The 144,179-nt window shown below is 48.2% G+C and overlaps 2 protein-coding genes across 3 annotated transcripts in view; both read right to left on the bottom strand.

The window, feature by feature from the left end:
• The window catches only part of LOC123724431 (chromosome transmission fidelity protein 18 homolog), a 35,833-nt gene extending 6,842 nt beyond the window's left edge, over window positions 1-28,991 (bottom strand). Inside the window, 18 exon segments of the mRNA XM_045688005.1 lie at window positions 1,092-1,241; window positions 2,088-2,312; window positions 4,407-4,521; window positions 4,629-4,759; window positions 8,137-8,235; window positions 8,393-8,486; window positions 8,557-8,595; window positions 8,597-8,691; window positions 8,854-8,977; window positions 9,457-9,554; window positions 10,527-10,811; window positions 10,915-11,056; window positions 14,222-14,274; window positions 14,374-14,466; window positions 18,795-18,987; window positions 24,577-24,694; window positions 24,808-25,008; window positions 28,691-28,991. Coding sequence (XP_045543961.1) covers window positions 1,092-1,241; window positions 2,088-2,312; window positions 4,407-4,521; window positions 4,629-4,759; window positions 8,137-8,235; window positions 8,393-8,486; window positions 8,557-8,595; window positions 8,597-8,691; window positions 8,854-8,977; window positions 9,457-9,554; window positions 10,527-10,811; window positions 10,915-11,056; window positions 14,222-14,274; window positions 14,374-14,466; window positions 18,795-18,987; window positions 24,577-24,694; window positions 24,808-25,008; window positions 28,691-28,781 — 2,346 coding nt within the window. The 5' untranslated portion in view covers window positions 28,782-28,991.
• Window positions 28,992-44,533: 15,542 nt separating this feature from the next.
• LOC106560669 (gamma-aminobutyric acid receptor subunit alpha-5) lies at window positions 44,534-140,070 on the bottom strand. 2 transcript variants are annotated; one of them, XM_045688002.1, is made up of 10 exons: window positions 139,693-140,070; window positions 134,941-135,025; window positions 61,912-62,048; window positions 60,062-60,129; window positions 58,547-58,767; window positions 51,422-51,504; window positions 50,547-50,690; window positions 48,048-48,200; window positions 46,434-46,642; window positions 44,534-45,155 (listed from the first exon to the last, which is right to left on the bottom strand). In XM_045688002.1, exons 2-10 carry the CDS (start codon window positions 135,021-135,023, stop codon window positions 44,859-44,861), a joined length of 1,395 nt encoding a protein of 464 aa, XP_045543958.1. In that variant the 5' UTR covers window positions 135,024-135,025; window positions 139,693-140,070; the 3' UTR covers window positions 44,534-44,858. The 2 variants fall into 2 exon arrangements, with proteins under 2 accessions (XP_045543958.1, XP_045543959.1); XM_045688003.1 differs by lacking the exon at window positions 61,912-62,048 and having other exon boundaries at window positions 139,693-140,069.
• Window positions 140,071-144,179: the final 4,109 nt, after the last annotated feature.

Here is a 144,179-nt window from a genome sequence, read left to right as displayed (position 1 = left end):
CACAGATGAAGCAATTTCAAATCGCACTCCACACTGGCCTTTCCCACCTGGACAAAAGGAACACCTATGTGAGAATAATATTAATTGGCTACAGCTCAGCGTTCAACACCATAGTGCCCACAAAGCTCATCACTAAGCTAAGGACCCTGGGACTAAACACCTCCCTCTGTAACTGGATCCTGGACTTCCTGACGGGACGCCCCCGGGTGGTATGGGTAGGCAACAAGAGATCTGCCCTGCTGATCCTCAACACTGGAGCTCCCCAGAGGTGCGTGCTCAGTCCCCTCCTGTACTCCCTGTTCACCCACGACTGCATGGCCAGGCACGACTCCAACACCATCATTAAGCTTGCTGACAACGACAACAGTGGTAGGTCTGATCACCGACAACGATGAGACAGCCTATAGGGAGGAGGTCAGAGACCTGGCAGTGTGGTGCCAGAATAACAACCTCTCCCTCAACGCGATCAAGACAAAGGAGCTGATCGTGGACTACAGGAAAAGGAGGACCGAGCACGCCCCCATTCTCATCGACGGGGCTGTAGTGGAGCAGGTTGAGAGCTTCAAGTTCCTCGGTGTCCACATCACCAACAAACTATCATGGTCCAAGCACAACATGACAGTCGTGAAGCAAGACAACACCTAATCCCCCTCAGGAGACTGAAAAGATTTGACATGGGCCCCCAGATCATCAAAAAGTTTTACAGCTGCACCATCGAGAGCATCCTGACCGGCTGCATCACCGCCCGGTATGGAAACTGCTCAGCCTCCGACCGCAAGGCGCTACAGAGGGTAGTGCGTACGGCCCAGTACATCACTGGGGCCAAGCTTCCTGCCATCCAGGACCTCTACAGCAGGCGGTGTCAGAGGAAGGCCCTAAAAATTGTCAAAGACCCCAGCCACCCCAGTCATAGACTGTTCTCTCTGCTACCGCACGACAAGCGGTACCGGAGCGCCAAGTCTAGGACCAAAAGGCTTCTCAACAGTTTTTACCCCCAAGCCATAAGACTCCTGAACAATGAATTGTTTAGGACAGATATAATCCACTATGTGTGTGTGTGTGTGTGTGTGTGTGTGTGTGTGTGTACCTACAGGTCGTAGTTTAGGACAGATGATTTCCAGCAGGAGAGACAGAATGTCCAGACTGAGACTGAGCTCACTGATTCTGGTCCTGATGCATGCTGGGACTTCAGACAACATGGCCGCCAGAGCGTTCCTGCTGGCTGAGGTCTTAGTTAGAGCCTGGAGAGAGAGGAGAGGAGAGAAGAGAGGAGAGAGAAGAGGACAAGAGCAGAGACGGGGAAGAGAGAAGAGAGGGGGAAAGAGAGGAGAGGACAAGAGGAGAGAGGGGGAAGAGAGGAGAAGAGAGGACGAAGAGAGGGGGGAAGAGAGGGGGAAGAGAGGGGGAAGAGAGGGGGAAGAGAGGGGGAAGAGAGGGGGAAGAGGGGGGAAGAGGGGGAAGAGAGGGAAGAGAGGGGAAGAGAGGGGGAAGAGAGGGGGAAGAGAGGGGGGAAGAGAGGGGGGCGAGAGGAGAGGAGGAAGAGAGGAGAGAGGGGGACAAGAGGAGAGAGGGGGAAGAGAGGAGGAAGAGGAGGAAGAGAGGAGGACGTGAGGAGGAAGAGAGGAGAGAAGAGAGGAGGAGAGGGAGAAGAGAGGGGGACGAGAGGAGGAGAGGAAGAGAGGAGAGAGGGGGACAAGAGGAGAGAGGGGGACAAGAGGAGAGAGGGGGACAAGAGGAGAGAGGGGGACAAGAGGAGAGAGGGGGACAAGAGGAGAGAGGGGGAAGAGAGGAGAGAGGGGGAAGAGAGGAGGGGGAAGAGAGGAGGGGGAAGAGAGGAGGGGGAAGAGAGGAGGGGGAAGAGAGGAGGGGGAAGAGAGGAGGAAGAGAGGAGGAAGAGAGGGGGAAGAGAGGGGGACAAGAGGAAGAGAGGAAGAGAGGAAGAGAGAAGAGAGGAAGAGAGAAGTGTATTATTATAGAGAGTTATGGCTGAAATTACAGAGGTTCTAGAACAGACCCTTGAGGAACATCATCATAGTTTAGGACAGATGTTATGCAGTGTGTGTGTGTGTGTGTGTGTGTGTGTCTACCTCATACTGGCTGTGGGGGTAGTTGATGCGGGGGACGTGTGTGTGAGCAAACAGGAAGTGGAAAGCAACAGGGAGGAAGGGCTGGTATCGAAGCAGAGAGAAGTTTTGTCCTTGCAGCATGGCCTGGGTCAACCCGTCTGAGAAGCCCAGCCAATCCAGAGCCTCACACACTCCGCCAAGACTGGGGTCCTTCACACGCATAGACAGGAAGTTATCATAGAGACCCTGGGAACAGAGAGAGAGACAGGAAGTTATCATAGAGACCCTGGGAACAGAGAGAGAGACAGAGAGACAGACAGAGAGAGATAAAGACAGGAGAGAGAGATAGACAGGAGAGAGAGATAAAGACAGAGGGAGACAGAGAGAGAGAGAGGGAGATAAAGACAGAGGAGGGAGGCAGAGAGAGAGAGAGAGAGAGAGAGATAAAGACAGAGGAGGGAGACAGAGAGAGAGAGAGAGAGAGAGAGAGAGATAAAGACAGAGGAGGGAGACAGAGAGAGAGAGAGAGAGAGAGATAAAGACAGAGGAGGGAGACAGAGAGAGAGAGATAAAGACAGGAGAGAGAGATAGACAGGAGAGAGAGATAAAGACAGAGGGAGACAGAGAGAGAGAGAGGGAGATAAAGACAGAGGAGGGAGGCAGAGAGAGAGAGAGAGAGAGAGAGAGAGAGAGTAAAGACAGAGGAGGGAGACAGAGAGAGAGAGAGAGAGAGAGAGAGAGAGAGATAAAGACAGAGGAGGGAGACAGAGAGAGAGATAAAGACAGGAGAGAGAGATAGACAGGAGAGAGAGATAAAGACAGAGGGAGACAGAGAGAGAGAGAGGGAGATAAAGACAGAGGAGGGAGGCAGAGAGAGAGAGAGAGAGAGATAAAGACAGAGGAGGGAGACAGAGAGAGAGAGAGAGAGAGAGAGATAAAGACAGAGGAGGGAGACAGAGAGAGAGAGATAAAGACAGGAGAGAGAGATAGACAGGAGAGAGAGATAAAGACAGAGGGAGACAGAGAGAGAGAGAGGGAGATAAAGACAGAGGAGGGAGGCAGAGAGAGAGAGAGAGAGAGAGATAAAGACAGAGGAGGGAGACAGAGAGAGAGAGAGAGTGTCCTGCCGCGCGCGCTGTCCGGCAGTCCTGCCGCGCGCGCTGTCCGGCAGTCCTGCCGCGCGCGCTGTCCTGCCGCGTGCTGCCGCGCACGCTGTCCTCCTGCCGCGTGCTGTCGCGTGCTGTCGCGCTGCCCTCCTGCCGCGCGCTGCCGCGCTGCCCTCCTGCCGCGCGCTGCCGCGCGCTGCCCTCCTGCCCTGCTGTGCGCTGCCCTACTGTCCTGCCGTGTGCTGTCCTGCCGTACGCTGTCCTACTGTGTGCTGTCCGGCTCTCCTGCCGTACGCTGTCCTGCTGTGTGCGCTGTCCTAATGTCCTGCCGCGCGCTGCCCTCCTGCCGCGCGCTGCCCTCCTGCCGCGCGCTGCCCTCCTGCCGCGCGCTGCCCTCCTGCCGCGCTGCTGCCCTCCTGCCCTGCTGTGCGCTGCTGCCCTCCTGCCCTGCTGTGCGCTGCTGCCCTCCTGCCCTGCTGTGCGCTGCTGCCCTCCTGCCCTGCTGTGCGCTGCTGCCCTCCTGCCCTGCTGTGCGCTGCTGCCCTCCTGCGCGCTGCTGCCCTCCTGCCCTGCTGTGCGCTGCTGCCCTCCTGCCCTGCTGTGCGCTGCTGCCCTCCTGCCCTGCTGTGCGCTGCTGCCCTCCTGCCCTGCTGTGCGCTGCTGCCCTCCTGCCCTGCTGTGCGCTGCTGCCCTCCTGCCCTGCTGTGCGCTGCTGCCCTCCTGCCCTGCTGTGCGCTGCTGCCCTCCTGCCCTGCTGTGCGCTGCTGCCCTCCTGCCCTGCTGTGCGCTGCTGCCCTCCTGCCCTGCCGCGCGCTGCCCTCCTGCCCTGCCGCGCGCTGCCCTCCTGCCCTGCCGCGCTGCCCTCCTGCCCTGCCGCGCGCTGCCCTCCTGCCCTGCCGCGCGCTGCCCTCCTGCCCTGCCGCGCGCTGCCCTCCTGCCCTGCCGCGCGCTGCCCTCCTGCCCTGCCGCGCGCTGCCCTCCTGCCCTGCCGTGCGCTGTCCTGCAGTACGCTGTCCGGCTCTCCTGCCGTACGCTGTCCTGCTGCCGTACGCTGTCCTGCTGTGTGCGCTGTCCTGCTGTGTGCGCTGTCCTGCTGTGTGCGCTGTCCTAATGTCCTGCTGTGCGCTGTCCTGCTGTGCGCTGTCCTGCTGTGCGCTGTCCTGCTGTGCGCTGTCCTGCTGTGCGCTGTCCTGCTGTCCTGCTGTCCTGCTGTCCGCGTGTGTGTGTGTGTTACCTGTGTGAGTTTGTCGTGCTCTCCGGTGGATGAGGCCAGGTGAAGAATGTGCTGTAGTCTCTCGGCCCCGCCTCCTTCTCTAAGCCCCTCATCCAGCTCCTCCCCCACACGCTTCCTACACACCAAATACAGTCAACCAGGAAGACACCAAATACGGTCAACCAGGAAGATAACAAATAGTTAGTTAGTAATGGTTAGTAGTAGTATAGTTTGTTATAATACCGTTTGATGCGTGGCAGTTGGAAGATCTCCTGCCAGAGGTTGAACATTCCTTTATTCTGATCCTTCTGGCCGATCCTCATGGACTGGACCGACTGCACGTCCAGCTGTCTCTTCCCTCGACCGTGGAGGAACTACAACACAACACACAGTAAAACACGTCCAGCTGTCTCTTCCCTCGACCGTGGAGGAACTACAACACAACACACAGTAAAACACGTCCAGCTGTCTCTTCCCTCGACCGTGGAGGAACTACAACACAACACACAGTAAAACACGTCCAGCTGTCTCTTCCCTCGACCGTGGAGGAACTACAACACAACACACAGTAAAACACGTCCAGCTGTCTCTTCCCTCGACCGTGGAGGAACTACAACACAACACACAGTAAAACACGTCCAGCTGTCTCTTCCCTCGACCGTGGAGGAACTACAACACAACACACAGTAAAACACGTCCAGCTGTCTCATCCCTCGACCGTGGAGGAACTACAACACAGTAACACGTCCAGCTGTCTCTTCCCTCGACCGTGGAGGAACTACAACACAACACACAGTAAAACACGTCCAGCTGTCTCTTCCCTCGACCGTGGAGGAACTACAACACAACACACAGTAAAACACGTCCAGCCGTCTCTTCCCTCGACCGTGGAGGAACTACAACACACACAGTAAAACACGTCCAGCTGTCTCTTCCCTCGACCGTGGAGGAACTACAACACAGTAAAACACGTCCAGCTGTCTCTTCCCTCGACCGTGGAGGAACTACAACACAACACACAGTAAAACACGACCAGCTGTCTCTTCCCTCGACCGTGGGGGAACTACAACACAACACACAGTAAAACACGTCCAGCCGTATCTTCCCTCGACCGTGGAGGAACTACAACACAACACACAGTAAAACACGTCCAGCTGTCTCTTCCCTCGACCGTGGAGGAACTACAACACACAGTAAAACACGTCCAGCTGTCTCTTCCCTCGACCGTGGAGGAACTACAACACAACACACAGTAAAACACGTCCAGCTGTCTCTTCCCTCGACCGTGGAGGAACTACAACACAGTAACACATCCAGCTGTCTCTTCCCTCGACCGTGGGGGAACTACAACACAACACACAATTAAAACACGTCCAGCTGTCTCTTCCCTCGACCGTGGGGGAACTACAACACACACAGTAAAACACGTCCAGCTGTCTCTTCCCTCGACCGTGGGGGAACTACAACACAACACACAGTAAAACACGTCCAGCCGTCTCTTCCCTCGACCGTGGAGGAACTACAACACACAGTAAAACACGTCCAGCTGTCTCTTCCCTCGACCGTGGAGGAACTACAACCCAACACACAGTAAAACACGTCCAGCCGTCTCTTCCCTCGACCGTGGAGGAACTACAACACAACACACAGTAAAACACGTCCAGCCGTCTCTTCCCTCGACCGTGGGGGAACTACAACACAACACACAGTAAAACACGTCCAGCCGTCTCTTCCCTCGACCGTGGAGGAACTACAACACAACACACAGTAAAACACGTCCAGCCGTATCTTCCCTCGACCGTGGAGGAACTACAACACAACACACAGTAAAACACGTCCAGCTGTCTCTTCCCTCGACCGTGGAGGAACTACAACACAGTAACACGTCCAGCTGTCTCTTCCCTCGACCGTGGGGGAACTACAACACAACACACAATTAAAACACGTCCAGCTGTCTCTTCCCTCGACCATGGAGGAACTACAACACAACACACAGTAAAACACGTCCAACTGTCTCTTCCCTCGACCGTGGAGGAACTACAACACACAGTAAAACACGTCCAGCCGTCTCTTCCCCTCGACCGTGGAGGAACTACAACACACAGTAAAACACGTCCAGCTGTCTCTTCCCTCGACCGTGGAGGAACTACAACACACAGTAAAACACGTCCAGCTGTCTCTTCCCTCGACCGTGGAGGAACTACAACACAACACACAGTAAAACACGTCCAACTGTCTCTTCCCTCGACCGTGGAGGAACTACAACACACAGTAAAACACGTCCAGCTGTCTCTTCCCTCGACCGTGGAGGAACTACAACACAACACACACAGTAAAACACGTCCAGCCGTCTCTTCCCTCGACCGTGGAGGAACTACAACACACAGTAAAACACGTCCAGCCGTCTCTTCCCTCGACCGTGGAGGAATTACAACACAGTAAAACACGTCCAGCTGTCTCTTCCCTCGACCGTGGAGGAACTACAACACAACACACAGTAAAACACGTCCAGCTGTCTCTTCCCTCGACCGTGGAGGAACTACAACACAACACACAGTAAAACACGTCCAGCTGTCTCTTCCCTCGACCGTGGAGGAACTACAACACAACACACAGTAAAACACGTCCAGCTGTCTCTTCCCTCGACCGTGGAGGAACTACAACACAGTAAAACACGTCCAGCTGTCTCTTCCCTCGACCGTGGAGGAACTACAACACAACACACAGTAAAACACGTCCAGCTGTCTCTTCCCTCGACCGTGGAGGAACTACAACACACAGTAAAACACGTCCAGCTGTCTCTTCCCTCGACCGTGGAGGAACTACAACACAGTAAAACACGTCCAGCTGTCTCTTCCCTCGACCGTGGAGGAACTACAACACAGTCAGTTGCTGTAGTAGCTGACATGTATAGTGTTGAGTCATCCGCATACATAGACACTCTGGCTTTACTCAAAGCCAGTGGCATGTCGTTAGTAAAAGATTGAAAAAGGCAAGGGGCCTAAACAGCTGCCCTGGGGAATTCCTGCTTCTAACTGGATTATGTTGGGGAGGCTTCCATTAAAGAACACCCTCTGTGTTCTGTTAGACAGGTAACTCTTTATCCACATTAGAGCAGGGGGTGTAAAGCCATTATAGCAGGGGGTGTAAAGCCATTATAGCATTAAAGCCGTAACACATACGTTCTTCCAGCAGCAGTCTATGATCGATAATGTCAAAAGCTGCACTGAAGTCTAACAAAACAGCCCCAACAATCATTTTATCATCAATTTCTCTCAGCTAATCATCAGTCATTTGTGTAAGTGCTGTGATTGTTGAATGTCCTTCCCTACAAGCGTGCAGAAAGACTTAATTTGTTTACTGTAAAATAGCATTGTATCTGGTCAAACACCATTTTTTCCCCCAGAAGTTTACTAAGGGTTGGTAACAGGCTGATTGGTGGGCTATTTGAGCCAGTAAAGTGGGATTTACTATTCTTAGGTAGCAGAATGACTTTAGCTTCCCTCCAGGCCTGAGGGCAACACACTCTCTAGTAGGCTAATATTGAAGATATGGCAGATAGAGGACGATATCGTCCTTATCGTCCTCAGTAAATTTTCCATCCGAGTTATCAGCTGTGTGTTAATGTGTACAGACAGGTGTTCCTCAGGGATCAGTGTTCGGACCCTTGATATTGTTGTAATACATGGTAGCTGTTATGATCTGGAAACACAGTGTGTGTGTGTGTGTGTGTGTATGTGTGTGTGTGTACCTGCAGTGTGTTTATGCAGGATCTGATGTCGTTGTCAGTCTTCTCACAGAGAGCCATCAGAGTCCCCATGTCAGCCTTCATACCATGACCCCTGGAGATCTAACCCACACATTAATATTGACACCCATCATGGCTGGTCTGACATGTCAGCCTTCATCACCCCTGGAGATATAACCCACACATTAATATTGACACCCATCATTGCTGGTCTGACATGTTGCATCACCAACATTAGAAAACGAAAACAAGAGATTACCTCAGCCAATCTCTGTGCCAGGCGGGAAGGCTGTGTCTGAGGGAAGGCCAATAGAAACGCCTGCTGCCTCAGAGGCCTCAGGGCTGGAACGTACCTTGACAGGACAGAGAACCAATCAGATCACAGATACAGAGATAAAAACCCCTCCCTCCTCCGTCTCTTACAGGTCATTACAGATGCAGATGATTGGACGGAGGAGGACCCAGTCTCTTCTTCTTCTTCTTTAGAGGCTCCGCCTCTGACTCCGCCCCCTGGCTGTCCTTCCTGTTCAGAGTGGCCAATAGGATGCTGATGGCAGCCTGGCCGACCAATCACAGAGAGAGAGAGGAGAGAGGAGAGAGGAGAGACGAGAGAGAGAGAGAGGAGAGAGAGAGAGAGAGAGAGGTGTTACTCTCGAGATGAGGCTAGGTGAGAGTGGGTCCAATAGAAGGGCAGGGGACGGAGCGGTGGGCGGGACTTACGGCGGGCGCTCCGTCGATCTCGTCGATGATGAGACAGTTGGGCTTCTCATTGGCTCCCAGCACTGACCTCATCTGGGTCGCTGTGTCGATACGCTTCTGGAACAGCTCCGCACTGCGGTCGTCACTATGGAAACCACAGCGTCGACAACACCTTAGTTACTATGGGAAACCACAGCGTCAACACCACCTTAGTTATTATGGGGAAACCACAGCATCAACACCACCTTAGTTATTATGGGAAACCACAGCATCAACACCACCTTAGTTATTATGGGAAACCACAGCATCAACACCACCTTAGTTATTATGGGAAACCACAGCATCAACACCACCTTAGTTATTATGGGGAAACCACAGCATCAACACCACCTTAGTTATTATGGGGAAACCACAGCATCAACACCACCTTAGTTATTATGGGAAACCACAGCATCAACACCACCTTAGTTATTATGGGGAAACCACAGCATCAACACCACCTTAGTTATTATGGGAAACCACAGCATCAACACCACCTTAGTTACTATGGAAACTACAGCATCAACACCACCTTAGTTATTATGGGAAACCACAACACCAACCTGTTGAAGTCGTTAAACTCACCTTGCGTTAATCTCCACCACGTTGTACCCAGCATGCTTAGCGATGATGTGGGCCAGAGTGGTCTTCCCTAAACCTGGAGGACCTGACAGCAGCACCACCTAGCGGGAGGAGGACAGATTAACCAGCTATATTAACCTACTAGTATATATACTAACAGCTCTATAACCCCCAGAGGACCTGAGAGCAGCACCACCTAGCGGGAGGAGGACAGATTAACCAGCTATATTAACCTACTAGTATATATACTAACAGCTCTATAACCCCCAGAGGACCTGACAGCAGCACCACCTAGCGGGAGGAGGACAGATTAACCAGCTATATTAACCTACTAGTATATATACGAACAGCCTACCTTGTATTTATCAGTCTGTGTGGGCAACCTACCTTGTATTTATCAGTCTGTATGTGTCCACCTACTTTGTATTTATCAGTCTGCGTCGGTTCACCTACCCTGTATTTATCAGTCTGTGTGGGTCCACCTACCTTGTATCTATCAGTCTGTGTGGGTCCACCTACCTTGTATCTATCAGCCATCCCTGTAGCTCAGTTGGTAGAGCATGGTGTTTGCAACGCCAGGGTTGTGGGTTCGATTCCCACGGGGGGCCAGCACAGGAAAAAAAACTGTATGCATTCACTACTGTAAGTCGCTCTGGATAAGAGCGTCTGCTAAATGACGTAAAAATATCAGTCTGTGTGGGTCCACCTACCTTGTATTTATCAGTCTGTGTGGGTCCATCTACCATGTATTTATCAGTCTGTGTGGGTCCATCTACCATGTATTTATCAGTCTGTGTGGGTCTACCTACCTTGTATTTATCAGTCTGTGTGGGTCTACCTACCTTGTATTTATCAGTCTGTGTGGGTCTACCTACCTTGTATTTATCAGTCTGTGTGGGTCTACCTACCTTGTATTTATCAGTCTGTGTGGGTCTACCTACCTTGTATTTATCAGTCTGTGTGGGTCTACCTACCTTGTATTTAACAATCTGTGTGGGTCTACCTACCTTGTATTTATCAGTCTGTGTGGGTCTACCTACCTTGTATTTAACAATCTGTGTGGGTCTACCTACCTTGTATTTGGGTCTTTTGTATTGGTCCAGTTCGGCCTCCAGAATCTCCTCAGTGATCTGAGTCTTGGTTTTAAATTTCTGATTGGCTTGATTAAAGTTTCCCTGGCTCCGATTGGTGGAATGAAAGCGTCCCCGGCCCTTATTGGTGGAATGAAAGCGTCCCCGGTCCTGATTGGCGGTGCTCTGGTCGGGCCTCTCGGCTGGGGGTGGGCGTGTCTTCCTCTCTCGTCCAAACACCACCTGGTCCCACAGCTTCAGCCACTTCAGCAGACAGCGGTTGGTGAACTACACACACACACACACACACACACAATTATACCTACCTACCAATCACAGGCCACCAGTCCCCAACCGCCACCACTCACGTTCCCCAACCACCACCACTCACGTCGTCGCTGAGTAGTTCAGTGTAGTGTTGAGGAGAAAACTGATCCACCCAGAGACGGGAAGATTCCTCCTCCTCCTCTTCCTCTCGATCCCCCTCTTCTCTCCGTCTGCCGTCCAGCTCTCCAAACTCTTCATCCACTTGACTGAACACACACACACGTTTATGCTATAAACAAGTAATAATGTACAGAAACGACAATATCTATCGTGTGTGTGTTCGTATCTATATATACACACACACACACACACACACACACACACACACACACACACACACACAGAACCAATCAAACGTTTGGACACACCTACTCATTCCAGGGTTTTTCTTTATTTTTACTATTTTCTACCTTGTAGAATAATAGTGAAGATATCAAAACTATGAAATAACACATATGGAATCATCTAGTAACCAAAATAGTGTTAAACAAATCAAAAATATATTTTATATCTTTGTGATTCTTCAAAGTAGCCAACGTTTGCCTTGGTGATAACTTTGCACATTCTTGACATTTTCTCAACCAGCTTCATGAGGTAGTCACCTGGAATGCATGTCAATTAACAGGTGTACCTTGTTAACCTCTCTAGGGAAGGTGGGACGAAATCGTCCCACCTACGTAACAGCCAGTGGAATCCTGTGGCGCGTTATTCAAATACCTTATAAATGCTATTACTTCAATTTCTCAAACATATGACTATTTTACACCATTTTAAAGACTCTCGTTAATCTAACCACACTGTCCGATTTCAAAAAGGCTTTACAACGAAAGCAAAACATTAGATTATGTCAGCAGAGTACCAAGCCAGAATTAATCAGACACCCATTTTTCAAGCTAGCATATAATGTCACATAAACCCAAACCACAGCTAAATGCAGCACTAACCTTTGATGATCTTCATCAGATGACATGCCTAGGACATTATGTTATACAATACATGCATGTTTTGTTCAATCAAGTTCATATTTATATCAAAAACCAGCTTTTTACATTAGCATGTGACGTTCAGAACTAGCATACTAGCAAACTTCCGGTGAATTTACTAAATTAACGTTCACAAAAAACATAATTATTTTAAGAATTATAGATACAGAACTCCTCTATGCACTCGCTATGTCCGATTTTAAAATAGCTTTTCGGTGAAAGCACATTTTGCAATATTCTGAGTAGATAGCCCGGCATCACAGGGCTAGCTATTTAGACACCCACCAAGTTTAGCCCTCACCAAAGTCAGATTTACTATAAGAAAAATGTTATTACCTTTGCTGTTCTTCGTCAGAATGCACTCCCAGGACTTCTACTTCAATAACAAATGTTGGTTTGGTTCAAAATAATCCATAGTTATGTTCAAATATCCTCTGTTTTGTTTGTGCGTTCAAGACACTATCCGAAGTGTAAAGAAGGGTGACGCGCCCGGCGCGTCTCGTGACAAAAAAATTCTAAATATTCCATTACCGTACTTCGAAGCATGTCAACCGCTGTTTAAAATCAATTTTTATGCCATTTTTCTCGTAAAAAAGCGATAATATTCCGACCGGGAATCTGTGTTTTAGTACAAAGAGAGAGAAAATAAAAACATGGGGTCGCCTCGTGCACGCGCCTCAGTCTCATTGTCCTCTGATAGACCACTTACCAAAGGCGCTAATGTTTTTCAGCCAGGGGCTGCCTCGACATCATTCAGCTTTTTCCCGGGTTCTGAGAGCCTATGGGAGCCGTAGGAAGTGTCACGTTACAGCAAAGATCCTAAGTTTTCAATAAAAAGAGTCAAGAAGCCCAAGGAATGGTCATAGAGGGCACTTCCTGTACAGAATCTTCTCAGGTTTTTGCCTGCCATATGAGTTCTGTTATACTCACAGACACCATTCAAACAGTTTTAGAAACTTTAGGGTGTTTTCTATCCAAAGCCAATAATTATATGCATATTCTAGTTTCTGGGCATTAGTAATAACCAGATTAAATCGGGTACGTTTTTTTATCCGGCCGTGTAAATACTGCCCCCTAGCCCTAACAGGTTAATAGTTAAATTGTGGAATTTCTTTCCCTCTTAATGCTTTAAGGTAGGGGTGGTATACAGAAGATGGTCTTTTACCAAATAGGGCTAAGTCCATATTAATGGCAAAAACAGCTCAAACAAGCAAAGAGAAACAGCAGTCCATCATTACTTTAAGACATGAAGGTCAGTCATTCTGGAAAAATTCAACCTTGAAAGTTTCTTCAAGTGCAGTCGCAAAAACCATCAAGCGCTATGATGAAACTGGCTCTCATGAGGACCGCCACAGGAAAGGAAGACCCAGAGTTACCTCTGCTGCAGAGGATAAGTTCATTAGAGTTACCAGCCTCAGAAATTGCAGCCCAAATAAATGCTTCACAGAGTTCAAGTAACAGACACATCTCAACATCAACTGTTCAGAGGAGACTGTGTGAATCAGGCCTTCATGGTTGAAAAGCTGCAAAGAATCCACTACTAAAGGACACCAATAAGAAGAAGAGATTTGCTTGGGCCAAGAAACACGAGCAATGGACATTAAACCGGTGGAAATCTGTCCTTTGGTCTGTTGACTCCAATTTTGAGATTTTTGGTTGAAACCGCCATGTCTTTGTGAGACGCAGAGTAGGTGAACGGATGATCTCCGCATGAGTGGTTCCCACCGTGAAGCATGGAGGAGGAGGTGTGATGGTGCTTTGCTGGTGACACTGTCAGTTATTTATTTAGAATTCAAGGCACACAACCAGCAATTCAAGGCACACCACAGCATTCTGCAGCGATACGCCATCCATTCTGGTTTGGGCTTAGTGGGACTATCATTTGTTTTTCAACAGGACAGTGACCCAACACACCTCCAGGCTGTGTAAGGGCTATTTGACCAAGAAGGAGAGTGATGAGGTGCTGCATCAGATGACCTGGCCTCCACAATCATCCAACCCCAACCCAATTGAGATGGTTTGGGATGAGTTGGACCACAGAGTGAAGGAAAAACAGCCAACAAGTGCTCAGCATGTGGGAACTCATTCAAGACTGTTGGAAAAGCATTCCAGGTGAAGCTGGTTGAGAGAATGCCAACAGTGTGCAAAGCTGCCATCAAGGCAAAGGGTGGCTACTGGAGAAAACAAATCTAAATATATTTTAGATTTTAGTTAACACTTTTTTGGTTACTACATGATTCCATTTGTGTTATTTCATAGTTTTGATGTCTTCACTATTATTCTACATAAAGAAAAACCCTTGAATGAGTAGGTGTCCAAACTTTTGATTGGTACTGTATGCACACACACACACACACACACACACACACACACACACACACACAGTACCTGTTGAGTAGCTCTGTTAGGCGCTGAGATTCCTCCACCACTTGGCGATGACGCTGCAGCAACAGACAGAAACAGTCAGAAACAGTCAGAAACAGTCAGAAACAGTCAGCTATCAAACAACACTGTGTGTGTGTGTGTGCGCGCGCGCTCACCTTCTCGGCCACCTGTTCTCTCAGGACCTCAATGGGAACAGCCAGCAAACCCAATGCATTATGGGAGCTACGAAGAGCACTGGGGTCCACAGCCTATAAGACCCAGTAAAGAAGGTAGACAGAGAGAGGTGACTGGGGTCCACAGTCTATAAGACCCAGTAAATAAGGTAGACAGAGAGAGAGAGGAGACTGGGGTCCACAGTCTATAAGGACCCAGTAAATAAGGTAGACAAAGAGAGAGAGGAGACTGGGGTCCACAGTCTATAAGGACCCAGTAAATAAGGTAGACAGAGAGAGAGAGGAGACTGGGGTCCACAGTCTATAAGGACCCAGTAAATAAGGTAGACAGAGAGAGAGAGGAGACTGGGGTCCACAGTCTATAAGACCCAGTAAATAAGGTAGACAGAGAGAGAGGAGACTGGGGTCCACAGTCTATAAGACCCAGTAAATAAGGTAGACAGAGAGAGAGGTGACTGGGGTCCAATAAGACCCAGTAAATAAGGTAGACAGAGAGAGAGGTGACTGGGGTCCACAGCCTATAAGACCCAGTAAATAAGGTAGACAGAAAGAGAGGTGACTGGGGTCCACAGTCTATAAGACCCAGTAAATAAGGCAGACAGAGAGAGAGAGGTGACTGGGGTCCTATAAGACCCAGTAAATAAGGTAGACAGAGAGAGAGAGGTGACTGGGGTCCTATAAGACCCAGTAAATAAGGTAGACAGAGAGAGAGAGGTGACTGGGGTCCACAGTCTATAAGACCCAGTAAATAAGGTAGACGGAGAGAGAGGTGACTGGGGTCCACAGTCTATAAGACCCAGTAAATAAGGTAGACAGAGAGAGAGGTGACTGGGGTCCACAGCCTATAAGACCCAGTAAATATATAAATAAGAGAGAGAGAGAGAGAGAGAGAGAGAGAGAGAGAGAGAGAGAGAGAGAGAGAGAGAGAGAGAGAGAGAGAGAGAGAGAGAGAGAGAGAGAGAGAGAGAGACAGAGCGAGACAGAGCGAGAGAGAGACAGCGAGAGAGAGAGAGAGAGACAGCGAGAGTGCGAGCGAGAGACAGCGAGAGCGCGAGCGAGCGAGAGACAGCGAGAGCGCGAGCGAGAGACAGCGAGAGCGCGAGCAAGCGAGCGACAGCGAGAGCGCGAGCGAGCGACAGCGAGAGCGAGAGAGAGACAGCGAGAGCGCGAGCGAGCGACAGCGAGAGCGAGAGAGACAGCGAGAGAGAGAGACAGCGAGAGCGAGCGAGAGAGAGAGACAGCGAGAGCGAGCGAGAGAGAGAGACAGCGAGAGCGAGCGAGAGAGAGAGACAGCGAAGAGCGAGCGAGAGAGAGAGACAGCGAGAAAGCGGCGAGAAGAAGACAGCGAAGAAAGCGGCGAGAGAGAGAAGACAGCGAGAGAAAGCGAGCGAGAGAGAAGAGGCAGCGAGAGAGAGCGAGCGAGAGAGAAGACAGCGAGAGAAAGCGAGCGAGAGAGAAGACAGCGAGAGAAGCGAGAGACAGCGAGAGAGAGCGAGCGAGAGAGAGAGACAGCGAGAGAGAGCGAGCGAGAGAGAGAGACAGCGAGAGAAAGCGAGCGAGAGAGAAAGACAGCGAGAGAAAGCGAAGCGAGAGAGAGAGACAGCGAGAGAGAAGACAGCGAGCGAGAGAGAGACAGCGAGCGAGAGAGAGACAGCGAGCCGCGGCGAAGAAGCGAAAAGCGGCGAAGCGAGAGAGAAAGAGAAAGCGGCGAGGCGAAGAAAGAGAAAGCGGCGAAGCGAGAGACAGCGGCGATAGAGACAGCGCGATAGAGACAGCGAGCGCCGAGCGGCGAAGAGGGACAGCGAGGCGGCGACAGAGAGAGACAGCGAGAGAAGCGGCGAGAGAAAGACAGCGAGAGAGGCGGCGAGAGAAGAAGACAGCGAGAGAGAGACAGCGAGAAGGCGGCGAAGAGAGACAGCGAGAGAGAAGCGGCGAGAGAGAAGAGACAGCGAGAAAGCGCGAGAGAAGAACAGCGAGAGCGCGAGAAGAGACAGCGAGAGCGGCGAGAGAGAGACAGCGAGGCGGCGAGAGAGAGACAGCGAGAGCGAGCGAGAGAGAGACAGCGAGAGCGAGCGAGAGAGAGAGACAGCGAGAGCGAGCGACAGAGAGACAGCGAGAGAGAGCGACAGAGAGACCGCGAGAGAGAGCGACAGAGCGAGCGACAGAGCGAGAGAGAGAGTGACAGAGCGAGAGAGAGAGTGACAGAGCGAGAGAGAGAGAGAGAGCGACAGAGCGAGAGAGAGAGCGACAGAGCGAGAGAGAGAAAGAACGACAGAGAGAGAGAAGCGACAAGCGAGAGAGAGACAGCGAGAGAGAGAGACAGCGAGAGAGAGCGAGCGAGAGAGAGAGACAGCGAGAGAGAGCGAGCGAGAGAGAGAGACAGCGAGAGAGAGCGAGCGAGAGAGAGAGACAGCGAGAGAGAGCGAGCGAGAGAGAGAGACAGCGAGAGAGAGCGAGCGAGAGAGAGAGACAGCGAGAGAGAGCGAGCGAGAGAGAGAGACAGCGAGAGAGAGCGAGCGAGAGAGAGAGACAGCGAGAGAGAGCGGCGAGAGAGAAGACAGCGAGAAGCGAAGCGAGAGAGAGACAGCGAGAGAAAGCGGCGAGAGAGAAGACAGCGAGAGAGAGACAGCGAGAGAGCGAGCGAGAGAGAGAGACAGCGAGAGAAAGCGGCGAGAGAAAGCGGCGAGAGAGAAAGCGGCGAGAGAAAAGAGACAGCGAGAGAAAGCGGCGAGAGAGAGAGACAGCGAGAGAAAGCGAGCGAGAGAGAGACAGCGAGAGAAAGCGGCGAGAGAAGAGACAGCGAGAGGAGCGAGCGAGAGAGAAGACAGCGAGAGAGAGACAGCGAGAAGCGAGCGAGAGAGAGAGACAGCGAGAGAGAGCGGCGAGAGAGAAGCGACAAGCGAGAGAAGCGACAGAGCGGCGACAGAGCGAAGAAGAAGCGACAGAGCGAGAAGAGAAGCGACAGAGCGAGAGAGAGAAGCGACAGGCGAGAGAGAGAGAGACAGAGCGAGAGAGAGAGAGACAAGCGAGAGAGAGAGAGAGAGCGAGAGAGAGAGAAAGCGACAGAGCGAGAGAGAGAGAGAGAGCGACAGAGCGAGAGAGAGAGACAGAGCGAGAGAGAGCGACAGAGCGAGAGAGCGAGAGAGAGAGCGACAGCGAGAGAGCGACAGCGAGAGAGAGACAGCGAGAGAGACAGCGAGAGCGAGCGAGAGAGAGAGACAGCGAGCGAGAGAGAGAGAGAGCGACAGAGAGCGAGAGAGAGAGAGAAAGCGACAGAGAGAGAGAGAGAGAGCGACAGAGAGAGAGAGAGAGAGGCGACAGAGAGAGAGAGAGAGAGCGACAGAGAGAGAGAGAGAGAGAGAGCGACAGAGAGAGAGAGAGAGCGACAGAGAGAGAGAGAGAGAGAGCGACAGAGAGAGAGAGAGAGAGCGACAGAGAGAGAGAGAGCGACAGAGAGAGAGAGCGACAGAGAGAGAGAAGCGACAGAGAGAGAGAGCGACAGAGAGAGAGAGCGACAGAGAGAGAGGCGACAGAGAGAGAGAGCGACAGAGAGAGAGAGCGACAGAGAGAGAGAGCGACAGAGAGAGAGAGCGACAGAGAGAGAGAGAGCGACAGAGAGCGACAGAGAGAGAGAGCGACAGAGAGAGCGACAGAGAGAGAGAGCGACAGAGAGAGCGACAGAGAGAGCGACAGAGAGAGCGACAGAGAGCGACAGAGAGAGAGAGACAGCGACAGAGAGAGAGAGAGACAGCGACAGAGAGAGAGAGAGACAGCGACAGAGAGAGAGAGAGACAGCGAGAGAGAGAGAGACAGCGAGAGAGAGAGAGAGAGACAGCGAGAGAGAGAGACAGCGAGAGAGAGAGAGAGAGAGCGAGAGGAGAGAGAGAGAGAGAGAGAGAGACAGCGAGAGAGAGAGAGACAGCGAGAGAGAGAGAGAGAGACAGCGAGAGAGAGAGAGAGAGAGACAGCGACAGAGAGAGAGAGAGACAGCGAGAGAGAGAGAGAGCGAGCGAGAGACAGCGAGAGAGAGAGACAGCGAGAGAGCGAGAGAGCGAGAGAGAGAGAGAGAGAGCGAGAGAGCGAGAGAGAGAGAGAGAGAGAGAGACAGCGAGAGAGAGAGAGACAGCGAGAGAGAGAGAGACAGAGAGCGAGACAGAGAGAGAGACAGAGAGAGAGACAGAGAGAGAGACAGAGAGAGAGACAGAGAGCGAGACAGAGAGCGAGACAGAGAGCGAGACAGAGAGCGAGACAGAGAGAGAGACAGAGAGAGAGACAGAGAGAGAGACAGAGAGAGACAGAGAGAGACAGAGAGAGAGACAGAGAGAGAGACAGAGAGAGACAGAGAGAGACAGAGAGGTGATTGGTGGATCAGGTTGTAGCTCAGTGATTGGCTGATAGTTTACCTTTCCCCTCAGGTCGTCTGTTTGCCGTAGGTAGACCCGGTTTCCCGTCTGGTCCGTCACGCTAACGTATCCCCCCTCGGCCGGGGGGCGCTTCAGAACGTGACACGACGACGTTGCCGCGGCGACTCTCCGAGGAGACTCCTGGATGGCTGCGAAGCCACTGATGTCCAAGATCACCGGGACTGGCTGGGGTCTACACACAAACAAACACAATCAAACAAACACACTTTGATTTGAGAGTTCCACATATTGACATTGACTGCGGCCTCTATAACTAATACGGATAGACAGAATGGTGCAGATCTATGTATCTATACATCTATCTATCTACACAGAAACACACTTTGATTGGCATCGATCGATCGATAGATAGATAGATAGATAGATAGATAGATAGATAGATAGATAGATAGATAGATAGATAGATAGATAGATAGATAGATAGCTGTAAACCACCTATTGAACACAGAATCGTTTCAGATGGACTTTCAAATGTGACTAAACAAAATCGTAAAATCAGACTTGGATTTATCTGGGAATTAGGAGTTTACTTCCTGAACTGGAATTACATCAATAATGTAATAAATAATATATAGTTCATTAATATATTATAATATTATATATATATAACATAATATACAGGGTTAGTCTGGACTCTGGTATTAATATAGAGGGTTATCATGTGTTCAGAGCTGACAGACAGGGTAGAGGGGGGTGGGGGGTGGAGGGGTCATTCTGGACTCTGGTATTAATATAGAGGGTTATCATGTGTTCAGAGCTGACAGACAGGGTGGGGGGGGAGTAGAGGGGTCATTCTGGACTCTGGTATTAATATAGAGGGTTATCATGTGTTCAGAGCTGACAGACAGGGTAGAGGGGGGGAGTAGAGGGGTCATTCTGGACTCTGGTATTAATATAGAGGGTTATCATGTGTTCAGAGCTGACAGACAGGGTAGAGGGGGGGAGTAGAGGGGTCATTCTGGACTCTGGTATTAATATAGAGGTTATCATGTGTTCAGAGCTGACAGACAGGGTGGGGGGGGGTAGAGGGGTCATTCTGGACTCTGGTATTAATATAGAGGGTTATCATGTGTTCAGAGCTGACAGACAGGGTAGAGGGGTCATTCTGGACTCTGGTATTGAACCTGAAGGGCTCTACTTCCTCCTCTAGGCCACAACAAATTAATTCAGACACTGGCCTCATTACAGGAAGAAAATGACATAATTGATGCATTTAATTCACCATGTTATATGTTTTGAAAGAACTTCTAAGCCTTTTCACAATGAAACTGGGCTGGATGCTGATAGGGGGGGAAACGTTCTGAATGATCAGAGAAATGATAGTCAGTCAAAGCTTTTCTTTCAGGCTGTTTACAGAAAAATAAGTCCTGAATGGTTTTCTAGCAATAGACAAAAAAAATCCATAAAGGGGGGGCGACAAATTGGCTCAATAGCAATGTTAAACAAAACAAACTGGGTTATCGGGAAATATTCAAAAAGCATGGAAATCAGTTCGTGCTGCTGCTCCATAAAAGGATAGTACTCACCTTAATAATTATTATTACCCATTTTCAAGGCTTCCTTGTTTAGCTAAGATTCACAAAACTGTTTAGAAATTGAAGTAGAATATTTCAGCCAAAGTCCAACGAGAGTGGATACAAAAATACATTTGCTTTAACTAATTAGGATAAAAACGGGTTAGGGTTGGAAGAAGTTTGGAACCACCAAGACTCATCCTAGAGCTGGCAGCCCGGCCAAACTGAGCAAACGGGGGAGAAGGGCCTTGGTCAGAGAGGTGACCAAGAACCTGTTGGTCACTCTAACAGAGCTCCAGAGTTCCTCTGTGGAGATGGGAGAACCTTCCAGAAGGACACCCATCTCTGCAGCACTCCACCAAATCAGGCCTTTATGGGTAGAGTCACCAGACGGAAGACACTCCTCAGTAAAAGGCACATGACAGCTCTCTTGGGAGTTTGCCAAACAGGAAGTCAGCCTGCCACACAGTCTCCTCGTGGATTGCAATGTAATCGGCCATAATCGGTGTCCAAAAAAAGGCCAATTACCGATTGATATGAAAAACTTGAAATAGTCCCTAATTAAATTGGCCATGCTGATTAAATCGGTCCACATTTAATGTGTATTTATTTTAATGTGTTTATTGTTTTTTGATGTGTATTGTGGTGTACTAGTTATAAGAGGGCTGTGGTTCTAGTTGATGTACTAGTGGGTTATCAGAGGGCTGGTTCTAGTTGATGTACTAGTGGGTTATCAGAGGGCTGGTTCTAGTTGATGTACTAGTGGGTTATCAGAGGGCTGGTTCTAGTTGATGTACTAGTGGGTTATCAGAGGGCTGTGGTTCTAGTTGATGTACTAGTGGGTTATCAGAGGGCTGGTTCTAGTTGATGTACTAGTGGGTTATCAGAGGGCTGTGGTTCTAGTTGATGTACTAGTGGGTTATCAGAGGGCTGGTTCTAGTTGATGTACTAGTGGGTTATCAGAGGGCTGTGGTTCTAGTTGATGTACTAGTGGGTTATCAGAGGGCTGTGGTTCTAGTTGATGTACTAGTGGGTTATCAGAGGGCTGGTTCTAGTTGATGTACTAGTGGGTTATCAGAGGGCTGGTTCTAGTTGATGTAGTAGTGGGTTATCAGAGGGCTGGTTCTAGTTGATGTACTAGTGGGTTATCAGAGGGCTGTGGTTCTAGTTGATGTACTAGTGGGTTATCAGAGGGCTGGTTCTAGTTGATGTACTAGTGGGTTATCAGAGGGCTGGTTCTAGTTGATGTACTAGTGGGTTATCAGAGGGCTGGTTCTAGTTGATGTACTAGTGGGTTATCAGAGGGCTGGTTCTAGTTGATGTACTAGTGGGTTATCAGAGGGCTGGTTCTAGTTGATGTACTAGTGGGTTATCAGAGGGCTGGTTCTAGTTGATGTACTAGTGGGTTATCAGAGGGCTGTGGTTCTAGTTGATGTACTAGTGGGTTATCAGAGGGCTGGTTCTAGTTGATGTAGTAGTGGGTTATCAGAGGGCTGGTTCTAGTTGATGTACTAGTGGGTTATCAGAGGGCTGGTTCTAGTTGATGTACTAGTGGGTTATCAGAGGGCTGGTTCTAGTTGATGTACTAGTGGGTTATCAGAGGGCTGGTTCTAGTTGATGTACTAGTGGGTTATCAGAGGGCTGGTTCTAGTTGATGTACTAGTGGGTTATCAGAGGGCTGGTTCTAGTTGATGTACTAGTGGGTTATCAGAGGGCTGGTTCTAGTTGATGTACTAGTGGGTTATCAGAGGGCTGGTTCTAGTTGATGTACTAGTGGGTTATCAGAGGGCTGGTTCTAGTTGATGTACTAGTGGGTTATCAGAGGGCTGTGGTTCTAGTTGATGTACTAGTGGGTTATCAGAGGGCTGTGGTTCTAGTTGATGTAGTAGTGGGTTATCAGAGGGCTGTGGTTCTAGTTGATGTACTAGTGGGTTATCAGAGGGCTGGTTCTAGTTGATGTACTAGTGGGTTATCAGAGGGCTGTGGTTCTAGTTGATGTACTAGTGGGTTATCAGAGGGCTGTGGTTCTAGTTGATGTACTAGTGGGTTATCAGAGGGCTGGTTCTAGTTGATGTACTAGTGGGTTATCAGAGGGCTGGTTCTAGTTGATGTAGTAGTGGGTTATCAGAGGGCTGTGGTTCTAGTTGATGTAGTAGTGGGTTATCAGAGGGCTGTGGTTCTAGTTGATGTACTAGTGGGTTATCAGAGGGCTGGTTCTAGTTGATGTACTAGTGGGTTATCAGAGGGCTGTGGTTCTAGTTGATGTACTAGTGGGTTATCAGAGGGCTGGTTCTAGTTGATGTACTAGTGGGTTATCAGAGGGCTGGTTCTAGTTGATGTAGTAGTGGGTTATCAGAGGGCTGTGGTTCTAGTTGATGTAGTAGTGGGTTATCAGAGGGCTGGTTCTAGTTGATGTACTAGTGGGTTATCAGAGGGCTGGTTCTAGTTGATGTACTAGTGGGTTATCAGAGGGCTGTGGTTCTAGTTGATGTACTAGTGGGTTATCAGAGGGCTGTGGTTCTAGTTGATGTAGTAGTGGGTTATCAGAGGGCTGGTTCTAGTTGATGTACTAGTGGGTTATCAGAGGGCTGGTTCTAGTTGATGTACTAGTGGGTTATCAGAGGGCTGTGGTTCTAGTTGATGTAGTAGTGGGTTATCAGAGGGCTGGTTCTAGTTGATGTACTAGTGGGTTATCAGAGGGCTGGTTCTAGTTGATGTACTAGTGGGTTATCAGAGGGCTGGTTCTAGTTGATGTACTAGTGGGTTATCAGAGGGCTGGTTCTAGTTGATGTAGTAGTGGGTTATCAGAGGGCTGGTTCTAGTTGATGTACTAGTGGGTTATCAGAGGGCTGTGGTTCTAGTTGATGTAGTAGTGGGTTATCAGAGGGCTGGTTCTAGTTGATGTACTAGTGGGTTATCAGAGGGCTGTGGTTCTAGTTGATGTACTAGTGGGTTATCAGAGGGCTGGTTCTAGTTGATGTACTAGTGGGTTATCAGAGGGCTGGTTCTAGTTGATGTACTAGTGGGTTATCAGAGGGCTGTGGTTCTAGTTGATGTACTAGTGGGTTATCAGAGGGCTGGTTCTAGTTGATGTAGTAGTGGGTTATCAGAGGGCTGGTTCTAGTTGATGTAGTAGTGGGTTATCAGAGGGCTGTGGTTCTAGTTGATGTAGTAGTGGGTTATCAGAGGGCTGTGGTTCTAGTTGATGTACTAGTGGGTTATCAGAGGGCTGTGGTTCTAGTTGATGTACTAGTGGGTTATCAGAGGGCTGGTTCTAGTTGATGTACTAGTGGGTTATCAGAGGGCTGGTTCTAGTTGATGTAGTAGTGGGTTATCAGAGGGCTGGTTCTAGTTGATGTAGTAGTGGGTTATCAGAGGGCTGGTTCTAGTTGATGTACTAGTGGGTTATCAGAGGGCTGGTTCTAGTTGATGTAGTAGTGGGTTATCAGAGGGCTGTGGTTCTAGTTGATGTACTAGTGGGTTATCAGAGGGCTGGTTCTAGTTGATGTAGTAGTGGGTTATCAGAGGGCTGGTTCTAGTTGATGTACTAGTGGGTTATCAGAGGGCTGTGGTTCTAGTTGATGTACTAGTGGGTTATCAGAGGGCTGGTTCTAGTTGATGTACTAGTGGGTTATCAGAGGGCTGGTTCTAGTTGATGTACTAGTGGGTTATCAGAGGGCTGTGGTTCTAGTTGATGTACTAGTGGGTTATCAGAGGGCTGGTTCTAGTTTATGTACTAGTGGGTTATCAGAGGGCTGTGGTTCTAGTTGATGTACTAGTGGGTTATCAGAGGGCTGTGGTTCTAGTTGATGTAGTAGTGGGTTATCAGAGGGCTGGTTCTAGTTGATGTACTAGTGGGTTATCAGAGGGCTGGTTCTAGTTGATGTACTAGTGGGTTATCAGAGGGCTGGTTCTAGTTGGTGTACTAGTGGGTTATCAGAGGGCTGTGGTTCTAGTTGATGTACTAGTGGGTTATCAGAGGGCTGTGGTTCTAGTTGATGTACTAGTGGGTTATCAGAGGGCTGGTTCTAGTTGATGTACTAGTGGGTTATCAGAGGGCTGTGGTTCTAGTTGATGTACTAGTGGGTTATCAGAGGGCTGGTTCTAGTTGATGTACTAGTGGGTTATCAGAGGGCTGGTTCTAGTTGATGTACTAGTGGGTTATCAGAGGGCTGTGGTTCTAGTTGATGTACTAGTGGGTTATCAGAGGGCTGGTCCCAGTATGACCATTGACCCCACGGTCCTACCTGCTGCTCGGAGGTCGATGGAACTCCTCTGGAGACGATGGGGGCGTGATGTCATCAACCTGAGACACCTCAAACAGCTTCTTGGCCACATCCTGCCTCAGACGCTTAGCCTTGGGAGCTACACAGGGATACAAATATATCAACGACAAGAGACAACTCACTCTCTCTCTCCATCTCCCTCCCTCCCTCTCTCTCCCCCCCAACGGCTGAGAAGAGGGAGGAGCTACTCACTGATTGGCTCATCCGCCAGCAGGTGTTCTATGTCCTCTCTGTCACACGTCACAGGCGGGCCTTCCAATTGGCCGAGGCTCCGTTCTGACGATGCCTGTGATTGGTTCCTGAGTGGCTGGTCACCAGCGGTGATGGCTTCCTGGAACAACTGAGGTTTCTGCTTCCTGAACTCTGACCGCTTAGTGGACGGGGCCGGATCAACTGACCACACACACACACACACACACACACACACACACACACACACACACACACACACACACACACACACACACACTCAGAATAGTCTGTAGCCGACAGTATTTTTCAGTGACAACACTTTTCTGGCGTCCTTCGTCCAATTACACACAGGTGTTAGGAGATACAGATAACTAAGTAGAACCCTAACTAAGTACCAGAGGTCTCCTGTGAACAAGATTTGTAACAGGGAGATATGGCCGTGTGGGAACCCTAACCAAGATCTGTAACGTGGAGATATGGCAATGTGGGAACCCTAACCAAGATCTGTAACGTGGAGATATGGCAATGTGGGAACCCTAACCAAGATCTGTAACGTGGAGATATGGCAATGTGGGAACCCTAACCAAGATCTGTAACATGGCCGTGTGGGAACCTGAACTTCTGCACCATTAGATTCATCCATTTCTCCTGCATCCGTTGGTCCCATGAGTCTGTGTGATTAATAACAGAGGCTGAGTTACAGCGCTGTTTGTGAGACAAGGGAAGATCTCCAAGGGGCTTTTTACAACAACCATAGAGTCTGAATGGTTTGAGCGACCAGCTATTAAAAACGATCTATGAAAAGCTGAGACTCCCACAGAAACATGATTTGATCTGTAACGTTTACAAGCTATACAACAGGAAGGGGAGGGGTTCCTCTATAGAGAAGTCAGGAAATCCCAGGACAGTGTCTAAAATACTACTGGAAAGGGGTGTCTATAATACTACTGGAAAGGGGTGTCTATAATACTACTGGAAAGGGGTGTCTATAATACTACTGGAAAGGGGTGTCTATTATAATACTACTGGAAAGGGGTGTCTATTATAATACTACTGGAAAGGGGTGTCTATTATAATACTACTGGAAAGGGGTGTCTATAATACTACTGGAAAGGGGTGTCTATTATAATACTACTGGAAAGGGGTGTCTATTATAATACTACTGGAAAGGGGTGTCTATTATAATACTACTGGAAAGGGGTGTCTATTATAATACTGGAAAGGGGTGTCTATAATACTGGAAAGGAGTGTCTATAATACTACTGGAAAGGGGTGTCTATAATACTACTGGAAAGGGGTGTCTATAATACTACTGGAAAGGGGTGTCTATTATAATACTACTGGAAAGGGGTGTCTATTATAATACTACTGGAAAGGGGTGTCTATTATAATACTACTGGAAAGGGGTGTCTATTATAATACTACTGGAAAGGGGTGTCTATTATAATACTACTGGAAAGGGGTGTCTATAATACTACTGGAAAGGGGTGTCTATAATACTACTGGAAAGGGGTGTCTATAATACTACTGGAAAGGAGTGTCTATAATACTACTGGAAAGGGGTGTCTATAATACTACTGGAAAGGGGTGTCTATTATAATACTACTGGAAAGGGGTGTCTATTATAATACTACTGGAAAGGGGTGTCTATTATAATACTACTGGAAAGGGGTGTCTATAATACTACTGGAAAGGGGTGTCTATAATACTACTGGAAAGGGGTGTCTATAATACTGGAAAGGGGTGTCTATAATACTGGAAAGGGGTGTCTATAATACTGGAAGAAAACTCACATAGACGCTGTCAAACTCAATACAGTCGTCACTGACTAGTAGGATATTAGTGAAACTATTTCTGTACTTGGCTCTTTCTATAAATACAGGGACCAGACACCAGGTTCAACATTTCAAAATGGTTTGGTAAACATTCAAATATAATTTTCTTCCAGCTTCACAGTTACAAAAATAAGACTCCCCCTAGAAACACAACACCTAGCAACACAATGAGACCATAACTCCCCCTAGCAACAACACAACACCTAGCAACACAATGAGACCAAAACTCCCCATGGCAACACCACAACATCTACATGTCACAATGAGACCACAACTCCACCTAGCAACAACACAATGAGACCATAACTCCCCCTAGCAACAACACAATGAGAGCATAACTCCCCCTAGCAACAACACAATGAGACCATAACTCCCCCTAGCAACAACACACCATCTACATGTCATTCTAAATGCCACATGGACACAGCATGTCTCTTTGTCCTGCCTAGTAGCAGGTCTGTTTGTGGTTTAGTCCAACTTCTCTATCATTTATAGCCATGTTAAACAGTCCTGTTCTATATGTTTTAATACAATAATATAATACAATGGGTTCGGTCAAGTAAATCTTTCCAATAATGACACCATTATAACCAGTAAACTCTACAAGCAGTGTGTGTGTGATTTACTGGACATCTCATTCTGGCCTCCTCTGTCCTTGTTTACTCCACTACTTACCACTCCTTGAAAGTGCATTGTAGCCCGAGGGGAGGATCCTTCCCTGCTCTCTACCAATGGGCTTTGTGAGGGAGGTGCGGAACCTTCCCTGCTCCAATGGGCTTTGAGAGGGAGGTGAGGAACCTTCCCTGCTCTCCTCCAATGGGCTTTGAGAGGGAGGTAAGGATTCTTCCCTGCTCTCCACCAATGGGCTTTGAGAGGGAGGTGAGGAACCTTCCCTGCTCTCCTCCAATGGGCTTTGTGAGGGAGGTGCGGAACCTTCCCTGCTCCAATGGGCTTTGAGAGGGAGGTGAGGAACCTTCCCTGCTCTCCTCCAATGGGCTTTGAGAGGGAGGTAAGGATTCTTCCCTGCTCTCCACCAATGGGCTTTGAGAGGGAGGTGAGGAACCTTCCCTGCTCCAATGGGCTTTGAGAGGGAGGTCAACTGCATTTCCTTCATTCCTCACGTCCTCTCTCCTTGACCTCCTCCTCAAAACACATTGGATAAGAAGGTGAGAGGGTAGGGACCTCTGACCTTCTCATCCAATGGGTTTTGAGAAGGAGACGAGGAAACGCAACTGAGGACAGAGAACGCAAGTATATGAGTTAACCCACTGCATCTATGGCCAATGACCTTAAGACTTCTTGGATGGGCACTTCTAATGCAACTCTATGGCAGCACCCAAAGGGCCTTGAATTTTAGAGCTCTACCCTTAGATTTGGCGGTGATGTAGTGTCCCCATGAGTGACAGAACAGTGAGCCAATCATGGCGCAACGCTCCGTATTTTCCGCTGGCTGCCCCTCCACCACAGAAAGCACTGAGCTGGGCTGAAACACCTGCATTTTGGAGCTGCTTTACTCAAGAAAACAAAAAAAGAGACCAAGTTTGCATGCGGCTTTTTTAACACAAGGATTTTTTAAATAATATATATATTTATTTATTTTTACATTGTTTGCTAACTGATGTGGCATGTATGAACGCCAAAATAACATGCAAAAAACGGGTCTCCACTGGCTATTGTCTTACTATTTTCATTTTCTAATCCTTTTCCTACTGTTTTAACTGTGCATTGTTGGAGAAGGGCTCGTAAGTAAGCATTTCACAGTAAAGTCTACACCTGTTGTAAATATTGACGAACCCCCCTTATAAAGCAACTTTTCAAAACGGTTTAATAATAATAATAATAATAATAATAATAATAATACTGTTGGATATTTAAGTGTTGACCAGACCAGACTAACTTGTTATTCCGTCTAGCTTGACTATTATATCACCTGACGTCCAGTCGGTTTATTCATAATAATAATAATAATAATAATAATACTGTTGTATATTTAAGTGTTGACCAGACCAGATTAACTTGTTATTCCGTCTAGCTTGACTACTACTCACAGTCCATCTCAGCCAGAACCTGCAGCTCATCGGCGAACTGTTGTTCGTACTCGTCCGGTGTCCCGAACATCTCGTCGTACTCCTCGTCCATAGTAGTCGGTCAAAGTTTAATATCTCTATGTGACTGACCTGCCGAGGTCTTTTACTAGTGTATAATAATAATATGATGACAATAATATCTATTTAATACTACTTTTTTTAGTCTGTTCAGTGGTTTTTTAATTGTTTTTAATTCTTCTCCCGTCTCAGTCTGTCTGCTTAATTTCCGCGGTAAAACTCTTTTGGTTAACTATTTCCGGGTTAAAGTTGTTTTTTTCTCGCTTGTGATTGGATGGTCCAGAATAAACTGCTTCTCCAATAGAAATCCACCGATCACACTTATTATAGGCGACGTCATGGCCGAACTGAGCAAAAAATCAAAGTCACGCTATTGTCACGCAAAGTCACGCTATATATATATATATACCCGGTATTGTGTTCTGTGTTTGTGGGTGTGTTATGGTTGTCATGGCTACTAGCAGGGGTTAAATATGTCAGGACAGAGGGAAAGGTTGGGGGGTATGATGGGTAATCCCGCGGGATTTGGAAATGCATAAATAGGGATTACTGTCTCATCTTCTCTCTCGTTTCTGTTCGGGGCCTTGATCTGTACCTATGGGAGTAACCCTTAATTAGACTTGGTATAATTGTGTAAGTTCGGCATTTAGCGGCGTGGGCTGTGGCCTGAACAATAGCCCAGTTTAGGAATAAACCTGTTTTCTGACCTGCACACCTAGAGTCCGTCTCTTTTTCCTTTATGACCCAGCCGGGTCATTACAATATATATATATATATAAAGTTGTTTCTGCCGAAAATGAAAACGTGTCAATTAGTTATTTTCACGAGGTTAGAGTAATAACATGGTTCAACTACTTTTAAAAACATTGTCTTGAATCTAGATTGTGACTTTAAAGATTTCAGGTGAAAATGAACAACTATACATAAGGAAGATTTGTTCACTTCTTCTCATTGATTTCTCAAAACACCCCTGGACAGGTCAGTTTAGGTCTATTTCATAAATGTTCCCAGAAGTGGTTCAGATATTTATGTTCCGGGGTGCTTCCGTATCCGTCGGACAGGTCAGTTTAGGTCTATTTCTGTTCCCGGAAGTATCGCAATGTTGCACTTCTTGGTTTAGAAACTCTTTGTTTCAGATATTTATATTTCTCCGGGGTACTTCCGTATCCGTCGGACAGGTCAGTTTAATTAAACAGCATAATAAATTCTACACTACTGAGGATAAAAAAAACAGTCTTACTCTCCGTCATGTTGAAACAGGTTATCCTGTCTTACTTTCTGTCATGTTGAGATAGGTTCCACTGTCTTACTTTCTGTCATGTTGAGATGGGTTCTACTGTCTTACTTTCTTCTCTCCACACCACTGTGATCTATATAGTGGTGTTGGCTGGTCTCCACACCACTGTGATCTATATAGTGGTGTTGGCTGGTCTCCACACCACTGTGATCATATATTGGTCCATTAGTTTCCACACCACTGTGATCTATATAGTGGTGTTGGCTGGTCTCCACACCACTGTGATCTATATAGTGGTGTTGGCTGGTCTCCACACCACTGTGATCTATATAGTGGTGTTGGCTGGTCTCTACACCACTGTGATCTATATAGTGGTGTTGGCTGGTCTCCACACCACTGTGATCTATATAGTTGTGTTGGCTGGTCTCCACACCACTGTGATCTATATAGTTTATTATCATAGTTTCTCACAGATCCTGGCTTCCACTGTTAGAATGGCTGGGCAAGAGGTGGTCAGCCTTTTTTCATATCCTGAGAGAGAGAGAGAGGATATATTACATAAAGTTATCACAGATGCAAACAATTTAAAACACTATAGTAAATATTATTTATATTTTCTAGTCTGAGAGGTTTTGAATAGAACCTGTTTACAAATAGTATGAATAATAACAATGGCTTGGCTGATGGGCAGTTCAGTGAGTTGGAGCCTTTGATTGCCCTGCCTCTGGGAGCCTGTCGACTTGTTACATGATTACTGAGTGAAAGAGAGCCTATGAAAGTTTTCATGGAGGGTGGGTGCCCCCTGGTGGCTGAATCCACCAGGGGGCACCCACTTCTCTGTCATTGTACAAAGTAGAGAGGGAAAAAATGTGTAAAAATGTATACAGAGGCTCTGGATTTTTTTTTTTTTTTAAAGAGTTAAAAAGGATTAAAATAAAGTTCCAACAGTACATGAGATGATCAGACTTAACCAATTGCTATCTTAACCTGTTGGGGATAGGGGGCAGTATTTGCACGGCCGGATAAAAAACGTACCCGATTTAATCTGGTTACAACTCCTGCCCAGTAACTAGAATATGCATATAATTGTTTGATTTGGATAGAAAACACCCTAAAGTTTCTAAAACTGTTTGAATGGTGTCTGTGAGTATAACAGAACTCATTTGGCAGGCCAATACCTGAGAAGATTCCAAACAGGAAGCGCCCTCTCTGACCATTTCTTGGCCTTCTTGATCATCTCTATCCAAAACAGGGGATCTCTGCTGTAACGTGACATTTTCTAACGCTCCCATAGGCTCTCAGAAGGCGCCAGAACGTTGAATGATGACTTTGCAGGCCATGGCTGAAAAACAGTAGCGCATTTGGTAAGTGGTCGATCTGAGAACAATGACACTGGCGCACGCGTGCACGAGACGACTCCATGTTTACATTTTCAGTCTTTGAACGAAAACAACGACTCTCGGTCGGAATATTAGCGCTTTTTTACGAGAAAAATTGCATAAAAATTGATTTTAAACAGCGTTTGACATGCTTCGAAGTACGGTAATGGAATATTTTGAAATGTTTTGTCACGAAACACGCCGGGCGCGTCACCCTTCTTTACCCTTCGGATAGTGTCTTGAACGCATGAACAAAACGCCGCTATTTGGATATAAATATGGATTATTTGGAACCAAACCAATATTTGTTATGGAAGTAGAAGTCCTGGGAGTGCATTCTGACGAAGAACAGCAAAGGTAATCCAATTTTTCTTATAGTAAATCTGAGTTTTGTGAGTACCAAACTTGGTGGGTGTCAAAATAGCTAACCTGTGATGGCCGGGCTATCTACTCAGAATATTGCAAAATGTGCTTTCACCGAAAAGCTATTTTAAAATCGGACACCGCGATTGCATAAAGGAGTTCTGTATCTATAATTCTTAAAATAATTGTTATGTTGTTTTGTGAAGGTTTATCTTGAGTAATTTAGTAAATTCACCGGAAGCTGCATTTAGCTGTGGTTTTGGTTTTTGTGACATTATATGCTAGCTTGAAAAATGGGTGTCTGATTATTTCTGTCTGGGTACTCTGCTGACATGATCTAATGTTTTGCTTTCGTTGTAAAGCCTTTTTGAAATTGGACAGTGTGGTTAGATTAACGAGAGTCTTGTCTTTAAAATGGTGTAAAATAGTCATATGTTTGAGAAATTGAAGTAATAGCATTTCTAAGGTATTTGAATGTCGCGCCACGGGATTCCACTGGCTGTTGACTAGGGTGGGACGCAAACGTCCCACCTAGCCCAGAGAGGTTAAAATGATTATAAAGTTAGGAGGCAGCCTGGGCAATTTTCTTCCAATACCAAAAAATAGGCCAAGAATGTCGACTTCTTACATGATGTGAGTGAGAGAGCCTGTCTGTAAGATATTTTGTGCTGCAAACATACTTCTATTTTTTAAGAGTTTTTTTTACCATTCAGGGATCTACTATCAAACAGTCATGAAATCATTAAAAAAAAGAATGTCTACACTAAAGTATGTGGATTTGATGGACCTTCTAACCTCTAGGGGATAGGGGGCAGTATTTTCACGGCCGAATGAAAAACGTACCCAATTTAAACAGGTTACTACTCTGGCCCAGAAAATTGAATATGCATATCATTAGTAGATTTGAACAGAAAACACTCTGAAGTTTCTAAAACTGTTTGAATGGTGTCTGTGAGTATAACAGAACTCATATGGCAAGCAAAAAACCTGAGAAAAATGTAGTCAGGAAGTGGGAGAAATTCGAAATGTAGTTTTCTTTTGAATCCCTTGAAAAACTACAATGACATAGTAGGTGCAACGTAAATCCCGACTCTTCCATTGGCTGTCAACAATCTTTAGGAACTGCTTTCATCCGTCATCTGTTACCGGGCAGAAAATTCTGGCTCGTTCAATCCCTGGCCAATCAGAGAACAGGTGTTTTATAACGCGCATCCACGTGCCTTAGCTGTTGTTTTATTTTTTCTTGTATGACGAATACCTACAGCCCGGTTGTTAAATTATCCAAATTTTACGTAAAAAAATACCCAAAACGATTGATTGTAAACATCGTTTGACGTGTTTCTACAAACGGTAATGGAACTTTTTGGCCATTTCGTCTACGGATTTGCGTCCATGCCACATGGCATTGTAACATGTGTTCTGGACAGGTCAACAAAACGGACGTATTTGGACATAAATGATGGACTTTGCAGAACAAATGAACATTTCTTGTGGAAGTGGGAGCCCATCCGAGTGCATTCCGCCGAAGATCAGCAAAGGTAAGTAAATATTGCCAACATATTGTTAGAGATTTGTCGACGCCGTGGTTGTAGGCTAACTGTATAGCTTAGCATTGAAGGCTAAGTTCTGTACTCAGAATATTGAACAATGTTGCTTTTTCCGTAACGTTATTTTGAAATCAGACAAAGTGGTTGCATAAAGGAGTAGATTATCTCTAATTCTTTAAATAATTGTTGTAATTTCTTTTAAACGTTTATGAGTTATTCCGTAAATTAAATGTGCCTATTCACCGGAACTTATGGGCAGAAAACATTTTCTGAACGTCACCCACCAATGTAAAAATTGGGTTTTTGGATATAAATATAAACTTGATCGAACAAAAAATCCATGTATTGTCTAACATGATGTCCTAGGAGTGTCATCTGATGAAGATTGTCAAAGGTTAGTGCTTCATTTTAGCTGTATATCTGGTTTTGTGATGGCTATCGTGCTTGGAAATTGCTTTTTTTTTTCTTTGCTGAGATGCTAAAATAATCTGTTTTTCTTTCACCGTAAAGCCTTTTTGAAATAAGACAATGTGATTGGATTAACGAGTTGAGTATCTTTAAAATTAACGGGATTGTATCCTCAGAGTTTACAGTCATACCAACATGATGTTTATGATACTTTATCAGTGTTTACAGTCATACCAACATGATGTTTATGATACTTTATCAGTGTTTACAGTCATACCAACATGATGTTTATGATACTTTATCAGTGTTTACAGTCATACCAACATGATGTTTATGATACTTTATCAGTGTTTACAGTCATACCAACATGATGTTTATGATACTTTATCAGTGTTTACAGTCATACCAACATGATGTTTATGATACTTTATCAGTGTTTACAGTCATACCAACATGATGTTTATGATACTTTATCAGTGTTTACAGTCATACCAACATGATGTATATGATACTTTATCAGTGTTTACAGTCATACCAACATGATGTTTATGATACTTTATCAGTGTTTACAGTCATACCAACATGATGTTTATGATACTTTATCAGTGTTTACAGTCATACCAACATGATGTTTATGATACTTTATCAGTGTTTACAGTCATACCAACATGATGTATATGATACTTTATCAGTGTTTACAGTCATACCAACATGATGTATATGATACTTTATCAGTGTTTATAGTCATACCATGAAATGATCAGTTAACCTCTAGACTAGAAACATAGACAAATCACTTTAGGATGAAGAGAAAAATACTATTGTAATATATTAAATTTAAACAAAGTTACTTAGTCATGCGTGTATAGATGTTATGTTTGTGTGGCCGTGGGAATTGAATCTACAACCCTGGCATTGTAAGCTCCATACCACAAGTAGAAGCAGAAAAAAATATTATTTGCTTAATAAATGCTGTAGGTTAACAAAGTCCAGAGATATCAGGCATGTTTTTACATGGTGGGTAAGTTCAGCTTAGAGGTCCAGACATGGTGGGGTAGTTCTGTTGTAAGGTCCAGACATGGTGCGGTAGTTCTGCTTTAAGGTCCAGACATGGTGGGTTAGTTCTGTTGTAAGGTCCAGACATGGTGGGGTAGTTCTGTTGTAAGGTCCAGACATGGTGGGGTAGTTCTGCTCTAAGGTCCAGACATGGTGGGGTAGTTCTGTTGTAAGGTCCAGACATGGTGGGGTAGTTCTGCTCTAAGGTCCAGACATGGTGGGGTAGTTCTGCTTTAAGGTCCAGACATGGTGGGGTAGTTCTGTTGTAAGGTCCAGACATGGTGGGGTAGTTCTGCTTTAAGGTCCAGACATGGTGGGGTAGTTCTGTTGTAAGGTCCAGACATGGTGGGGTAATTCTGTTGTAAGGTCCAGACATGGTGGGGTAATTCTGTTGTAAGGTCCAGACATGGTGGGGTAATTCTGTTGTAAGGTCCAGACATGGTGGGGTAGTTCTGCTTTAAGGTCCAGCTGTTATTACAGAAATCATTTGAAACGTTATGCTACATTCAGGTGCTTCTTACTCTTGGCTAATGATTTGACTTGAGGTGTCCTGTATAGAACTATAGATGGAGAGACATGGTGGGGTATAAACAGTAGAACTATGGAGAATGATTTGACTTGAGGTGTCCTGTATAGAACTATAGAACTATAGAGAATGATTTGACTTGAGTTGTCCTGTATAAACAGTAGAACTAGAGAGAATGATTTGACTTGAGGTGTCCTGTATAGAACTATAGAACTATGGAGAATGATTTGACTTGAGGTGTCCTGTATAAACAGTAGAACTATAAAGCATGATTTGACTTGAGGTGTCCTGTATAGAACTACAGAACTATGGAGAATGATTTGACTTGAGGTGTCCTGTATAGAACTATAGAACTATAGAGAATGATTTGACTTGAGGTGTCTTGTATAGAACTGTAGAGAATGATTTGACTTTAGGTGTCCTGTATAGAACTACAGAATTATGGAGAATGATTTGACTTGAGGTGTCCTGTATAGAACTATAGAACTGTAGAGAATGATTTGACTTGAGGTGTCCTGTATAGAGCTATAGAACTGTAGAGAATGATTTGACTTGAGGTGTCCTGTATAGAACTATAGAACTGTAGAGAATGATTTGACTTGAGGTGTCCCGTATAGAACTACAGAACTAAGGTCAGAGCATCTAGAACTTGATTTCTTCTAGAACTTTAGGTAGAACTGTGATCATTTCCAAACCCATTCTCTCCATTCACATTACTATGGTGTGTTGTCATGGTATTTTTATTTTGCATGCTAGAGGTTCGGCAAGAGAGCTGCGGAGACCATTGACAACAATAAGCTGATACAAATTATTACTTTAAATTGGTGGTCCCGTGTGGCTCAGTTGGTAGAGCATGGTGTTTGCAACGCCAGGGTTGCGGTTTCGATTCCCACGGTGGACCAGTACGGAGAAAAAAAATGTATGAAATGTATACATTCACTACTGTAAGTCGCTCTGGATAAGAGAGTCTGCTAAATGTCGTAAATGTAAATTGAACATGTTATGAAAACGAAGTAAGAAGCCGTTGTGATGTAGAAAACAGAACATACTCCCTCTCTCTGACCCTTTAAAAGCACTTTGATGAAGCATTGTTTCCTATTATCAAGAAAGACTTTGGATTTAAAAAGTTGGTTATTCAATGATTATTTTATTATCACCTTTGTGTCCTTTTAAATGTAGCCTATTCTTTTAAAAATAACAAAAAAAGGTGAAAAAGAGATTTATTGATTTTATTTAGCTACAGAACTACTCTGCCTCTCCAGTACAGATACTTACCTAAAAACTGTGAGGAGAAAGATTGAGACATTTTTACTCCAAAAGCATAAAAACGATTTGTTCATTAAGAAGATAAGTATCATCATCATCATCATCAATGCACATAGGAAGGAACAAAACAAATATCCAGAAGCCTGAAAGAGCATAAATACACAATGTAAAAAAGCATCCTATTCTGTTAGAGCTGCTAGGCCTTGAGCTATTCAACTAATCTCACTGGGTACGTCCCAAATACACCCTATTCCCTACACAGAGCAATACCTTTGACCAGAGCCGTATGGGCCCAGGACACCCTATTCCCTACACAGAGCAATACCTTTGACCAGAGCCGTATGGGCCCAGGACACCCTATTCCCTACACAGAGCAATACCTTTGACCAGAGCCGTATGGGCCCAGGACACCCTATTCCCTACATAGAGCCCATGCTCTGGTCAAAAGTAGAGCGCTATATAGGAAGTAGAGCTCTACTTGGGAGGCAGTCTCTCTCCAGTCACCTAAGCTGTAACTCTGTCTGCATGTAGTATTTTATCCAAGCTAGGGGTTGCTAAATTCAGCTTTCACCAAATTCCTGCATTTTCCAGAAATCCCGATTTGACTGCTAAATAGTTAACCCAAATTGCATTGACCCCTTTTGCACTAACTTCGTTGACTCATCACATTTGCTGCACATTTCCTGTTCATCTATTCTGTACTGGTACCCTGTGCCCTGTATAGCCATGTTATTACCTCGTACCCCTACTCAGTACTGGTACCCTGTGTATATAGCCATGTTATGACCTCGTACCCCTACACATCTACTCAGTACTGGTACCCTGTGTATATAGCCATGTTATGACCTCGTACCCCTACACATCTACTCAGTACTGGTACCCTGTGTATATAGCCATGTTATTACCTCGTACCCCTACACATCTACTCAGTACTGGTACCCTGTGTATATAACCATGTTATTACCTCGTACCCCTACACATCTCACTCACAGAACAGGACTCCGGGCAGCCGAGCGGAAATGGAGGAAAACTCGCCTCCCTGCGGACCTGGCATCCTTTCACTCCCTCCTCTCTACATTCTCCTCTTCTGTCTCTGCTGCTAAAGCCACTTTCTACCACTCTAAATTCCAAGCATCTGCCTCTAACCCTAGGAAGCTCTTTGCTACCTTCTCCTCCCTCCTGAATCCTCCTCCCCCTCCCCCCCCTCCTCCCTCTCTGCGGATGACTTCGTCAACCATTTTGAAAAGAAGGTTGACGATATCCGATCCTCGTTTGCTAAGTCAAACGACACCGCTGGTCCTGCTCACACTGCCCTACCCTGTGCTTTGACCTCTTTCTCCCCTCTCTCTCCAGATGAAATCTCGCGTCTTGTGACGGCCGGCCGCCCAACAACCTGCCCACTTGACCCTATCCCCTCCTCTCTTCTCCAGACCTTCTCGAATCGCATCTCTGCATGTCTGTCAGACATATCAGTGTGGATGACGGATCACCACCTCAAGCTGAACCTCGGCAAGACGGAGCTGCTCTTCCTCCCGGGGAAGGACTGCCCGTTCCATGATCTCGCCATCACGGTTGACAACTCCCTTGTGTCCTCCTCCCAGAGTGCTAAGAACCTTGGCGTGATCCTGGACAACACCCTGTCATTCTCCACTAACATCAAGCCGGTGACCCGATCCTGTAGGTTCATGCTCTACAACATTCGCAGAGTACGACCCTGCCTCACACAGGAAGCGGCGCAGGTCCTAATCCAGGCACTTCTCATCTCCCGTCTGGATTATTGCAACTCGCTGTTGGCTGGGCTCCCTGCCTGTGCCATTAAACCCCTACAACTCATCCAGAACGCCGCAGCCCGTCTGGTGTTCAACCTTCCCAAGTTCTCTCACGTCACCCCGCTCCTCCGCTTTCTCCACTGGCTTCCAGTTGAAGCTCGCATCCGCTACAAGACCATGGTGATTGCCTACGGAGCTGTGAAGGGAACGGCACCTCCATACCTTCAGGCTCTGATCAGGCCCTACACCCAAACAAGGGCACTGCGTTCATCCACCTCTGGCCTGCTGGCCCCCCTACCTCTGAGGAAGCACAGTTCCCGCTCAGCCCAGTCAAAACTGTTCGCTGCTCTGGCACCCCAATGGTGGAACAAGCTCCCTCACGACGCCAGGACAGCGGAGTCAATCACCACCTTCCGGAGACACCTGAAACCCCACCTCTTTAAGGAATACCTAGGATAGGATAAAGTAATCCTTCTAACCCCCCCCCCTTAAAAGATTTGATGCACTATTGTAAAGTGGTTGTTCCACTAGATATCATAAGGTGAATGCACCAATTTGTAAGTCGCTCTGGATAAGAGCGTCTGCTAAATGACTTAAATGTAAAAATGTAATGTAAATACATCTACTCTGTACTGGTACCCTGTGTATATAGCCATGTTATTACCTCGTACCCCTTCACATCTACTCTGTACTGGTACCCTGTGTATATAGCCATGTTATTACCTCGTACCCCTTCACATCTACTCAGTACTGGTACCCTGTGTATATAACCATGTTATTACCTCGTACCCCTGCACATTGTCTCAGTACTGGTACCCTGTGTATATAGCCATGTCATTACCTCATACTCCTGTACATCTACTCAGTACTGGTACCCTGTGTAAATAGCCATGTTATTACCTCGTCCCCCTGCACATCTACTCAGTACTGGTACCCTGTGTATATAGCCATGTTATTACCTCATACCCCTACAGATCTACTCAGTACTGGTACCCTGTGTATATAGCCATGTTATTACCTCGTACCCCTTCACATCTACTCAGTACTGGTACCCTGTGTATATAGCCATGTTATTACCTCGTACCCCTACAGATCTACTCAGTACTGGTACCCTGTGTATATAGCCATGTTATTACCTCGTACCCCTACACAACTACTCAGTACTGGTACCCTGTGTATATAGCCATGTTATTAGCTCGTACCCCTACTCTGTACTGGTAGCCTGTGTATATAGCCATGTTATTACCTCGTACCCCTACACATCTACTCAGTACTGGTACCCTGTGTATATAGCCATGTTATTACCTCGTACCCCTACAGATCTACTCAGTACTGGTACCCTGTGTATATAGCCATGTTATTACCTCGTACCCCTACAGATCTACTCAGTACTGGTACCCTGTGTATATAGCCATGTTATTACCTCGTACCCCTACACATCTACTCTGTACTGGTACTCTGTGTATATAGCCATGTTATTACCTTGTACCCCTACACATCTACTCTGTACTGGTACCCTGTGTATATAGCCATGTTATTACCTCATACCCCTACACATCTACTCTGTACTGGTACCCTGTGTATATAGCCATGTTATTACCTCGTACCCCTACTCAGTACTGGTACCCTGTGTATATAGCCATGTTATTACCTCGTACCCCTACACATCTACTCAGTACTGGTACCCTGTGTATATAGCCATGTTATTACCTCGTACCCCTACAGATCTACTCAGTACTGGTACCCTGTGTATATAGCCATGTTATTACCTCGTACCCCTACACATCTACTCTGTACTGGTACTCTGTGTATATAGCCATGTTATTACCTTGTACCCCTACACATCTACTCTGTACTGGTACCCTGTGTATATAGCCATGTTATTACCTCGTACCCCTACACATCTACTCTGTACTGGTACCCTGTGTATATAGCCATGTTATTACCTCGTACCCCTACACATCTACTCTGTACTGGTACCCTGTGTATATAGCCATGTTATTACCTCGTACCCCTACTCAGTACTGGTACCCTGTGTATATAGCCATGTTATTACCTCGTACCCCTACACATCTACTCTGTACTGGTACCCTGTGTATATAGCCATGTTATTACCTCGTACCCCTACACATCTACTCAGTACTGGTACCCTGTGTATATAGCCATGTTATTACCTCGTACCCCTACACATCTACTCTGTACTGGTACTCTGTGTATATAGCCATGTTATTACCTCGTACCCCTGTACATCTACTCAGTACTGGTACCCTGTGTATATAGCCATGTTATTACCTCGTACCCCTACACATCTACTCTGTACTGGTACCCTGTGTATATAGCCATGTTATTACCTCGTACCCCTGTACATCTACTCAGTACTGGTACCCTGTGTATATAGCCATGTTATTACCTCGTACCCCTGTACATCTACTCAGTACTGGTACCCTGTGTATATAGCCATGTTATTACCTCGTACCCCTACACATCTACTCAGTACTGGTACCCTGTGTATATAGCCATGTTATTACCTCGTACCCCTACACATCTACTCAGTACTGGTACTTCCAAGTTGTTACTCATTTTTAACTTATTATTTTTCTATTACTTTTCAATTTTCTCTCTGCGTTGCTCTTAAGGACCCGTAAGGAAGCATTTCACTGTCAGTCTACACCTGTTGTTTATGAAGCATGTGACAAATACCCATTTGGTTTGATTTGTTAGATTCCTAGAATCAGCAGGGAATCAGGAATCCTCTAACCGGGATTTCTGGAAAACCTGGGAATCTGGTGAAAGTTACCAATATTGTGGAACCCAAATCCAAGCTAACTTTAGTAATTGAATAGAGCCTGGCCTGGCTAAAAGCAGCAGGTTATATCATCTACAAATGTCTTTCACAGAGTATCTACTAGTCCCTTCAGGATTTCACAGAGGTTTTTGTGTTATTTGGGGGCAAAAAGTATTGATTTTGATTTCTGACCTTTCTGACATTTTGTATGGCAATATGCGATGATTTTGTCAAATTTCAGATCGCAGAATTGCGGAATCCTGCAGGGACTGATCTACAAGCATAAAGCCGCCAACTATCCCTTCACAGCTCAAATTCAGTTCTTTTTTTTTAACTTTCAACAGAAAATGGCTATTTAGTTAAACAACAATGAATGACGAACATTGTAACACTTGGCTTTTCAAAAAGTAATTGCAAGAAATGTCAGTGCATTGGTGAGGAATTACCGATCTGAAGGCAACACATTGATCATGGCTATTATCTTCTTCTTCTAACAAGCTAAGTGGAGATCCATGTGCTTGAGCCACGGCTTAAACAGCTTTCAGACCATTTTGTACAAAGCAAGGTGCTTCCCAAATGGCACCCTATTCCCTAGGCTATATAATGCACTATGTTTGACCAAGGTCCACAGGGCTCTGGTCAATAGTAGTGCACAATTTAGATAATAGACGGCCATTTGAGACACAACCCAAATATTTTCAAAGATAAAATCAGGCATCATAGTATTAATACAGTAGTCATAGAGTATTAATACAGTAGTCATAGAGCATCATTACAGTAGTCATAGAGCATTAATACAGTAGTCATATAGTATTATTACAGTAGTCATAGAGCATCAATACAGTAGTCATAGAGTACTAATACAGTAGTCGTAGAGTATTACCACAACGGCCATAGAGTATTAATACAGTGGTCATAGAGTATTATTACAATATGCATAGAGTATTAATGCAGTAGTCATGGTGTTAATACAGTAGCCATGGCGTATTAATACAGTAGTCATAGAGTATTATTACAATATGCATAGAGTATTAATGCAGTAGTCATAGTATTAATACAGTAGCCATGGCGTATTAATACAGTAGGTATAGTGTATTAATGCAGTGGGCATAGAGCATCAATACAGAAGGCATAGAGTATTAATACAGTAGCCATGGCATATTAATGCAGTAGTCATAGAGTATTAATACAGTGGCCATGAAGTATTAATACGGTAGTCATAATACTGAAGTCATAGTGTATTAATACAGTAGTCATAGAGTACTAATATTGAAGTCATATTGTATTAATACAGTAGTCATAGAGTACTAATACTGAAGTCATAGAGTGTTAATACCGTGGGCATAGAGTACTAATACAGAAGTCATAGAGTACTAATACAGTAGTCATAGTGTATTAATACAGTAGTCATAGAGTGTTAATACCGTGGGCATAGAGTAGAGACATTGTTTTGCATAGCATTTGGCCTCACTGTCATTTTAGCAACAGAAAGCATCTGGACCTGTGTGAGAAAATTATGTAAATGCCAAATGTTACCGGTCAGAGTTTACCATGTTCCAAATGGTACCCTGTTCCCTATAGGGACCGAGAGCCCTTTGGGTGGCTGGTCAAAAGTAGTGCACTTTTATAGGGAATAGGGTGCAATTTGGGATGCAAACGTTTGTGTCAGAAACTAATCATCAGTGATGCCTATCTGGAGATCTAGAAACACGGAGGAGCAAAAGAAAGGATCATTTCAAGAAAGTAGAAGCTGTATTATCATACAGTAGAAAGAGTCAAGGCAAACATGGCAATACTATTCCCATAGAAATAATACCTGTAGATTGGGATCGCATCGCAATACCAGGTCAACCATACGGAAAGTACCCATACGTTTACCAGTCAAATTGCCAGGGTTAGAGGCTCTAAGCACTTTCTAGAAATTCTATTTCTATGACTATAGCCATATTATAGCTCTCATATTATAGTTTGTGTTGAGATGAAAACAATAAGAGAATCTCTCCTAGTAAACAATGATTAGAATAAGGGATTAAGAGCATATCTCTCCTAGTAATCCATGAGGATTAGAATAAGGGATTAAGAACATAACTCTCCTAGTAATCCATGAAGATTAGAATAAGGGATTAAGACCATAACTCTCCTAGTAATCCATGATTAGAATAAGGGATTAAGAGCATAACTCCAAGTAAACCACGAGGACTAGAATAAGGGATTAAGACCATAACTCCTAGTAATCCACGAGGATTAGAATAAGGGATTAAGACCATAACTCTCCTAGTAAACCACGATGATTAGAATAAGGGATTAAGAGCATAACTCTCCTAGTAAACCACAAGGATTAGAATAAGGGATTAAGAGCATAACTCTCCTAGTAATCCACGCGGATTAGAATAAGGGATTAAGACCATAACTCTCCTAGTAATCCACGAGGATTAGAATAAGGGATTAAGAACATAACTCTGCTAGTAATCCACAATGATTAGAATAAGGGATTATCTGCTTGGCATTGTGTTCGATAGGATAGCAGTATGTGGGTACAGTTTATCCAACAGTACGTCTGTAGTGGTATAGTGTAGTGGTATATTGTAGTTGTTAAGTGTAGTGGTGTAGTGTAGTGGTGTGGTGGTGTAGTGGTATAGTGGTATAGTGTACTGGTACAGTGTAGTGGTGTAGTGGTGTAGTGTAGTGGTATAGTGATATAGTGTAGTGGTGTAGTGTAGTGGTATAGTGTAGTAGTAGGGTGATATAGTGGTATAGTGATATAGTGTAGTGGTGTGGTGTGGTATAGTGTAGTGGTATAGTGTAGTGGTGTAGTGGTATAGTGGTATAGTGTAGTGGTATAGTGGTGTAGTGATATAGTGGTATAGTGTAGTAGTGTAGTGGTATAGTGGTGTAGTGGTATAGTGATATAGTGTAGTGGTGTAGTGTAGTGGTATAGTAGTATAGTGATATAGTGTAGTGGTGTAGTGGTATAGTGATATAGTATAGTGGTATGGTGTAGTGGTGTAGTGATATAGTGTAGTGATGTAGTGTAGTGGTATAGTAGTATAGTGGTATAGTAGTATAGTGATATAGTGTAGTGGTGTAGTGATATAGTGTAGTGGTGTAGTGTAGTGGTATACTGTAGTGGTATAGTGGTATAGTGGTATAGTGTAGTAGTGTAGTGGTATAGTGCAGTGGTATAGTGTAGTGGTGTAGTAGTGTAGTGGTATAGTATAGTGGTATAGTGTAGATGTATAGTGATGTAGTGGTATAGTTGTATAGTGATGTAGTGGTATAGTTGTATAGTGATATTGTGGTGTAGTGTAGTGTAGTAGTGTAGTGGTGTAGTGGTGTGGTGTGGTGTAGTGTAGTAGTGTAGTGGTATAGTGTAGTGGTATAGTGTAGTGGTGTAGTGTTATAGTGTAGTGTTATAGTGTAGTGGTATAGTGGTGTAGTGTGGTATGGTGTAGTGGTGTAGTGGTATGGTGTAGTGGTGTAGTGGGGTGGTGGTACAGTGTAGTGGTATAGTGGGGTGGGTGAGGTGAGACAGGAGCCCCTATGTCACAAATGGTACCCTACACACTAAATATAATAAAATGCCCTACTTTTGACCAGAGCCCCTAACCTTAACCCTAACCTTAACCCTAACCTTAACCCTAACCTTAACCTTAACCCTAACCTTAACCCTAACCTTAACCCTAACCTTAAACCTAACCCTATGTGCTCTGATCAAAAGTAAGCACTCCATTGGTAACAGGGGACCTTTTAAGGCCACTTCTCTGGCGTTCTACTCCTATGTATAGGGGTTCACAGCTCCTTTGATCACTGGTTCCCTGTTGAGGTACGTAGCCCAGTAAACCAGGTTGAACGTCCCAAACAGAACAGGAAACACTATACGGGACATCTTGTCGATCTTGCTGACGCTGTTGTAAGTCTTTTTGGGGTCGGGGGTGTTGTCCTCAGCCAGTTTCAGCTGGATGTCTGCGCTGTTAGAGATGGTGGAGACGGCGTTGTCCTTAGTCAGGTTGGGAGTGTAGTTGACCCCAGCTGAATTGGTGTTAGGTTTCTTGGACAGAGCCATTGGGTTTTTCTGGTCAGGAGAAGGACAAAAAAGGGAAAACATTATTTCAGTATTTTCATTCTAAATTCACATTGATAACATTTATATCCAATTTTAAATGAGGAAACATCTTGGCACTGAATACAACTTTTCCCTTAGTAAGCTAAATACTATAGCAACAGTAGTAAAGAAAAGGTATCAATAGTACAGTGTAACTAGTAAAGATATCATTAGTACAGCATACCTAGTAATTGTATCCATACTATCAATAGTACAATGTACCTAGTAAAGGTATCAATACTGCAGCTTAAATAGTAAAGGTATCAGTAGTATTAATAGAACAGAGTAACTAGTAAAGGTATTAATAGTACAACGTAACTAGTAAAGGTATCAATAGTCTTCTGATCACACATGAATAAACAATCCAGCTACAATTTTTGTATTTTATGGAAGAAATCACCCAGCAAACGATGCATGCCCAACCCACACACAAACGATGCATGCCCAACCCACACACAAACGATGCAGGCCCAGCCCACACACAAACGATGCATGCCCAACCCACACACAAACGATGCATGCCCAACCCACACACAAACGATGCAGGCCTAGCCCACACACAAACGATGCATGCCCAACCCACACACAAACGATGCATGCCCAACCCACACACAAACGATGCATGCCCAACCCACACACAAACGATGCAGGCCCAGCCCACACACAAACGATGCATGCCCAACCCACACACAAACGATGCAGGCCTAGCCCACACACAAACGATGCATGCCCAACCCACACACAAACGATGCATGCCCAACCCACACACAAACGATGCATGCCCAACCCACACACAAACGATGCAGGCCCAGCCCACACACAAACGATGCATGCCCAACCCACACACAAACGATGCATGCCCAACCCACACACAAACGAATGCATGCCCAACCCACACACAAAGCCAGTCGCTAGGGGAGGATCAATGTTAGCAGGAGATAGTGGACTGCCTCAGTGCCTGGACCCCTGGCAGAGCCTGGACCCCTGGCAGAGCCTGGACCCCTGGCAGAGCCTGGACCCCTGGCAGAGCCTGGACCCCTGGCAGAGCCTGGACCCCTGGCAGGTTGAGCTGTGTACCTATTGATTCATACACACAATCACGCACGCACGCACACACGTACAGTCACAGACAAACACATCCAACACACCCACAACACACTCACAATACCCTCACAACACACCCACGACACACACCCACACACACCCACACACACACACCTATCCACCCACCTACAAATACAAACACACCTTGCGCGTATCCTCCATGGCTTTCTTCCCATCCCAGGCCCAGCTCCTCTTGGTGAAGTAGTTGACGGTAGCAAACTCGATAAGAGCGGAGAAGACGAAGGCATAACAGACTGCTATGAACCAGTCCATGGCTGTGGCATACGCCACCTTGGGCAGAGAGTTACGGGCACTGATGCTAAGAGTGGTCATGGTCAGCACGGTGGTCACACCTATGAAGAGAGATGATGATGATGATGAAGGAGAAACATAACGGAGAGAAGGAAGGAGAAACCAAGGCTGGTTTCAAGCATTTTTCTCTGTCCACCGAGGAGATCTTTTCCCATTGTTTCCGTAACTCTCTGGCCCAAGGTGGCGTATGCAACGCAGAGAGATGCAGACACTTAGAAAAACAGAGAGAAAAAGGGAGAAAAAGACAAATAGAGAGAAACAGGAAGAAACAGACAAATAGAGAGAAACAGGAAGAAACAGACAATATAAACAGATATGTTGGGTACCTACTGACCAAAAAAAGATGTTATGAAAAATGAAAACAATTCTATTTAAATTATTTTTTTATTTTTTTTTATTATTTTTTAAATTAGTAGTATTTTTATTTAACTAGGCAAGTCGGTTAAGAAGAAATTCTTATTTACAATGACGGCCAACACCGGCCAAACCCGGACGAAGCTGGGCCAATTGTGCGCCGCCCTATGGGACTCCAAATCACAGCCGGTTGTGATACAGCCCGGACATGCATTATTAAAATAACGGTTTAAGGAAATACAGGCAGGCACCACATTACTACAATACTAAATAGCTCACTCAATCAAGCCTGATAGTACTGTCAGTATAAAAGCAAAGCCTTCCTTCATATGATTAAAAACAAGATTGAAAAGGTAGTGGAATGGGGTAATGTCTTAGTGTGGGGTGGGAAGAATGCAATTACAAAACCTTGTATGTGGTACAACTCACATTAGTGTTGGAGCACCTCCACTAAGAGTATGAATTAGTCTGTTTGAGAAGGTTTGAATCCTAAGCAACCTGCCAACACATTGTTGGAAGTACAATACCAACATAACTAGAGCAGTATATCAAAGCTGTATGCTAGAAAACCTCAGTAGACCATTGGGTGAAGAACGCATTGTGTTGAAAACGCATTGGCTGGAAAATGCATTGTGGTGCTCATAGGAATTTCATTTCGTTTTTTTGCCTTCAGAAAACTGTCACACTACTGACCGAAGACAGTCCTGGCAGGGGCCAGACTCATAGAGATGCAATATCATTCTGTTGTCACCCTACTGACCGAAGACAGTCCTGGCGGGGACAGACTCATAGAGATGCAATATCATTCTGTTGTCACCCTACTGACCGAAGACAGTCCTGGCGGGGGCCAGACTCATAGAGATGCAATATCATTCTGTTGTCACCCTACTGACCGAAGACAGTCCTGGCGGGGACAGACTCATAGAGATGCAATATAATTCTGTTGTCTCACTACTGACCGAAGACAGTCCTGGCGGGGGCCAGACTCATAGAGATGCAATATCATTCTGTTGTCACCCTACTGACCGAAGACAGTCCTGGCGGGGACAGACTCATAGAGATGCAATATAATTCTGTTGTCTCACTACTGACCGAAGACAGTCCTGGCGGGGACAGACTCGCGGTTCAGCCAGAACGACACCTGGGAGAGGACTACGGTCATGAAGCAGGGCATGTAGGTCTGGATGACGAAATAGCCAATCTTCCTCTTCAGATAGAAGTGACACATCATCACTGTGTACTGACCTGCAGGGGCAACAGACAGACAGACAGAGGGAGGGAGAAGGAGAATGGAGGGAGAAGGAGAATGGAGGGAGAATGGAGGGAGAATGGAGAATGGAGAGAGAATGGAGGGAGAAGGAGAATGGAGGGAGAATGGAGGGAGAATGGAGAGAGGAGAAGGATAATGGAGAGGGAGAATGGAGGGAGAATGGAGAGAGGAGAAGGAGAATGGAGGGAGAAGGAGAATGGAGAGAGAAGGAGAATGGAGAGAGAATGGAGAGAGAATGGAGGGAGAATGTAGGGAGAATGGAGAGAGAAGGAGAATGGAGGGAGAATGGAGGGAGAAGGAGAATGGAGAGAGAATGGAGGGAGAATGGAGGGATTACGGAAAGAGAATGGAGGGAGAATGGAGGGAGAATGGAGGGAGAATGGAGGGAGAATGGAGGGAGAATGGAGAGATTACGGAAAGCGAATGGAGAGAGAATGGAGGGAATATGGAGGGAGAATGGAGAACAATGAGAGAGCATGGAGGGAGAATAGAAGGAGAATGGAGAGATTATGGAGGGAGAATGGAGAGATTACGGATGGAGAATGGAGAATGGAGGGAGAATGAGGAGAGAATGAGGAGAGAATGAGGAGAGAATGGAGGGAGAATGAAGGGAGAATGAAGGGAGAGGGAGAATGGAGAACAATGAGAGAGCATGGAGGGAGAATAGAAGGAGAATGGAGAGATTACGGCGGGAGAGGGGAGAATGGAGGGAGAATGGAGGGAGGGAGAATGGAGGGAGAATGGAGAAAGAATGGGGGGAGAATGGAGGGAGAATGAGGAGAGAATGGAGGGAGAATGAGGAGAGAATGAAGAGAGAATGGAGGGATTATGGAGGGAGAATGGAGAAAGTTAATTGTAATAGCATTTTTATATAACCAGAAAAAGATCCTTTAAGTTAGAAACCTTTTGGTGAGTGGGACCTGGTGCTTGCTTAAGGTCCTCCATCCTGGTTCCCTGTCCTTTACTGGGCTCAAACCAGGGATCCTCAACCTCGGAAACACACATGACCACTCGCTTGACAAGGTTTTAACCAATTATGCTATAGAAAAGGTATCAATTGGAAAGAATAAATTGGGGAATGAGGTTACGAAGCTAACTCCTTTACATCAGCACCCAAAACCACACAGGAACACAGTATACACTGGAACAGGGATTTCCAAAATGTTATTGACACGGTTTGGCCATGATAGAAGAGCATATATATATGTGTGTGTGTGTGTGTGTGTGTGTGTGTGTGTGTGTGTGTGTGTGTGTGTGTGTGTGTGTGTGTGTGTGTGTGTGTGTGTGTGTGTGTGTGTGTGTGTGTGTGTGTGTGTGTGTGTGTGAGAGATATGGCAGTGAATGGGTGATTGGTAGGAGGATGAGTAGGTGAGTAATGAGAGATTAGAATGGTAACTTGCTGTCAGAGCTGCAGCCTGTGTGTCAAATCAAATGTATTTATAAAGCCCTTCTTACATCAGCTGATATCTCAAAGTGCTGTACAGAAACCCAGCCTAAAACTCCAAACAGCAAGCAATGCGGGTGTAGAAGCACGGTGGCTAGGAAAAACTCCCTAGAAAGGCCAAAACCTAGGAAGAAACCTAGAGAGGAATCAGGCTATGAGGGGTGGCCAGTCCTCTTCTGGCTGTGCCGGGTGGAGATTATAACAGAACATGGCCAAGATGTTCAAATGTTCATAGATGACCAGCAGGGTCAAATAATCATAATCACAGTAGTCGAGGGAGCAACAGGTCAGCGCCTCAGGAGTAAATGTCAGTTGGCTTTTCATAGCCGATCATTGAGAGTATCTCTACCGCTCCAGCTGTCTCTAGAGAGTTGAAAACAGCAGGTCTGGGACAGGTAGCACGTCCAGTGAACACCCTGATCTGTTTCACCTGTCTTTGTGCTTGTCTCCACCAGTCTCCAGGTGTCGCCCATCTTCCCATTTATCCCCTGTTTATTTATACCTGCGTTCTCTGTTTGTCTGTTGCCAATTCGTCTTTTCAGGTCTTGGCAGCGTTCTTTCCAGCCTTCCTGTTTCTCCAGTTCTGTTTCCTAGTTTTTCCCGGTTCGGACCATTCTGCCTGCCCTGCCCCCGAGCCTGTCTGCCGTTCTGTACCTGCCTGAATCTGACCTGATCACGAACCTCTGCCTGCCCTTTGACCTGCCTCTGTGTTTCTAATAAATCATCTGAGAACTGTACTGTCTGCCTTCCGTGTCTGCATCTGGGTCACATCCTGAGTCGTGATGCTATGTGTGATTTTGTGTGTGTGTGTGTGTGTGTGTGTGTGTGTGTGTGTGTGTGTGTGTGTGTGTGTGTGTGTGTGTGTGTGTGTGTATACCTCTGCTAGTATAGATGTCCTCAGTGCCAGCGGTCTGTCCTATCAGATGATACTGGTTGAGTCGTGACCCGTCCTCTGCTACCACCACTGACTTGGCTGCTCCCTGGGTCCACGAATACACCACCTCAGAAACAGGATACGCATCTACAACAGGAGACAGGAAACAGGATACGCATCTACAACATAAGACAGGAAACAGGGTACGCATCTACAACAGGAGACAGGAAACAGGATACGCATCTACAACAGGAGACAGGAAACAGGGTACGCATCTACAACAGGAGACAGGAAACAGGATACGCATCTACAACAGGAGACAGGAAACAGGATACGCATCTACCACAGGAGACAGGAAACAGGATACGCATCTACCACAGGAAACAGGATACAGGAAACAGGGTACGCATCTACAACAGGAAACAGGATACAGGAAACAGGGTACGCATCTACAACAGGAGACAGGAAACAGGATATGCATCTACAACAGGAGACAGGAAACAGGATACGCTCCAGCAGGTATATCTCACTGGTCACCCCCCAAAGCCAACACCTCTTTGGCCGCCTTTCCTTTCAGTTCTCTGCTGCCAATGACTGGAACGAATTACAAAACTCACTGAAGTTGGAGACTCATATCTCCCTCACTAGCTTTAACTAGGCAAGTCATTGTTTTAACTAATGACCTTCCACAGAATCCTTCACAGCATTTGGACAGAGGTACAGACTCACAGGAGAAGCATCGTGTGTGTGTGTGTGTGTGTGTGTGTGTGTGTGTGTGTGTGTGTGTGTGTGTGTGTGTGTGTGTGTGTGTGTGTGTGTGATATAAATAGCAGACCCGTAACACCAGATGTGTTTACTGAGGAGTCTTATTAACTTACAGCTTCCAAACTTAAGAGGACAGGCGTGGGCGTCCATGGGGAAATCCTCTAACTGCATGGGACATTCTGCTGAGATGGTTAACCTGGAGAGACATCAAAGATTATGAAATTTATATTGCGATCGTGATTCATTACAATTTATTAATCATCATTATCATCAGTGGCTCAACTCATTTACACCAACGATTCCATTACTATGTCAGAGTGAGGTATTACTGGAGGAATTACAGTTGTTACTACAAAACCAGAAGAGTAATTTATGCTTTGACATGGTTAACCTAGAGAAGTTACAAAACAACATCATGATTATTTTACAATACATCATCATCCTCGTCGTCATCACTATTATATTTTCTACGATAACATTTATCCATTTAGATCACAATGGAGTTGTGGCTGTGGCTCAGTTGGTAGAGCATGGTGTGTGCAACGCCAGGGTTGTGTGTTTGATTCCCACGGGGGCCAGTACGGAGAAAAAAGAACAAAAAAAATGCATGAAATGTATGCATTCACTACTGTAAGTTGCTCTGGGTAAGAGCGTTTGCTAAATGACTAAAATGTAAATTATATTATATAGACAGAGGAACAAAACCCTGCATTATTTACTAGAACAAGAGGTCAAAACATTTACAGTTGGAGGAACATTAGGGAGAGTTGTCATGGAGACTTCTTACGTTTAGTCATTTAGCAGACGCTCCTATCCAGAGCGACTTACAGTAGTGAATGCATACATTCCAAACATTACATTTCATGCATTTTTCTATTTTTTTCTTTTCTTTTTTCCCCCGTACTGGTCCCCCATTGGAATCGAACCCACAACCCTGGCGTTGCAAACACCATGCTCTACCAACTGAGCCACACGGGACCTTCTTCTGTTGATAAGAATATTACGATATAACAAAGAGATTATCATTGCCCGAGAAGCTTTTGTAGTTAAAAAAAATATATATATACACTGCTCAAAAAAATAAAGGGAACACTTAAACAACACAATGTAACTCCAAGTCAATCACACTTCTGTGAAATCAGACTGTCCACTTAGGAAGCAACACTGATTGACAATCAATTTCACATGCTGTTGTGCAAATGGAATAGACAACAGGTGGAAATTATAGGCAATTAGCAAAACACCCCCAATAAAGGAGTGGTTCTGCAGGTGGAGACCACAGACCACTTCTCAGTTCCTATGCTTCCTGGCTGATGTTTTGGTCACTTTTGAATGCTGGCGGTGCTTTCACTCTAGTGGTAGCATGAGACGGAGTCTACAACCCACACAAGTGGCTCAGGTAGTGCAGCTCATCCAGGATGGCACATCAATGCGAGCTGTGGCAAGAAGGTTTGCTGTGTCTGTCAGCGTAGGGTCCAGAGCATGGAGGTGCTACCAGGAGACAGGCCAGTACATCAGGAGACGTGGAGGAGGCCGTAGGAGGGAAACAACCCAGCAGCAGGACCGCTACCTCCGCCTTTGTGAAAGGAGGAGCAGGAGAAGCACTGCCATAGCCCTGCAAAATGACCTCCAGCAGGCCAGAAATGTGCATGTGTCTGCTCAAACAGTCAGAAACAGACTCCATGAGGGTGGTATGAGGGCCCGACGTCCACAGGTGGGGGTTGTGCTTACAGCCCAACACCGTGCAGGACGTTTGGCATTTGCCAGAGAACACCAAGATTGGCAAATTCGCCACTGGCGCCCTGTGCTCTTCACAGATGAAAGCAGGTTCACACTGAGCACGTGACAGACGTGACAGAGTCTGGAGACGCCGTGGAGAACGTTCTGCTGCCTGCAACATCCTCCAGCATGACCGGTTTGGCGGTGGGTCAGTCATGGTGTGGGGTGGCATTTCTTTGGGGGGCCGCACAGCCCTCCATGTGCTCGCCAGAGGTAGCCTGACTGCCATTAGGCACCGAGATGAGATCCTCAGACCCCTTGTGAGACCATATGCTGGTGCGGTTGGCCCTGGGTTCCTCCTACTGCAAGACAATGCTAGACCTCATGTGGCTGGAGTGTGTCAGCAGTTCCTGCAAGAGGAAGGCATTGATGCTATGGACTGGCCCGCCCGTTCCCCAGACCTGAATCCAATTGAGCACATCTGGGACATCATGTCTCGCTCCATCCACCAACGCCACGTTGCACCACAGACTGTCCAGGAGTTGGCGGATGCTTTAGTCCAGGTCTGGGAGGAGATCCCTCAGGAGACCATCCGCCACCTCATCAGGAGCATGCCCAGGCGTTGTAGGGAGGTCATACAGGCACGTGGAGGCCACACACACTACTGAGCCTCATTTTGACTTGTTTTAAGGACATTACATCAAAGTTGGATCAGCCTGTAGTGTGGTTTTCCACTTTAATTTTGAGTGTGATTCCAAATCCAGACCTCCATGTGTGGATAAATTGGATTTCCATTGATTATTTTTGTGTGATTTTGTTGTCAGCACATTCAACTATGTAAAGAAAAAAGTATTTCATAAGATTATTTCTTTCATTCAGATCTAGGATGTGTTGTTTAAGTGTTCCCTTTATTTTTTTGAGCAGTATATATACACACAAGGCCCTTTAACCCTATAAACCAAATATAGGGCCCTTTAATGCTATAAAGACTCCACAAGTGGTCTCCTGATGTAGTTTAAGTGTTGCTGAGGACTTATAACATTCAATATTAGTTGGTTTCTATTTTACATTTTTTTAAGTGTGATTTTGAGAGCAAAAACATGAAAACAAATGGGAAAAACAGAAAACTGGAAAAAAAACTAAATGGGAGAAAACAAAATCTTGGAAAAAACGAATTTTAGCTAAAATACAGACTTAATGAGGCCCTGTACACTTACACTCTCACGCTCTTCTCTCTTTTCTCTCTCCGTCTTTATCCGTGTCTATCTCTGTCACTCTTCTCTCCTTTCTCTCTCCCTCTTTATCCGTCTATCTCTGTCTCTCTTTTCTCTCCCTCTTTATCCGTGTCTATCTCTGTCACTCTTCTCTCCTTCCTCTCTCCCTCTTTATCCGTCTATCTCTGTCTCTCTTTTCTCTCTCCCTCTTTATCCGTGTCTATCTCTGTCACTCTTCTCTCTTTTCTCTCTCCGTCTTTATCCGTGTCTATCTCTGTCACTCTTCTCTCTTTTCTCTCTCCCTCTTTATCCGTCTATCTCTGTCGCTCTTCTCTCTTTTCTGTCTCTCTTTTCTCTCTCCCTCTTTATCCGTCTATCTCTGTCTCTCTTTTCTCTCTCCCTCTTTATCTGTGTCTCTCTCTGTCACTCTTCTCTCCTTCCTCTCTCCCTCTTTATCCGTCTATCTCTGTCTCTCTTTTCTCTCTCCGTCTTTATCCGTGTCTATCTCTGTCACTCTTCTCTCCTTTCTCTCTCCCTCTTTATCCGTCTATCTCTGTCTCTCTTTTCTCTCTCCCTCTTTATCTGTGTCTATCTCTGTCACTCTTCTCTCCTTCCTCTCTCCCTCTTTATCCGTCTATCTCTGTTTCTCTTTTCTCTCTCCCTCTTTATCCGTGTCTATCTCTGTCACTCTTCTCTCTTTTCTCTCTCCGTCTTTATCTGTGTCTCTCTCTGTCACTCTTCTCTCTTTTCTCTCTGGAATGCCATGTGTGAACTCATGGGAACAGCCTTCCTAGAGTGATGTGTGTTTCCAGCTGTATCAGAACAGCGTAACAGTATCCCATCTGAAAACTGTGATCCTACAGTGATGTGTGTTTCCAGCTGTATCAGAACAGCGTAACAGTATCCCATCTGAAAACTGTGATCCTACACTGCCATCTACTGGAGATAGTTCATCGTCATCATCATCATCATCATCAGCCTGGCTTTCCAAACGCGGTTCAGTAAGATCAGCATTATTCACTCTAACCAGCTCCTACATCAGATGGTATATACAGGTATGTCTCTGTTCATAATGTGGTCCAATCAAATACAACAATACAACTCAGCCCATATATCAACATTTTGTTCCAATAAATCTTAAAATGTAATCGGACATTGATCATTTGTGGTTATACTCTTAACTTCCTTTTTTTGTAAAACATTGGAGTAAGAATCCCCACAGGAAATGTGCAGTAGAGGAAAGAACACAGACCTGGTGTTGTAAATAAAGTATTTGCTTGTTGAGCCAACGCATTGATTGGTTCTTTCAAACATTAATTTTCTTCCTGGGGGGGCTGAGACCTCTTGTTGTTTTTGGATTTGAAAATCCAACAGTTGTACCAGGAGGGGGCGCTCAGAGGGTGTGAGGCTGTGCGTGTGGGTGTTTGAGGGAGAAAGGCATAGAGGAGAAACAACCAGTAAAAGCACAGTGCCCTTCATTATCAATACACATCCAAACATTCTTTCCAGAATCTAGGTGTTAGCCAGACTAAATAAGAGCACACCTCCTCAATCTATTGTCCTACACCTACATGGCATGCTTATAATGGGTGAATGCCATGGGTATACTCTGATCTGGAGAGTGAAATGATCCTAATCTATTTGATCTATAGGCATTGCCTTATTAATAGTGGAATCATGATGCTTATCTTGGGTCATGTTCATTAGGCACCAAATGATCCTAATCTATTTGATCTATAGGCATTGCCTTATAAATAGTGGAATCATGATGCTTGTCTTGGGTCATGTTCATTAGGCACCAATGGAACACATTTTATTTGAAATAGGAGTCACTACCTGGATTTGTCCAACAAGATATGCTAATCGTAGTTTTTGGGATGGAAATAGTCATTTCCAACATACTATGCTGATCCATTGGAGTGTGATAGATAACTAAAGAATATTTTATTTTAAACTCCATTGGTGCATGCACTGCATTATGCATTAAATATGTGCTTTTCACTGTCTATGGAAAATATAGCTTGGAATCTCATAAACTGTATGCAATTTTTGTCTTTCTTCATGGGTTCGTACAGGTGACTGTGTATCATAACCTTCCCAGACAAATTGCTAGAGTGTTTAGTAAATGTGTTGTGGGTTTGAATGAGGCTGAGTCAGTGTTGTGGAAGCTGGTCACGTGCAGGAACGCCATGCAATGAGTTATTATTTTGTGATTTTTGGTTTATGTAGAATATATGTATTTTCTATGTGAATGAATGTTCTTAAATCTTGTAGTTTTCTTTTAAGTTGAGAAGATTCTCAAAATGAGGGAGATGTCGTGGAAATATTGCAAGATTACGTTATAATGCTTGTATTGCATAATATGTTTATGTGATATACGTGTTTATTAGAATGTATTTCTAATAGACTCTAGTATTGGCAGTTGCATTTCTTCCCTCAGCTGGGGCTCAGTCACCTGGGGCCCAGAGAAGGGAAAGGTCAGACTTGTCTTTTACATGTCTCTGTTGCTATGCAGAATATCAGAAAGGGAAGAGGACAGGATGGAACATTTATCTTCATATGTGAATGTGTCTTTACCTATTCTTAAACCATGTGAAGGGATGGTGTGTGTCACACCCTGACCTGAGAGAGAGGGTTTGTTTCTCTATGTGGTTAGGTCAAGGTGTGGGGTGGGCATTCTATGTTTTGTATTTCTATGTGTTGGGGCCGAGTATGGTTCCTAACCAGAGGCAGCTGTCTATCGTTGTCTTTGATTAGGAACCATACTTAGGCAGCCCTTTTTTCCACCTGTGTTTGTGGGATCTTATTTTTGTACTGCTTTGTGTGCCTACAGAACGTGACGGTCGTATTTTCTTTGTTCATTACTTTTATCGTGTTCTGAGTAAATAAATCACAAGATGAACATATTCCACGCTGCACCTTGGTCGACTCCTTTTGACAATCGTTACAGCGTGATTAATGGGGAACCAATTACTTGTCTCCACAGTGTCTGTGTGCAAGTCACTCCCTCCTTTGGCATTGGGGGGAGGGGTATGGCAGTGTCTGGAACCATTGTATGTCCTCTCTGATGTTGCACTTATCCTGGGATAGTGTATGACCTAGAGACTCACTCCCCTCAGTGAGCTTGTCCAGGAGTGGGGTCAAGAGGGGGTTTACTTGAGATGGGAGTATCTAGAGTTGACAATTGATTTATGACATTGGATGAGATGGTGTTTTTGTGCTATGAAGTACCAGGAACGGGATTAGAACCTTATCATTAGGGATCAAACTGAACGATAATTTATAGCGAATGCTATCTGGCTATGGGATACTCCTTTCTCAAGTAAAAGTCTTTCTTTGTGAACTGTTCCTAAGATCTGTTGTTCGTCATGTAGGTTAGAGAGGGGTGTATCTTGGCTATTGAAAGATCTTTCTATTTTTGTGTTGTCACTTTCAACGGTTCGTTAGAAATGGCACATCATTGAAAGTCAAAGTGCTTTTGCTCTTATTATTAAATATGTAGTTTTAAGTATAACTGACTGGTGTGTGAAGTTTAACTCTCCTCATTTGGTAACGAAGAAATGATCTGATATCAGACATCCTCTTCAGCGTGAGGGAGCTGATATCAGACATCCTCTTCAGCGTGAGGGAGCTGATATCAGACATCCTCTTCAGCGTGAGGGAGCTGATATCAGACATCCTCTTCAGTGTGAGGGAGCTGATATCAGACATCCTCTTCAGTGTGAGGGAGCTGATATCAGACATCCTCTTGTTTGTTTGTTTGTACCAGTCTTTAGTCTTTAGACTGTTTGTTTGTTTGTACCAGTCTTTAGTCTTTAGACTGTTTGTTTGTTTGTACCAGTCTTTAGTCTTTAGACTGTTTGTTTGTTTGTTCCAGTCTTTAGTCTTTAGACTGTTTGTTTGTTTGTACCAGTCTTTAGTCTTTAGACTGTTTGTTTGTTTGTACCAGTCTTTAGTCTTTAGACTGTTTGTTTGTTTGTACCAGTCTTTAGTCTTTAGACTGTTTGTTTGTTTGTTTGTACCAGTCTTTAGTCTTTAGACTTGTTTGTTTGTACCAGTCTTTAGTCTTTAGACTGTTTGTTTGTTTGTACCAGTCTTTAGACTGTTTGTTTGTTTGTACCAGTCTTTAGTCTATAGACTTGTTTGTTTGTTTGTTTGTTTGTTTGTACCAGTCTTTAGTCTTTAGACTGTTTGTTTTTAGGAGGACAGTGGGACCAACAGTGGGAGAAAACAAAAACAAAAGAACAACAACAAAAAAAGGTAAACAATGTTTTTGCTCACAACACTGTTGAGGGTCTCACTGACCTCATAGTGTAGAGCAGTGTCCCATCGTCTTTGAGTCGGAGAAGTTTGTTGGGTGTGGTCATGTTGTGGGCGATAGATTTCTTCCCGTTGAGGAAGAAGGTATCCGGGGTCCAGATGTTAGACGCCAGGAGGTTGTTTAACGGTAACATCTTCATGGGGCCTTGGAAACACAGACGTTCATCCTTCCAGCTCTGTCTGAAGAACACGTCTATGGTGTACTCCTGGATGTCAAGAGGTCAACGACGAGACGAGACAGGGGGTTCAGTTGGTATATGAACCCAAGAGGGAATCATTGGATGTAAAGTATGACATTAAGGGACAGTTTCTCAGAAAACAGATTAAGCCGAATCCTAAAATGTGATTTTATCTTTATTTAACGAGGCAAGTCAGTTAAGAACAAATTCTTATTTACAATGACGGTCTAGGAACAGTGGGTTAACTGCCTTGTTCAGGAGCAGAACGACAGATTTTTTACTTTGTCAGCTCAGGGATTTAATCTGGCAACCTTTCGGTTACTAGTCCAACGCTCTAACCACTAGGCTACCTGCCTCCCCCCTCTAACCACTAGGCTACCTGCCTTCCCCCTCTAACCACTAGGCTACCCGTCTCCCCCCTCTAACCACTAGGCTTCCTGCCTCCCCCCCTCTAACCACTAGGCTACCTGCCTCCCCCCTCTAACCACTAGGCTACCTGCCTCCCCCCTCTAACCACTAGGCTACCTGCCTTCCCCCCTCTAACCACTAGGCTACCCGTCTCCCCCCCTCTAACCACTAGGCTTCCTGCCTCCCCCCTCTAACCACTAGGCTACCTGCCTCCCCCCTCTAACCACTAGGCTACCTGCCTCCCCCCTCTAACCACTAGGCTACCTGCCTCCCCCCTCTAACCACTAGGCTACCTGCCTCCCCCCTCTAACCACTAGGCTACCTGCCTCCCCCTCTAACCACTAGGCTACCTGCCTCCCCCCTCTAACCACTAGGCTACCTGCCTCCCCCCCTCTAACCACTAGGCTACCTGCCTCCCCCCTCTAACCACTAGTCTACCTGCCTCCCCCCTCTAACCACTAGTCTACCTGCCTCCCCCCTCTAACCACTAGGCTACCTGCCTCTCCCCTCTAACCACTAGGCTACCCTGCCTCCCCCCCTCTAACCACTAGGCTACCTGCCTCCCTTCTCTAACCACTAGGCCACCTGCTGCCCCAAGATGCATGTTCATTGGAGATTCTCCATTGAGTTTGCTTGTTAGTCCTGGCCTAGACTTAATCTGTTGCTGGTAAACCGGCCCCAATACCTTAATACAGACTATTCGTAATTTAAAAAAAAAAAAAATACAAATCGTAATTTAAAAAAATAGATGAAATAAGTAAATGTTTATAAAAATTGATTCAATTTTTTTGTTTTTCCATTTTTTTTTTTAAACTTTCATTCAATAATACAATTATAAATAAAAGTAGCACGGGAATATGGAAGCTGTTACAGTTTCTTTTAGGATGAGAATTAATCAAGAAGAAGTCCTTACCATTTCAGTATCAGAAACGGGACCGAAGCTGGTCACAAATATGTTTGTCTTGATCTCGGTAACCTTCTCTGTAGAAAATAAAATAAATACAAATGTATTTTCCATAAGAGGATCTGAAAAGTTGATCTCAGTAACCTTCTTTGTATAAAATAAAATAAAATAAATACAAATGTATTTTCCATGAGAGGATCTGAAAAGTTGATCTCGGTCACCTTCTCTGTAGAAAATAGATCCCATCCAGAGAGGGTGGGAGTTGCTCAGAGAGGCACGTGGGAATACATGTTCCTTTATTTCACTGATCTTTCTCTTTTTCTATTCAAACAACATGGATTGACACACAATTCTGCGTTGAACCTTCAATAATTACATTTATTTTCCATAAGAGGATCTGAAAAGTTGGCCTCGGTCCTTTGAGAGCAAAGACCCTGGCATTTATGAAAGGAGTGATAGCGCTCTCTCTCTCTCTCCTCTCTCTCTCTTCCTCTCTCTCTCTCTCTCTCTCTTCCTCTTCCTCTCTCTTCCTCTCTCTCTCTCGCTCTCTCTCTTCCTCTTCCTCTCTCTTCCTCTCTCTCTCTCGCTCTCTCTCTCTCTCTTCCTCTCTCTCTCTCTCTCTCTGTCTCTGTCTCTCAAGGTCAGTCGCCCACTAGCTCCCCTAACCATTGCAATGAACATGTCTCTTCGTCAGAGACCTGTGTTTACCAGGGGCTATGAATATAGGCCCATCCCCCTCTATAATAGAGGACTAGCAGACTAACAAGGACATTATCACCTCTCTATGGTCTCTTACTAATGGTACAATATAATAGAGGACTAGCAGACTGACAAAGCTTTATTATCACCTGTCTATGGTCTCTTACTAATGGTACAATAGATACAGAGGTTATAGTGGAGGGAACATATGTCTGCTTCATTATATCATAAAACAATTATGATTCTTAACTTAACGAGGCCAGGAAACAATATGGAGAGAGAGTCAGTTTACATGTGGTATGTATGCAATCAGTTTACATGTCCATACAGTATGTATGCAATCAGTTTACATGTCCATACAGTATGTACTGTATGCAATCAGTTTACATGTCCATAAAGTATGTATGCAATCAGTTTACATGTGGTATGTATGCAATCAGTTTACATGTCCATACAGTTTGAACAGTATGCAACATGGTAAAGGTTTTAAGTGTGTGTCCTAAATGGCACCTATTCCCTACATAGTACACTACTATAGACCAGAGCCCTATTCCCTATATAGTGCAATACTATAGACCAGAGCCCTATTCCCTATATAGTGCAATACTATAGACCAGAGCCCTATTCCCTATATAGTGCACTACTATAGACCAGAGCCCTATTCCCTATATAGTGCACTACTATAGACCAGAGCCCTATTCCCTATATAGTGCACTACTATAGACCAGAGCCCTATTCCCTATATAGTGCACTACTATAGACCAGAGCCCTATTCCCTATATAGTGGTACTACTATAGACCAGAGCCCTATTCCCTATATAGTGGTACTACTATAGACCAGAGCCCTATTCCCTATATAGTACACTACTATAGACCAGAGCCCTATTCCCTATATAGTACACTACTATAGACCAGAGCCCTATTCCCTATATAGTGCACTACTATAGACCAGGGCCTTATTCCCAATATAGTGCACTACTATAGACCAGAGCCCTATTCCCTATATAGTGGTACTACTATAGACCACAGCCCTATTCCCTATATAGTGCAATACTATAGACCAGAGCCCTATTCCCTATATAGTGGTACTACTATAGACCAGAGCCCTATTCCCTATATAGTGCCATTTGGGAGACATTGAGGGGTGGATGGGTCCCTACCTCCTAGTCCAGGACGTAGCCTGTTGTCATAGCCGTCCAGCAGTCTGTCCAGTATTCGGGTAAAGATGGTGATGTTGTCATTTAGCTCCGCCTCTTTTAGGGGTTCTGTAGGGGTTCCTGCTGGGGTCTGGGAAAGGCTGCAGGGGGAACGGGACAGTTACTGACTAGTTAACTGGTTACCAGGCTGCAGGGGGAACGGGACAGTTACTGACTAGTTGACTGGTTACCAGGCTGCAGGGGGAACGGGACAGTTACTGACTAGTTGACTGGTTACCAGGCTGCAAGGGGAACGGGAGAGTTACTGACTAGTTGACAAGTTACCAGGCTGCAGGGGGAAAGGGACAGTTACTGACTAGTTGACTGGTTACCAGGCTGCAGGGGGAACAGGACAGTTACTGACTAGTTGACTGGTTACCAGTCTGCAGGGGGAACAGGACAGTTACTGACTAGTTGACTGGTTACCAGAATGCAGGGGAAACAGGACAGTACAGTTACTGACTAGTTGAATGGTTACCAGGCTGCAGGGGGAACAGGACAGTACAGTTACTGACTAGTTGACTGGTTACCAGGCTGCAGGGGGAACAGGACAGGACGGTTACTGACTAGTTGACTGGTTACCAGGCTGCAGGGGGAACAGGACGGTTACTGACTAGTTGACTGGTTACCAGGCTGCAGGGGGAACAGGACAGTTACTGACTAGTTGACTGGTTACCAGGCTGCAGGGGGAACAGGACAGTTACTGACTAGTTGACTGGTTACCAGGCTGCAGGGGGAACAGGACAGTTACTGACTAGTTGACTGGTTACCAGGCAGCAGGGGGAACAGGACAGTTACTGACTAGTTGACTGGTTACCAGGCTGCAGGGGGAACAGGACAGTACAGTTACTGACTAGTTGACTGGTTACCAGGCTGCAGGGGGAACAGGACAGTTATTGACTAGTTGACTGGTTACCAGGCTGCAGGGGGAACAGGACAGTAGAGTTACTGACTAGTTGACTGGTTACCAGGCTGCAGGGGGAACGGGACAGTTACTGACTAGTTGACTGGTTACCAGGCTGCAGGGGGAACAGTACAGTTACTGACTAGTTGACTGGTTACCAGGCTGCAGGGGGAACAGTACAGTTACTGACTAGTTGACTGGTTACCAGGCTGCAGGGGGAACAGGACAGTACGGTTACTGACTAGTTGACTGGTTACCAGGCTGCAGGGGGAACAGGACAGGACGGTCACTGACTAGTTGACTGGTTACCAGGCTGCAGGGGGAACGGGACAGTTACTGACTAGTTGACTGGTTACCAGGCTGCAAGGGGAACGGGACAGTTACTGACTAGTTGACAAGTTACCAGGCTGCAGGGGGAAAGGGACAGTTACTGACTAGTTGACTGGTTACCAGGCTGCAGGGGGAACAGGACAGTTACTGACTAGTTGACTGGTTACCAGGCTGCAGGGGGAACAGGACAGTTACTGACTAGTTGACTGGTTACCAGTCTGCAGGGGGAACAGGACAGTACAGTTACTGACTAGTTGACTGGTTACCAGGCTGCAGGGGGAACAGGACAGTCGTTACTGACTAGTTGACTGGTTACCAGGCTGCAGGGGGAACAGGACAGTTACTGACTAGTTGACTGGTTACCAGGCTGCAGGGGGAACAGGACAGTACAGTTTCTGACTAGTAAACTGGTTACCAGGCTGCAGGGGAACAGGACAGTTACTGACTAGTTGACTGGTTACCAGGCTGCAGGGGGAACAGGACAGTACAGTTACTGACTAGTTGACTGGTTACCAGGCTGCAGGGGGAACAGGACAGTTACTGACTAGTTGACTGGTTACCAGGCTACAGGGGGAACAGGACAGTTACTGACTAGTTGACTGGTTACCAGGCTGCAGGGGGAACAGGACAGTACAGTTACTGACTAGTTGACTGGTTACCAGGCTGCAGGGGGAACAGGACAGTACAGTTACTGACTAGTTGACTGGTTACCAGGCTGCAGGGGGAACAGGACAGTTACTGACTAGTTGACTGGTTACCAGGCTGCAGGGGGAACAGGACAGTACAGTTTCTGACTAGTTGACTGGTTACCAGGCTGCAGGGGGAACAGGACAGTACAGTTACTGACTAGTTGACTGGTTACCAGGCTGCAGGGGGAACAGGACAGTTACTGACTAGTTGACTGGTTACCAGGCTACAGGGGGAACAGGACAGTTACTGACTAGTTGACTGGTTACCAGGCTGCAGGGGGAACAGGACAGTACAGTTACTGACTAGTTGACTGGTTACCAGGCTGCAGGGGGAACAGGACAGTTACTGACTAGTTGACTGGTTACCAGGCTGCAGGGGGAACAGGACAGTTACTGACTAGTTGACTGGTTATCAGTCTTCAGGGGGAACAGGACAGAACAGTTACTGACTAGTGACTGGTTACCAGGCTGCAGGGGGAACGGGACAGTTACTGACTAGTTGACTGTTTACCAGGCTGCAGGGGGAACAGGACAGTTACTGACTAGTTGACTGGTTACCAGGCTGCAGGGGGAACAGGACAGTACTGACTAGTTGACTTGTTACCAGGCTGCAGGGGGAACAGGACAGTTACTGACTAGTTGACTGGTTACCAGGCTGCAGGGGGAACAGGACAGTTACTGACTAGTTGACTGGTTACCAGTCTTCAGGGGGAACAGGACAGAACAGTTACTGACTAGTGACTGGTTACCAGGCTGCAGGGGGAACGGGACAGTTACTGACTATTTGACTGGTTACCAGGCTGCAGGGGGAACAGGACAGTTACTGACTAGTTGACTGGTTACCAGGCTGCAGGGGAAACAGGCCAGTACAGTTTCTGACTAGTAAACTGGTTACCAGGCTGCAGGGGGAACAGGACAGTTACTGACTAGTTGACTGGTTACCAGTCTGCAGGGGGACCAGGACAGTACAGTTACTGACTAGTTGACTGGTTACCAGGCTGCAGGGGGAACAGGACAGTTACTGACTAGTTGACTGGTTACCAGGCTACAGGGGGAACAGGACAGTTACTGACTAGTTGACTGGTTACCAGGCTGCAGGGGGAACAGGACAGTACAGTTACTGACTAGTTGACTGGTTACCAGGCTGCAGGGGGAACAGGACAGTACAGTTACTGACTAGTTGACTGGTTACCAGGCTGCAGGGGGAACAGGACAGTTACGGACTAGTTGACTGGTTACCAGGCTGCAGGGGGAACAGTACAGTTATTGACTAGTTGACTGGTTACCAGGCTGCAGGGGGAACAGGACAGTACGGTTACTGACTAGTTGACTGGTTACCAGGTTGCAGGTGGAACAGTACAGTTACTGACTAGTTGACTGGTTACCAGGTTGCAGGGGGAACAGGACAGGACAGTTACTGACTAGTTGACTGGTTACCAGGCTGCAGGGGGAACGGGACAGTTACTGACTAGATGACTGGTTACCAGGCAGCAGGGGGAACAGGACAGTACAGTTACTGACTAGTTGACTGGTTACCAGGCTGCAGGGGGAACAGGACAGTTACTGACTAGTTGACTGGTTACCAGGCTGCAGGGGGAACAGGACAGTACAGTTACTGACTAGTTGACTGGTTACCAGGCTGCAGGGGGAACAGGACAGTTACTGACTAGTTGACTTGTTACCAGGCTGCAGGGGGAACAGGACAGTACAGTTACTGACTAGTTGACTGGTTACCAGTCTGCAGGGGGAACAGGACAGTTACTGACTAGTTGACTGGTTACCAGGCTGCAGGGGGAACAGGACATTACAGTTACTGACTAGTAAACTGGTTACCAGGCTGCAGGGGGAACAGGACAGTACTTACTGACTAGTTGACTGGTTACCAGTCTGCAGGGGAGAACAGGACAGTACAGTTACTGACTAGTTGACTGGTTACCAGGCTGCAGGGGGAACAGGACTGTTACTGACTAGTTGACTGGTTACCAGGCTACAGGGGGAACAGGACAGTTACTGACTAGTTGACTGGTTACCAGGCTGCAGGGGGAACAGGAGAGTTACTGACTAGTTGACTTGTTACCAGGCTGCAGGGGGAACAGGACAGTACAATTACTGACTAGTTGACTGGTTACCAGGCTGCAAGGGGAACAGGACAGTACAGTTACTGACTAGTTGACTGGTTACCAGGCTGCAGGGGGAACAGGACAGTTACTGACTAGTTGACTGGTTACCAGGCTGCAGGGGGAACAGGACAGTACGGTTACTGACTAGTTGACTGGTTACCAGGCTGCAGGGGGAACAGGACAGGACAGTTACTGACTAGTTGACTGGTTACCAGGCTGCAGGGGGAACGGGACAGTTACTGACTAGTTGACTGGTTACCAGGCTGCAGGGGGAACAGGACAGTACAGTTACTGACTAGTTGACTGGTTACCAGGCTGCAGGGGGAACAGGACAGTTACTGACTAGTTGACTGGTTACCAGGCTGCAGTGGGAACAGGACAGTACAGTTTCTGACTAGTTGACTGGTTACCAGGCTGCAGGGGGAACAGGAGAGTTACTGACTAGTTGACTGGTTACCAGGCTGCAGGGGGAACAGGACAGTTACTGACTAGTTGACTGGTTACCAGGCTGCAGTGGGAACAGGACAGTACAGTTTCTGACTATTTGACTGGTTACCAGGCTGCAGGGGGAACAGGAGAGTTACTGACTAGTTGACTGGTTACCAGGCTGCAGGGGGAACGGGACAGTTACTGACTAGTTGACTGGTTACCAGGCTGCAGGGGGAACAGTACAGTTACTGACTAGTTGACTGGTTACCAGGCTGCAGGGGGAACAGGGCAGTACGGTTACTGACTAGTTGACTGGTTACCAGGCTGCAGGGGGAACAGTATAGCTACTGACTAGTTGACTGGTTACCAGGCTGCAGGGGGAACAGGACAGGACTGTTACTGACTAGTTGACTGGTTACCAGGCTGCAGGGGGAATGGGACAGTTACTGACTAGATGACTGGTTACCAGGCTGCAGGGGGAACAGTACAGCTACTGACTAGTTGACTGGTTACCAGGCTGCAGGGGGAACAGGACAGGACTGTTACTGACTAGTTGACTGGTTACCAGGCTGCAGGGGGAACGGGACAGTTACTGACTAGATGACTGGTTACCAGGCTGCAGGGGGAACAGGACAGTACAGTTACTGACTAGTTGACTGGTTACCAGTCTGCAGGGGGAACAGGACAGTTACTGACTAGTTGATTTTTACCAGGCTGCAGGGGGAACAGGACAGTACAGTTACTGACTAGTTGACTGGTTACCAGTCTGCAGGGGGAACAGGACAGTAACTGACTAGTTGACTGGTTACCAGGCTGCAGGGGGAACAGGACAGTACAGTTTCTGACTAGTAAACTGGTTACCAGGCTGCAGGGGGAGCAGGACAGTTACTGACTAGTTGACTGGTTACCAGTCTGCAGGGAGAACAGGACAGTACAGTTACTGACTAGTTGACTGGTTACCAGGCTGCAGGGGGAACAGGACTGTTACTGACTAGTTGACTGGTTACCAGGCTACAGGGGGAACAGGACAGTTACTGACTAGTTGACTGGTTACCAGGCTGCAGGGGGAACAGGACAGTTACTGACTAGTTGACTGGTTACCAGGCTGCAGGGGGAACAGGACAGTACAGATACTGACTAGTTGACTGGTTACCAGGCTGCAGGGGGAACAGGACAGTTACTGACTAGTTGACTGGTTACCAGGCTGCAGGGGGAACAGGACAGTACAGTTACTGACTACTTGACTGGTTACCAGGCTGCAGGGGGAACAGGAGAGTTACTGACTAGTTGACTGGTTACCAGGCTGCAGGGGGAACAGGACAGTACAATTACTGACTAGTTGACAGGTTACCAGGCTGCAAGGTGAACAGGACAGTACAGTTACTGACTAGTTGACTGGTTACCAGGCTGCAGGGGGAACAGTACAGTTACTGACTAGTTGACTGGTTACCAGGCTGCAGGGGGAACAGGACAGTACGGTTACTGACTAGTTGACTGGTTACCAGGCTGCAGGGGGAACAGGACAGTTACTGACTAGTTGACTGGTTACCAGGCTGCAGGGGGAACGGGGCAGTTACTGACTAGTTGACTGGTTACCAGGCTGCAGGGGGAACAGGACAGTACAGTTACTGACTAGTTGACTGGTTACCAGGCTGCAGGGGGAACAGGACAGTTACTGACTAGTTGACTGGTTACAAGGCTGCAGGGGGAACAGGACAGTACAGTTACTGACTAGTTGACTGGTTACCAGGCTGCAGGGGGAACAGGAAAGTTACTGACTAGTTGACTGGTTACCAGGCTGCAGGGGGAACAGGACAGTTACTGACTAGTTGACTGGTTACCAGGCTGCAGGGGGAACAGGACAGTACAGTTACTGACTAGTTGACTGGTTACCAGGCTGCAGGGGGAACAGGAGAGTTACTGACTAGTTGACTGGTTACCAGGCTGCAGGGGGAACAGGACAGTACAGTTACTGTCTAGTTGACTGGTTACCAGGCTGCAGGGGGAACAGGACAGTACAGTTACTGACTAGTTGACTGGTTACCAGGCTGCAGGGGGAACAGTACAGTTACTGACTAGTTGACTGGTTACCAGGCTGCAGGGGGAACAGGACAGTTACTGACTAGTTGACTGGTTACCAGGCTGCAGGGGGAACAGGACAGTACAGTTACTGACTAGTTGACTGGTTACCAGGCTGCAGGGGGAACAGGACAGTTACTGACTAGTTGACTGGTTACCAGGCTACAGGGGGAACAGGACAGTTACTGACTAGTTGACTGGTTACCAGGCTGCAGGGGGAACAGGACAGTTACTGACTAGTTGACTGGTTACCAGGCTGCAGTTGGAACAGGACAGTACAGTTACTGACTAGTTGACTGGTTACCAGGCTGCAGGGGGAACAGGACAGTTACTGACTAGTTGACTGGTTACCAGGCTGCAGGGGGAACAGGACAGTACAGTTACTGACTAGTTGACTGGTTACCAGGCTGCAGGGGGAACAGGAGAGTTACTGACTAGTTGACTGGTTACCAGGCTGCAGGGGGAACAGGACAGTACAATTACTGACTAGTTGACTGGTTACCAGGCTGCAAGGGGAACAGGACAGTACAGTTACTGACTTGTTGACTGGTTACCAGGCTGCAGGGGGAACAGGACAGTTACTGACTAGTTGACTGGTTACCAGGCTGCAGGGGGAACAGGACAGTACGGTTACTGACTAGTTGACTGGTTACCAGGCTGCAGGGGGAACAGGACAGGACAGTTACTGACTAGTTGACTGGTTACCAGGCTGCAGGGGGAACGGGACAGTTACTGACTAGTTGACTGGTTACCAGGCTGCAGGGGGAACAGGACAGTACAGTTACTGACTAGTTGACTGGTTACCAGGCTGCAGGGGGAACAGGACAGTACAGTTACTGACTAGTTGACTGGTTACCAGGCTGCAGGGGGAACGGGACAGTTACTGACTAGTTGACTGGTTACCAGGCTGCAGGGGGAACAGGACAGTACGGTTACTGACTAGTTGACTGGTTACCAGGCTGCAGGGGGAACAGTACAGTTACTGACTAGTTGACTGGTTACCAGGTTGCAGGGGGAACAGGACAGGACAGTTACTGACTAGTTGACTGGTTACCAGGCTGCAGGGGGAACGGGACAGTTACTGACTAGATGACTGGTTACCAGGCAGCAGGGGGAACAGGACAGTACAGTTACTGACTAGTTGACTGGTTACCAGGCTGCAGGGGGAACAGGACAGTTACTGACTAGTTGACTGGTTACCAGGCTGCAGGGGGAACAGGACAGTACAGTTACTGACTAGTTGACTGGTTACCAGGCTGCAGGGGGAACAGGACAGTTACTGACTAGTTGATTTTTAACAGGCTGCAGGGGGAACAGGACAGTACAGTTACTGACTAGTTGACTGGTTACCAGTCTGAAGGGGGAACAGGACAGTAACTGACTAGTTGACTGGTTACCAGGCTGCAGGGGGAACAGGACATTACAGTTTCTGACTAGTAAACTGGTTACCAGGCTGCAGGGGAGCAGGACAGTTACTGACTAGTTGACTGGTTACCAGTCTGCAGGGAGAACAGGACAGTACAGTTACTGACTAGTTGACTGGTTACCAGGCTGCAGGGGGAACAGGACTGTTACTGACTAGTTGACTGGTTACCAGGCTACAGGGGGAACAGGACAGTTACTGACTAGTTGACTGGTTACCAGGCTGCAGGGGGAACAGGACAGTACAGTTACTGACTAGTTGACTGGTTACCAGGCTGCAGGGGGAACAGGACAGTACAGTTACTGACTAGTTGACTGGTTACCAGACTGCAGGGGGAACAGGACAGTTACTGACTAGTTGACTGGTTACCAGGCTGCAGGGGGAACAGGACAGTACAGTTACTGACTAGTTGACTGGTTACCAGGCTGCAGGGGGAACAGGAGAGTTACTGACTAGTTGACTTGTTACCAGGCTGCAGGGGGAACAGGACAGTACAATTACTGACTAGTTGACTGGTTACCAGGCTGCAAGGGGAACAGGACAGTACAGTTACTGACTAGTTGACTGGTTACCAGGCTGCAGGGGGAACAGGACAGTTACTGACTAGTTGACTGGTTACCAGGCTGCAGGGGGAACAGGACAGTACGGTTACTGACTAGTTGACTGGTTACCAGGCTGCAGGGGGAACAGGACAGGACAGTTACTGACTAGTTGACTGGTTACCAGGCTGCAGGGGGAACGGGACAGTTACTGACTAGTTGACTGGTTACCAGGCTGCAGGGGGAACAGGACAGTACAGTTACTGACTAGTTGACTGGTTACCAGGCTGCAGGGGAACAGGACAGTTACTGACTAGTTGACTGGTTACCAGGCTGCAGTGGGAACAGGACAGTACAGTTTCTGACTAGTTGACTGGTTACCAGGCTGCAGGGGGAACAGGAGAGTTACTGACTAGTTGACTGGTTACCAGGCTGCAGGGGGAACAGGACAGTTACTGACTAGTTGACTGGTTACCAGGCTGCAGTGGGAACAGGACAGTACAGTTTCTGACTAGTTGACTGGTTACCAGGCTGCAGGGGGAACAGGAGAGTTACTGACTAGTTGACTGGTTACCAGGCTGCAGGGGGAACGGGACAGTTACTGACAAGTTGACTGGTTACCAGGCTGCAGGGGGAACAGTACAGTTACTGACTAGTTGACTGGTTACCAGGCTGCAGGGGGAACAGGACAGTACGGTTACTGACTAGTTGACTGGTTACCAGGCTGCAGGGGGAACAGTACAGCTACTGACTAGTTGACTGGTTACCAGGCTGCAGGGGGAACAGGACAGGACTGTTACTGACTAGTTGACTGGTTACCAGGCTGCAGGGGGAACGGGACAGTTACTGACTAGATGACTGGTTACCAGGCTGCAGGGGGAACAGTACAGCTACTGACTAGTTGACTGGTTACCAGGCTGCAGGGGGAACAGGACAGGACTGTTACTGACTAGTTGACTGGTTACCAGGCTGCAGGGGGAACGGGACAGTTACTGACTAGATGACTGGTTACCAGGCTGCAGGGGGAACAGGACAGTTACTGACTAGTTTACTGGTTACCAGGCTGCAGGGGGAACAGGACAGTACAGTTACTGACTAGTTGACTGGTTACCAGTCTGCAGGGGGAACAGGACAGTTACTGACTAGTTGATTTTTACCAGGCTGCAGGGGGAACAGGACAGTACAGTTACTGACTAGTTGACTGGTTACCAGTCTGCAGGGGGAACAGGACAGTAACTGACTAGTTGACTGGTTACCAGGCTGCAGGGGGAACAGGACAGTACAGTTTCTGACTAGTAAACTGGTTACCAGGCTGCAGGGGGAGCAGGACAGTTACTGACTAGTTGACTGGTTACCAGTCTGCAGGGAGAACAGGACAGTACAGTTACTGACTAGTTGACTGGTTACCAGGCTGCAGGGGGAACAGGACTGTTACTGACTAGTTGACTGGTTACCAGGCTACAGGGGGAACAGGACAGTTACTGACTAGTTGACTGGTTACCAGGCTGCAGGGGGAACAGGACAGTTACTGACTAGTTGACTGGTTACCAGGCTGCAGGGGGAACAGGACAGTACAGATACTGACTAGTTGACTGGTTACCAGGCTGCAGGGGGAACAGGACAGTTACTGACTAGTTGACTGGTTACCAGGCTGCAGGGGGAACAGGACAGTACAGTTACTGACTAGTTGACTGGTTACCAGGCTGCAGGGGGAACAGGAGAGTTACTGACTAGTTGACTGGTTACCAGGCTGCAGGGGGAACAGGACAGTACAATTACTGACTAGTTGACTGGTTACCAGGCTGCAAGGTGAACAGGACAGTACAGTTACTGACTAGTTGACTGGTTACCAGGCTGCAGGGGGAACGGGACAGTTACTGACTAGTTGACTGGTTACCAGGCTGCAGGGGGAACAGGACAGTTACTGACTAGTTGACTGGTTACCAGGCTGCAGGGGGAACAGGACAGTACGGTTACTGACTAGTTGACTGGTTACCAGGCTGCAGGGGGAACAGGACAGGACAGTTACTGACTAGTTGACTGGTTACCAGGCTGCAGGGGGAACGGGGCAGTTACTGACTAGTTGACTGGTTACCAGGCTGCAGGGGGAACAGGACAGTACAGTTACTGACTAGTTGACTGGTTACCAGGCTGCAGGGGGAACAGGACAGTTACTGACTAGTTGACTGGTTACAAGGCTGCAGGGGGAACAGGACAGTACAGTTACTGACTAGTTGACTGGTTACCAGGCTGCAGGGGGAACAGGAAAGTTACTGACTAGTTGACTGGTTACCAGGCTGCAGGGGGAACAGGACAGTTACTGACTAGTTGACTGGTTACCAGGCTGCAGGGGGAACAGGACAGTACAGTTACTGACTAGTTGACTGGTTACCAGGCTGCAGGGGGAACAGGAGAGTTACTGACTAGTTGACTGGTTACCAGGCTGCAGGGGGAACAGGACAGTACAGTTACTGTCTAGTTGACTGGTTACCAGGCTGCAGGGGGAACAGGACAGTACAGTTACTGACTAGTTGACTGGTTACCAGGCTGCAGGGGGAACAGGACAGTACAGTTACTGACTAGTTGTCTGGTTACCAGGCTGCAGGGGGAACAGGACAGTACGGTTACTGACTAGTTGACTGGTTACCAGGCTGCAGGGGGAACAGGATAGGACAGTTACTGACTAGTTGACTGGTTACCAGGCTGCAGGGGAACGGGACAGTTACTGACTAGTTGACTGGTTACCAGGCTGCAGGGGGAACAGGACAGTACAGTTACTGACTAGTTGACTGGTAACCAGGCTGCAGGGGGAACAGGACAGTTACTGACTAGTTGACTGGTTACCAGGCTACAGGGGGAACAGGATAGTTACTGACTAGTTGACTGGTTACCAGGCTGCAGGGGGAACAGGACAGTTACTGACTAGTTGACTGGTTACCAGGCTGCAGGGGGAACAGGACAGTTACTGACTAGTTGACTGGTTACCAGGCTGCAGGGGGAACAGGACAGTACAGTTACTGACTAGTTGACTGGTTACCAGGCTGCAAGGGGAACAGGACAGTTACTGACTAGTTGACTGGTTACCAGGCTGCAGGGGGAAGATGACAGTACAGTTACTGACTTGTTGACTGGTTACCAGGCTGCAGGGGGAGCAGGAGAGTTACTGACTAGTTGACTGGTTACCAGGCTGCAGGGGGAACAGGACAGTACAGTTACTGTCTAGTTGACTGGTTACCAGGCTGCAGGGGGAACGGGACAGTTACTGACTAGTTGACTGGTTACCAGGCTGCAGGGGGAACAGTACAGTTACTGACTAGTTGACTGGTTACCAGGCTGCAGGGGGAACAGGACAGTACGGTTACTGACTAGTTGACTGGTTACCAGGCTGCAGGGGGAACAGTACAGCTACTGACTAGTTGACTGGTTACCAGGCTGCAGGGGAACAGGACAGGACTGTTACTGACTAGTTGACTGGTTACCAGGCTGCAGGGGGAACGGGACAGTTACTGACTAGATGACTGGTTACCAGGCAGCAGGGGGGAACAGGACAGTACAGTTACTGACTAGTTGACTGGTTACCAGGCTGCTGGGGGAACAGGACAGTTACTGACTAGTTTGCTGGTTACCAGGCTGCAGGGGGAACAGGACAGTACAGTTACTGACTAGTTGACTGGTTACCAGTCTGCAGGGGGAACAGGACAGTTACTGACTAGTTGATTTTTACCAGGCTGCAGGGGGAACAGGACAGTACAGTTACTGACTAGTTGACTGGTTACCAGTCTGCAGGGGGAACAGGACAGTAACTGACTAGTTGACTGGTTACCAGGCTGCAGGGGGAACAGGACAGTACAGTTTCTGACTAGTAAACTGGTTACCAGGCTGCAGGGGGAGCAGGACAGTTACTGACTAGTTGACTGGTTACCAGTCTGCAGGGAGAACAGGACAGTACAGTTACTGACTAGTTGACTGGTTACCAGGCTGCAGGGGGAACAGGACAGTTACTGACTAGTTGACTGGTAACCAGGCTGCAGGGGGAACAGGACAGTTACTGGCTAGTTGACTGGTTACCAGGCTACAGGGGGAACAGGACAGTTACTGACTAGTTGACTGGTTACCAGGCTGCAGGGGGAACGGGACAGTTACTGACTAGTTGACTGGTTACCAGGCTGCAGGGGGAACAGGACAGTACAGTTACTGACTAGTTGACTGGTTACCAGGCTGCAGGGGGAACAGGACAGTACAGTTACTGACTAGTTGACTGGTTACCAGGCTGCAGGGGGAACGGGACAGTTACGGACTAGTTGACTGGTTACCAGGCTGCAGGGGGAACAGTACAGTTACTGACTAGTTGACTGGTTACCAGGCTGCAGGGGGAACAGGACAGTACGGTTACTGACTAGTTGACTGGTTACCAGGCTGCAGGGGGAACAGTACAGTTACTGACTAGTTGACTGGTTACCAGGTTGCAGGGGGAACAGGACAGGACAGTTACTGACTAGTTGACTGGTTACCAGGCTGCAGGGGGAACGGGACAGTTACTGACTAGATGACTGGTTACCAGGCAGCAGGGGGAACAGGACAGTACAGTTACTGACTAGTTGACTGGTTACCAGGCTGCAGGGGGAACAGGACAGTTACTGACTAGTTGACTGGTTACCAGGCTGCAGGGGGAACAGGACAGTACAGTTACTGACTAGTTGACTGGTTACCAGGCTGCAGGGGGAACAGGACAGTTACTGACTAGTTGATTTTTAACAGGCTGCAGGGGGAACAGGACAGTACAGTTACTGACTAGTTGACTGGTTACCAGTCTGAAGGGGGAACAGGACAGTAACTGACTAGTTGACTGGTTACCAGGCTGCAGGGGGAACAGGACATTACAGTTTCTGACTAGTAAACTGGTTACCAGGCTGCAGGGGGAGCAGGACAGTTACTGACTAGTTGACTGGTTACCAGTCTGCAGGGAGAACAGGACAGTACAGTTACTGACTAGTTGACTGGTTACCAGGCTGCAGGGGGAACAGGACTGTTACTGACTAGTTGACTGGTTACCAGGCTACAGGGGGAACAGGACAGTTACTGACTAGTTGACTGGTTACCAGGCTGCAGGGGGAACAGGACAGTACAGTTACTGACTAGTTGACTGGTTACCAGGCTGCAGGGGGAACAGGACAGTACAGTTACTGACTAGTTGACTGGTTACCAGACTGCAGGGGGAACAGGACAGTTACTGACTAGTTGACTGGTTACCAGGCTGCAGGGGGAACAGGACAGTACATACTGACTAGTTGACTGGTTACCAGGCTGCAGGGGGAACAGGAGAGTTACTGACTAGTTGACTTGTTACCAGGCTGCAGGGGGAACAGGACAGTACAATTACTGACTAGTTGACTGGTTACCAGGCTGCAAGGGGAACAGGACAGTACAGTTACTGACTAGTTGACTGGTTACCAGGCTGCAGGGGGAACAGGACAGTTACTGACTAGTTGACTGGTTACCAGGCTGCAGGGGGAACAGGACAGTACGGTTACTGACTAGTTGACTGGTTACCAGGCTGCAGGGGGAACAGGACAGGACAGTTACTGACTAGTTGACTGGTTACCAGGCTGCAGGGGGAACGGGACAGTTACTGACTAGTTGACTGGTTACCAGGCTGCAGGGGGAACAGGACAGTACAGTTACTGACTAGTTGACTGGTTACCAGGCTGCAGGGGAACAGGACAGTTACTGACTAGTTGACTGGTTACCAGGCTGCAGTGGGAACAGGACAGTACAGTTTCTGACTAGTTGACTGGTTACCAGGCTGCAGGGGGAACAGGAGAGTTACTGACTAGTTGACTGGTTACCAGGCTGCAGGGGGAACAGGACAGTTACTGACTAGTTGACTGGTTACCAGGCTGCAGTGGGAACAGGACAGTACAGTTTCTGACTAGTTGACTGGTTACCAGGCTGCAGGGGGAACAGGAGAGTTACTGACTAGTTGACTGGTTACCAGGCTGCAGGGGAACGGGACAGTTACTGACAAGTTGACTGGTTACCAGGCTGCAGGGGGAACAGTACAGTTACTGACTAGTTGACTGGTTACCAGGCTGCAGGGGGAACAGGACAGTACGGTTACTGACTAGTTGACTGGTTACCAGGCTGCAGGGGGAACAGTACAGCTACTGACTAGTTGACTGGTTACCAGGCTGCAGGGGGAACAGGACAGGACTGTTACTGACTAGTTGACTGGTTACCAGGCTGCAGGGGAACGGGACAGTTACTGACTAGATGACTGGTTACCAGGCTGCAGGGGGAACAGTACAGCTACTGACTAGTTGACTGGTTACCAGGCTGCAGGGGGAACAGGACAGGACTGTTACTGACTAGTTGACTGGTTACCAGGCTGCAGGGGGAACGGGACAGTTACTGACTAGATGACTGGTTACCAGGCTGCAGGGGGAACAGGACAGTTACTGACTAGTTTACTGGTTACCAGGCTGCAGGGGGAACAGGACAGTACAGTTACTGACTAGTTGACTGGTTACCAGTCTGCAGGGGGAACAGGACAGTTACTGACTAGTTGATTTTTACCAGGCTGCAGGGGGAACAGGACAGTACAGTTACTGACTAGTTGACTGGTTACCAGTCTGCAGGGGGAACAGGACAGTAACTGACTAGTTGACTGGTTACCAGGCTGCAGGGGGAACAGGACAGTACAGTTTCTGACTAGTAAACTGGTTACCAGGCTGCAGGGGGAGCAGGACAGTTACTGACTAGTTGACTGGTTACCAGTCTGCAGGGAGAACAGGACAGTACAGTTACTGACTAGTTGACTGGTTACCAGGCTGCAGGGGAACAGGACTGTTACTGACTAGTTGACTGGTTACCAGGCTACAGGGGGAACAGGACAGTTACTGACTAGTTGACTGGTTACCAGGCTGCAGGGGGAACAGGACAGTTACTGACTAGTTGACTGGTTACCAGGCTGCAGGGGGAACAGGACAGTACAGATACTGACTAGTTGACTGGTTACCAGGCTGCAGGGGGAACAGGACAGTTACTGACTAGTTGACTGGTTACCAGGCTGCAGGGGGAACAGGACAGTACAGTTACTGACTAGTTGACTGGTTACCAGGCTGCAGGGGGAACAGGAGAGTTACTGACTAGTTGACTGGTTACCAGGCTGCAGGGGGAACAGGACAGTACAATTACTGACTAGTTGACTGGTTACCAGGCTGCAAGGTGAACAGGACAGTACAGTTACTGACTAGTTGACTGGTTACCAGGCTGCAGGGGAACGGGACAGTTACTGACTAGTTGACTGGTTACCAGGCTGCAGGGGGAACAGTACAGTTACTGACTAGTTGACTGGTTACCAGGCTGCAGGGGGAACAGGACAGTACGGTTACTGACTAGTTGACTGGTTACCAGGCTGCAGGGGGAACAGGACAGGACAGTTACTGACTAGTTGACTGGTTACCAGGCTGCAGGGGGAACGGGGCAGTTACTGACTAGTTGACTGGTTACCAGGCTGCAGGGGGAACAGGACAGTACAGTTACTGACTAGTTGACTGGTTACCAGGCTGCAGGGGGAACAGGACAGTTACTGACTAGTTGACTGGTTACAAGGCTGCAGGGGGAACAGGACAGTACAGTTACTGACTAGTTGACTGGTTACCAGGCTGCAGGGGGAACAGGAAAGTTACTGACTAGTTGACTGGTTACCAGGCTGCAGGGGGAACAGGACAGTTACTGACTAGTTGACTGGTTACCAGGCTGCAGGGGAACAGGACAGTACAGTTACTGACTAGTTGACTGGTTACCAGGCTGCAGCGGGAACAGGAGAGTTACTGACTAGTTGACTGGTTACCAGGCTGCAGGGGGAACAGGACAGTACAGTTACTGTCTAGTTGACTGGTTACCAGGCTGCAGGGGGAACAGGACAGTACAGTTACTGACTAGTTGACTGGTTACCAGGCTGCAGGGGGAACAGGACAGTACAGTTACTGACTAGTTGTCTGGTTACCAGGCTGCAGGGGGAACAGGACAGTACGGTTACTGACTAGTTGACTGGTTACCAGGCTGCAGGGGGAACAGGATAGGACAGTTACTGACTAGTTGACTGGTTACCAGGCTGCAGGGGGAACGGGACAGTTACTGACTAGTTGACTGGTTACCAGGCTGCAGGGGGAACAGGACAGTACAGTTACTGACTAGTTGACTGGTAACCAGGCTGCAGGGGGAACAGGACAGTTACTGACTAGTTGACTGGTTACCAGGCTACAGGGGGAACAGGATAGTTACTGACTAGTTGACTGGTTACCAGGCTGCAGGGGGAACAGGACAGTTACTGACTAGTTGACTGGTTACCAGGCTGCAGGGGGAACAGGACAGTTACTGACTAGTTGACTGGTTACCAGGCTGCAGGGGGAACAGGACAGTACAGTTACTGACTAGTTGACTGGTTACCAGGCTGCAAGGGGAACAGGACAGTTACTGACTAGTTGACTGGTTACCAGGCTGCAGGGGGAAGATGACAGTACAGTTACTGACTTGTTGACTGGTTACCAGGCTGCAGGGGGAGCAGGAGAGTTACTGACTAGTTGACTGGTTACCAGGCTGCAGGGGGAACAGGACAGTACAGTTACTGTCTAGTTGACTGGTTACCAGGCTGCAGGGGGAACGGGACAGTTACTGACTAGTTGACTGGTTACCAGGCTGCAGGGGGAACAGTACAGTTACTGACTAGTTGACTGGTTACCAGGCTGCAGGGGGAACAGGACAGTACGGTTACTGACTAGTTGACTGGTTACCAGGCTGCAGGGGGAACAGTACAGCTACTGACTAGTTGACTGGTTACCAGGCTGCAGGGGGAACAGGACAGGACTGTTACTGACTAGTTGACTGGTTACCAGGCTGCAGGGGGAACGGGACAGTTACTGACTAGATGACTGGTTACCAGGCAGCAGGGGGAACAGGACAGTACAGTTACTGACTAGTTGACTGGTTACCAGGCTGCAGGGGGAACAGGACAGTTACTGACTAGTTTGCTGGTTACCAGGCTGCAGGGGGAACAGGACAGTACAGTTACTGACTAGTTGACTGGTTACCAGTCTGCAGGGGGAACAGGACAGTTACTGACTAGTTGATTTTTACCAGGCTGCAGGGGGAACAGGACAGTACAGTTACTGACTAGTTGACTGGTTACCAGTCTGCAGGGGGAACAGGACAGTAACTGACTAGTTGACTGGTTACCAGGCTGCAGGGGGAACAGGACAGTACAGTTTCTGACTAGTAAACTGGTTACCAGGCTGCAGGGGGAGCAGGACAGTTACTGACTAGTTGACTGGTTACCAGTCTGCAGGGAGAACAGGACAGTACAGTTACTGACTAGTTGACTGGTTACCAGGCTGCAGGGGGAACAGGACAGTTACTGACTAGTTGACTGGTAACCAGGCTGCAGGGGGAACAGGACAGTTACTGGCTAGTTGACTGGTTACCAGGCTACAGGGGGAACAGGACAGTTACTGACTAGTTGACTGGTTACCAGGCTGCAGGGGGAACAGGACAGTTACTGACTAGTTGACTGGTTACCAGGCTGCAGGGGAACAGGACAGTTACTGACTAGTTGACTGGTTACCAGGCTGCAGGGGGAACAGGACAGTACAGTTACTGACTAGTTGACTGGTTACCAGGCTGCAAGGGGAACAGGACAGTTACTGACTAGTTGACTGGTTACCAGGCTGCAGGGGGAACAGGACAGTACAGTTACTGACTTGTTGACTGGTTACCAGGCTGCAGGGGGAGCAGGAGAGTTACTGACTAGTTGACTGGTTACCAGGCTGCAGGGGGAACAGGACAGTACAGTTACTGTCTAGTTGACTGGTTACCAGGCTGCAGGGGGAACGGGACAGTTACTGACTAGTTGACTGGTTACCAGGCTGCAGGGGGAACAGGACAGTACGGTTACTGACTAGTTGACTGGTTACCAGGCTGCAGGGGGAACAGTACAGCTACTGACTAGTTGACTGGTTACCAGGCTGCAGGGGGAACAGGACAGGACTGTTACTGACTAGTTGACTGGTTACCAGGCTGCTGGGGGAACAGGACAGTTACTGACTAGTTTGCTGGTTACCAGGCTGCAGGGGGAACAGGACAGTACAGTTACTGACTAGTTGACTGGTTACCAGTCTGCAGGGGGAACAGGACAGTTACTGACTAGTTGATTTTTACCAGGCTGCAGGGGGAACAGGACAGTACAGTTACTGACTAGTTGACTGGTTACCAGTCTGCAGGGGGAACAGGACAGTAACTGACTAGTTGACTGGTTACCAGGCTGCAGGGGGAACAGGACAGTACAGTTTCTGACTAGTAAACTGGTTACCAGGCTGCAGGGGGAGCAGGACAGTTACTAACTAGTTGACTGGTTACCAGTCTGCAGGGAGAACAGGACAGTACAGTTACTGACTAGTTGACTGGTTACCAGGCTGCAGGGGGAACAGGACTGTTACTGACTAGTTGACTGGTTACCAGGCTACAGGGGGAACAGGACAGTTACTGACTAGTTGACTGGTTACCAGGCTGCAGGGGAACAGGACAGTTACTGACTAGTTGACTGGTTACCAGGCTGCAGGGGGAACAGGACAGTACAGATACTGACTAGTTGACTGGTTACCAGGCTGCAGGGGGAACAGGACAGTTACTGACTAGTTGACTGGTTACCAGGCTGCAGGGGGAACAGGACAGTACATTTACTGACTAGTTGACTGGTTACCAGGCTGCAGGGGAACAGGAGAGTTACTGACTAGTTGACTGGTTACCAGGCTGCAGGGGGAACAGGACAGTACAATTACTGACTAGTTGACTGGTTACCAGGCTGCAAGGGGAACAGGACAGTACAGTTACTGACTAGTTGACTGGTTACCAGGCTGCAGGGGGAACGGGACAGTTACTGACTAGTTGACTGGTTACCAGGCTGCAGGGGGAACAGTACAGTTACTGACTAGTTGACTGGTTACCAGGCTGCAGGGGGAACAGGACAGTACGGTTACTGACTAGTTGACTGGTTACCAGGCTGCAGGGGGAACAGGACAGGACAGTTACTGACTAGTTGACTGGTTACCAGGCTGCAGGGGGAACGGGGCAGTTACTGACTAGTTGACTGGTTACCAGGCTGCAGGGTTGAACAGGACAGTACAGTTACTGACTAGTTGACTGGTTACCAGGCTGCAGGGGGAACAGGACAGTTACTGACTAGTTGACTGGTTACAAGGCTGCAGGGGGAACAGGACAGTACAGTTACTGACTAGTTGACTGGTTACCAGGCTGCAGGGGGAACAGGACAGTACAGTTTCTGACTAGTAAACTGGTTACCAGGCTGCAGGGGGAGCAGGACAGTTACTGACTAGTTGACTGGTTACCAGTCTGCAGGGAGAACAGGACAGTACAGTTGCTGACTAGTTGACTGGTTACCAGGCTGCAGGGGGAACAGGACAGTTACTGACTAGTTGACTGGTAACCAGGCTGCAGGGGGAACAGGACAGTTACTGGCTAGTTGACTGGTTACCAGGCTACAGGGGGAACAGGACAGTTACTGACTAGTTGACTGGTTACCAGGCTGCAGGGGGAACAGGACAGTTACTGACTAGTTGACTGGTTACCAGGCTGCAGGGGGAACAGGACAGTTACTGACTAGTTGACTGGTTACCAGGCTGCAGGGGGAACAGGACAGTACAGTTACTGACTAGTTGACTGGTTCCCAGGCTGCAAGGGGAACAGGACAGTTACTGACTAGTTGACTGGTTACCAGGCTGCAGGGGGAACAGGACAGTACAGTTACTGACTTGTTGACTGGTTACCAGGCTGCAGGGGGAGCAGGAGAGTTACTGACTAGTTGACTGGTTACCAGGCTGCAGGGGGAACAGGACAGTACAGTTACTGTCTAGTTGACTGGTTACCAGGCTGCAGGGGGAACGGGACAGTTACTGACTAGTTGACTGGTTACCAGGCTGCAGGGGGAACAGTACAGTTACTGACTAGTTGACTGGTTACCAGGCTGCAGGGGGAACAGGACAGTAACTGACTAGTTGACTGGTTACCAGGCTGCAGGGGGAACAGGACAGTACAGTTTCTGACTAGTAAACTGGTTACCAGGCTGCAGGGGGAGCAGGACAGTTACTGACTAGTTGACTGGTTACCAGTCTGCAGGGAGAACAGGACAGTACAGTTACTGACTAGTTGACTGGTTACCAGGCTGCAGGGGGAACAGGACTGTTACTGACTAGTTGACTGGTTACCAGGCTACAGGGGGAACAGGACAGTTACTGACTAGTTGACTGGTTACCAGGCTGCAGGGGGAACAGGACAGTTACTGACTAGTTGACTGGTTACCAGGCTGCAGGGGGAACAGGACAGTACAGATACTGACTAGTTGACTGGTTACCAGGCTGCAGGGGGAACAGGACAGTTACTGACTAGTTGACTGGTTACCAGGCTGCAGGGGGAACAGGACAGTACATTTACTGACTAGTTGACTGGTTACCAGGCTGCAGGGGGAACAGGAGAGTTACTGACTAGTTGACTGGTTACCAGGCTGCAGGGGGAACAGGACAGTACAATTACTGACTAGTTGACTGGTTACCAGGCTGCAAGGGGAACAGGACAGTACAGTTACTGACTAGTTGACTGGTTACCAGGCTGCAGGGGGAACGGGACAGTTACTGACTAGTTGACTGGTTACCAGGCTGCAGGGGGAACAGTACAGTTACTGACTAGTTGACTGGTTACCAGGCTGCAGGGGGAACAGGACAGTACGGTTACTGACTAGTTGACTGGTTACCAGGCTGCAGGGGGAACAGGACAGGACAGTTACTGACTAGTTGACTGGTTACCAGGCTGCAGGGGGAACGGGGCAGTTACTGACTAGTTGACTGGTTACCAGGCTGCAGGGTTGAACAGGACAGTACAGTTACTGACTAGTTGACTGGTTACCAGGCTGCAGGGGCAACAGGACAGTTACTGACTAGTTGACTGGTTACAAGGCTGCAGGGGGAACAGGACAGTACAGTTACTGACTAGTTGACTGGTTACCAGGCTGCAGGGGGAACAGGAAAGTTACTGAATAGTTGACTGGTTACCAGGCTGCAGGGGGAACAGGACAGTTACTGACTAGTTGACTGGTTACCAGGCTGCAGGGGGAACAGGACAGTACAGTTACTGACTAGTTGACTGGTTACCAGGCTGCAGGGGGAACAGGAGAGTTACTGACTAGTTGACTGGTTACCAGGCTGCAGGGGGAACAGGACAGTACAGTTACTGTCTAGTTGACTGGTTACCAGGCTGCAGGGGGAACAGGACAGTACAGTTACTGACTAGTTGACTGGTTACTAGGCTGCAGGGGGAACAGTACAGTTACTGACTAGTTGTCTGGTTACCAGGCTGCAGGGGGAATAGGACAGTACGGTTACTGACTAGTTGACTGGTTACCAGGCTGCAGGGGGAACAGGACAGGACAGTTACTGACTAGTTGACTGGTTACCAGGCTGCAGGGGGAACGGGACAGTTACTGACTAGTTGACTGGTTACCAGGCTGCAGGGGGAACAGGACAGTACAGTTACTGACTAGTTGACTGGTAACCAGGCTGCAGGGGGAACAGGACAGTTACTGACTAGTTGACTGGTTACCAGGCTACAGGGGGAACAGGACAGTTACTGACTAGTTGACTGGTTACCAGGCTGCAGGGGGAACAGGACAGTTACTGACTAGTTGACTGGTTACCAGGCTGCAGGGGGAACAGGACAGTACAGTTACTGACTAGTTGACTGGTTACCAGTCAGCAGGGGGAACAGGACAGTTACTGACTAGTTGACTGGTTACCAGGCTGCAGGGGGAACAGGACAGTACAGTTACTGACTAGTTGACTGGTTACCAGGCTGCAGGGGGAACAGGACAGTTACTGACTAGTTGACTGGTTACCAGGCTGCAGGGGGAACAGGACAGTACAGTTACTGACTAGTTGACTGGTTACCAGGCTGCAAGGGGAACAGGACAGTTACTGACTAGTTGACTGGTTACCAGGCTGCAGGGGGAACAGGACAGTACAGTTACTGACTTGTTGACTGGTTACCAGGCTGCAGGGGGAACAGGAGAGTTACTGACTAGTTGACTGGTTACCAGGCTGCAGGGGGAACAGGACAGTACAGTTACTGTCTAGTTGACTGGTTACCAGGCTGCAGGGGGAACAGGACAGTACAGTTACTGACTAGTTGACTGGTTACCAGGCTGCAGGGGGAACGGGACAGTTACTGACTCGTTGACTGGTTACCAGGCTGCAGGGGGAACGGTACAGTTACTGACTAGTTGACTGGTTACCAGGCTGCAGGGGGAACAGGACAGTACGGTTACTGACTAGTTGACTGGTTACCAGGCTGATGGGGGAACAGGACAGGACAGTTACTGACTAGTTGACTGGTTACAAGGCTGCAGGGGGAACAGGACAGTACAGTTACTGACTAGTTGACTGGTTACCAGGCTGCAGGGGGAACAGGACATTACAGTTACTGACTCGTTGACTGGTTACCAGGCTGCAGGGGGAACAGGAGAGTTACTGACTAGTTGACTGGTTACCAGGCTGCAGGGGGAACAGGACAGTTACTGACTAGTTGACTGGTTACCAGGCTGCAGGGGGAACAGGACAGTACAGTTACTGACTAGTTGACTGGTTACCAGGCTGCAGGGGAACAGGACAGTTACTGACTAGTTGACTGGTTACCAGGCTACAGGGGGAACAGGACAGTTACTGACTAGTTGACTGGTTACCAGGCTGCAGGGGGAACAGGACAGTTACTGACTAGTTGACTGGTTACCAGGCTGCAGGGGGAACAGGACAGTACAGTTACTGACTAGTTGACTGGTTACCAGTCAGCAGGGGGAACAGGACAGTTACTGACTAGTTGACTGGTTACCAGGCTGCAGGGGGAACAGGACAGTACAGTTACTGACTAGTTGACTGGTTACCAGGCTGCAGGGGGAACAGGACAGTTACTGACTAGTTGACTGGTTACCAGGCTGCAGGGGGAACAGGACAGTACAGTTACTGACTAGTTGACTGGTTACCAGGCTGCAGGGGGAACAGGAGAGTTACTGACTAGTTGACTGGTTACCAGGCTGCAGGGGGAACAGGACAGTTACTGACTAGTTGACTGGTTACCAGGCTGCAGGGGGAACAGGACAGTACAGTTTCTGACTAGTTGACTGGTTACCAGGCTGCAGGGGGAACAGGAGAGTTACTGACTAGTTGACTGGTTACCAGGCTGCAGGGGGAACAGGACACTACAGTTACTGACTAGTTGACTGGTTACCAGGCTGCAGGGGGAACGGGACAGTTACTGACTTGTTGACTGGTTACCAGGCTGCAGGGGGAACAGTACAGTTACTGACTAGTTGACTGGTTACCAGTTTGCAGGGGGAACAGGACAGTACGGTTACTGACTAGTTGACTGCTTACCAGGCTGCAGGGGGAACAGGACAGTACAGTTACTGACTAGTTGACTGGTTACCAGGCTGCAGGGGGAACAGGACAGTACAGTTACTGACTAGTTGACTGGTTACCAGGCTGCAGGGGGAACAGGACAGTACAGTTACTGACTAGTTGACTGGTTACCAGACTGCAGGGGGAACAGGACAGTACAGTTACTGACTAGTTGACTGGTTACCAGGCTGCAGGGGGAACAGGACAGTTACTGACTAGTTGACTGGTTACCAGGCTGCAGGGGGAACAGGACAGTTACTGACTAGTTGACTGGTTACCAGGCTGCAGTGGGAACAGGAAAGTTACTGACTAGTTGACTGGTTACCAAGCTGCAGGGGGAACAGGACAGTTACTGACTAGTTGACTGGTTACCAGGCTGCAGGGGGAACAGGACAGTTACTGACTAGTTGACTGGTTACCAGGCTGCAGGGGGAACAGGACAGTTACTGACTAGTTGACTGGTTACCAGGCTGCAGGGGGAACAGGACAATTACTGACTAGTTGACTGGTTACCAGGCTGCAGGGGGAACAGGACAGTACAGTTACTGACTAGTTGACTGGTTACCAGGCTGCAGGGGAACGGGAAACTTACTGACTAGTTGACTGGTTACCAGGCTGCAGGGGGAACAGGAGAGTACAGTTACTGACTAGTTGACTGGTTACCAGGCTGCAGGGGGAACAGGACAGTACAGTTACTTACTGGTTGACTGGTTACCAGGCTGCAGGGGGAACAGGACAGTTACTGACTAGTTGACTGGTTACCAGTCTGCAGGGGGAACAGGACAGTTACTGACTAGTTGACTGGTTACCAGGCTGCAGGGGGAACAGGACAGTACAGTTTCTGACTAGTAAACTGGTTACCAGGCTGCAGGGGGAACAGGACAGTTACTGACTAGTTGACTGGTTACCAGGCTTCAGGGGGAACAGGACAGTACAGTTACTGACTAGTTGACTGGTTACCAGGCTGCAGGGGGAACAGGACAGTTACTGACTAGTTGACTGGTTACCAGGCTGCAGGGGGAACAGGACAGTACAGTTACTGACTAGTTGACTGGTTACCAGGCTGCAGGGGGAACAGGACAGTTACTGACTAGTTGACTGGTTACCAGGCTGCAGGGGGAACAGGACAGTACAGTTACTGACTAGTTGACTGGTTACCAGGCTGCCGGGGGAACGGGAAACTTACTGACTAGTTGACTGGTTACCAGGCTGCAGGGGGAACAGGACAGTACAGTTTCTGACTAGTAAACTGGTTACCAGGCTGCAGGGGGAACAGGACAGTTACTGACTAGTTGACTGGTTACCAGGCTGCAGGGGGAACAGGACAGTACAGTTACTGACTAGTTGACTGGTTACCAGGCTGCAGGGGGAACGGGACAGTTACTGACTCGTTGACTGGTTACCAGGCTGCAGGGGGAACAGTACAGTTACTGACTAGTTGACTGGTTACCAGGCTGCATGGGGAACAGGACAGCACGGTTACTGACTAGTTGACTGGTTACCAGGCTGATGGGGGAACAGGACAGTTACTGACTAGTTGACTGGTTACCAGGCTGCAGGGGGAACAGGACAGTTACTGACTAGTTGACTGGTTACCAGGCTGCAGAGGGAACAGGACAGTACAGTTACTGACTAGTTGACTGGTTACCAGGCTGCAGGGGGAATGGGAAACTTACTGACTAGTTGACTGGTTACCAGGCTGCAGGGGGAACAGGAGAGTACAGTTACTGACTAGTTGACTGGTTACCAGGCTGCAGGGGGAACAGGACAGTTACTGACTAGTTGACTGGTTACCAGGCTGCAGGGGGAACAGGACAGTACAGTTACTTACTGGTTGACTGGTTACCAGGCTGCAGGGGGAACAGGACAGTACACTTTCTGACTAGTAAACTGGTTACCAGGCTGCAGGGGGAACAGGACAGTTACTGACTAGTTGACTGGTTACCAGGCTGCAGGGGGAACAGGACAGTACACTTTCTGACTAGTAAACTGGTTACCAGGCTGCAGGGGGAACAGGACAGTTACTGACTAGTTGACTGGTTACCAGGCTGCAGGGGGAACAGGACAGTTACTGACTAGTTGACTGGTTACCAGGCTGCAGGGGGAACAGTACAGTTACTGACTAGTTGACTGGTTACCAGGCTGCAGGGGGAACAGGACAGTACGGTTACTGACTAGTTGACTGGTTACCAGGCTGCAAGGGGAACAGGACAGGACAGTTACTGACTAGTTGACTGGTTACCAGGCTGCAGGGGGAACGGGAAAGTTACTGACTAGTTGACTGGTTACCAGGCTGCAGGGGGAACAGTACAGTTACTGACTAGTTGACTGGTTACCAGGCTGCAGGGGGAACAGGACAGTACAGTTACTGACTAGTTGACTGGTTACCAGGCTGCAGGGGGAATGGGAAACTTACTGACTAGTTGACTGGTTACCAGGCTGCAGGGGGAACAGGAGAGTACAGTTACTGACTAGTTGACTGGTTACCAGGCTGCAGGGGGAACAGGACAGTTACTGACTAGTTGACTGGTTACCAGGCTGCAGGGGAACAGGACAGTACAGTTACTGACTAGTTGACTGGTTACCAGGCTGCAGGGGGAACAGGACAGTACAGTTACTTACTGCTTGACTGGTTACCAGGCTGCAGGGGGAACAGGACAGTACAGTTTCTGACTAGTAAACTGGTTACCAGGCTGCAGGGGAACAGGACAGTTACTGACTAGTTGACTGGTTACCAGGCTGCAAGGGGAACAGGACAGTACAGTTACTGACTAGTTGACTGGTTACCAGGCTGCAGGGGAACAGGACAGTACAGTTACTTACTGGTTGACTGGTTACCAGGCTGCAGGGGGAACAGGACAGTACAGTTTCTGACTAGTAAACTGGTTACCAGGCTGCAGGGGTGAACAGGACAGTTACTGACTAGTTGACTGGTTACCAGGCTGCAGGGGGAACAGGACAGTACAGTTACTTACTGGTTGACTGGTTACCAGGCTGCAGGGGGAACAGGACAGTTACTGACTAGTTGACTGGTTACCAGGCTGCAGGGGGAACAGGACAGTACAATTACTGACTAGTTGACTGGTTACCAGGCTGCAGGGGGAACAGGACAGTTACTGACTAGTTGACTGGTTACCAGGCTGCAGGGGGAACAAGAAAGTTACTGACTAGTTGACTGGTTACCAGGCTGCAGGGGGAACAGGACAGTACAGTTACTGACTAGTTGACTGGTTTCCAGGCTGCAGGGGGAACGGGAACGTTACTGACTAGTTGACTGGTTACCAGGCTGCAGGGGAACAGTACAGTTACTGACTAGTTGACTGGTTACCAGGCTGCAGGGGAACAGGACAGTACGGTTACTGACTAGTTGACTGGTTACCAGGCTGCAATGGGAACAGGACAGGACAGTTACTGACTAGTTGACTGGTTACCAGGCTGCAGGGGGAACGGGAAAGTTACTGACTAGTTGACTGGTTACCAGGCTGCAGGGGGAACAGTACAGTTACTGACTAGTTGACTGGTTACCAGGCTGCAGGGGGAACAGGACAGTACAGTTACTGACTAGTTGACTGGTTACCAGGCTGCAGGGGGAATGGGAAACTTACTGACTAGTTGACTGGTTACCAGGCTGCAGGGGGAACAGGAGAGTACAGTTACTGACTAGTTGACTGGTTACCAGGCTGCAGGGGGAACAGGACAGTTACTGACTAGTTGACTGGTTACCAGGCTGCAGGGGAACAGGACAGTACAGTTACTGACTAGTTGACTGGTTACCAGGCTGCAGGGGGAACAGGACAGTACAGTTACTTACTGGTTGACTGGTTACCAGGCTGCAGGGGAACAGGACAGTACAGTTTCTGACTAGTAAACTGGTTACCAGGCTGCAGGGGGAACAGGACAGTTACTGACTAGTTGACTGGTTACCAGGCTGCAGGGGGAACAGGACAGTACAATTACTGACTAGTTGACTGGTTACAAGGCTGCAGGGGGAACAGGACAGGACAGTTACTGACTAGTTGACTGGTTACCAGGCTGCAGGGGGAACAGGACAGTACAGTTACTGACTAGTTGACTGGTTACCAGGCTGCAGGGGGAACAGGACATTACAGTTACTGACTCGTTGACTGGTTACCAGGCTGCAGGGGGAACAGGAGAGTTACTGACTAGTTGACTGGTTACCAGGCTGCAGGGGGAACAGGACAGTTACTGACTAGTTGACTGGTTACCAGGCTGCAGGGGAACAGGACAGTACAGTTACTGACTAGTTGACTGGTTACCAGGCTGCAGGGGGAACAGGACAGTTACTGACTAGTTGACTGGTTACCAGGCTGCAGGGGGAACAGGACAGTACGGTTACTGACTAGTTGACTGGTTACCAGGCTGCAATGGGAACAGGACAGGACAGTTACTGACTAGTTGACTGGTTACCAGGCTGCAGGGGGAACGGGAAAGTTACTGACTAGTTGACTGGTTACCAGGCTGCAGGGGGAACAGGACAGTTACTGACTAGTTGACTGGTTACCAGGCTGCAGGGGGAACAGGACAGTACAGTTACTGACTAGTTGACTGGTTACCAGGCTGCAGGGGGAACAGGACAGTTACTGACTAGTTGACTGGTTACCAGGCTGCAGGGGGAACAGGACAGTTACTGACTAGTTGACTGGTTACCAGGCTGCAGGGGGAACAGGACAGTACAGTTACTGACTAGTTGACTGGTTACCAGTCAGCAGGGGGAACAGGACAGTTACTGACTAGTTGACTGGTTACCAGGCTGCAGGGGGAACAGGACAGTACAGTTACTGACTAGTTGACTGGTTACCAGGCTGCAGGGGAACAGGACAGTTACTGACTAGTTGACTGGTTACCAGGCTGCAGGGGGAACAGGACAGTTACTGACTAGTTGACTGGTTACCAGGCTGCAGGGGGAACAGGACAGTACAGTTACTGACTAGTTGACTGGTTACCAGGCTGCAGGGGGAACAGGAGAGTTACTGACTAGTTGACTGGTTACCAGGCTGCAGGGGGAACAGGACAGTTACTGACTAGTTGACTGGTTACCAGGCTGCAGGGGAACAGGACAGTACAGTTTCTGACTAGTTGACTGGTTACCAGGCTGCAGGGGGAACAGGAGAGTTACTGACTAGTTGACTGGTTACCAGGCTGCAGGGGGAACAGGACAGTGCAGTTACTGACTAGTTGACTGGTTACCAGGCTGCAGGGGAACAGGACACTACAGTTACTGACTAGTTGACTGGTTACCAGGCTGCAGGGGGAACGGGACAGTTACTGACTAGTTGACTGGTTACCAGGCTGCAGGGGAACAGTACAGTTACTGACTAGTTGACTGGTTACCAGTTTGCAGGGGGGAACAGGACAGTACGGTTACTGACTAGTTGACTGCTTACCAGGCTGCAGGGGGAACAGGACAGTACAGTTACTGACTAGTTGACTGGTTACCAGGCTGCAGGGGGAACAGGACAGTACAGTTACTGACTAGTTGACTGGTTACCAGGCTGCAGGGGGAACAGGACAGTACAGTTACTGACTAGTTGACTGGTTACCAGGCTGCAGGGGGAACAGGACAGTTACTGACTAGTTGACTGGTTACCAGGCTGCAGGGGGAACAGGACAGTTACTGACTAGTTGACTGGTTACCAAGCTGCAGGGGGAACAGGACAGTTACTGACTAGTTGACTGGTTACCAGGCTGCAGGGGAACAGGACAGTTACTGACTAGTTGACTGGTTACCAGGCTGCAGGGGGAACAGGACAGTTACTGACTAGTTGACTGGTTACCAGGCTGCAGGGGGAACAGGACAATTACTGACTAGTTGACTGGTTACCAGGCTGCAGGGGGAACAGGACAGTACAGTTACTGACTAGTTGACTGGTTACCAGGCTGCAGGGGGAACGGGAAACTTACTGACTAGTTGACTGGTTACCAGGCTGCAGGGGGAACAGGAGAGTACAGTTACTGACTAGTTGACTGGTTACCAGGCTGCAGGGGGAACAGGACAGTACAGTTACTTACTGGTTGACTGGTTACCAGGCTGCAGGGGAACAGGACAGTTACTGACTAGTTGACTGGTTACCAGTCTGCAGGGGGAACAGGACAGTTACTGACTAGTTGACTGGTTACCAGGCTGCAGGGGGAACAGGACAGTACAGTTTCTGACTAGTAAACTGGTTACCAGGCTGCAGGGGAACAGGACAGTTACTGACTAGTTGACTGGTTACCAGGCTTCAGGGGGAACAGGACAGTACAGTTACTGACTAGTTGACTGGTTACCAGGCTGCAGGGGGAACAGGACAGTTACTGACTAGTTGACTGGTTACCAGGCTGCAGGGGGAACAGGACAGTTACTGACTAGTTGACTGGTTACCAGGCTGCAGGGGGAACAGGACAGTTACTGACTAGTTGACTGGTTACCAGGCTACAGGGGGAAAATGACAGTTACTGACTAGTTGACTGGTTACCAGGCTGCAGGGGGAACAGGACAGTTACTGACTAGTTGACTGGTTACCAGGCTGCAGGGGGAACAGGACAATACAGTTACTGACTAGTTGACTGGTTACCAGGCTGCTGGGGGAACGGGAAACTTACTGACTAGTTGACTGGTTACTAGGCTGCAGGGGGAACAGGAGAGTACAGTTACTGACTAGTTGACTGGTTACCAGTCTGCAGGGTGAACAGGACAGTTACTGACTAGTTGACTGGTTACCAGGCTGCAGGGGGAACAGGACAGTACAGTTTCTGACTAGTAAACTGGTTACCAGGCTGCAGGGGGAACAGGACAGTTACTGACTAGTTGACTGGTTACCAGGCTGCAGGGGGAACAGGACAGTACAGTTACTGACTAGTTGACTGGTTACCAGGCTGCAGGGGGAACAGGACAGTACAGTTACTGACTAGTTGACTGGTTACCAGGCTGCAGGGGAACGGGACAGTTACTGACTCGTTGACTGGTTACCAGGCTGCAGGGGGAACAGGACAGCACAGTTACTGACTAGTTGACTGGTTACCAGGCTGCAGGGGGAACAGGACAGCACGGTTACTGACTAGTTGCCTGGTTACCAGGCTGATGGGGGAACAGTACAGTTACTGACTAGTTGACTGGTTACCAGGCTGCAGGGGGAACAGGACAGTTACTGACTAGTTGACTGGTTACCAGGCTGCAGAGGGAACAGGACAGTACAGTTACTGACTAGTTGACTGGTTACCAGGCTGCAGGGGGAATGGGAAACTTACTGACTAGTTGACTGGTTACCAGGCTGCAGGGGGAACAGGAGAGTACAGTTACTGACTAGTTGACTGGTTACCAGGCTGCAGGGGGAACAGGACAGTTACTGACTAGTTGACTGGTTACCAGGCTGCAGGGGGAACAGGACAGTACAGTTACTTACTGGTTGACTGGTTACCAGGCTGCAGGGGGAACAGGACAGCACACTTTCTGACTAGTAAACTGGTTACCAGGCTGCAGGGGGAACAGGACAGTTACTGACTAGTTGACTGGTTACCAGGCTGCAGGGGGAACAGGACAGTACAGTTACTTACTGGTTGACTGGTTACCAGGCTGCAGGGGGAACAGGACAGTACACTTTCTGACTAGTAAACTGGTTACCAGGCTGCAGGGGGAACAGGACAGTTACTGACTAGTTGACTGGTTACCAGGCTGCAGGGGGAACAAGACAGTTACTGACTAGTTGACTGGTTACCAGGCTGCAGGGGGAACAGGACAGTACAGTTACTGACTAGTTGACTGGTTTCCAGGCTGCAGGGGGAACTGGAACGTTACTGACTAGTTGACTGGTTACCAGGCTGCAAGGAGAACAGTACAGTTACTGACTAGTTGACTGGTTACCAGGCTGCAGGGGGAACAGGACAGTACGGTTACTGACTAGTTGACTGGTTACCAGGCTGCAAGGGGAACAGGACAGGACAGTTACTGACTAGTTGACTGGTTACCAGGCTGCAGGGGGAACGGGAAAGTTACTGACTAGTTGACTGGTTACCAGGCTGCAGGGGGAACAGTACAGTTACTGACTAGTTCACTGGTTACCAGGCTGCAGGGGGAACAGGACAGTACAGTTACTGACTAGTTGACTGGTTACCAGGCTGCAGGGGGAATGGGAAACTTACTGACTAGTTGACTGGTTACCAGGCTGCAGGGGGAACAGGAGAGTACAGTTACTGACTAGTTGACTGGTTACCAGGCTGCAGGGGGAACAGGACAGTTACTGACTAGTTGACTGGTTACCAGGCTGCAGGGGGAACAGGACAGTACAGTTACTGACTAGTTGACTGGTTACCAGGCTGCAGGGGGAACAGGACAGTACAGTTTCTGACTAGTAAACTGGTTACCAGGCTGCAGGGGGAACAGGACAGTTACTGACTAGTTGACTGGTTACCAGGCTGCAGGGGGAACAGGACAGTACAGTCACTGACTAGTTGACTGGTTACCAGGCTGCAGGGGGAACAGGACAGTACAGTTACTTACTGGTTGACTGGTTACCAGGCTGCAGGGGGAACAGGACAGTACAGTTTCTGACTAGTAAACTGGTTACCAGGCTGCAGGGGGAACAGGACAGTTACTGACTAGTTGACTGGTTACCAGGCTGCAGGGGGAACAGGACAGTACAGTTACTTACTGATTGACTGGTTACCAGGCTGCAGGGGGAACAGGACAGTTACTGACTAGTTGACTGGTTACCAGGCTGCAGGGGGAACAGGACAGTACAATTACTGACTAGTTGACTGGTTACCAGGCTGCAGGGGGAACAGGACAGTTACTGACTAGTTGACTGGTTACCAGGCTGCAGGGGGAACAAGAAAGTTACTGACTAGTTGACTGGTTACCAGGCTGCAGGGGGAACAGGACAGTACAGTTACTGACTAGTTGACTGGTTTCCAGGCTGCAGGGGGAACGGGAACGTTACTGACTAGTTGACTGGTTACCAGGCTGCAGGGGGAACAGTACAGTTACTGACTAGTTGACTGGTTACCAGGCTGCAGGGGGAACAGGACAGTACGGTTACTGACTAGTTGACTGGTTACCAGGCTGCAAGGGGAACAGGACAGGACAGTTACTGACTAGTTGACTGGTTACCAGGCTGCAGGGGAACGGGAAAGTTACTGACTAGTTGACTGGTTACCAGGCTGCAGGGGGAACAGTACAGTTACTGACTAGTTGACTGGTTACCAGGCTGCAGGGGGAACAGGACAGTACAGTTACTGACTAGTTGACTGGTTACCAGGCTGCAGGGGGAATGGGAAACTTACTGACTAGTTGACTGGTTACCAGGCTGCAGGGGGAACAGGAGAGTACAGTTACTGACTAGTTGACTGGTTACCAGGCTGCAGGGGGAACAGGACAGTTACTGACTAGTTGACTGGTTACCAGGCTGCAGGGGGAACAGGACAGTACAGTTACTGACTAGTTGACTGGTTACCAGGCTGCAGGGGGAACAGGACAGTACAGTTACTTACTGGTTGACTGGTTACCAGGCTGCAGGGGGAACAGGACAGTACAGTTTCTGACTAGTAAACTGGTTACCAGGCTGCAGGGGGAACAGGACAGTTACTGACTAGTTGACTGGTTACCAGGCTGCAGGGGGAACAGGACAGTACAATTACTGACTAGTTGACTGGTTACCAGGCTGCAGGGGCGAACAGGACAGTTACTGACTAGTTGACTGGTTACCAGGCTGCAGGGGGAACAGGACAGTACAGTTACTTACTGATTGACTGGTTACCAGGCTGCAGGGGGAACAGGACAGTTACTGACTAGTTGACTGGTTACCAGGCTGCAGGGGGAACAGGACAGTACAGTTACTGACTAGTTGACTGGTTACCAGGCTGCAGGGGGAACAGGACAGTTACTGACTAGTTGACTGGTTACCAGGCTGCAGGGGGAACAAGACAGTTACTGACTAGTTGACTGGTTACCAGGCTGCAGGGGGAACAGGACAGTACAGTTACTGACTAGTTGACTGGTTACCAGGCTGCAGGGGAACGGGAACGTTACTGACTAGTTGACTGGTTACCAGGCTGCAGGGGGAACAGTACAGTTACTGACTAGTTGACTGGTTACCAGGCTGCAGGGGGAACAGGACAGTACGGTTACTGACTAGTTGACTGGTTACCAGGCTGCAAGGGGAACAGGACAGGACAGTTACTGACTAGTTGACTGGTTACCAGGCTGCAGGGGGAACGGGAAAGTTACTGACTAGTTGACTGGTTACCAGGCTGCAGGGGGAACAGTACAGTTACTGACTAGTTGACTGGTTACCAGGCTGCAGGGGGAACAGGACAGTACAGTTACTGACTAGTTGACTGGTTACCAGGCTGCAGGGGGAACAGTACAGTTACTGACTAGTTGACTGGTTACCAGGCTGCAGGGGGAACAGGACAGTACAGTTACTGACTAGTTGACTGGTTACCAGGCTGCAGGGGGAACGGGAAACTTACTGACTAGTTGACTGGTTACCAGGCTGCAGGGGGAACAGGAGAGTACAGTTACTGACTAGTTGACTGGTTACCAGGCTGCAGGGGGAACAGGACAGTTACTGACTAGTTGACTGGTTACCAGGCTGCAGGGGGAACAGGACAGTACAGTTACTGACTAGTTGACTGGTTACCAGGCTGCAGGGGGAACAGGACAGTACAGTTACTTACTGGTTGACTGGTTACCAGGCTGCAGGGGGAACAGGACAGTACAGTTTCTGACTAGTAAACTGGTTACCAGGCTGCAGGGGAACAGAACAGTTACTGACTAGTTGACTGGTTACCAGGCTGCAAGGGGAACAGGACAGTACAGTTACTGACTAGTTGACTGGTTACCAGGCTGCAGGGGGAACAGGACAGTACAGTTACTTACTGGTTGACTGGTTACCAGGCTGCAGGGGGAACAGGACAGTACAGTTTCTGACTAGTAAACTGGTTACCAGGCTGCAGGGTGAACAGGACAGTTACTGACTAGTTGACTGGTTACCAGGCTGCAGGGGGAACAGGACAGTACAGTTACTTACTGGTTGACTGGTTACCAGGCTGCAGGGGGAACAGGACAGTACAGTTACTGACTAGTTGACTGGTTTCCAGGCTGCAGGGGGAACGGGAACGTTACTGACTAGTTGACTGGTTACCAGGCTGCAGGGGGAACAGTACAGTTACTGACTAGTTGACTGGTTACCAGGCTGCAGGGGGAACAGGACAGTACGGTTACTGACTAGTTGACTGGTTACCAGGCTGCAAGGGGAACAGGACAGGACAGTTACTGACTAGTTGACTGGTTACCAGGCTGCAGGGGGAACGGGAAAGTTACTGACTAGTTGACTGGTTACCAGGCTGCAGGGGGAACAGTACAGTTACTGACTAGTTGACTGGTTACCAGGCTGCAGGGGGAACAGGACAGTACAGTTACTGACTAGTTGACTGGTTACCAAGCTGCAGGGGAACAGTACAGTTACTGACTAGTTGACTGGTTACCAGGCTGCAGGGGGAACAGGACAGTACAGTTACTGACTAGTTGACTGGTTACCAGGCTGCAGGGGGAATGGGAAACTTACTGACTAGTTGACTGGTTACCAGGCTGCAGGGGGAACAGGAGAGTACAGTTACTGACTAGTTGACTGGTTACCAGGCTGCAGGGGGAACAGGACAGTTACTGACTAGTTGACTGGTTACCAGGCTGCAGGGGGAACAGGACAGTACAGTTACTGACTAGTTGACTGGTTACCAGGCTGCAGGGGGAACAGGACAGTACAGTTACTTACTGGTTGACTGGTTACCAGGCTGCAGGGGGAACAGGACAGTACAGTTTCTGACTAGTAAACTGGTTACCAGGCTGCAGGGGGAACAGAACAGTTACTGACTAGTTGACTGGTTACCAGGCTGCAAGGGGAACAGGACAGTACAGTTACTGACTAGTTGACTGGTTACCAGGCTGCAGGGGGAACAGGACAGTACAGTTACTTACTGGTTGACTGGTTACCAGGCTGCAGGGGGAACAGGACAGTACAGTTTCTGACTAGTAAACTGGTTACCAGGCTGCAGGGTGAACAGGACAGTTACTGACTAGTTGACTGGTTACCAGGCTGCAGGGGGAACAGGACAGTACAGTTACTTACTGGTTGACTGGTTACCAGGCTGCAGGGGGAACAGGACAGTTACTGACTAGTTGACTGGTTACCAGGCTGCAGGGGGAACAGGACAGTACAATTACTGACTAGTTGACTGGTTACCAGGCTGCAGGGGGAACAGGACAGTTACTGACTAGTTGACTGGTTACCAGGCTGCAGGGGGAACAAGAAAGTTACTGACTAGTTGACTGGTTACCAGGCTGCAGGGGGAACAGGACAGTACAGTTACTGACTAGTTGACTGGTTTCCAGGCTGCAGGGGGAACGGGAACGTTACTGACTAGTTGACTGGTTACCAGGCTGCAGGGGGAACAGTACAGTTACTGACTAGTTGACTGGTTACCAGGCTGCAGGGGAACAGGACAGTACGGTTACTGACTAGTTGACTGGTTACCAGGCTGCAATGGGAACAGGACAGGACAGTTACTGACTAGTTGACTGGTTACCAGGCTGCAGGGGGAACGGGAAAGTTACTGACTAGTTGACTGGTTACCAGGCTGCAGGGGGAACAGTACAGTTACTGACTAGTTGACTGGTTACCAGGCTGCAGGGGGAACAGGACAGTACAGTTACTGACTAGTTGACTGGTTACCAGGCTGCAGGGGGAATGGGAAACTTACTGACTAGTTGACTGGTTACCAGGCTGCAGGGGGAACAGGAGAGTACAGTTACTGACTAGTTGACTGGTTACCAGGCTGCAGGGGGAACAGGACAGTTACTGACTAGTTGACTGGTTACCAGGCTGCAGGGGGAACAGGACAGTACAGTTACTGACTAGTTGACTGGTTACCAGGCTGCAGGGGGAACAGGACAGTACAGTTACTTACTGGTTGACTGGTTACCAGGCTGCAGGGGGAACAGGACAGTACAGTTTCTGACTAGTAAACTGGTTACCAGGCTGCAGGGGAACAGGACAGTTACTGACTAGTTGACTGGTTACCAGGCTGCAGGGGGAACAGGACAGTACAATTACTGACTAGTTGACTGGTTACCAGGCTGCAGGGGGAACAGGACAGGACAGTTACTGACTAGTTGACTGGTTACAAGGCTGCAGGGGGAACAGGACAGTACAGTTACTGACTAGTTGACTGGTTACCAGGCTGCAGGGGGAACAGGACATTACAGTTACTGACTCGTTGACTGGTTACCAGGCTGCAGGGGGAACAGGAGAGTTACTGACTAGTTGACTGGTTACCAGGCTGCAGGGGGAACAGGACAGTTACTGACTAGTTGACTGGTTACCAGGCTGCAGGGGGAACAGGACAGTACAGTTACTGACTAGTTGACTGGTTACCAGGCTGCAGGGGGAACAGGACAGTTACTGACTAGTTGACTGGTTACCAGGCTGCAGGGGGAACAGGACAGTACGGTTACTGACTAGTTGACTGGTTACCAGGCTGCAATGGGAACAGGACAGGACAGTTACTGACTAGTTGACTGGTTACCAGGCTGCAGGGGGAACGGGAAAGTTACTGACTAGTTGACTGGTTACCAGGCTGCAGGGGGAACAGGACAGTTACTGACTAGTTGACTGGTTACCAGGCTGCAGGGGGAACAGGACAGTACAGTTACTGACTAGTTGACTGGTTACCAGGCTGCAGGGGGAACAGGACAGTTACTGACTAGTTGACTGGTTACCAGGCTGCAGGGGGAACAGGACAGTTACTGACTAGTTGACTGGTTACCAGGCTGCAGGGGGAACAGGACAGTACAGTTACTGACTAGTTGACTGGTTACCAGTCAGCAGGGGGAACAGGACAGTTACTGACTAGTTGACTGGTTACCAGGCTGCAGGGGGAACAGGACAGTACAGTTACTGACTAGTTGACTGGTTACCAGGCTGCAGGGGGAACAGGACAGTTACTGACTAGTTGACTGGTTACCAGGCTGCAGGGGGAACAGGACAGTTACTGACTAGTTGACTGGTTACCAGGCTGCAGGGGGAACAGGACAGTACAGTTACTGACTAGTTGACTGGTTACCAGGCTGCAGGGGGAACAGGAGAGTTACTGACTAGTTGACTGGTTACCAGGCTGCAGGGGGAACAGGACAGTTACTGACTAGTTGACTGGTTACCAGGCTGCAGGGGAACAGGACAGTACAGTTTCTGACTAGTTGACTGGTTACCAGGCTGCAGGGGGAACAGGAGAGTTACTGACTAGTTGACTGGTTACCAGGCTGCAGGGGGAACAGGACAGTGCAGTTACTGACTAGTTGACTGGTTACCAGGCTGCAGGGGGAACAGGACACTACAGTTACTGACTAGTTGACTGGTTACCAGGCTGCAGGGGGAACGGGACAGTTACTGACTAGTTGACTGGTTACCAGGCTGCAGGGGGAACAGTACAGTTACTGACTAGTTGACTGGTTACCAGTTTGCAGGGGGAACAGGACAGTACGGTTACTGACTAGTTGACTGCTTACCAGGCTGCAGGGGGAACAGGACAGTACAGTTACTGACTAGTTGACTGGTTACCAGGCTGCAGGGGGAACAGGACAGTACAGTTACTGACTAGTTGACTGGTTACCAGGCTGCAGGGGAACAGGACAGTACAGTTACTGACTAGTTGACTGGTTACCAGTCTGCAGGGGAACAGGACAGTTACTGACTAGTTGACTGGTTACCAGGCTGCAGGGGGAACAGGACAGTTACTGACTAGTTGACTGGTTACCAGGCTGCAGGGGGAACAGGACAGTTACTGACTAGTTGACTGGTTACCAGGCTGCAGGGGGAACAGGACAGTTACTGACTAGTTGACTGGTTACCAGGCTGCAGGGGAACAGGACAGTTACTGACTAGTTGACTGGTTACCAGGCTGCAGGGGGAACAGGACAATTACTGACTAGTTGACTGGTTACCAGGCTGCAGGGGGAACAGGACAGTACAGTTACTGACTAGTTGACTGGTTACCAGGCTGCAGGGGGAACGGGAAACTTACTGACTAGTTGACTGGTTACCAGGCTGCAGGGGGAACAGGAGAGTACAGTTACTGACTAGTTGACTGGTTACCAGGCTGCAGGGGGAACAGGACAGTACAGTTACTTACTGGTTGACTGGTTACCAGGCTGCAGGGGGAACAGGACAGTTACTGACTAGTTGACTGGTTACCAGTCTGCAGGGGGAACAGGACAGTTACTGACTAGTTGACTGGTTACCAGGCTGCAGGGGGAACAGGACAGTACAGTTTCTGACTAGTAAACTGGTTACCAGGCTGCAGGGGGAACAGGACAGTTACTGACTAGTTGACTGGTTACCAGGCTTCAGGGGGAACAGGACAGTACAGTTACTGACTAGTTGACTGGTTACCAGGCTGCAGGGGGAACAGGACAGTTACTGACTAGTTGACTGGTTACCAGGCTGCAGGGGGAACAGGACAGTTACTGACTAGTTGACTGGTTACCAGGCTGCAGGGGGAACAGGACAGTTACTGACTAGTTGACTGGTTACCAGGCTACAGGGGGAAAATGACAGTTACTGACTAGTTGACTGGTTACCAGGCTGCAGGGGGAACAGGACAGTTACTGACTAGTTGACTGGTTACCAGGCTGCAGGGGGAACAGGACAATACAGTTACTGACTAGTTGACTGGTTACCAGGCTGCTGGGGGAACGGGAAACTTACTGACTAGTTGACTGGTTACCAGGCTGCAGGGGGAACAGGAGAGTACAGTTACTGACTAGTTGACTGGTTACCAGGCTGCAGGGTGAACAGGACAGTTACTGACTAGTTGACTGGTTACCAGGCTGCAGGGGGAACAGGACAGTACAGTTACTGACTAGTAAACTGGTTACCAGGCTGCAGGGGGAACAGGACAGTTACTGACTAGTTGACTGGTTACCAGGCTGCAGGGGGAACAGGACAGTACAGTTACTGACTAGTTGACTGGTTACCAGGCTGCAGGGGGAACAGGACAGTACAGTTACTGACTAGTTGACTGGTTACCAGGCTGCAGGGGAACGGGACAGTTACTGACTCGTTGACTGGTTACCAGGCTGCAGGGGGAACAGGACAGCACAGTTACTGACTAGTTGACTGGTTACCAGGCTGCAGGGGGAACAGGACAGCACGGTTACTGACTAGTTGCCTGGTTACCAGGCTGATGGGGGAACAGTACAGTTACTGACTAGTTGACTGGTTACCAGGCTGCAGGGGGAACAGGACAGTTACTGACTAGTTGACTGGTTACCAGGCTGCAGAGGGAACAGGACAGTACAGTTACTGACTAGTTGACTGGTTACCAGGCTGCAGGGGGAATGGGAAACTTACTGACTAGTTGACTGGTTACCAGGCTGCAGGGGGAACAGGAGAGTACAGTTACTGACTAGTTGACTGGTTACCAGGCTGCAGGGGAACAGGACAGTTACTGACTAGTTGACTGGTTACCAGGCTGCAGGGGGAACAGGACAGTACAGTTACTTACTGGTTGACTGGTTACCAGGCTGCAGGGGGAACAGGACAGCACACTTTCTGACTAGTAAACTGGTTACCAGGCTGCAGGGGGAACAGGACAGTTACTGACTAGTTGACTGGTTACCAGGCTGCAGGGGGAACAGGACAGTACAGTTACTTACTGGTTGACTGGTTACCAGGCTGCAGGGGGAACAGGACAGTACACTTTCTGACTAGTAAACTGGTTACCAGGCTGCAGGGGGAACAGGACAGTTACTGACTAGTTGACTGGTTACCAGGCTGCAGGGGAACAAGACAGTTACTGACTAGTTGACTGGTTACCAGGCTGCAGGGGGAACAGGACAGTACAGTTACTGACTAGTTGACTGGTTTCCAGGCTGCAGGGGGAACTGGAACGTTACTGACTAGTTGACTGGTTACCAGGCTGCAAGGAGAACAGTACAGTTACTGACTAGTTGACTGGTTACCAGGCTGCAGGGGGAACAGGACAGTACGGTTACTGACTAGTTGACTGGTTACCAGGCTGCAAGGGGAACAGGACAGGACAGTTACTGACTAGTTGACTGGTTACCAGGCTGCAGGGGGAACGGGAAAGTTACTGACTAGTTGACTGGTTACCAGGCTGCAGGGGGAACAGTACAGTTACTGACTAGTTCACTGGTTACCAGGCTGCAGGGGGAACAGGACAGTACAGTTACTGACTAGTTGACTGGTTACCAGGCTGCAGGGGGAACGGGAAACTTACTGACTAGTTGACTGGTTACCAGGCTGCAGGGGGAACAGGAGAGTACAGTTACTGACTAGTTGACTGGTTACCAGGCTGCAGGGGGAACAGGACAGTTACTGACTAGTTGACTGGTTACCAGGCTGCAGGGGGAACAGGACAGTACAGTTACTGACTAGTTGACTGGTTACCAGGCTGCAGGGGGAACAGGACAGTACAGTTTCTGACTAGTTAACTGGTTACCAGGCTGCAGGGGGAACAGGACAGTTACTGACTAGTTGACTGGTTACCAGGCTGCAGGGGGAACAGGACAGTACAGTTACTGACTAGTTGACTGGTTACCAGGCTGCAGGGGGAACAGGACAGTACAGTTACTTACTGGTTGACTGGTTACCAGGCTGCAGGGGGAACAGGACAGTACAGTTTCTGACTAGTTAACTGGTTACCAGGCTGCAGGGGGGAACAGGACAGTTACTGACTAGTTGACTGGTTACCAGGCTGCAGGGGGAACAGGACAGTACAGTTACTTACTGATTGACTGGTTACCAGGCTGCAGGGGGAACAGGACAGTTACTGACTAGTTGACTGGTTACCAGGCTGCAGGGGAACAGGACAGTACAATTACTGACTAGTTGACTGGTTACCAGGCTGCAGGGGGAACAGGACAGTTACTGACTAGTTGACTGGTTACCAGGCTGCAGGGGGAACAAGACAGTTACTGACTAGTTGACTGGTTACCAGGCTGCAGGGGGAACAGGACAGTACAGTTACTGACTAGTTGACTGGTTTCCAGGCTGCAGGGGGAACGGGAACGTTACTGACTAGTTGACTGGTTACCAGGCTGCAGGGGGAACAGTACAGTTACTGACTAGTTGACTGGTTACCAGGCTGCAGGGGGAACAGGACAGTACGGTTACTGACTAGTTGACTGGTTACCAGGCTGCAAGGGGAACAGGACAGGACAGTTACTGACTAGTTGACTGGTTACCAGGCTGCAGGGGGAACGGGAAAGTTACTGACTAGTTGACTGGTTACCAGGCTGCAGGGGGAACAGTACAGTTACTGACTAGTTGACTGGTTACCAGGCTGCAGGGGGAACAGGACAGTACAGTTACTGACTAGTTGACTGGTTACCAGGCTGCAGGGGGAATGGGAAACTTACTGACTAGTTGACTGGTTACCAGGCTGCAGGGGGAACAGGAGAGTACAGTTACTGACTAGTTGACTGGTTACCAGGCTGCAGGGGGAACAGGACAGTTACTGACTAGTTGACTGGTTACCAGGCTGCAGGGGGAACAGGACAGTACAGTTACTGACTAGTTGACTGGTTACCAGGCTGCAGGGGGAACAGGACAGTACAGTTACTTACTGGTTGACTGGTTACCAGGCTGCAGGGGGAACAGGACAGTACAGTTTCTGACTAGTAAACTGGTTACCAGGCTGCAGGGGGAACAGGACAGTTACTGACTAGTTGACTGGTTACCAGGCTGCAGGGGGAACAGGACAGTACAATTACTGACTAGTTGACTGGTTACCAGGCTGCAGGGGCGAACAGGACAGTTACTGACTAGTTGACTGGTTACCAGGCTGCAGGGGGAACAGGACAGTACAGTTACTTACTAATTGACTGGTTACCAGGCTGCAGGGGGAACAGGACAGTTACTGACTAGTTGACTGGTTACCAGGCTGCAGGGGGAACAGGACAGTACAATTACTGACTAGTTGACTGGTTACCAGGCTGCAGGGGGAACAGGACAGTTACTGACTAGTTGACTGGTTACCAGGCTGCAGGGGGAACAAGAAAGTTACTGACTAGTTGACTGGTTACCAGGCTGCAGGGGGAACAGGACAGTACAGTTACTGACTAGTTGACTGGTTTCCAGGCTGCAGGGGGAACGGGAACGTTACTGACTAGTTGACTGGTTACCAGGCTGCAGGGGGAACAGTACAGTTACTGACTAGTTGACTGGTTACCAGGCTGCAGGGGGAACAGGACAGTACGGTTACTGACTAGTTGACTGGTTACCAGGCTGCAAGGGGAACAGGACAGGACAGTTACTGACTAGTTGACTGGTTACCAGGCTGCAGGGGGAACGGGAAAGTTACTGACTAGTTGACTGGTTACCAGGCTGCAGGGGGAACAGTACAGTTACTGACTAGTTGACTGGTTACCAGGCTGCAGGGGGAACAGGACAGTACAGTTACTGACTAGTTGACTGGTTACCAGGCTGCAGGGGGAATGGGAAACTTACTGACTAGTTGACTGGTTACCAGGCTGCAGGGGGAACAGGAGAGTACAGTTACTGACTAGTTGACTGGTTACCAGGCTGCAGGGGGAACAGGACAGTTACTGACTAGTTGACTGGTTACCAGGCTGCAGGGGGAACAGGACAGTACAGTTACTGACTAGTTGACTGGTTACCAGGCTGCAGGGGGAACAGGACAGTACAGTTACTTACTGGTTGACTGGTTACCAGGCTGCAGGGGGAACAGGACAGTACAGTTTCTGACTAGTAAACTGGTTACCAGGCTGCAGGGGGAACAGGACAGTTACTGACTAGTTGACTGGTTACCAGGCTGCAGGGGGAACAGGACAGTACAATTACTGACTAGTTGACTGGTTACCAGGCTGCAGGGGCGAACAGGACAGTTACTGACTAGTTGACTGGTTACCAGGCTGCAGGGGGAACAAGACAGTTACTGACTAGTTGACTGGTTACCAGGCTGCAGGGGGAACAGGACAGTACAGTTACTGACTAGTTGACTGGTTTCCAGGCTGCAGGGGGAACGGGAACGTTACTGACTAGTTGACTGGTTACAAGGCTGCAGGGGGAACAGTACAGTTACTGCCTAGTTGACTGGTTACCAGGCTGCAGGGGGAACAGGACAGTACAGTTACTGACTAGTTGACTGGTTACCAGGCTGCAGGGGGAATGGGAAACTTACTGACTAGTTGACTGGTTACCAGGCTGCAGGGGGAACAGGAGAGCACAGTTACTGACTAGTTGACTGGTTACCAGGCTGCAGGGGGAACAGGACAGTTACTGACTAGTTGACTGGTTACCAGGCTGCAGGGGGAACAGGACAGTACAGTTACTGACTAGTTGACTGGTTACCAGGCTGCAGGGGGAACAGGACAGTACAGTTACTTACTGGTTGACTGGTTACCAGGCTGCAGGGGGAACAGGACAGTACAGTTTCTGACTAGTAAACTGGTTACCAGGCTGCAGGGGGAACAGGACAGTTACTGACTAGTTGACTGGTTACCAGGCTGCAGGGGGAACAGGACAGTACAATTACTGACTAGTTGACTGGTTACCAGGCTGCAGGGGGAACAGGACAGTTACTGACTAGTTGACTGGTTACCAGGCTGCAGGGGGAACAAGAGAGTTACTGACTAGTTGACTGGTTACCAGGCTGCAGGGGGAACAGGACAGTACAGTTACTGACTAGTTGACTGGTTTCCAGGCTGCAGGGGGAACGGGAACGTTACTGACTAGTTGACTGGTTACCAGGCTGCAGGGGGAACAGGACAGTACGGTTACTGACTAGTTGACTGGTTACCAGGCTGCAAGGGGAACAGGACAGGACAGTTACTGACTAGTTGACTGGTTACCAGGCTGCAGGGGTAACAGGACAGTACAGTTACTGACTAGTTGACTGGTTACCAGGCTGCAGGGGGAACAGGACAGTACAGTTACTTACTGGTTGACTGGTTACCAGGCTGCAGGGGGAACAGGACAGTACAGTTTCTGACTAGTAAACTGGTTACCAGGCTGCAGGGGGAACAGGACAGTTACTGACTAGTTGACTGGTTACCAGGCTGCAGGGGGAACAGGACAGTACAGTTACTTACTGGTTGACTGGTTACCAGGCTGCAGGGGGAACAGGACAGCACACTTTCTGACTAGTAAACTGGTTACCAGGCTGCAGGGGGAACAGGACAGTTACTGACTAGTTGACTGGTTACCAGGCTGCAGGGGGAACAGGACAGTACAGTTACTTACTGGTTGACTGGTTACCAGGCTGCAGGGGGAACAGGACAGTACACTTACTGACTAGTAAACTGGTTACCAGGCTGCAGGGGGAACAGGACAGTTACTGACTAGTTGACTGGTTACCAGGCTGCAGGGGGAACAAGACAGTTACTGACTAGTTGACTGGTTACCAGGCTGCAGGGGGAACAGGACAGTACAGTTACTGACTAGTTGACTGGTTACCAGGCTGCAGGGGGAACGGGACAACGTTACTGACTAGTTGACTGGTTACCAGGCTGCAGGGGAACAGTACAGTTACTGACTAGTTGACTGGTTACCAGGCTGCAGGGGGAACAGGACAGTACGGTTACTGACTAGTTGACTGGTTACCAGGCTGCAAGGGGAACAGGACAGTACAGTTACTGACTAGTTGACTGGTTACCAGGCTGCAGGGGAACGGGAAAGTTACTGACTAGTTGACTGGTTACCAGGCTGCAGGGGGAACAGTACAGTTACTGACTAGTTCACTGGTTACCAGGCTGCAGGGGGAACAGGACAGTACAGTTACTGACTAGTTGACTGGTTACCAGGCTGCAGGGGGAACAGGAAACTTACTGACTAGTTGACTGGTTACCAGGCTGCAGGGGGAACAGGAGAGTACAGTTACTGACTAGTTGACTGGTTACCAGGCTGCAGGGGGAACAGGACAGTTACTGACTAGTTGACTGGTTACCAGGCTGCAGGGGGAACAGGACAGTACAGTTACTGACTAGTTGACTGGTTACCAGGCTGCAGGGGAACAGGACAGTACAGTTACTTACTGGTTGACTGGTTACCAGGCTGCAGGGGGAACAGGACAGTACAGTTTCTGACTAGTTAACTGGTTACCAGGCTGCAGGGGGAACAGGACAGTTACTGACTAGTTGACTGGTTACCAGGCTGCAGGGGGAACAGGACAGTACAGTTACTGACTAGTTGACTGGTTACCAGGCTGCAGGGGGAACAGGACAGTACAGTTACTTACTGGTTGACTGGTTACCAGGCTGCAGGGGGAACAGGACAGTACAGTTTCTGACTAGTAAACTGGTTACCAGGCTGCAGGGGGAACAGGACAGTTACTGACTAGTTGACTGGTTACCAGGCTGCAGGGGGAACAGGACAGTACAGTTACTGACTGGTTGACTGGTTACCAGGCTGCAGGGGGAACAGGACAGTTACTGACTAGTTGACTGGTTACCAGGCTGCAGGGGGAACAGGACAGTACAATTACTGACTAGTTGACTGGTTACCAGGCTGCAGGGGGAACAGGACAGTTACTGACTAGTTGACTGGTTACCAGGCTGCAGGGGGAACAAGACAGTTACTGACTAGTTGACTGGTTACCAGGCTGCAGGGGGAACAGGACAGTACAGTTACTGACTAGTTGACTGGTTTCCAGGCTGCAGGGGGAACGGGAACGTTACTGACTAGTTGACTGGTTACCAGGCTGCAGGGGGAACAGTACAGTTACTGACTAGTTGACTGGTTACCAGGCTGCAGGGGGAACAGGACAGTACGGTTACTGACTAGTTGACTGGTTACCAGGCTGCAAGGGGAACAGGACAGGACAGTTACTGACTAGTTGACTGGTTACCAGGCTGCAGGGGTTACGGGAAAGTTACTGACTAGTTGACTGGTTACCAGGCTGCAGGGGGAACAGTACAGTTACTGACTAGTTGACTGGTTACCAGGCTGCAGGGGGAACAGGACAGTACAGTTACTGACTAGTTGACTGGTTACCAGGCTGCAGGGGGAACAGGAGAGTACAGTTACTGACTAGTTGACTGGTTACCAGGCTGCAGGGGGAACAGGAGAGTACAGTTACTGACTAGTTGACTGGTTACCAGGCTGCAGGGGGAACAGGACAGTTACTGACTAGTTGACTGGTTACCAGGCTGCAGGGGGAACAGGACAGTACAGTTACTGACTAGTTGACTGGTTACCAGGCTGCAGGGGGAACAGGACAGTACAGTTACTTACTGGTTGACTGGTTACCAGGCTGCAGGGGGAACAGGACAGTACAGTTTCTGACTAGTAAACTGGTTACCAGGCTGCAGGGGGAACAGGACAGTTACTGACTAGTTGACTGGTTACCAGGCTGCAGGGGGAACAGGACAGTACAATTACTGACTAGTTGACTGGTTACCAGGCTGCAGGGGGAACAGGACAGTTACTGACTAGTTGACTGGTTACCAGGCTGCAGGGGGAACAAGACAGTTACTGACTAGTTGACTGGTTACCAGGCTGCAGGGGGAACAGGACTGTACAGTTACTGACTAGTTGACTGGTTTCCAGGCTGCAGGGGGAACGGGAACGTTACTGACTAGTTGACTGGTTACCAGGCTGCAGGGGGAACAGTACAGTTACTGACTAGTTGACTGGTTACCAGGCTGCAGGGGGAACAGGACAGTACAGTTACTGACTAGTTGACTGGTTACCAGGCTGCAGGGGGAACGGGAAACTTACTGACTAGTTGACTGGTTACCAGGCTGCAGGGGGAACAGGAGAGCACAGTTACTGACTAGTTGACTGGTTACCAGGCTGCAGGGGGAACAGGACAGTTACTGACTAGTTGACTGGTTACCAGGCTGCAGGGGGAACAGGACAGTACAGTTACTGACTAGTTGACTGGTTACCAGGCTGCAGGGGGAACAGGACAGTACAGTTACTGACTGGTTGACTGGTTACCAGGCTGCAGGGGGAACAGGACAGTACAGTTTCTGACTAGTAAACTGGTTACCAGGCTGCAGGGGGAACAGGACAGTTACTGACTAGTTGACTGGTTACCAGGCTGCAGGGGGAACAGGACAGTACAGTTACTGACTAGTTGACTGGTTACCAGGCTGCAGGGGGAACAGGACAGTTACTGACTAGTTGACTGGTTACCAGGCTGCAGGGGGAACAAGAGAGTTACTGACTAGTTGACTGGTTACCAGGCTGCAGGGGGAAAAAGACAGTACAGTTACTGACTAGTTGACTGGTTTCCAGGCTGCAGGGGGAACGGGAACGTTACTGACTAGTTGACTGGTTACCAGGCTGCAGGGGGAACAGTACAGTTACTGACTAGTTGACTGGTTACCAGGCTGCAGGGGGAACAGGACAGTACGGTTACCGACTAGTTGACTGGTTACCAGGCTGCAAGGGGAACAGGACAGGACAGTTACTGACTAGTTGACTGGTTACCAGGCTGCAGGGGTAACAGGACAGTACAGTTACTGACTAGTTGACTGGTTACCAGGCTGCAGGGGGAACAGGACAGTACAGTTTCTGACTAGTAAACTGGTTACCAGGCTGCAGGGGGGAACAGTACAGTTACTGACTAGTTGACTGGTTACCAGGCTGCAGGGGGAACAGGACAGTACAGTTACTGACTAGTTGACTGGTTACCAGGCTGCAGGGGGAACAGGACAGTACAGTTACTGACTAGTTGACTGGTTACCAGGCTGCAGGGGGAATGGGAAACTTACTGACTAGTTGACTGGTTACCAGGCTGCAGGGGTAACAGGAGAGTACAGTTACTGACTAGTTGACTGGTTACCATGCTGCAGGGGGAACAGGACAGTTACTGACTAGTTGACTGGTTACCAGGCTGCAGGGGGAACAGGACAGTACAGTTACTGACTAGTTGACTGGTTACCAGGCTGCAGGCGGAACAGGACAGTACAGTTACTTACTGGTTGACTGGTTACCAGGCTGCAGGGGGAACAGGACAGTACAGTTTCTGACTAGTAAACTGGTTACCAGGCTGCAGGGGGAACAGGACAGTTACTGACTAGTTGACTGGTTACCAGGCTGCAGGGGGAACAGGACAGTACAATTACTGACTAGTTGACTGGTTACCAGGCTGCAGGGGCGAACAGGACAGTTACTGACTAGTTGACTGGTTACCAGGCTGCAGGGGGAACAGGACAGTTACTGACTAGTTGACTGGTTACCAGGCTGCAGGGGGAACAGGACAGTACAGTTACTGACTAGTTGACTGGTTACCAGGCTGCAGGGGGAACAGGACAGTACAGTTACTTACTAGTTGACTGGTTACCAGGCTGCAGGGGGAACAGGACAGTACAGTTTACTGACTAGTTAACTGGTTACCAGGCTGCAGGGGGAACAGGACAGTTACTGACTAGTTGACTGGTTACCAGGCTGCAGGGGGAACAGGACAGTACAGTTACTTACTAGTTGACTGGTTACCAGGCTGCAGGGGAACAGGACAGTTACTGACTAGTTGACTGGTTACCAGGCTGCAGGGGGAACAGGACAGTACAGTTACTGACTAGTTGACTGGTTACCAGGCTGCAGGGGGAACAGGACAGTACAGTTACTTACTGGTTGACTGGTTACCAGGCTGCAGGGGGAACAGGACAGTACAGTTTCTGACTAGTTGACTGGTTACCAGGCTGCAGGGGGAACAGGACAGTTACTGACTAGTTGACTGGTTACCAGGCTGCAGGGGGAACAGGACAGTACAGTTACTTACTAGTTGACTGGTTACCAGGCTGCAGGGGGAACAGGACAGCACACTTTACTGACTAGTTAACTGGTTACCAGGCTGCAGGGGGAACAGGACAGTTACTGACTAGTTGACTGGTTACCAGGCTGCAGGGGGAACAGGACAGTACAGTTACTTACTAGTTGACTGGTTACCAGGCTGCAGGGGGAACAGGACAGTACACTTTCTGACTAGTAAACTGGTTACCAGGCTGCAGGGGGAACAGGACAGTTACTGACTAGTTGACTGGTTACCAGGCTGCAGGGGGAACAAGACAGTTACTGACTAGTTGACTGGTTACCAGGCTGCAGGGGGAACAGGACAGTACAGTTACTGACTAGTTGACTGGTTTCCAGGCTGCAGGGGGAACGGGAACGTTACTGACTAGTTGACTGGTTACCAGGCTGCAGGGGGAACAGTACAGTTACTGACTAGTTGACTGGTTACCAGGCTGCAGGGGGAACAGGACAGTACGGTTACTGACTAGTTGACTGGTTACCAGGCTGCAAGGGGAACAGGACAGGACAGTTACTGACTAGTTGACTGGTTACCAGGCTGCAGGGGGAACGGGAAAGTTACTGACTAGTTGACTGGTTACCAGGCTGCAGGGGGAACAGTACAGTTACTGACTAGTTCACTGGTTACCAGGCTGCAGGGGGAACAGGACAGTACAGTTACTGACTAGTTGACTGGTTACCAGGCTGCAGGGGGAACGGGAAACTTACTGACTAGTTGACTGGTTACCAGGCTGCAGGGGGAACAGGAGAGTACAGTTACTGACTAGTTGACTGGTTACCAGGCTGCAGGGGGAACAGGACAGTTACTGACTAGTTGACTGGTTACCAGGCTGCAGGGGGAACAGGACAGTACAGTTACTGACTAGTTGACTGGTTACCAGGCTGCAGGGGGAACAGGACAGTACAGTTACTTACTGGTTGACTGGTTACCAGGCTGCAGGGGGGAACAGGACAGTACAGTTACTGACTAGTTGACTGGTTACCAGGCTGCAGGGGGAACAGGACAGTTACTGACTAGTTGACTGGTTACCAGGCTGCAGGGGGAACAGGACAGTACAGTTACTGACTAGTTGACTGGTTACCAGGCTGCAGGGGGAACAGGACAGTACAGTTTCTGACTAGTAGACTGGTTACCAGGCTGCAGGGGGAACAGGACAGTTACTGACTAGTTGACTGGTTACCAGGCTGCAGGGGGAACAGGACAGTACAGTTACTTACTAGTTGACTGGTTACCAGGCTGCAGGGGGAACAGGACAGTTACTGACTAGTTGACTGGTTACCAGGCTGCAGGGGGAACAGGACAGTACAATTACTGACTAGTTGACTGGTTACCAGGCTGCAGGGGGAACAGGACAGTTACTGACTAGTTGACTGGTTACCAGGCTGCAGGGGGAACAAGACAGTTACTGACTAGTTGACTGGTTACCAGGCTGCAGGGGGAACAGGACAGTACAGTTACTGACTAGTTGACTGGTTACCAGGCTGCAGGGGGAACGGGAACGTTACTGACTAGTTGACTGGTTACCAGGCTGCAGGGGGAACAGTACAGTTACTGACTAGTTGACTGGTTACCAGGCTGCAGGGGGAACAGGACAGTACGGTTACTGACTAGTTGACTGGTTACCAGGCTGCAAGGGGAACAGGACAGGACAGTTACTGACTAGTTGACTGGTTACCAGGCTGCAGGGGTTACGGGAAAGTTACTGACTAGTTGACTGGTTACCAGGCTGCAGGGGGAACAGTACAGTTACTGACTAGTTGACTGGTTACCAGGCTGCAGGGGGAACAGGACAGTACAGTTACTGACTAGTTGACTGGTTACCAGGCTGCAGGGGGAACAGGAGATACAGTTACTGACTAGTTGACTGGTTACCAGGCTGCAGGGGGAACAGGACATACAGTTACTGACTAGTTGACTGGTTACCAGGCTGCAGGGGGAACAGGACAGTTACTGACTAGTTGACTGGTTACCAGGCTGCAGGGGGAACAGGACAGTACAGTTACTGACTAGTTGACTGGTTACCAGGCTGCAGGGGGAACAGGACAGTACAGTTACTTACTGGTTGACTGGTTACCAGGCTGCAGGGGGAACAGGACAGTACAGTTTCTGACTAGTAAACTGGTTACCAGGCTGCAGGGGGAACAGGACAGTTACTGACTAGTTGACTGGTTACCAGGCTGCAGGGGAACAGGACAGTACAATTACTGACTAGTTGACTGGTTACCAGGCTGCAGGGGGAACAGGACAGTTACTGACTAGTTGACTGGTTACCAGGCTGCAGGGGGAACAAGACAGTTACTGACTAGTTGACTGGTTACCAGGCTGCAGGGGGAACAGGACAGTACAGTTACTGACTAGTTGACTGGTTTCCAGGCTGCAGGGGGAACAGGACAGTTACTGACTAGTTGACTGGTTACCAGGCTGCAGGGGGAACAGTACAGTTACTGACTAGTTGACTGGTTACCAGGCTGCAGGGGGAACAGGACAGTACAGTTACTGACTAGTTGACTGGTTACCAGGCTGCAGGGGGAACGGGAAACTTACTGACTAGTTGACTGGTTACCAGGCTGCAGGGGGAACAGGAGAGCACAGTTACTGACTAGTTGACTGGTTACCAGGCTGCAGGGGAACAGGACAGTTACTGACTAGTTGACTGGTTACCAGGCTGCAGGGGGAACAGGACAGTACAGTTACTGACTAGTTGACTGGTTACCAGGCTGCAGGGGGAACAGGACAGTACAGTTACTGACTGGTTGACTGGTTACCAGGCTGCAGGGGGAACAGGACAGTACAGTTTCTGACTAGTTGACTGGTTACCAGGCTGCAGGGGGAACAGGACAGTTACTGACTAGTTGACTGGTTACCAGGCTGCAAGGGGAACAGGACAGTACAATTACTGACTAGTTGACTGGTTACCAGGCTGCAGGGGAACAGGACAGTTACTGACTAGTTGACTGGTTACCAGGCTGCAGGGGGAACAAGACAGTTACTGACTAGTTGACTGGTTACCAGGCTGCAGGGGGAAAAAGACAGTACAGTTACTGACTAGTTGACTGGTTTCCAGGCTGCAGGGGGAACGGGACCGTTACTGACTAGTTGACTGGTTACCAGGCTGCAGGGGGAACAGTACAGTTACTGACTAGTTGACTGGTTACCAGGCTGCAGGGGGAACAGGACAGTACGGTTACCGACTAGTTGACTGGTTACCAGGCTGCAAGGGGAACAGGACAGGACAGTTACTGACTAGTTGACTGGTTACCAGGCTGCAGGGGTAACAGGACAGTACAGTTACTGACTAGTTGACTGGTTACCAGGCTGCAGGGGGAACAGGACAGTACAGTTTCTGACTAGTAAACTGGTTACCAGGCTGCAGGGGGAACAGTACAGTTACTGACTAGTTGACTGGTTACCAGGCTGCAGGGGGAACAGGACAGTACAATTACTGACTAGTTGACTGGTTACCAGGCTGCAGGGGGAACAGGACAGTACAGTTACTGACTAGTTGACTGGTTACCAGGCTGCAGGGGGAATGGGAAACTTACTGACTAGTTGACTGGTTACCAGGCTGCAGGGGTAACAGGAGAGTACAGTTACTGACTAGTTGACTGGTTACCATGCTGCAGGGGGAACAGGACAGTTACTGACTAGTTGACTGGTTACCAGGCTGCAGGGGGAACAGGACAGTACAGTTACTGACTAGTTGACTGGTTACCAGGCTGCAGGGGAACAGGACAGTACAGTTACTTACTGGTTGACTGGTTACCAGGCTGCAGGGGGAACAGGACAGTACAGTTTCTGACTAGTTAACTGGTTACCAGGCTGCAGGGGGAACAGGACAGTTACTGACTAGTTGACTGGTTACCAGGCTGCAGGGGAACAGGACAGTACAATTACTGACTAGTTGACTGGTTACCAGGCTGCAGGGGCGAACAGGACAGTTACTGACTAGTTGACTGGTTACCAGGCTGCAGGGGGAACAAGACAGTTACTGACTAGTTGACTGGTTACCAGGCTGCAGGGGGAACAGGACAGTACAGTTACTGACTAGTTGACTGGTTCCAGGCTGCAGGGGGAACAGGACAGTTACTGACTAGTTGACTGGTTACCAGGCTGCAGGGGGAACAGGACAGTTACTGACTAGTTGACTGGTTACCAGGCTGCAGGGGGAACAGGACAGTACAGTTACTGACTAGTTGACTGGTTACCAGGCTGCAGGGGGAACGGGAAACTTACTGACTAGTTGACTGGTTACCAGGCTGCAGGGGGAACAGGAGAGCACAGTTACTGACTAGTTGACTGGTTACCAGGCTGCAGGGGGAACAGGACAGTTACTGACTAGTTGACTGGTTACCAGGCTGCAGGGGGAACAGGACAGTACAGTTACTGACTAGTTGACTGGTTACCAGGCTGCAGGGGGAACAGGACAGTACAGTTACTGACTAGTTGACTGGTTACCAGGCTGCAGGGGGAACAGGACAGTACAGTTTCTGACTAGTAAACTGGTTACCAGGCTGCAGGGGGAACAGGACAGTTACTGACTAGTTGACTGGTTACCAGGCTGCAGGGGGAACAGGACAGTACAGTTACTGACTAGTTGACTGGTTACCAGGCTGCAGGGGGAACAGGACAGTTACTGACTAGTTGACTGGTTACCAGGCTGCAGGGGGAACAGGACAGTTACTGACTAGTTGACTGGTTACCAGGCTGCAGGGGGAACAGGACAGTACAGTTACTGACTAGTTGACTGGTTACCAGGCTGCAGGGGGAACGGACACGTTACTGACTAGTTGACTGGTTACCAGGCTGCAGGGGGAACAGTACAGTTACTGACTAGTTGACTGGTTACCAGGCTGCAGGGGGAACAGGACAGTACGGTTACTGACTAGTTGACTGGTTACCAGGCTGCAAGGGGAACAGGACAGTACAGTTACTGACTAGTTGACTGGTTACCAGGCTGCAGGGGGAACAGGACAGTAGTTACTGACTAGTTGACTGGTTACCAGGCTGCAGGGGGAACAGGACAGTATTACTGACTAGTTGACTGGTTACCAGGCTGCAGGGGGAACAGGACAGTACAGTTTCTGACTAGTAAACTGGTTACCAGGCTGCAGGGGGAACAGGACAGTTACTGACTAGTTGACTGGTTACCAGGCTGCAGGGGGAACAGGACAGTACAGTTACTGACTAGTTGACTGGTTACCAGGCTGCAGGGGGAACAGGACAGTACAGTTACTGACTAGTTGACTGGTTACCAGGCTGCAGGGGGAACAGGACAGTTACTGACTAGTTGACTGGTTACCAGGCTGCAGGGGGAACAGTACAGTTACTGACTAGTTGACTGGTTACCAGGCTGCAGGGGGAACAGGACAGTACAGTTACTGACTAGTTGACTGGTTACCAGGCTGCAGGGGGAACAGGAAACTTACTGACTAGTTGACTGGTTACCAGGCTGCAGGGGGAACAGGACAGTACAGTTACTGACTAGTTGACTGGTTACCAGGCTGCAGGGGGAACAGGACAGTTACTGACTAGTTGACTGGTTACCAGGCTGCAGGGGGAACAGGACAGTACAGTTACTGACTAGTTGACTGGTTACCAGGCTGCAGGGGGAACAGGACAGTACAGTTACTTACTGGTTGACTGGTTACCAGGCTGCAGGGGGAACAGGACAGTTACTGACTAGTTGACTGGTTACCAGGCTGCAGGGGGAACAGGACAGTACAATTACTGACTAGTTGACTGGTTACCAGGCTGCAGGGGGAACAGGACAGTTACTGACTAGTTGACTGGTTACCAGGCTGCAGGGGGAACAAGACAGTTACTGACTAGTTGACTGGTTACCAGGCTGCAGGGGAACAGGACAGTACAGTTACTGACTAGTTGACTGGTTACCAGGCTGCAGGGGGAACAGGACGACGTTACTGACTAGTTGACTGGTTACCAGGCTGCAGGGGGAACAGGACAGTACAGTTACTGACTAGTTGACTGGTTACCAGGCTGCAGGGGGAACAGGACAGTTACTGACTAGTTGACTGGTTACCAGGCTGCAGGGGGAACAGGACAGCACAGTTACTGACTGGTTGACTGGTTACCAGGCTGCAGGGGGAACAGGACAGTACAGTTTCTGACTAGTTAACTGGTTACCAGGCTGCAGGGGGAACAGGACAGTTACTGACTAGTTGACTGGTTACCAGGCTGCAGGGGGAACAGGACAGTACAGTTACTGACTAGTTGACTGGTTACCAGTCTGCAGGGGGAACAGGACAGTTACTGACTAGTTCACTGGTTACCAGGCTGCAGGGGGAACAAGACAGTTACTGACTAGTTGACTGGTTACCAGGCTGCAGGGGGAACAGGACAGTACAGTTACTGACTAGTTGACTGGTTACCAGGCTGCAGGGGGAACGGTAACGTTACTGACTAGTTGACTGGTTACCAGGCTGCAGGGGGAACAGGACAGTACAGTTACTGACTAGTTGACTGGTTACCAGGCTGCAGGGGGAACAGGACAGTACAGTTACTGACTAGTTGACTGGTTACCAGGCTGCAGGGGGAACAGGACAGTTACTGACTAGTTGACTGGTTACCAGGCTGCAGGGGGAACAGGACAGTTACTGACTAGTTGACTGGTTACCAGGCTGCAGGGGGAACAGGACAGTACAGTTACTGACTAGTTGACTGGTTACCAGGCTGCAGGGGGAACAGGAAACTTACTGACTAGTTGACTGGTTACCAGGCTGCAGGGGGAACAGGAGAGTACAGTTACTGACTAGTTGACTGTTTACCAGGCTGCAGGGGGAACAGGACAGTTACTGACTAGTTGACTGGTTACCAGGCTGCAGTGGGAACAGTACAGTTACTGACTAGTTGACTGGTTACCAGGCTGCAGGGGGAACAGGACAGTACAGTTACTGACTAGTTGACTGGTTACCAGGCTGCAGGGGGAACGGGAAACTTACTGACTAGTTGACTGGTTACCAGGCTGCAGGGGGAACAGGAGAGTACAGTTACTGACTAGTTGACTGGTTACCAGGCTGCAGGGGGAACAGGACAGTTACTGACTAGTTGACTGGTTACCAGGCTGCAGGGGGAACAGGACAGTACAGTTACTGACTAGTTGACTGGTTACCAGGCTGCAGGGGGAACAGGACAGTACAGTTACTTACTAGTTGACTGGTTACCAGGCTGCAGGGGGAACAGGACAGTACAGTTTCTGACTAGTTAACTGGTTACCAGGCTGCAGGGGGAACAGGACAGTTACTGACTAGTTGACTGGTTACCAGGCTGCAGGGGGAACAGGACAGTACAATTACTGACTAGTTGACTGGTTACCAGGCTGCAGGGGGAACAGGACAGTTACTGACTAGTTGACTGGTTACCAGGCTGCAGGGGGAACAAGACAGTTACTGACTAGTTGACTGGTTACCAGGCTGCAGGGGGAACAGGACAGTACAGTTACTGACTAGTTGACTGGTTTCCAGGCTGCAGGGGGAACGGGAACGTTACTGACTAGTTGACTGGTTACCAGGCTGCAGGGGGAACAGGACAGTACAGTTACTGACTAGTTGACTGGTTACCAGGCTGCAGGGGGAATGGGAAACTTACTGACTAGTTGACTGGTTACCAGGCTGCAGGGGGAACAGGAGAGCACAGTTACTTACTGGTTGACTGGTTACCAGGCTGCAGGGGGAACAGGACAGTACAGTTTACTGACTATTACTGGTTACCAGGCTGCAGGGGGAACAGGACAGTTACTGACTAGTTGACTGGTTACCAGGCTGCAGGGGCAACAGGACAGTACAATTACTGACTAGTTGACTGGTTACCAGGCTGCAGGGGGAACAGGACAGTTACTGACTAGTTCACTGGTTACCAGGCTGCAGGGGGAACAAGACAGTTACTGACTAGTTGACTGGTTACCAGGCTGCAGGGGGAACAGGACAGTACAGTTACTGACTAGTTGACTGGTTTACCAGGCTGCAGGGGGAACAGGACAGTTACTGACTAGTTGACTGGTTACCAGGCTGCAGGGGGAACAGGACAGTACGGTTACTGACTAGTTGACTGGTTACCAGGCTGCAAGGGGAACAGGACAGTACAGTTACTGACTAGTTGACTGGTTACCAGGCTGCAGGGGGAACAGGACAGTTACTGACTAGTTGACTGGTTACCAGGCTGCAGGGGAACAGTACAGTTACTGACTAGTTGACTGGTTACCAGGCTGCAGGGGGAACAGGACAGTACAGTTACTGACTAGTTGACTGGTTACCAGGCTGCAGGGGGAATGGGAAACTTACTGACTAGTTGACTGGTTACCAGGCTGCAGGGGGAACAGGAGAGTACAGTTACTGACTAGTTGACTGTTTACCAGGCTGCAGGGGGAACAGGACAGTTACTGACTAGTTGACTGGTTACCAGGCTGCAGGGGGAACAGGACAGTACAGTTACTGACTAGTTGACTGGTTACCTGGCTGCAGGGGGAACAGGACAGTACAGTTACTTACTGGTTGACTGGTTACCAGGCTGCAGGGGGAACAGGACAGTACAGTTTCTGACTAGTAAACTGGTTACCAGGCTGCAGGGGGAACAGGACAGTACAATTACTGACTAGTTGACTGGTTACCAGGCTGCAGGGGGAACAGGACAGTTACTGACTAGTTGACTGGTTACCAGGCTGCAGGGGGAACAAGACAGTTACTGACTAGTTGACTGGTTACCAGGCTGCAGGGGGAACAGGACAGTACAGTTACTGACTAGTTGACTGGTTTCCAGGCTGCAGGGGGAGCAGGACAGTACAATTACTGACTAGTTGACTGGTTACCAGGCTGCAGGGGGAACAGGACAGTTACTGACTAGTTGACTGGTTACCAGGCTGCAGGGGGAACAAGACAGTTACTGACTAGTTGACTGGTTACCAGGCTGCAGGGGGAACAGGACAGTACAGTTACTGACTAGTTGACTGGTTTCCAGGCTGCAGGGGGAACGGGAACGTTACTGACTAGTTGACTGGTTACCAGGCTGCAGGGGGAACAGTACAGTTACTGACTAGTTGACTGGTTACCAGGCTGCAGGGGGAACAGGACAGTACGGTTACTGACTAGTTGACTGGTTACCAGGCTGCAAGGGGAACAGGACAGGACAGTTACTGACTAGTTGACTGGTTACCAGGCTGCAGGGGGAACGGGAAAGTTACTGACTAGTTGACTGGTTACCAGGCTGCAGGGGGAACAGTACAGTTACTGACTAGTTGACTGGTTACCAGGCTGCAGGGGGAACAGGACAGTACGGTTACTGACTAGTTGACTGGTTACCAGGCTGCAGGGGGAACAGGACAGTACGGTTACTGACTAGTTGACTGGTTACCAAGCTGCAGGGGGAACAGGACAGTTACTGACTAGTTGACTGGTTACCAGGCTGCAGGGGGAACAGGACAGTTACTGACTAGTTGACTGGTTACCAGGCTGCAGGGGGAACAGGACAGTTACTGACTAGTTGACTGGTTACCAGGGTGCAGGGGGAACAGGACAGTTACTGACTATTTGACTGGTTACCAGGCTGCAGGGGGAACAGGACAGTACAGTTACTGACTAGTTGACTGGTTACCAGGCAGCAGGGGGAACGGGAAACTTACTGACTAGTTGACTGGTTACCAGGCTGCAGGGGGAACAGGACAGTACAGTTACTGACTAGTTGACTGGTTACCAGGCTGCAGGGGGAACAGGACAGTTACTGACTAGTTGACTGGTTACCAGGCTGCAGGGGGAACAGGACAGTACAGTTACTGACTAGTTGACTGGTTACCAGGCTGCAGGGGGAACAGGACAGTTACTGACTAGTTGACTGGTTACCAGGCTGCAGGGGGAACAGGACAGTACAGTTTCTGACTAGTAAACTGGTTACCAGGCAGCAGGGGGAACAGGACAGTTACTGACTAGTTGACTGGTTACCAGGCTGCAGGGGGAACAGGACAGTTACTGACTAGTTGACTGGTTACCAGTCTGCAGGGGGAACAAGACAGTTACTGACTAGTTGACTGGTTACCAGGCTGCAGGGGGAACAGGACAGTACAGTTACTGACTAGTTGACTGGTTACCAGGCTGCAGGGGGAACAGGACAGTTACTCACTAGTTGACTGGTTACCAGGCTGCAGGGGGAACAGGACAGTACAGTTACTGACTAGTTGACTGGTTACCAGGCTGCAGGGGGAACAGGACAGTTACTGACTAGTTGACTGGTTACCAGGCTGCAGGGGGAACAAGACAGTTACTGACTAGTTGACTGGTTACCAGGCTGCAGGGGGAACAGGACAGTACAGTTACTGACTAGTTGACTGGTTACCAGGCTGCAGGGGGAACAGGACAGTTACTGACTAGTTGACTGGTTACCAGGCTGCAGGGGGAACAGGACAGTTACTGACTAGTTGACTGGTTACCAGGCTGCAGGGGGAACAGGACAGTACAGTTACTGAGTAGTTGACTGGTTACCAGGCTGCAGGGGGAACGGGAAACTTACTGACTAGTTGACTGGTTACCAGGCTGCAGGGGGAACAGGACAGTTACTGACTAGTTGACTGGTTACCAGGCTGCAGGGGGAACAGGACAGTACAGTTACTTACTGGTTGACTGGTTACCAGGCTGCAGGGGGAACAGGACAGTTACTGACTAGTTGACTGGTTACCAGTCTGCAGGGGGAACAGGACAGTACAGTTACTGACTAGTTGACTGGTTACCAGGCTGCAGGGGGAACAGGACAGTTACTGACTAGTTGACTGGTTACCAGGCTGCAGGGGGAACAGGACAGTACAGTTACTGACTAGTTGACTGGTTACCAGGCTGCAGGGGGAACAGGACAGTACAGTTCCTTACTGCTTGACTGGTTACCAGGCTGCAGGGGGAACAGGACAGTCGTTTACTGACTAGTTGACTGGTTACCAGGCTGCAGGGGGAACAGGACAGTTACTGACTAGTTGACTGGTTACCAGGCTGCAGGGGGAACAGGACAGTACAGTTACTGACTAGTTGACTGGTTACCAGGCTGCAGGGGGAACAGGACAGTTACTGACTAGTTGACTGGTTACCAGGCTGCAGGGGGAACAAGACAGTTACTGACTAGTTGACTGGTTACCAGGCTGCAGGGGGAACAGGACAGTACAGTTACTGACTAGTTGACTGGTTACCAGGCTGCAGGGGGAACAGGACAGTTACTGACTAGTTGACTGGTTACCAGGCTGCAGGGGGAACAGTACAGTTACTGACTAGTTGACTGGTTACCAGGCTGCAGGGGGAACAGGACAGTACAGTTACTGACTAGTTGACTGGTTACCAGGCTGCAGGGGGAACAGGACAGTTACTGACTAGTTGACTGGTTACCAGGCTGCAGGGGGAACAGGACAGTACAGTTACTGACTAGTTGACTGGTTACCAGGCTGCAGGGGGAACAGGACAGTTACTGACTAGTTGACTGGTTACCAGGCTGCAGGGGGAACAGGACAGTACAGTTACTGACTAGTTGACTGGTTACCAGGCTGCAGGGGGAACAGGACAGTACAGTTACTGACTAGTTGACTGGTTACCAGGCTGCAGGGGGAACAGGACAGTACAGTTACTGACTAGTTGACTGGTTACCAGGCTGCAGGGGGAACAGGACAGTTACTGACTAGTTGACTGGTTACCAGGCTGCAGGGGGAACAGGACAGTCATTACTGACTAGTTGACTGGTTACCAGGCTGCAGGGGGAACAGGACAGTCATACTGACTAGTTGACTGGTTACCAGGCTGCAGGGGGAACAGGACAGTTACTGACTAGTTGACTGGTTACCAGGCTGCAGGGGGAACAGAACAGTTACTGACTAGTTGACTGGTTACCAGGCTGCAGGGGGAACAGGACAGTACAGTTACTGACTAGTTGACTGGTTACCAGGCTGCAGGGGGAACAGGACAGTTACTGACTAGTTGACTGGTTACCAGGCTGCAGGGGGGAACAGGAGCAGTTACTGACTAGTTGACTGGTTACCAGGCTGCAGGGGGAACAGGACAGTACAGTTACTGACTAGTTGACTGGTTACCAGGCTGCAGGGGGAACAGGACAGTTACTGACTAGTTGACTGGTTACCAGGCTGCAGGGGGAACAGGACAGTTACTGACTAGTTGACTGGTTACCAGGCTGCAGGGGGAACAGGACAGTTACTGACTAGTTGACTGGTTACCAGGCTGCAGGGGGAACAGGACAGTACAGTTACTGACTAGTTGACTGGTTACCAGGCTGCAGGGGGAACAGGACACTTACTGACTAGTTGACTGGTTACCAGGCTGCAGGGGGAACAGGACAGTACAGTTACTGACTAGTTGACTGGTTACCAGGCTGCAGGGGGAACAGGACAGTTACTGACTAGTTGACTGGTTACCAGGCTGCAGGGGGAACAGGACAGTTACTGACTAGTTGACTGGTTACCAGGCTGCAGGGGGAACAGGACAGTACAGTTACTGACTAGTTGACTGGTTACCAGGCTGCAGGGGGAACAGGACAGTTACTGACTAGTTGACTGGTTACCAGGCTGCAGGGGGAACAGGACAGTACGTTACTGACTAGTTGACTGGTTACCAGGCTGCAGGGGGAACAGGACAGTACAGTTACTGACTAGTTGACTGGTTACCAGGCTGCAGGGGGAACAGGACAGTTACTGACTAGTTGACTGGTTACCAGGCTGCAGGGGGAACAGGACAGTTACTGACTAGTTGACTGGTTACCAGGCTGCAGGGGGAACAGGACAGTACAGTTACTGACTAGTTGACTGGTTACCAGGCTGCAGGGGGAACAGGACAGTTACTGACTAGTTGACTGGTTACCAGGCTGCAGGGGGAACAGGACATACAGTTACTGACTAGTTGACTGTTTACCAGGCTGCAGGGGGAACAGGACAGTTACTGACTAGTTGACTGGTTACCAGGCTGCAGGGGGAACAGGACAGTACAGTTACTGACTAGTTGACTGGTTACCAGGCTGCAGGGGGAACAGGACAGTACAGTTACTTACTAGTTGACTGGTTACCAGGCTGCAGGGGGAACAAGACAGTACAGTTACTGACTAGTTGACTGGTTACCAGGCTGCAGGGGGAACAGGACAGTACATTACTGACTAGTTGACTGGTTACCAGGCTGCAGGGGGAACAGGACAGTTACTGACTAGTTGACTGGTTACCAGGCTGCAGGGGGAACAGGACAGTTACTGACTAGTTGACTGGTTACCAGGCTGCAGGGGGAACAGGACAGTACAGTTACTGACTAGTTGACTGGTTACCAGGCTGCAGGGGGAACAGGACAGTCATTACTGACTAGTTGACTGGTTACCAGGCTGCAGGGGGGAACAGGACAGTTACTGACTAGTTGACTGGTTACCAGGCTGCAGGGGGAACAAGACAGTTACTGACTAGTTGACTGGTTACCAGGCTGCAGGGGGAACAGGACAGTACAGTTACTGACTAGTTGACTGGTTACCAGGCTGCAGGGGGAACGGGAACGTTACTGACTAGTTGACTGGTTACCAGGCTGCAGGGGGAACAGTACAGTTACTGACTAGTTGACTGGTTAACAGGCTGCAGGGGGAACAGGACAGTACGGTTACTGACTAGTTGACTGGTTACCAGGCTGCAGGGGGAACAGGACAGTACAGTTACTGACTAGTTGACTGGTTACCAGGCTGCAGGGGGAACAGGACAGTTACTGACTAGTTGACTGGTTACCAGGCTGCAGGGGGAACAGGACAGTTACTGACTAGTTGACTGGTTACCAGGCTGCAGGGGGAACAGGACAGTACAGTTACTGACTAGTTGACTGGTTACCAGGCTGCAGGGGGAACAGGACAGTACAGTTACTGACTAGTTGACTGGTTACCAGGCTGCAGGGGGAACAGGACAGTTACTGACTAGTTGACTGGTTACCAGGCTGCAGGGGGAACAGGACAGTTACTGACTAGTTGACTGGTTACCAGGCTGCAGGGGGAACAGGACAGTCTACTGACTAGTTGACTGGTTACCAGGCTGCAGGGGGAACAGGACAGTTACTGACTAGTTGACTGGTTACCAGGCTGCAGGGGGAACAGGACAGTACGTTACTGACTAGTTGACTGGTTACCAGGCTGCAGGGGGGAACAGGACAGTACGTTACTGACTAGTTGACTGGTTACCAGGCTGCAGGGGGAACAGGACAGTACAGTTACTGACTAGTTGACTGGTTACCAGGCTGCAGGGGGAACAGGACAGTTACTGACTAGTTGACTGGTTACCAGGCTGCAGGGGGAACAGGACAGTACAGTTACTGACTAGTTGACTGGTTACCAGGCTGCAGGGGGAACAGGACAGTTACTGACTAGTTGACTGGTTACCAGGCTGCAGGGGGAACAGGACAGTACAGTTTACTGACTAGTTGACTGGTTACAAGGCTGCAGGGGGAACAGGACAGTTACTGACTAGTTGACTGGTTACCAGGCTGCAGGGGGAACAGGACAGTTACTGACTAGTTGACTGGTTACCAGGCTGCAGGGGGAACAGGACAGTACAGTTACTGACTAGTTGACTGGTTACCAGGCTGCAGGGGGAACAGGACAGTACGTTACTGACTAGTTGACTGGTTACCAGGCTGCAGGGGGAACAGGACAGTTACTGACTAGTTGACTGGTTACCAGGCTGCAGGGGGAACAGGACAGTACAGTTACTGACTAGTTGACTGGTTACCAGGCTGCAGGGGGAACAGGACAGTTACTGACTAGTTGACTGGTTACCAGGCTGCAGGGGGAACAGGACAGTTACTGACTAGTTGACTGGTTACCAGGCTGCAGGGGGAACAGGACAGTACAGTTACTGACTAGTTGACTGGTTACCAGGCTGCAGGGGGAACAGGACAGTTACTGACTAGTTGACTGGTTACCAGGCTGCAGGGGGAACAGGACAGTTACTGACTAGTTGACTGGTTACCAGGCTGCAGGGGGAACAGGACAGTACAGTTACTGACTAGTTGACTGGTTACCAGGCTGCAGGGGGAACGGGAAACTTACTGACTAGTTGACTGGTTACCAGGCTGCAGGGGGAACAGGACAGTCAGTTACTGACTAGTTGACTGGTTACCAGGCTGCAGGGGGAACAGGACAGTACAGTTACTTACTAGTTGACTGGTTACCAGGCTGCAGGGGGAACAGGACAGTTACTGACTAGTTGACTGGTTACCAGGCTGCAGGGGGAACAGGACAGTACGTTACTGACTAGTTGACTGGTTACCAGTCTGCAGGGGGAACAGGACAGTCTACTGACTAGTTGACTGGTTACCAGGCTGCAGGGGGAACAGGACACTTACTGACTAGTTGACTGGTTACCAGGCTGCAGGGGGAACAGGACAGTTACTGACTAGTTGACTGGTTACCAGGCTGCAGGGGGAACAGGACAGTCTACTGACTAGTTGACTGGTTACCAGGCTGCAGGGGGAACAGGACAGTACTTACTGACTAGTTGACTGGTTACCAGGCTGCAGGGGGAACAGGACAGTACAGTTACTTACTAGTTGACTGGTTACCAGGCTGCAGGGGGAACAGGACAGTACAGTTTACTGACTAGTTGACTGGTTACCAGGCTGCAGGGGGAACAGGACAGTTACTGACTAGTTGACTGGTTACCAGGCTGCAGGGGGAACAGGACAGTACAGTTACTGACTAGTTGACTGGTTACCAGGCTGCAGGGGGAACAGGACAGTTACTGACTAGTTGACTGGTTACCAGGCTGCAGGGGGAACAAGACAGTTACTGACTAGTTGACTGGTTACCAGGCTGCAGGGGGAACAGGACAGTACAGTTACTGACTAGTTGACTGGTTACCAGGCTGCAGGGGGAACAGGACAGTTACTGACTAGTTGACTGGTTACCAGGCTGCAGGGGGAACAGGACAGTTACTGACTAGTTGACTGGTTACCAGGCTGCAGGGGGAACAGGACAGTACAGTTACTGACTAGTTGACTGGTTACCAGGCTGCAGGGGGAACAGGAAACGTTACTGACTAGTTGACTGGTTACCAGGCTGCAGGGGGAACAGGACAGTACAGTTACTGACTAGTTGACTGGTTACCAGGCTGCAGGGGGAACAGGACAGTTACTGACTAGTTGACTGGTTACCAGGCTGCAGGGGGAACAGGACAGTACAGTTACTGACTAGTTGACTGGTTACCAGGCTGCAGGGGGAACAGGACAGTACAGTTACTTACTAGTTGACTGGTTACCAGGCTGCAGGGGGAACAGGACAGTCGTTACTGACTAGTTGACTGGTTACCAGGCTGCAGGGGGAACAGGACAGTTACTGACTAGTTGACTGGTTACCAGGCTGCAGGGGGAACAGGACAGTACAGTTACTGACTAGTTGACTGGTTACCAGGCTGCAGGGGGAACAGGACAGTTACTGACTAGTTGACTGGTTACCAGGCTGCAGGGGGAACAGGACAGTTACTGACTAGTTGACTGGTTACCAGGCTGCAGGGGGAACAGGACAGTACAGTTACTGACTAGTTGACTGGTTACCAGGCTGCAGGGGGAACAGGACAGTTACTGACTAGTTGACTGGTTACCAGGCTGCAGGGGGAACAGGACAGTTACTGACTAGTTGACTGGTTACCAGGCTGCAGGGGGAACAGGACAGTACAGTTACTGACTAGTTGACTGGTTACCAGGCTGCAGGGGGAACAGGACAGTTACTGACTAGTTGACTGGTTACCAGGCTGCAGGGGGAACAGGACAGTTACTGACTAGTTGACTGGTTACCAGGCTGCAGGGGGAACAGGACAGTACAGTTACTGACTAGTTGACTGGTTACCAGGCTGCAGGGGAACAGGACAGCAGTTACTGACTAGTTGACTGGTTACCAGGCTGCAGGGGGAACAGGACAGTTACTGACTAGTTGACTGGTTACCAGGCTGCAGGGGGAACAGGACAGTACAGTTACTGACTAGTTGACTGGTTACCAGGCTGCAGGGGGAACAGGACAGTCAGTTACTGACTAGTTGACTGGTTACCAGGCTGCAGGGGAACGGGAAACTTACTGACTAGTTGACTGGTTACCAGGCTGCAGGGGGAACAGGACAGTACAGTTACTGACTAGTTGACTGGTTACCAGGCTGCAGGGGGAACAGGACAGTTACTGACTAGTTGACTGGTTACCAGGCTGCAGGGGGAACAGGACAGTACAGTTACTGACTAGTTGACTGGTTACCAGGCTGCAGGGGGAACAGGACAGTACAGTTACTGACTAGTGGACTGGTTACCAGGCTGCAGGGGGAACAGGACAGTACAGTTACTGACTAGTTGACTGGTTACCAGGCTGCAGGGGGAACAGGACAGTTACTGACTAGTTGACTGGTTACCAGGCTGCAGGGGGAACAGGACAGTTACTGACTAGTTGACTGGTTACCAGGCTGCAGGGGGAACAGGACAGTACAGTTACTGACTAGTTGACTGGTTACCAGGCTGCAGGGGGAACAGGACAGTTACTGACTAGTTGACTGGTTACCAGGCTGCAGGGGGAACAGGACAGTTACTGACTAGTTGACTGGTTACCAGGCTGCAGGGGGAACAAGACAGTTACTGACTAGTTGACTGGTTACCAGGCTGCAGGGGGAACAGGACAGTTACTGACTAGTTGACTGGTTACCAGGCTGCAGGGGGAACAGGACAGTTACTGACTAGTTGACTGGTTACCAGGCTGCAGGGGGAACAGGACAGTTACTGACTAGTTGACTGGTTACCAGGCTGCAGGGGGAACAGGACAGTACGGTTACTGACTAGTTGACTGGTTACCAGGCTGCAAGGGGAACAGGACAGGACAGTTACTGACTAGTTGACTGGTTACCAGGCTGCAGGGGGAACGGGACAGTTACTGACTAGTTGACTGGTTACCAGGCTGCAGGGGGGAACAGTACAGTTACTGACTAGTTGACTGGTTACCAGGCTGCAGGGGGAACAGGACAGTACAGTTACTGACTAGTTGACTGGTTACCAGGCTGCAGGGGGAACAGGACACTTACTGACTAGTTGACTGGTTACCAGGCTGCAGGGGGAACAGGATCAGTTACTGACTAGTTGACTGGTTACCAGGCTGCAGGGGGAACAGGACAGTTACTGACTAGTTGACTGGTTACCAGGCTGCAGGGGGAACAGGACAGTTACTGACTAGTTGACTGGTTACCAGGCTGCAGGGGGAACAGGACAGTACAGTTACTGACTAGTTGACTGGTTACCAGGCTGCAGGGGGAACGGGAAACTTACTGACTAGTTGACTGGTTACCAGGCTGCAGGGGGAACAGGAGAGTACAGTTACTGACTAGTTGACTGGTTACCAGGCTGCAGGGGGAACAGGACAGTTACTGACTAGTTGACTGGTTACCAGGCTGCAGGGGGAACAGGACAGTACTGTTACTGACTAGTTGACTGGTTACCAGGCTGCAGGGGGAACAGGACAGTAAAGTTACTTACTGGTTGACTGGTTACCAGGCTGCAGGGGGAACAGGACAGTTACTGACGAGTTGACTTGTTACCAGTCTGCAGGGGGAACAGGACAGTTACTGACTAGTTGACTGGTTACCAGGCTGCAGGGGGAACAGGACAGTACAGTTTCTGACTAGTAAACTGTTTACCAGGCTGCAGGGGGAACAGGACAGTTACTGACTAGTTGACTGGTTACCAGGCTGCAGGGGGAACAGGACAGTACAGTTTCTGACTAGTAAACTGGTTACCAGGCTGCAGGGGGAACAGGACAGTTACTGACTAGTTGACTGGTTACCAGGCTGCAGGGGGAACAGGAGAGTACAGTTACTGACTAGTTGACTGGTTACCAGGCTGCAGGGGGAACAGGACAGTTACTGACTAGTTGACTGGTTACCAGGCTGCAGGGGGAACAGGACAGTACAGTTTCTGACTAGTAAACTGGTTACCAGGCTGCAGGGGGAACAGGACAGTTACTGACTAGTTGACTGGTTACCAGGCTGCAGGGGGAACAGGACAGTACAGTTACTGACTAGTTGACTGGTTACCAGGCTGCAGGGGGAACAGGACAGTTACTGACTAGTTGACTGGTTACCAGGCTGCAGGGGGAACAAGACAGTTACTGACTAGTTGACTGGTTACCAGGCTGCAGGGGGAACAGGACAGTACAGTTACTGACTAGTTGACTGGTTACCAGGCTGCAGGGGGAACAGGACAGTTACTGACTAGTTGACTGGTTACCAGTCTGCAGGGGGAACAGGACAGTACAGTTACTGACTAGTTGACTGGTTACCAGTCTGCAGGGGGAACAGGACAGTTACTGACTAGTTGACTGGTTACCAGGCTGCAGGGGGAACAGGACAGTTACTGACTAGTTGACTGGTTACCAGGCTGCAGGGGGAACAGGACAGTACAGTTTTTTTATTTTATTTTATTTTATTTCACCTTTATTTAACCAGGTAGGCAAGTTGAGAACAAGTTCTCATTTACAATTGCGACCTTGCCAAGATAAAGGAAAGCAGTCCGACAACATACAAAAACACAGAGTTACACATGGAGTAAAACAACATACAATCAATGATACAGTAGACAAAAATAAGACTATGTACAATGTGAGCAAATGATGTGAGATATGGGAGGTAAAGGCAAAAAAAGGCCATGGTGGCAAAGTAAATAAAGTATAGCAAGTAAAACACTGGAATGGTAGAATTATAATTTGAAGAAAGTTCAAAGTTAAAATATAAATAATATGGTGCAAAGGAGCAAAATAATAAATAAAATAAATAAATACAGTAGGGGAAGAGGTAGTAGTTTGGGCTAAATTATAGATGGGCTATGTACAGGTGCAGTGATCTGGGAGCTGCTCTGATAGCTGGTGCTTAAAGCTAGTGAGGGAGATAAGTGTTTCCAGTTTCAGAGATTTTTGTAGTTCGTTCCAGTCATTGGCAGCAGAGAACTGGAAGGAGAGACGACCAAAGGAGGAGTTGGCTTTAGGGGTGACCAGAGAGATATACCTGCTGGAGCGCGTGCTACAGGTGGGTGCTGCTATGGTGACCAGTGAGCGGAGATAAGGGGGGACTTTACCTAGCAGGGTCTTGTAGATGACCTGGAGCCAATGTTTGGCGACGATTATGAAGCGAAGGCCAGCCAACGAGAGCGTACAGGTCGCAGTGGTGGGTAGTATATGGGGCTTTGGTGACAAAACGGATGGCACTGTGATAGACTGCATCCAGCTTGTTGAGTAGGGTATTGGAGGCTATTTTGTAAATGACATCGCCGAAGTCTAGGATTGGTAGGATGGTCAGTTTTACGAGGGTATGTTTGGCAGCATGAGTGAAGGATGCTTTGTTGCGAAATAGGAAGCCAATTCTAGATTTAACTTTGGATTCGAGATGATTGATGTGAGTCTGGAAGGAGAGTTTACAGTCTAACCAGACACCTAGGTATTTGTAGTTATCCACAAATTCTAAGTCAGAACCGTCCAGAGAAGTGATGCTGGACAAGCGGGCAGGTGCAGGCAGCGATCGGTTGAAGAGCATGCATTTAGTTTTACTTGTATTTAGGAGCAGTTGGAGACCACGGAAGGAGAGTTGTATGGCATTGAAGCTCGTCTGGAGGGTTGTTAACACAGTGTCCAAAGAAGGGCCAGAAGTATACAGAATGGTGTCGTCTGCGTAGAGGTGGATCAGAGATTCACCAGCAGCAAGAGCAACATCATTGATGTATACAGAGAAAAGAGTTGGCCCAAGATTTGAACCTTGTGGTACCCCCATAGAGACTGCCAGAGGTCCGGACAGCAGGCCCTCCGATTTGATACACTGAACTCTATCAGAGAAGTAGTTGGTGAACCAGGCGTCGCAATCGTTTGAGAAACCAAGGCTACTGAGTCTGCCGATGAGGAGTTACTGACTAGCTGACTGGTTACCAGGCTGCAGGGCGAACAGGACAGTTACTGACTAATTGACTGGTTACCAGGCTGCAGGGGGAACAGGACAGTACAGTTACTGACTAGTTGACTGGTTACCAGGCTGCAGGGGGAACAGGACAGTTACTGACTAGTTGACTGGTTACCAGGCTGCAGGGGGAACAGGACAGGTACTGACTAGTTGACTGGTTACCAGGCTGCAGGGGGAACAGGACAGTACAGTTACTGACTAGTTGACTGGTTACCAGTCTGCAGGGGGAACAGGACAGTACAGTTACTGACTAGTTGACTGGTTACCAGTCTGCAGGGGGAAGAGGACAGTACAGTTACTGACTAGTTGACTGGTTACCAGGCTGCAGGGGGAACAGGACAGTTACTGACTAGTTGACTGGTTACCAGGCTGCAGGGGGAACAGGACAGTTACTGACTAGTTGACTGGTTACCAGGCTGCAGGGGGAACAGGACAGTTACTGACTAGTTGACTGGTTACCAGGCTGCAGGGGGAACAGGACAGTTACTGACTAGTTGACTGGTTACCAGGCTGCAGGGGGAACAGGACAGTTACTGACTAGTTGACTGGTTACCAGTCTGCAGGGGGAACAGGACAGTACAGTTACTGACTAGTTGACTGGTTACCAGTCTGCAGGGGAACAGGACAGTACAGTTACTGACTAGTTGACTGGTTACCAGTCTGCAGGGGGAACAGGACAGTACAGTTACTGACTAGTTGACTGGTTACCAGGCTGCAGGGGGAACAGGACAGTTACTGACTAGTTGACTGGTTACCAGGCTGCAGGGGGAACAGGACAGTACAGTTATTGACTAGTTGACTGGTTACCAGTCTGCAGGGGGAACAGGACAGTACAGTTACTGACTAGTTGACTGGTTACCAGTCTGCAGGGGGAACAGGACCGTACAGTTTCTGACTAGTTGACTGGTTACCACTCTGCAGGGGGAACAGGACAGTATAGTTACTGACTAGTTGACTGGTTACCAGGCTGCAGGGCGAACAGGACAGTTACTGAGTAGTTGACTGGTTACCAGGCTGCAGGGGGAACAGGACAGTTACTGACTAGTTGACTGGTTACTAGTCTGCAGGGGGAACAGGACAGTACAGTTTCTGACTAGTTGACTGGTTACCACTCTGCAGGGGGAACAGGACAGTACAGTTACTGACTAGTTGACTGGTTACCAGGCTGCAGGGGGAACAGGACAGGACAGTTACTGACTAGTTGACTGGTTACTAGTCTGCAGGGGGAACAGGACAGTACTGTTACTGACTAGTTGACTGTTACCAGTCTGCAGGGGGAACAGGACAGTTACTGACTAGTTGACTGGTTACCAGGCTGCAGGGGGAACAGGACAGTTACTGACTAGTTGACTGGTTACCAGGCTGCAGGGGGAACAGGACAGTACAGTTACTGACTAGTTGACTGGTTACCAGTCTGCAGGGGGAACAGGACAGTTACTGACTAGTTGACTGGTTACCAGTTATAGAATAAGGGACAGGAATAGCTATAGAATGAGAGACCGGACTAGTTATATAATATGGGACAGGACTAGTTATAGAATATGGGACAGGACTAGTTATAGAATATGGAACAGGACTAGTTATAGAATAAGGGGACAAGACTAGTTATAGAATAAGGGACAGGAATAGCTATAGAATAAGAGACAGGACAAGTTATAGAATAAGGGACAGGACTAGCTATAGAATATGGGACAGGACTAGTTATAGAATATGGAACAGGACTAGTTATAGAATAAGGGGACAAGAATAGTTATAGAATAAGGGACAGGAATAGCTATAGAATAAGAGACAGGACAAGTTATAGAATAAGAGACAGGACTAGTTATAGAATAAGGGACAGGAATAGCTATGGAATATGGGACAGGACTAGTTATAGGCTACACTTCCCTTCTTCATGTCACAATAAGTAAATCAAAGTGGAAGGGCAGATGGGCAGGATTGGATAGATTAGCCAATTATTTCAAGTATTTCATAACAAAATTACACAGCATCAGTGTCTCTATACAAATATCAAGAAACCTCAACAGATATGTTTTGAAACACTTTACATACAAAATCTAATCTAACTGGATGGGAAATGGCCAGCATTGGCTACCCAATTTAAATAGATTAATATAACTTCTAAAGCTTGTCAAAATAAAATAAAATAAAATAGCTCTATATATAAATATCCATAACATGAAAAGATATGCTGTGAAAGTGAGTGGCTTACCTCAGACGGCAGGTGACGCTCACTAGCAAGACGAAGACCCAGACTTTGGACACGGCACAGGCGTTGCGCATCCCGTCACCCATGCCTGAAAACACACAGCACATCCAGGGATATCAGAGGAGTAGAAAGGCGGGAAGACAACTCATGCAGATCCTGTGTGGCTTATGAAAAGTCGGGACGTCATCAGCCTACACAAGCTGGAACATGAATTCAGTGGAATGCATAATGACAACCGTTAAATAAATACAAAAAATAAATAATTGTTTAGCCTTCACAGTTACAAGTGTGGCTTGTGGCAGCAAGCCAGACTTGAAATATTTGACCCTTTATTTCAGACTACAGTTATTATCCTTTACAACGCCATTCTTCTTACACTGTTTAAGCTAGAAATTTCATTCCAACTTTAAAGCGTGCAGACCGGTCTGGAATAGTATGCTTGCAAACAACTTTTTTTTTAATGTATTTTTATACTATTTCTACTTTTTTTTAAAACAATTACATTTTTACTAAACTTATTAAACTTCATCCACTTTCATGGGATTTCTTCAACCTTCGTAAAAGCTTCCATTGTGACTTCATGACTTCCAACATTCCATTCGTTGTAAATGCAACTTTCAACACAAATCAGACCACATTCCCAACAAGATAGACAAGAAGATACCACATTCCCAACACGTTAGACAAAAAGATACCACATTCCCAACACGTTAGACAAAAAGATACCACATTCCCAACACGTTGGACAAAAAGATACCACATTCCCAACACGTTAGACAAAAAGATACCACATTCCCAACAAGTTAGACAAAAAGATACCACATTCCCAACACGTTAGACAAAAAGATACCACATTCCCAACAAGTTAGACAATAAGATACCACATTCCCAACAAGATAGACAATAAGATACCACATTCCCAACAAGATAAAGACAAACAGATACCACATTCCCAACAAGATAAAGACAAAGAGATACCACATTCCCAACAAGATAAAGACAAAGAGATAAAGAGATAAGATACCACATTCCCAACAAGATAGACAAGAAGATTCCACATTCCCAACAAGATAGACAATAAGACACCACATTCCCAACAAGATAGACAAGAAGATACCACATTCCCAACAAGATAGACAAAAAGATACCACATTCCCAACACGTTAGACAAAAAGATACCACATTCCCAACAAGATAAAGACAAAAAAATACCACATTCCCAACAAGATAAAGACACAAAAATACCACATTCCCAACAAGATAGACAAAAAGATACCACATTCCCAACAAGTTAGACAAAAAAATACCACATTCCCAACACGATAGAATAAAAGATACCACATTCCCAACAAGTTAGAATAAAAGACACCACATTCTCAACACGTTAGACAAGAAGATACCACATTCCCAACAAGTTAGACAAGAAGATACCACATTCCCAACAAGATAAAGACAAAAAGATACCACATTCCCAACACGATAGAATAAAAGATACCACATTCCCAACACGTTAGACAAAAAGATACCACATTCCCAACACGTTAGACAAAAAGATACCACATTCCCAACAAGATAAAGACAAAAAGACACCACATTCCCAACACGTTAGACAAAAAGATACCACATTCCCAACACTTTAGACAAAAAGATACCACATTCCCAACAAGATAAAGACAAAAAGATACCACATTCCCAACACGTTAGACAAAAAGATACCACATTCCCAACACGTTAGACAAAAAGATACCACATTCCCAACAAGATAAAGACAAAAAGACACCACATTCCCAACAAGATAAAGACAAAAGACACCACATTCCCAACAAGATAAAGACAAAAAGATACCACATTCCCAACAAGATAAAGACAAAAAAATACCACATTCCCAACAAGATAAAGACAAAAAAATACCACATTCCCAACAAGATAAAGACAAAAAGATACCACATTCCCAACACGTTAGACAAAAAGATACCACATTCCCAACACGTTAGACAAAAAGATACCACATTCCCAACAAGATAAAGACAAAAAGACACCACATTCCCAACAAGATAAAGACAAAAAGATACCACATTCCCAACAAGATAAAGACAAAAGACACCACATTCCCAACAAGATAAAGACAAAAAGATACCACATTCCCAACAAGATAAAGACAAAAAAATACCACATTCCCAACAAGATAAAGACAAAAAAATACCACATTCCCAACAAGATAGACAAAAAGATACCACATTCCCAACAAGTTATACAAAAAAATACCACATTCCCAACACGATAGAATAAAAGATACCACATTCCCAACAAGTTAGAATAAAAGACACCACATTCTCAACACGTTAGACAAGAAGATACCAGATTCCCAACAAGATAAAGACAAAAAGATACCACATTCCCAACACGATAGAATAAAAGATACCACATTCCCAACACGTTAGACAAAAAGATACCACATTCCCAACACGTTAGACAAAAAGATACCACATTCCCAACAAGGTAAAGACAAAAAGATACCACATTCCCAACACGTTAGACAAAAAGATACCACATTCCCAACACGTTAGACAAAAAGATACCACATTCCCAACAAGATAAAGACAAAAAGACACCACATTCCCAACAAGATAAAGACAAAAAGACACCACATTCCCAACAAGATAAAGACAAAAAGACACCACATTCCCAACACGTTAGAATAAAATATAGATTGTTGGAAATGTTCCTCTACTTCTCTGCTATTTAAAGCTGAAATTGGAACCAAAATATCTCATACTGATCAAATTATACAGCTATTTTACCAACTGCATCAATGACATTTCCTCTAACGTTTTAATAAAAAAAAAAAAATGAAATTTGGACCCCTTTCCCAACAAGTCAGAGAAAAAGTTAATGTGCACTTCATCTATTTTCCTGATTTTCAAATCTGGAATCGGAACTAAAATATCTGCTATCAATCTAACGATACGGCGGTTTTAGTAAACGCGTTAACAATAACGGAAATTCTGACCAAGTTAGACAAAACTATTTTTTAACAAATGAACATGTGTTTAAATGAGACCCATAGGAATACAGACGTAACAATTCTAAATGCTCCTGCTAATTGGTTAATTAAGCTACAAGAGCAACTTTAAAACATTTAGTCAAAAATTATTTACAATCTTTATTGACCATAACTATATATATATATATATTTGAATAAATTTGCATAAAATAACTCACTAACAGTAACTCTTGAAACCAGTTCCAAGCTAGATTCACCAAAACAACTTTCACATGTTCAGCCTATCCTAACTTCAATATCTTTCAACTTTTATCAACTATAACTATATTTACATTTGCGTAAAATAACCCACCAACAGTAACTCTTGAACCGTTAAAGCTGGAGACACCAAAGTAACTTTCCTATCCCACTGCCGCAAATATAAAGAGCTAAAGCAAGTCACGCAATGTTTCTTTACGGAAAAATTACCATCTAGTTATTATTATTATTAATATTATTTTATGTTTTATTGTTATGTTACTAGCAGCTGCATTACCACTGGGGTGTAGATTACTAGTGCTGACATTGTATTTCCGTACTGGGATATTATTCCATGTCATCGTAACACACATAATGACTGTAGACTAAAGCACTTCCAATCAAAACTCCTGCATTGGCGGATGCATGTTAAATTAAATCACTATAGCTTGGCATTATGTCATTGGAGCTCGCCTCCTATAGACAAACAGTATGTTAGTGGGATACTAGGCTATTCAATCTATGGAAATTATACATGACAATTGTATAGTTTTTCATATTTATTAGCCAATCTATGGAAATTATACATGACAATTGTATAGTTTTTCATATTTATTAGCCAATCTATGGAAATTATACATGACAATTGTATGGTTTTTCATATTTATTAGCCAATCTATGGAAATTATACATGACAATTGTATAGTTTTTCATATTTATTAGCCAATCTATGGAAATTATACATGACAATTGTATGGTTTTTCATATTTATTAGCCAATCTATGGAAATTATACATGACAATTGTATAGTTTTTCATATTTATTAGCCAATCTGTGGAAATTATACATGGCAATTGTATGGTTTTTCATATTTATTAGCCAATCTATGGAAATTATACATGACAATTGTATAGTTTTTCATATTTATTAGCCATTCTATGGAAATTATACATGAAAATTGTATGGTTTTTCATATTTATTAGCCAATCTATGGAAATTATACATGACAATTGTATGGTTTTTCATATTTATTAGCCAATCTATGGAAATTATACATGACAATTGGCTAATAAATATGAAAAACTATACAATCTATGGAAATTATACATGACAATTGGCTAATAAATATGAAAAACTATACAATCTATGGAAATGATACATGACAAATGGCTAATAAGTATAAAAAACGATCAAATCTATGGAAATTATACATGACAATTGGCTAATAAATATGAAAAACTATACAATCTATGGAAATGATACATGACAAATGGCTAATAAGTATAAAAAACGATCAAATCTATGGAAATTATACATAACAATTGGGTAATATATATGAAAAACATATTTGCAGTCATTGTTCAAAAGCCCTTTGTTTGAATCTTTTTAGAGATTTCCCCTCAAATTTCAGAAGCTGCGTTACAATAAATTAAAGTAAAGGCGGATTAAATTACAGAGAGTTGAGGAGAGAAAATATACAATTTCAATGAATGTCATAATATATGAATCTATACCTGTATCGTTGTGGACGCGTTATGGACAAGAACAGTATTCCATGTGTACTGGAAAGCAAATCCCGAAAGGTTGACAGTCTGTAGACTACTGCAGCTCGAAAGTGTGGTTTCTTCTTGAGAAATGTATTGTCCCCTGGCTGGTCCACTACACGGACCTCGCTTTCTATTGTCCTCTCCTCTTTCTACGGTTCACAACATGAACTCAACATTATAGAACAAACCCTGCGCATCCAGATACACTTCTCTCGTCTCGTTTTATCTCCTTCATATTTCTAATTAATTACATGTGTTATCAAACATGATGCTGTTAGCCTAGTGTAACGCCTCCATCAATACGCCCCCCCTTAGCTACGCCGTTTAGCGGACCAGCACTTTGTTTCTCCTCCGGTGCCTCTACAACCGACTACATCTCAGTGGTGTAGATCTACAGTACAGCAGCACCTCAACGCTTTGCTGCACGACCATTGGAGCGTAGCTAGAACTACACAGGCTTACCACACACTTCTGGTGCGTAGGAGAGAGTTGGTTGTTCCTCCGCTGATCTCAGACTTTTTAACTTATTAATAACACTGTAAAAAAAATTATATATTTTCAATTAAAGTACACGTTCATTACCACTCAGGTGGGAGAATGGAGAGAGACTAGAGGGTTGACGGGGAAACTAGACGATCGTCTATTTTATGCGCAGGTTTATTTGCCCCCAAATCAATGATAAAAAAAAAAGGTTGCATCAAATTGAGCGGGTTTCCTAACAATTCCGCTGACTTGGCATCCTTTACATGTCGTCAGCAGCTGAGTGTCCCAGTGTCCCTGTGAATACAATCACAGTGGGTTGAGAAAACCTCCTATCACAGCAAAGTGTGTCCAAAGCAAATGTATTGTATTATATTGTCTTCAAGGTACATCAGCCTAATTATTCTCAAAATACATTGTCATCAAATGTGTGGCAATTATATTTAAGCTATTGGTGTCATGTGTAAGAATGAGCTGTGTGTGTGTGTGTGTGTGTGTGTGTGTGTGTGTGTGTGTGTGTGGGGGGGGTGTGTGTGTGTGGGTGTGTGTGGGTGTTCATTCCCTACAGTGCAGAGGAGGTTGGTGGCACCTTAATTGGGGAGGAAGGATGCATGGTAATATATGTGATGCTGTGTAATGGTGCTACCTGCCCTCAGGAAGATTAGAAGACTTAAACCCTCCTGGGATCAACTGAAACACACTGACACAGATACCAGAAAACAGACACTAAATGTCCTTTCTATGAGAGAGAGAGACAGAGAAAGAGAGAGAGAACGAGACAGAGATATAGAAAGAAAGAGACAGAGATATATAGAGAGAACGAGACAGAGAGAGAGAGAACGAGACAGAGATATAGAGAGAGAACGAGACAGAGATATAGAGAGAGAACGAGACAGAGATATAGAGAGAGAACGAGACAGAGATATATAGAGAGAGAAAGAGACAGAGATATAGAGAGAGAGAAAGAGAGAGAGAGAACGAGACAGAGAGAAAGAGACAGAGATAAAGAGAGAGAGAGAGAGAGAGAGAGAGAGAGAGAGAGAGAGAGAGAGAAAGAAAGAGACAGACATAGAGAGAGGAATCCAGAGGAAGCCTAATGTAATGAACATCCTCTCTAGTGTTGAGACAGTACCGTGCAGTATCGAAGAGCCCTTACTGCTGCTCGATCATCCTATTTTTCCAACTTAATTGAGGAAAATAAGAACAATCCGAAATTTCTTTTTGATACTGTCGCAAAGCTAACTAAAAAGCAGCCTTCGCAAATGGAGGATGGCTTTCACTTCAGCAGTAATACATTTATGAACTTCTTTGAGGAAAAGATCATGATCATTAGAAAGCAAATTACAGACTCCTCTTTAAATCTGGGTATTCCTCCAAAGCTCCATTGTCCTGAGTCTGCACAACTCTGCCAGGACCTAGGATCAAGGGAGATACTAAAGTGTTTTAGTACTATATCTCTTGACGCAATGATGAAAATAATCATGGCCTCCAAACCCTCAAGCTGCATACTGGACCCTATTCCAACTAAACTACTGAAAGAGCTGCTTCCTGTGCTTGGCCCTCCTATGTTGAATATAATAAACGGCTCTCTATCCACCGGATGTGTACCAAGCTCACTAAAAGTGGCAGTAATAAAGCCTCTCTTGAAAAAGCCGAATCTTGATCCAGAAATTATAAAAAACTATCGGCCTATATCGAATCTTCCATTCCTCTCAAAAATTTTAGAAAAAGCTGTTGCACAGCAACTCACTGCCTTCCTGAAGACAAACAATGTATACGAAACGCTTCAGTCTGGTTTTAGACCCCATCATAGCACTGAGACTGCACTTGTGAAGGTGGTAAATGACCTTTTAATGACGTCAGACCGAGGCTCTGCATCTGTCCTCGTGCTCCTAGATCTTTGTGCCGCTTTTGATACCATCGATCACCACATTCTTTTGGAGAGATTGGAAACCCAAATTGGTCTACATGGACAAGTTCTGGCCTGGTTTAGATCTTATCTGTCGGAAAGATATCAGTTTGTCTCTGTGAATGGTTTGTCCTCTGACAAATCAATTGTAAATTTCGGTGTTCCTCAAGGTCCGTTTTAGGACCACTATTGTTTTCACTATATATTTTACCTCTTGGGGATGTCATTCGAAAACATAATGTTAAATTTCACTGCTATGCGGACGACACACAGTTGTACATTTCAATGAAACATGGTGAAGCCCCAAAATTGCCCTCGCTAGAAGCCTGTGTTTCAGACATAAAGAAGTGGATGGCTGCAAACTTTCTACTTTTAAACTCGGACAAAACAGAGATGCTTGTTCTAGGTCCCAAGAAACAAAGAGATCTTCTGTTGAATCTGACAATTAATCTGGATGGTTGTACAGTCGTCTCAAATAAAACTGTGAAGGACCTCGGCGTTACTCTGGACCCTGATCTCTCTTTTGAAGAACATATCAAGACTGTTTCAAGGACAGCGTAACATTGCAAAAATCAGAAATGTTCTGTCCAAAAATGACGCAGAAAAATTAATCCATGCTTTTGTTACTTCTAGGCTGGACTACTGCAATGCTCTACTTTCCGGCTACCCGGATAAAGCACTAAATAAACTTCAGTTAGTGCTAAATACGGCTGCTAGAATCCTGACTAGAACCAAAAAATTTGATCATATTACTCCAGTGCTAGCCTCCCTACACTGGCTTCCTGTTAAGGCAAGGGCTGATTTCAAGGTTTTACTGCTAACCTACAAAGCATTACATGGGCTTGCTCCTACCTATCTTTCCGATTTGGTCCTGCCGTACATACCTACACGTACGCTACGGTCACAAGACGCAGGCCTCCTAATTGTCCCTAGAATTTCTAAGCAAACGGCTGGAGGTAGGGCTTTCTCCTATAGAGCTCCATTCTTATGGAATGGTCTGCCTACCAATGTGAGAGACGCAGACTCAGTCTCAACCTTTAAGTCTTTACTGAAGACTTATCTCTTCAGTAGGTCCTATGATTAAGTATAGTCTGGCCCAGGAGTGTGAAGGTGAACGGAAAGGCTGGAGCAACGAACCGCCCTTGCTGTCTCTGCCTTGCCGGTTCCCCTCTTTCCACTGGGATTCTCTGCCTCTAACCCTTTTACAGGGGCTGAGTCACTGGCCTACTGGTGTTCTTCCATGCCGTCCATGGGAGGGGTGCGTCACTTGAGTGGGTTGAGTCACTGACGTGGTCTTCCTGTCTGGGTTGGCGCCCCCCCTTGGGTTGTGCCATGGCGGAGATCGTTGTGGGCTATACTCGGCCTTGTCTTAGGACGGTAAGTTGGTGGCTGGAGACATCCCTCTAGTGGTGTGGGGGCTGTGCTTTGGCAAAGTGGGTGGGGTTATATCCTGCCTGTTTGGCCCTGTCCGGGGGTATCATCGGATGGGGCCACAGTGTCTTCTGATCCCTCCTGTCTCAGCCTCCAGTATTTATGCTGCAGTAGTTTATGTGTCGGGGGCTAGGGTCAGTCTGTTACATCTGGAGTATTTCTCTTGTCTTATCCGGTGTCCTGTGTGTATTTAAATATGCTCTCTCTAATTCTCTCTCTCTTTCTGTCTTTCTCTCGGAGGACCTGAGCCCTAGGACCATGCCTCAGGACTACCTGGTATGATGACTCCTTGCTGTCCCCAGTCCACCTGGCCGTGCTGCTGCTCCAGTTTCAACTGTTCTGCCTGCGGCTATGGAACCCTGACCTGTTCACCGGACGTGCTTGTTGCACCCTCGAAAACTACTATGATTATTATTATTTGACCATGTCATTTATGAACATTTTAACATTTTAACATTTTGACCATGTTCTGTTATAATATCCACCCTGCACAGCCAGAAGAGGACTGGCCACCCCTCATAGCCTGGTTCCTCTCTAGGTTTCTTCCTAGGTTTTTGGCCTTTCTAGGGAGTTTTTCCTAGGGAGTTTTTCCTAGCCACCGTGCTTCTTTCACATGCTTTGCTTGCTGTTTGGG

The sequence above is a fragment of the Salmo salar genome, chromosome ssa10 (assembly GCF_905237065.1).
Source record: "Salmo salar chromosome ssa10, Ssal_v3.1, whole genome shotgun sequence".
NCBI classification, from domain to species: Eukaryota; Metazoa; Chordata; class Actinopteri; order Salmoniformes; family Salmonidae; genus Salmo; species Salmo salar.
Note: the sequence above shows the minus strand (reverse complement) of the source record. Positions and strands in the feature narration are given on the sequence as shown.

Coding starts and splice junctions, on each gene's coding strand:
- LOC106560669 (XM_045688002.1), bottom strand. CDS start 135,023: ATGGGTGACGGGATGCGCAACGCCTGTGCCGTGTCCAAAGTCTGGGTC. Junction 62,049..134,940: donor AGCGTCACCTGCCGTCTGAG/GTAAGCCACTCA, acceptor TTCCCCCTGCAG/CCTTTCCCAGACCCCAGCAG. Junction 60,130..61,911: donor GCTACGTCCTGGACTAGGAG/GTAGGGACCCAT, acceptor TATTTTCTACAG/AGAAGGTTACCGAGATCAAG.